The following is a 144,179-nucleotide window of genomic DNA, read 5'->3' as shown; positions in this document are numbered from 1 at the left end:
CTGAACCCCTCCCACACTGACTGAAGTTACACCTGAACCCCCCCCTACACTGACTGATGTTACACCTGAACCTCCCCCACACTGACTGAAGTTACACCTGAACCCCCCCCACACTGACTGAAGTTACACCTGAACCCCTCCCACACTGACTGAAGTTACACCTGAACCCCTCCCACACTGACTGAAGTTACACCTGAACCCCCCTCCCACACTGACTGAAGTTACACCTGAACCCCCCTCCCACACTGACTGAAGTTACACCTGAACCACCCCCACACTGACTGAAGTTACACCTGAACCCCCCCCCACACTGACTGAAGTTACACCTGAACCCCTCCCACACACTGACTGAAGTTACACCTGAACCCCCCCACACACTGACTGAAGTTACACCTGAACCCCCTCCACACTGACTGAAGTTACACCTGAACCCCTCCCACACTGACTGAAGTTACACCTGAACCCCCCCCCACACACTGACTGAAGTTACACCTGACCCCTCACAGTGTCTTGGGTTAGCCTGCCCCTCCTTCCCCCATTGATTGTTATCGGGCTCTCCCCTGCGGTCTCTCCCTCACCCGCTCTGATGGCTGTGATCCCAGGCACTTCCTGCGCTGACAATCCAGCAGCACGTGCTCAGCTGGAAACTTGGAAACAACAACCGGCACATATGCAGAAAGACCGCCCAGTCACTCTGGCCATTGTACAAGTCGTTGGTTAATTTAGCCTTAGAACTGACAGCCCGGGGGTATGCTCACTGCCCAGGGGTATACTTCTGTGATGAGTTTGCGAACCGGGAACTCTTCCCATGAAATTGTTTGCCCGGGGATGCAGTACCTCATCCGGGGACTGTCCCCAGAAAATGGGGATGTTTGGTCACCCTACCTTATTTGCATATGCAATGGGCCTCACAGCTGCTTCAGGTATGGGTAAAAGATGCCTCTGGTTTGGCCTTGTCCAATATGGTGACGCTGCACATTTTCTGCCTGCCATTTTGGGGCCCCAGGAGGCCGCAGAGTACCTGAGCAATGGTGACCAATTTGATCTCAGTGACATCTGAGTTTAAAAAAAAATTATTCCTGGGATGTGGGCCACCATTTATTGCCCATCCCTAATTGCCCTTGAGAAGGTCAGCCGCCTTCTTGAATCAAGCTGCAATCTATGCAGTGAAGGTATTCCTGAGAGTTGCTAGTGTAGTACCATATCACTAGGCCTTCCTTGGTATTAATCATCAGAGCCCAGCCTCACAAGTACCTGTGGTTGTAACATGCAAAATGTCAGCTCAAGTCTCAGGGTAGTTCTTCAATGCTGGGGTCCAGGGATCATCCTGCTCTCCTGGCAAAGTTCCTGCTTCTCATTTATTCTCATTCACTCACTGTTTACATGGAAATGTTCAACTTTTCCAGCAACCCCATGAATCGCCTCAACTTAACTATTGTCCTTTCCCTTTTAAACCTTCTCCAGTCATCTTCATCCTCTGTCCCTGTCATTTTCTGTGTCTGCCCCTCTCACTATCTATGTCTGCCCCTCTCATTATCTGTATCTGTCCCTCTCACTCTCTGTCCGGAATCTTCCCAGCGCTGTGAGTGCGGGTTTGGGGGTTGGCCCGCTGTCAAAATGGCCCTGATTGACATAGGGGTGGAAGTCCGCTCTGAACCCACCTCCGTGGCAGTTTCTCAACTGTCGGGTCTGCGTGCTGATCGCTGACCCGTCACTAAGCGGCAGGCCAGAAAATTAAGATGCATAAGAGGTAATTTAAAGGTATTTAAAAGGATTTTACTCCGGCACTTACCATTTTACCAAGTTTTCAACAAGTTTGCCGTCTCTCGGGTTTCACGCCAGGTAAGTGGAGTTGGGTTCTCAGTGGCTCTCCATTGCTTTGGCTAGTTGACGGCTGCAGAAGTGGTATAAAAGCTACCATTTCACAGCTATTCACTTTCCAATGTCAGATGTTTGAAGCCTTCAGGATTTGGAAGAAACTTTTGAGCTGTATGTAGTTTGGAAGTGTTTGCAGTGAACTCTCTATCCACTGTCACCTCCTCACCAGTGACTGATTGCTTCTATCATTTCAACCCCACCTGCCATCTATTCCAGCAGCATCGGTGCCCTTGAAAAATATCTCATCTTGGTCCTCAGAATCCCACCACGATCAGCCCCAACATCAGCATCACTAAACACACCAGCATCATCAACAACAACCTTATCCGCAATCACCTGATGCTGCACAGGACACAGGGCGTCAGCACCCGACCAAATTGCTGCCCGGGAGGCCAGGGATGGCCTCACTATGGCCACATTTACTTCATTTGACGCTATGTACCCTGGCTGCCACATGATGCGCCAGGTTGGCATCACCCCACACCAGCACCATAAAGCATCCTTGCAATGCCCAAGCCATTCCTTTCATCATCATTGTGTGGGGTACCCTTAGGTCTGACCATTCACTACAACTCACTAAGCCACTTCCAAATGTGTACATAAATCTGTCCAAGAACACAAAGTTTTCAAAATAAAGATTTTAATGTTTGACAACACGTTAGCAGAAACTTTACATGAACATTGGCTAAAACACCCTTGTATAATGTTAATTGATATGATTGGACAAGGATGAGGGTGAATGTGAGGGGTGGCTCGTGAGATGTGGAAGTGATAATGTAGATAGAGGGATGGGTGGAGGTGCAAGGTAAGTTGGTGTGAGTAAGGATGTGCAGGAGTAGGGTAGGGAAGGCAGAGTGATGGGGACGTGATGAGTGGCACAGCAGGATGAGGTTGAGTGTGGCTTTGCAGTAACATTTTGGGATCTACCGAGTTAATTGAAAAGGTTGCGCCATTGCAACCAGGTCCTCCTGACGACACCCCTGCTTGTGTCCTGTGCAATGTACAACCAGGCTGTGTTGGTCTCCTGGGGAGATCTCTTCTGCCCATTGGAAAGGAAGAAAAAATAAATAATAAATCAAGTGCCCTGCGGTGCTGATTTGCTTGTTTCGGCCAATAACTTTCTTTCTAGTCAACTTCTAACTACAAAAACGGACCTGCTTCAAGCTTTAAGCCTATGGCTTGCCCCTCGCAGTTGCCTGTTTAAAACCAGACAAAGATTTACAAGGATGATACCAGAACTGAGAAGAGACAACTATCAGAAAAGACTGAAAAGGCTGGGTGTCTTTTCGCTAGGAAAGAGAAGGCTGAGGGGTGATCTAATAGAGGTATTTAAAATTATGAAGGGGTTCATAGGGTATATGTTGGTTGATAGGGTTAGATGAAGAAGGGTGGGAAGAGGCATGTGTGGAGCATAAACACCAACATAGTACATTTGGGCCAAATAGCCTGTTTCTGTGCTGTAAATTCTATGTAGTGTAACATGAGACTCATCTGTCCTTTTCTGCCTCTGCATCCTCCGGAAATGGAAGACATTACCTTCAACTTGTTCCCCGTTCAGGGGTTTGCCAGTCAGTCCATTGACCAAGCTGACAACCTCCTTTCCAAGAGTATTCTCCAGCAGACAAGCTTTGTTGAGTACCCAAGAATATTATCGCGAGAGGATTGCCAGCTGGTGGTCAGAAGGAAGCTAACAAATTATTTATTGGCTCCGATACTAATAGGGAGGTGGGGAGGGTGCGGGGGAGCCCAATAGCGGGCGTGGAACCTGGCAAGGCCTGAGATGCGGAGGCTCTGCCGATCTTAATGGCAGAGCCTTATCTAAATAGTTTTGGGCCACCTGTAATACTTTGCAGATAGAAACTATGGAGATGGTCCCTGAAGTTAGTAGGGAGGGAAGGCTTGATCATGAGGGGAGGGGAGTCAAACGATTGGGCCCATGATCGGAGCAGGGGAGGCCAAAGGCCATTTGAGACCTGGGTGAGCACTCCTGCTCCTCCTGGCCCACAGGAACTTCTTTAGTACTTGGCTCCCGCTACAGATCTGCTGCCGGGCAGCCGACAGTGCGGGCCTTCCCCTAACCTACAGTGCCGATGATGTCATCGGGCCTCAATCTTTGAATGTGAATTAGGCCCCTACCTGCCTTTTGCAGGAGCCACGTTGATGGCCTGATTTGGATTTGTAAAGATTTAAAGGGCGGGGAATAGCATCCGAAGTTTTAACCACCCCCGACTCTCTCCCGCCTGTCGGGGAATAGGGGATAATTTGAGGCCATTGCCCCTGCTTGTTGTGGAAAGCATCAGGCTAGTTGGCTCATGAACATATTGACCACCCCCTGCAACCAGCATCTCTAACTCATTGGCTGTAGCCTGTGGCTATTTCAATCTGTGCAATTTGCTTTATTTGAAAACATAACCTCTGAACATAAGTCATTCCCGGATTCTGTGCAAGAAAAAAGAAAACGAAAAGACTTGGATTGTTATAGTGCCTTTCATGATCACCGGATGTCCCAAAGCCCTTTATAGCCAATGTAGTACTGTTTTGAAGTGTAGGCACTGTTGTAATGTAGGAAATAGATCAAAATCCTGAAATCTGATACTCGAAGGGCGAGTTTAACCCTGCTTGAAATGGACAGAATCAGAGAATGATAGAGCACAGAAGGAGGCCATTGGGCCCATCGTGTCTGTACCAGCTCTTTGAGAGAACGATCCAATTAGTCACAATCCCCTACTCTTTCCCCATAGCCCAGCAATGTTTTCCTCTTCAAATATATATCCAATCCCTTTTGAAAGTTACTATTGAATCTGCTTCCAGCACACTTTCAGGCAGAGCATTCCAAATCATAACAACTCATCTCCCCTCTGCTTCTTATCTTCTCAAATAGAAACTGAATCTCTGAAAGGGGCAGTAGGTTTAATATAAGCAACTGAAATGAGGGACAGACTAAAATGTATTTGTCAGATTACTGGAGATGTGGAAAGTGACAGAAAATAAAATACAGCCATTACAAGAGATTGTGCTATTTATTAAGGTGTGAAGATGATTAGCATTTTGATTGCTTACCTCTTCAAAGAATTTGTTTGAACTTCAGATAGAAAAATATTATTAAAATCCACGAATCCGCTAGTGTTTAACAGCTTTCTGTTCATTGTTGCTGTTATCCAAACCTCTGCTTCCTGTACCCTAACTCGCACCAAGTCCCATCACCCTGTGCTCACTGACCTACGCTAGCTTCTGGTCCAGCAATGCCTTGATTTAAAAATTCTCATTCTTGCTTTTAAATCCCCCCATTGCCTCGCCCCTCCCTATCTCTGGAACTTCATCCAGCCCTAGAACCCTCCAAGATCTCTGCGTTCCTCTAATTCTGCCTCTTGCACATCCCTGATTTTCTTCGCTCCACCATTGGCGGCCGTACCTTCAGTTGCCTAGGTTCTAAGCTCTTGAATTCACTCTCTATGTTAAACTCTCTGCATCTCTTTCTCCTCCTTTAAGACACTCCTTAAAACCTACCTCTTTGACCAAGTGTATGGTTGCCTATCACGGGGCCTAGAAGAGCCAAGGGCCATGGGGCAGCACGGGCCTGCCCACACAGCGATATGTGTGCGCACTAGGTCCGTGCAGCAGGGCAGGATAAAGGCCTAGCTCTGTCGGGCCCGTGTGGTGGCTGATGTGCAACAGTCACCACACTTAAAAAAAAATCCATGCACAGGCATCTTCCACTTCCTCAATTGGAGTTCAGGACTGGAACATCGGGTCCTTCATTGAAACATCTGAGAACTCTTGTGGAAGCAAGTCATCCTCGTTCGAGGGACCACCTATGATGATGGTTGCCTATCCTAATATGTAGCTCCGTGTAAAATTTTGTCTGATAATGTTGCTATGGAGTGTCTTGGACATTTTACTATGTTAAAGGCGCTAAATAAATGCAAGTTGTTGTTGCTGTTATATGTACAGAGGTATTTATGTATTTACCACCAGTTAATTTTTTAAGAGTTTGCCAATAGGATCAGGAAGAACAAGAAATTTTAAAAACAGTTATAGCAGTTATCTATTGTGAATTTCCAATTGTGCAGTCATATTTTGCCTGTGTTTCAGCTTCTACGAATCATTTCTAAATAAATCTGTACCCAAGTTTAGGCTGTGTAAAGTTATCTAGCGTTTCCTATTTCCTGGGTTGAAATATTACTGCTTTCCTAATAAGTCATTCACCACCATTAGTGTCAATTGTTAGATGTGCACCCTGTTATCGCAATCATGGGGCGATTTTAACCCTGCGCAAAACAGACAGAATGATGGAATCATACAGCAAAGGAGGCCATTCGGTCCAAAAGAGTTGTAGTAACAAGCTTGAGTTTGTCAGAGGTGCAGACTGCTTATACAAACCAGAATTCTTTAGCATTTTACAGCACAGAAACAGGCCATTCTGCTCAACAAGTCTATGCCGATGTTTTTGCGCGACACCAGCCTACTCCCATCTTATTTCACTGTCGAGGCATTTACAGGAGAAAAAAGGGCACGATTAAGGATGAATCTGCAATAATCATTGGATTTGCACGTGATCTGAGAGAAACGCATCTATTTTACCTGTCCGTCAATAACGAAATAAAAATATAAAGCAAACATATAAATGCAAGTCTTTCTTTCTTTGCAAAAAAAAAAGTCAAATCTATGCGGCTTCTGCCGTCCGTTTATTGTGTGTTACACTTTGCATATGCTGCAAAGGCCGGTGCACCCTAAATGGCGTAATGCAGGCATGACTGGGACTTGATACGTTCTGGGCCAAGCAGCAGTCCCGCAGCCAATGGGAGGCGAGCGAGTGAAAACTGGCGGTCTGCTGCGCGGCTCGTGTGCAAAGGGAAGGCGGGGGCAGATGCGTCGGTGGTTTGACCGACGGCCCATCCGACCAATCAAGGGCCGGGACCGGCCGGCGGGGGCGGGCTAACGCGAACGGTATATAAAGCTCGACGCGACCAGTAACGACGCAGTTCAGCGTCTCGTTCCTTTTTGTCTCAGCGAAGGAGGAGTTTGGAAATCCGAAAGCCAGGCAGTATGAGGGAAATCGTGCACCTTCAGGCCGGCCAATGCGGCAACCAGATCGGGGCCAAGGTGTGTGCGTGTGGTGCTGCTGCTGCTGGTGGTGGTGGTGTTGCCGCGGGCCGGGGTTAGCCTCCCCGCTCGGGTAAAGTGCGGGCGGGGACGGCGAGGCGGTGTCGGGGCCTAGCTGGGTGGGGGTGGGGATGGTGGCCGCCGCGTTTTCAACATGGTTTCCGCAGCGCCACTCCCTGATTGTGCTGCGTATGAGTGGGCGGGTCCGGCCTCTGCAGAGGCCCAGCCCGGCAATGGAGTCTGAGCGGGAGACCGCGGCGTGGCGCCTTTTCTGATGGCGGGGGTTTCCTCAATGAGGGAGCGGGCCGATCGCCATTTTATAGCGGCTTATTGACCGGGATTTTTTTTTTATCAACGGGTTGCAAAGGCTGAGGGAGGGATCGACTTTTGTTAATGCGCATGAGGCTCCTTACGCGGTGGGGTTTATCAGCGGTGTGGATCATCAAGGAGCCGACTTTTTTAAGATTAGGGGGTTTTATAGATTTAAATCGGCCGTTATCAATTAAAGATGGAATCCCTTTTTGTCGAGTGTTCGTCGATTAAATCGGGGATTAAGGATCCGGCTCCTTTGTCACTAACGTGGGGGATTGATTAGGTTGGGGCTTTTTGTGGGTTTTGAAAATGATCAAGACGGGGTTTGTTAATGGTGTCAGGATCACAAAGGATCGGGCGCCTCCCTTTTTTTTTTGACGGGGATTATTGATGACCATGCGGCTACTTAAAGTCCGGGGCGGGGGTTTTATAAATGAAGTCGGAGGCTTAAAGATATAATGTTTTTTCTCTGGGGGTTTATTGGAGAGATTGATAAGGATATAGGTTTATCAATGAAGTCTGGGATTACAAAGGACCGCACCCCTCTTTTGTGAAGTTATAAATGAGGCTCTTTACTTGTGGTTTAAGGATGGGACTTGCCTGGGGTTTATCCATTAATTCGGAGTAAATGAGAATGAGGCTGCTTAATAAAGATCTGATTTTATTAAAATATGGGGCTCCACCCGTTGAGGTTTATTAAGAGGTTCTTTGATAACTCCGCATCTTAATGACATTGGAGATTAAAAAGGATGGGGCTTCTCTCTGTAGACCTTTACAAATGAAGATGGGGAATAGGGATGCAAGATTTACCCTTTTGCTCATTGATTCTTAACTTGAAATGCCCTTTTTAAAGATGTGTTAATGCGCATGAAGGTCATGTCTTCCTTCCACCATCCAATGGTGGGTGCTGATTTTTACAGGTGATGCCTCCATTTTCTGCACATTTACCTACATTATACATGATCCCTGTGCACCAGTTGAGGATTGATTTCTTCCAAGATTGCTACCTGCCTTTAATAGATTTGCCCTGTACAGTACCAAACTCAATACTGGATTGTGCTGTGTCTCAAATCTGTAGATTTGGCATTGACATGGGATTTGGTGCAATCTGGGGTGACTAGGTTATTTAGTGCAGTGAGCAGAAGAACAAGCCCATACATGCCAGTGCCAGGAGCCAGATATTGTTCAGTGGTCATGTTGAATAATGACTTTGTTTAATTTAAACCTCTGATACTGATTTAATTGGACTACACTGGTATTAACCAGTTCAAATCCATCTCCAAGTCCTGGTCTTTTTTAAAAGGAATGGATTGCCCACTAAATCTCAGTAGCTTTGCTTCACCCAGGGAATGGATTGGGCACCCTTGTGGCTCTGCTCTGCAGAATAAGACTAGGCTGCTGCCCATGTGAATCCCCAGCCAATTTGGCTCTACTATTGTCATAATGACTGACTGATGCTTCACCCTCAGATGTTTCCTTGAGTTGGAGGCCTTTGAGCTATGTGGCAGGGAGCCTTCTGCTTTCTGTATGCAGAATTGTGGTTCTCCTTGCTTGAGTGACGTAGAATCCTATTGCACCATTTGGCCTATCATGCCTGTGCTACTCCCTTTTCCTGAGTGCTGATTTTAATATAAAGATGTATAGCTCAAATCTGAATTGTAAAAGGATTGGGGTGGGAGGAGGGAGAGGGCTGGTGTTCTGCTACCTTGCACTGAGGTTGAGAAAATGGCTCATTATCAACTTCTGCATTCTCTTGTTCGACTTCTAACTTCAATCAACTTGCCAAATCATATATACTAAGCATTACAAATTAATATATTCAGTATTGGAGGGAGTATGTCTGGGTGGTAGACAGAGCACCTGCCCTAGGTGTAAAGACCTTTTGTATAGTGCCTTTCACAACCACCAGATGTCCCAAAGCACACTACAGCCATTGAAGTGTAATGACTATTGTAATGTAGGAAATACTACTGGTTTCTAATTACATTAATTACTTTCAAAATCAAAAATTCAATCCAAAAGTCAAATTTGCAGGTACCAAAAGAGCAGTGGAATTAAAGATGACAATAATTACAGGAGGAGTCATGCAAAGTGTATTGTGCAGAATAGTGATGGATGAAATTTGATGCTGACCAGTAAGTACTGAATGTCCGAAAGGGAAAATAATCAGTGTGCAGTAGCTAAGATTGACATTGTGGGACCTTGAGTCTTGATACATCTAATGCTACTCTGCACTAGTTGATGTTTGGCAATCGCAGTAGAACACCAGTCAGGGGATGTTTTGATGACACCTGGATCTGCCTTTCCTTCCCATAAACTGACAGTGCTTCTAGTCAGCCAGTACCCTGGTACTATGTCCACTTCTTGAAAAACAAAAGCTATCAGAAGTGCTGGGAGCATTGCAGATCAACTGAGGTTGACCCCCTAGAGCTTTTCCACAGCAACTACTTGTATTTACATAGCATCTTGATATAGAAAAACAGCTTCTTGGGTGTAATTGGATAAAATTGAACCTGAACTCAAAGGTGTTGGGAGGGTTGCCAAAAGCTGGGGGTGGGTGGGTATGCCCTTGGGAATCTTTCTTCCCCCCCCCCCATCTATTTTGTCTCTTGCACCCTTCTCTGAAACTGGAAGCAGTTTCATTGTTGTTGCTGCTCCTGTTTGCGGTTTGATTGTCTGAGTGTCAGCAGGCTGTTTGATCACAGGAGGGGGGTTGAGTGATGGCTAAACTCAATTATGGCCTTGTTTAGCATTCATGGCCCTCTTTTGGGCAATAATTGGGAGCAGCATTGGAGTGTTCTTTCTCTCCACTCGGCCAATCATTGGATAAATTGTCGGCTCTTTGTCGGCAGTTGCAGACACGATGGGCTGAAATGGCCTCATTCTGCGCTGTGAATTTCTGTTTCTAAATTTGTTGTGCTGTCTGGGGGAAGGGAACTTTCCTTTCAATTAAGAGCAATCTCATAATTTGGGGTTTGAATTGGTTTGAGTGTTTTCTCTTTAAATCATTAAAGTGTACAGTTCTTGATGTGGGTAGCGACTCAGTCTTATAAGGGGCAGCTACAACTGTTGACTACTGTCAGTGAACTTGCATTGCCCTTTTTCTGACTGGATGGGCTGAACTCATTAGAGGACATAAGTAATTTTCATTGCTAGTATTTAATTAACCTCCAGATACTTGAAGATCAGAAAATTAATTGTAGTTGCAGCTGTTTGAAAATGTATAGTTTGTGTTGCCACCAGTGCCAAGTGACATTCCAGTGGGAGTTGAAGTGTTATGGAGAGGTTCTGCAATGTAAAAGTGGGAGTGAAGTGTGCTGAAAGTAGCTAATTCAGCCTGAAATCATTTCCAAGAATCTTTGTATATATGAGCTCAGACATGTACTGGAGCAAACCCCCTCTGACATTAATGTTTTTTTTTTCTCCAGTTTTGGGAAGTTATCAGTGATGAACATGGCATTGATCCCACTGGAACTTACCACGGAGACACAGACCTGCAGTTGGAGAGGATTAATGTCTATTACAATGAGGCTTCAGGTATTAATCCAATGCCTTTAACTATACTCTTCAGATTGTAGTTACTTTTTACAGCAATCTAACCTATGCAAACTTCCAACAGGTGGCAAATATGTGCCCCGGGCTGTCCTTGTGGACCTGGAACCTGGTACTATGGACTCTGTTCGTTCTGGACCCTTTGGGCAGATCTTCAGGCCAGATAACTTTGTGTTTGGTAAGTGAGTCTTGTGTAAATAGTTGGTTGCTCTTTAGAGCCATTGACTTCAATCTTGGTGGGGGAGAGCAGCAGTTGGGTCATGTGCTAAATACTATATTTGTATGGTGGTTTGTCAGATGGGCAGGCCATATGTCACTTAGTCTAGATAAGGGTGAATTTCACTGACTTTGTAGTTTGCAAAATGACAATGGTGGAAAGCCTTGTATGACTCTCAGAAAATGTAACTTGTGGCAGACACCTAGTTTTCAAACACTTATTAGGACCACCTGCCATCACTAATACTTTCAGGGGCCTCCTAGCCAAGGTTCAGCTACACAAAGGAAAACTGTACAGCAACAAATGAAAATGTGGTGGCAAGCCAGCAGATACAGAAATCTGAACTTTAGCACCCTGAGCTGTCAGTGGTGCCCCCTTGTGTCCAGGGCATGTTTTCCTCTTTCTCCCCCCCCCCCCCCAAACCCCTATAATGGTAGATAATAGACTAGGTTTATGGTGTATGTATACAATTTGTACTAAATTATTTAATCAACCTTTTTATATAGAAGTAGATATTGGGGTAGGGAAAAACATCTGAAGGTACCTTCCTGTTTGAGAATTCTCTCGAACCCAGGGATATGCATCACACTTTCCCCAGTTCTTGAGCACAGGGCTTAATTTCTATTCCTTTGTTATTGATTAGTGATCTTGGCTATACTCTTGAGCCTGCTGTTATATTCCCTACCCTTGGCACCTGAGCCTATGCATCATTTGAGATGTACTTTTGATGATGAGCACCTGTCTACTCTAACTTTGGAATTCCAGTGTTCTTGCACTTTTATCTGTAGCTTTACTTGTGGTGGCCCACTCATTGGAATTACATATATAAGGGATCCTTGTATTGCTTCCTGTCTCCTAATCCATTGGATTATCTCCCTTTCATGACTAAGTTGCTCAGGCTGCAGCATGAGCCTCCAAAATTTGATTTTTCTCCTGCTGCTCTAGCATAAGCCATGGCAGTGACACTGCCTGTTGTCCTGGACACCAGCATACCAGACCATCTACATTGTGTAGGTCATAGACTTTCAACTGTTCTGCTGCTGCTCCCCTCAACAGTGCAGTGGCTTAACCACCAAGACTAACTGCATTTCAAGGCTGATCTTCAGTGGTTGGTTAGCCCCCAGAAGAAAGGCTTGCATTTATATATCTCCTTTCACTACCTTTATGTCCCACAGTACTTTTGGAATATAGTCACTGTTTAATTGTAGGAAATTTAGTCCCTAGTCACCCTATGTATAATCCACCATTCAGTGGGCAACCACAAGCAATCAAAATGTTTGTATGCTTAATACATGTATTGGCTACAATATTAAAATTCAACCATTGTTTCTTGCATATATGTATGATGTGTTTATAGTAAACTTGGTATCCTTTGTTCTAGGGCAAAGTGGTGCTGGCAACAACTGGGCCAAAGGCCATTACACTGAAGGAGCTGAATTGGTCGACTCTGTTCTGGATGTGGTGAGGAAAGAGGCAGAGGGGTGTGATTGCCTCCAGGGATTCCAGCTCACTCATTCACTGGGTGGTGGTACTGGTTCTGGTATGGGCACACTCCTTATTAGCAAGATCCGTGAAGAATACCCCGACAGAATCATGAATACTTTCAGCGTTGTGCCTTCACCAAAAGTATCAGACACTGTAGTAGAGCCTTATAACGCAACTCTGTCTGTCCATCAGCTTGTGGAGAACACTGATGAGACCTTCTGTATTGATAATGAGGCTCTGTATGACATCTGTTTCCGTACCCTCAAACTCACCACTCCCACTTATGGTGACCTGAACCACCTTGTGTCAGCTACCATGAGTGGTGTGACGACCTGTCTGCGTTTCCCTGGTCAGCTCAATGCTGACCTGCGTAAACTAGCAGTGAACATGGTCCCCTTCCCCCGTCTGCACTTCTTCATCCCAGGCTTTGCTCCTCTGACCAGCCGCGGTAGCCAGCATTACCGTGCCCTCACAGTACCCGAGCTCACCCAACAGATGTTTGACGCCAAGAACATGATGGCTGCCTGTGACCCTCGGCACGGCCGCTACCTGACCGTTGCTGCCATTTTCCGGGGCCGCATGTCCATGAAAGAGGTGGATGAACAAATGTTGAACGTACAGAACAAAAACAGCAGCTATTTTGTTGAATGGATCCCCAATAATGTCAAGACAGCTGTCTGTGACATCCCACCTAGAGGCCTCAAGATGTCTGCCACCTTCATTGGCAACAGCACAGCCATTCAGGAGCTGTTTAAGCGCATCTCTGAGCAGTTTACTGCCATGTTCCGGAGGAAAGCCTTCTTGCATTGGTACACTGGTGAGGGCATGGATGAGATGGAGTTCACTGAGGCTGAGAGCAACATGAATGACCTGGTATCTGAATACCAGCAATATCAGGATGCCACAGCTGAGGAAGAGGGTGAATTTGAGGAGGATGAAGAGGTTGCCTAAAGCAGTATTGTGGTCAGAGCTAAGAATTTATTCATTTCACAGACCTGTCTAATGTCCTTTTCTTATACTTTTACACTGTTCATGTGTTCTGCATTTCTATCTTGAAAGCTGTATAAAATTGCTGTATACAATTTTGGTTGTAACCTCCTGATGGTATTTGAGGCATTGACTTGTATGATTGGAATTGATGTATACATGTTGATGCAATACTTATGTGCTATTAATCTTTCCCTTGCAATAGCAATTGTAAAATGTTTTCTCTTGGAGGGGAGGATCCTGGAAAGATTTTTTTCCCCAGTGAGGAAGTTACAATCAGGTCTGTCATGATGGGCAGATTTCATGAAGTTGGGAGTTTGGTTGGTACAGAACTCTCCAATAGCATTGTGGGGTCTGCTTCTGCCACTAGGATGCAAGTTGACTTGTCAACTCAACAAACTTTGCCTTGCTGCACAAGTGAGCAGAGCATCTTTAAATAGGGAGACACTGGTCTGTCTCCAGAAGATTGACTGCCTTTTCATCTTGGAATACATTTTTACAGTCCATAAGTGTTCATTTTATCCAAGGTTACTACTTTGAGAGAGGGTAGCTTTTTAAAAACTACATCATGGATTTCTGGGCAAATGTTGACCATTGTGAAAGTGACAACTAGTAAAATGTTATCTTTGATTTTATTAGTATGAATCAGTGCCACTGTATTTAAATGCAGAAGATTTCCAACTGGTACTCCCTGTATCTTCAGTGGGGCTGCCATTTCCCTGCTTTTATGCCCAACAGATGGGCATTTGAGTGGATTGCCCACCATTTCCATCCTGTAAATTGGGCAGAAAAATACTGATCTATCTTATTCTTGTAGAGCAATCTAATTCAGGCAGGGACTCTACTCTCTGGTCTGTCTGAATTCTAGCTTGAAGTGGCAGCCCTACTGTTGCAAAGCAATCATTTCACTGTTTTGCAAAGGTACAGTGGCTTTCAGACATGGCTGCCAGCACTCCAGGCAGAATGCATAAACACTTCATGTTTTGTTTTTTGGCAACTTCATTAAATGTCACTATCCAAATTCAGGCTGTTTGACTGCTAATGTTCTGAAACCTTTGTATGGAGAGAGACTTGCTCCTGTAAAGAAATCGTGTTTGACCATTAAATTAGCACAGCACAACTTATCTTGGAATGGTTGTTATTCATGTGGTCTCAATGTGTTCATAGTCTTCTTGCAACTTTTAACATGCAGATACAAATGGGAATTTTGTAATCCATGGGGCAGCTTATGGTCTTTGGCTGGTAATAGATTTTCCCTGTTGCTCTGAAATGCACCCTTGATTGTAAATGGCTAAATATACTTGTCTCATTTATTGGTGGTGCCTTGATGGGAATTTTCTCCTGAGCAAGCATCTTTTTTGGGTTGCAATTTTCCTTGCCTTGTCCACATCAACAGATGTAGCATTTCATCTCTAGGCTTCAATTTCACTGCTGTTCAGTGTGTAATACATTCTGGGCTGATAGCCCAACAGTCTGGGCTCCCCTCATGAATTGTATCAGCATAGTTATTCACCTTCTACCCAAGTGCAGGCTGGAGATTGAGAATGCAGCACTACCCAAACTGGTTGTCTTGCTCCATAATCAGATGCTGAAATTCTAAATCCTCTGATCCTATTGTGCTGTGCTACCTAGCTCTTCTACAAAAGAGTAAGGTGTTGATAGAGTTGTCTCTCAACTGGCCAGGAGTATTTTCTCACACTGGGTACTGTCCTAAAAGTGTAAACTTGCATGTCCACCATTTTAAAATATGGCTTCAACCACTTGCTATTTTGGCCTAGCCAGGAGAAGGCTCCTAGTTCCTGTGGGGTGATAGTGCAGGGACTGAGACTCGGCTTAATTTTGTTGCTTGAGGCAACTGGTTCTATTTGGAGTAGGCCAGACTTTGCATGCTCTAGGGAGAGTAAACCTTTTGGCAAGAGATTCAAGGCCAACTAGTAGAGGACAATCCGCATAGATTTGTTGAGACAGTATGTGTGACTTGATTGCATTTTGAGGAGGGTTGCTAAGGGTAGCACATTTTGATGTCCGTAGTCTTGCTTTAAAAACCATGGACAAGGTCCCACATGGCAGTCTGATCAGAAACTTAAAAGCCCAAGGGAAAGTGGCAAGTTGGATCCAAAATTGGCTGTGGCAGGAAGCAAAAGGTGATGCTTGATGGGTGTTTGAGTGGAAGCCTGTTTCCAGTGGGGTACTGCAGGGCTCAGTACTAGGTCCCTTGCTTTTAGCCTTCAATGTAAGGGCATAAATTTACAGATTATACAAAAATTGGCACTTGTTGACCATGGATGAAAGTTAGACTGCAGGAATATATCAATGGTCAGGTAGAAGAAAAACAAAATGCTGCGGATGCTGGAACCTGAAATAAAAACACAATGCTGGAAATTTTCCATCTCAATGGGTTCGGGCTGCATCTGGAGAGGAATTCTGATAAAAGGTTCATTGACCTGAAACATTAACTCTCTTTTTCAGACTCCACAGATGCTGCCTACCTGATCTACAGATTTCTAGCATTTTCTGTAGTAGCAAATATACCTCAATCTGGAGAAGTGAGGTCATGTTAGACAAGGGAATACAAAATAAATGGTAGGATACTAAATTGTAGAGTAACAGGGGGACCTTGGGGTGTGTGTATATTCACAGATCCCTGAATGCAGCAGGATGGGTAGAGAAGGTGGTTAAGAGAATGTATGGGATACTTTTATTAGCTGAGGCATAAAATATAAGAGCAGGGAGGTTATACTTGAACTGTATAAAACACTAGGCCACACCTGGAGTATAGTTCTGGTCACCAAATTAAGGATGTGATTGCACTAGAGGGTACAGAGGAGATTTGTAAGGCTGTTGCCAGGACTGGAGAATTTTAGCTGAGAAAGATTGGCTAGACTGCTTTCTTTGGAACAGAGGAGTTTGAGGAACACAGAATTGAGCGGATTAGATAGTGGCTAGGAAGGACCTATTTTCTTAGTGGTTAATAACCAGGGGTGATAGATTTAAAATAATTGTAGAAAGATTAGAAGGGCGTTGAGAATTATTTTCACCGAGGCTGGATGGTGGGGGTGTGGAATTCACTGCCTGAAAGGGTGGTAGAGCCAAAAAACCATCACATTTAAAGGATGTGTGCTTGAAGTGCTACAACCCACACAGTATTACTGACCAAGAGTGCTCCAGTAGGATTAGGCTGCATAGCCCTTTGTGCCACCAAAAAAAATTAAGACTTGTATTTTCACTGGACATTTCAAAGTGCTTTACAGCCAATGGAGTACTTTTATTGTACTCCCTTAGAAACTGTAATTTCCCAAATTGGACTGTTCAGTCACCTGAGAACTGAGTGGAGGAAAGTCTTTCTTGATTTTGGGCGACTGCCTATGATGAAACGCTGCAGCTAACTTTTGCACAAGCCAGCTCTCACAAAGTGCAATGTGATAATGACCTGATAATCTGATTTTGTTAACATTGATTCAGGGATAAATCTTGGCCAGGACACTGGGATAACTCCCCTGCTCTTTTTGAAATAGTGCCATGAGATCTTTTGCGCCACCTGAAAGCAGACGAGTCCTCGGTTTAACATCTCATGCGAAAGACAAAGTCGAATGGCTGCCTGTGCTGTAAATTTCCATGATTCTATGCAAGGATTTCTCTAAGTGTCCAGCAAGAACCAACTCTTAAAGTCTAGACATGCAATATATTGGAGGGGCTTTAGCTACCACCTTGTATATTACAACCTCTACAGGGAAATTGCTCTAGGTAAGCAATTCTTTCAGGCTAGCTGGGTGTCAATTGGGTCAGTTTTTGTTGTGTCCATTGAGAAAAGCCAGTTTCAAAATTTTTAGAATGTTCATGTGGTCACTGGCTGGTAGTCTGAGCCACACTCTGGTCCCGATTTTAACCACCATCGCCTGCTGGAAACTAGGCAGGGGGCAGTTAAAATAACACAAGTCACTTACCCCTCCAAATTACGCAACCTTACTGCCATGTTTCCAGATCTTTTGAGCAGGACGTCCGCAGGAAGAAAGCAGGGTTCTATGTTACAGGACCGGATCTGCAATTTCGACCTGGGGTGGAGGTACAATGTCAGCTCCCTGACGGGCAAAAGCTGCCGGAGTCTGGTCTGGAAGAGACCCAGAGGTCAAGTTATATTTCGGTCCTTATGGGCCAGTAGTGCTGCTCGGGGTCTCACAGTGAGTTCTTTGGCCTCTTTCTATCCCCTCTTTCCTTCCGACTCCCCGTAACTCTTCCCCCCCCCCCTCCCACCACGTACGAATTGCCATGGATCGTTTCCACGCCTTCTGGAAGATTCAATTCTTGCTGGGCAGGTAGTTTGTTGGGTGGGACTGCATACTTTCTTTTAAACGAGGCTCTGCCGTTCAGATCAGCATTGCATCGACACCCCTGGCATTGTCAGGTTCATTACCTGCTACCCTACTGAGCTCCCCTGCATCCTTCCTGCTTCCCTGTTAATATTGAGGCCTGGCAGTCTGAGCCACGCTTGGGCCAGTCAGGATTTGAGCCATTGTGTTTCTGTTTGGTTATGGGCTTTGTAGACAGGGCCCCATAAAAGTTGAAGTTAACATCAAACCAAGTCCAAATATGCATCTTTCAGTCATGAGTTTTACTCTTGATATTTCACCTTCACATTGCATTCTATATCACTCGCCGCACCTCCCCTCCGCTACGATCTCTCGCCGTCCATCTGCCCTGACCTTCCCACTCCTCAGCTCTACCTAGGCCCTGCTAATGTTCCGGCCCATGCTAATTCGGCGAGTGATTATGGCGGAGGTTCAGCGAATGTTTGGTGCAGAGGTGCGGCGAATGTTTTGTGGCAGAGGAGCGGTGAGAGATTGTGGTGGAGATGCAGCGAATGGTTTTGTGGCGGAGGAGCGGCAAATGAGGCTATGGGGTCCAGAAGAGTCGAGAGCCTAGAGGCAGCACTGGCCAGTCCACACTGCGATATGCACGCAGAGCAGATCTCCAGTCCTGGTTGACCCTTGCCACTGGATAAAGGCCTAGCTCTTGTCAAGCCCGTGTGGTGGCTGATGTGCAACAGTCATCATACATTAAAAAAATCCATGCACAAGCATCTTCCATTTTAATTATTCAGGACTGGAATATCGGGTCCTTCATTTAAACATCCGTGAACTCACGTGGAAGCCAATCATTATCGTTTGAGGGACCGCCTATGATGATGATGCATTCTATATTATAAATTATAAAAGGTGGACCAGAAAGTTATGAGAGCTCACATTGTAGCATCATTATCATCATAGGCAGTCCCTCGAATCGAGGATGACTTGCTTCCACATCAAAAAGTTCAATGAAGGACCTAAAATTCCAGGTCCCGAACTAAATCTTGAAGGGTGGAAGATGCCTGTGCATGGATTTTTTTAACGTGTGGTGGCCATTGCACACCAGCCACCACACAGGCTTGACAGAGCTAGGTCTTGGTCCAGTGGCAAGGATTAACCAAGACGACTGGAGACCAGCTCTGCTGCACGGACCTAGTGTGCACACATATCGCAGTGTGGGCTGGCCTGTGCTGCCCCTGGGCCCTCGCCTCTTCTGGCCCCGAACTCACTCCTCTCCTGGGCCCCTGATCACATCCATCTACAATCTCTCGCCGCTCCTGCTGTACCTGCCCACGCTCCAATTAGGTCTCAGGCTTGCTGAGACTGGCTGACACTAAAGAACCAGCGCCCACATCCAGCTCCCAATGTTTGGTCCCACGATTCTCTGGATCCAATGCTGTATTGCGCCCATCCATCATACTAATAATAACCAGGGATCTGGGCTGCTTCTCCTTGCTCGCCTCAGCCTCATCGTCCTCCACCACCACCTTCACCGCCCGGGAGCCGCCTTCATGCCGCAGGCCCAGCCCGGCGGGGCCTCCCCGGTTGCCAGCGAGCTCAGCAGCAGGAGCGGCAGGTACTTGACCCCGCCGCCCAACTCAGCGCCGGCCTCCATACAGCGAGCATCTAGAGCGGGAAGCGGCCGGCACTCACACCGCCAGAGCTAGACACGTACACCGCTCCAGCCCACAGCCCAGCCACTCTCGGCTCCGGCCATTGTAGCAGTGTCATTAAACAGCTAAGAATGCAACTGGTGACCCATCCTGTCAAAGTGAGCCCTGCTGGTTTTCTGCCACAGTATTTGCATATGAAGATTATTTGAATATATGTAAATCAGGCAGGTTCTGATTAGCTCAGCATAATTAGATAGTCTATTTTAGCTTGACAAAACAGATGGGAAAGATTATTCATCCACAGCCTCACATGTTCCCTTTCACCCACATATAGCCATTTTGTTTTCCGTTGCAAAGACCACCCATTTCTACCTTTCTGACATCACCCGCCTCCGCTCCTACCTCAGCTCACCTGCTGCTGAAACCCTAATCCATGCGTTTGTTACCTTTTGACTTGACTATTCCAATGCTCTCCTGGCTGGCCTCCCACCTTGCCTCCTCCGTAAACTTGAGCTCATCCAAAGCTCGGCTGCCCCGTAAGCTGACTCGCACCAAGTTCCATTCACCCACCTGTGCTCGCTGACCTACATTGGCTCCCGGTCTGGCAACGCTTCAATTTAAAAATTGTCATATTCTAAATCCTCCACGGCTTTGCTTCTCCCTTCTCTAATCTCTTCCAGTCCTACAACCCCCTAAGATCTCAGCGCTCCTCCATTCATGCCTCTTGTGCATCCCTGATTTTCATTTTTCTGCCAATGGTGGCCGTGCTTTCAGCTGCCTAGGCCCTTAGCTCTGGAATCCCCCGCCCCCCCAAACCTCTCAACCTCCCTCTTCTCATTTAAGATGCTCCTTAAAACTTACCACTTTGACCAAGTTTTTGACCCCCCTATCCTAATATTTCCTTATGTGACTCGGTACCAAATATAATTTGATAATGCTCCCGTGAAGCGCTTTGGGATGTTTTACTAGGTTAAAGCTGCTTTATAAATTGAAGTTGTTTGAGAGAAATGTTTAAGATGCTGTATTAATAGAGGAGACTAAACTGTTTCAAGATTGATGGGGGGGGGGGGGGGGGGGGGGGCTTCACAACAATCGGCATCACAAATGGAACAATAACTTAGTTTTGGAATTACTGTAAATTTGTGCCCTCATCACCATTTTTCCAACCAGTGGAAACAATCTGGTGCCTTTTACTTTTATCAGAACCCCTCATAATTTTGACCTCATTGCGTCTCTCCCTTAATCTTCTCAGCTCTAGTCAAAAATGCCCTAACGTTTCAAAATGTAACCATTTAGAATGTATCTCATTTTCTTGTTCTTCTAAAATGTATTACTTCACACTTTCTCCACTGAATTGCATATGGCCATACCGATAGCCTGTCTATGTCCTCCTCTGGCCTTTTACAATCCTAGTCACAAATTACTGTATCCCCCACCGTGCCCCCCCCCACCTTTTGGCGATATTAATCGTGTTTTATATATAGAGCAAGAGCGTGGTTCCGAAACACATGCATGTGGAACAAACACCAAACATTTCCTCATCCGAAACTTTTACCTTTAACCATTGCTTCCTATTTAAATGGCATAGTATAAATAAGAAGAACTTGCATTTATATAGTGCCTTTAACATAATAAAACACCACAAGGCGCTTCACAGGAGCATTATCAGATAAAATTTGACACTGAGCCACATCATCATCATAGGCAGTCCCTCGAAACGAGGATGACTTGTTTCCATGCCGAAAAGGGATGAGTTTACAGGCGTTCCAATGGAGGATCTAATATTCCAGGTCCCGAACTACATCCTGAAGGGTGGAAGATGTCAGTGCGTGGATTTTCTTAACGTGTGGTAGCCGTTGCATACCAGCCACATGAGGAGATATTAGGACACGTAACCAAAACCTTGGTCAAAGAGGTAGGTTTTAAGGAGCGTCTTAAAAGGAGTGGTTTAACAGGAATAATTTTCTTCCTGTTTCCAGGGATTTGAGCACACAAATCTAGGCCGACACTCCAATGCAGTGCTGAAGGAGTGCTGCACTGTCAGAGGTGCTGTCTTTCAGATGAGACGTTAAACCGAAACCCCGTCTGCTCTCTCAGGTGGACGTAAAAGATCCCATGGCACTATTTCAAAGAATAGCAGGGGAGTTATCCCTGGTGTCCTGGCCAATATTTATCTCTAAATCGGCATCACTAAGAAACAGATTATCTGGTCATTATCTCATTGCTTTTTGTCAGAGCTTGCTGTGCGCAAATTGGCTGCTGCATTACAGTACAACAGTGACTACACTTGAAAAGTACTTCATTGGCTGTAAAATGCTTTGGGATGTCTGGTGGTCGTGAAAGGTGCGACAGAAATGCAAGTTCTTTCTCTTTTCTCCTTTTGTTTTAAGTCTCTATCATGAACTTTGCCTCTGTGAGGCTAGGGTGACTAGGCCCTACATTTCCATGGCCCTATTTGAAATAGAACCTGATCATATTATTTGCTTTCCAAAGAAGAAAAACATATAAACCCTTCGGTTTGTTAATGTTTAACTGCTACTTTAAAGCAATTCTGTTTACGCTTTATGTTGTATTGGCCTTGGAGGCATTTGTTCAGCGAGTCTCTAGTTTTTCTGATTCTTTAGCAGTCTTCCTCATTTCTAGTTAACACCTTGCACACACATCTTTACTTGTGTTTCTCTAAATTTGCAGTTAGCTGTTGGATTACACTGTCCCATATACCCTGTACTATAATCTGCAGCAAGCACTGTGGGCCACTCTCTGAACTATACTTAAACACAACAGCGCTCTAAACATTCTATCTGTACCATCCTTTAAATCTTTAAAATTTAAGGAAAGGACTTCTCTGTTTATCAAGATTAAAGCATTATTTCAGGCAATCCAACCCATGATTCCTTTAGTCTTTTTTTGGTCTCATAATACTCCTGTGAAGCGCCTTGGGATGTTCCACTATGTTAAAGGTGCTATATAAATACAAGTTGTTGTTGTTGTTGAGTTACTCCGCAGAGGTCAGTTTTCAATACTTTATATACATGCCTTCATAACTTCACTTCACAGAAGTAAAATAAGTTCACTTCTGCATTAACACAAAAACTAATACTTAACATGTGAATAGATCGAGGAGTCACTCGTGCTTGGGCACTCAGAGTGTATACAAACAAATTTATCTGATTGAAGCCTTTGCTTATCATTGTCTTTTCAGGGCCAACAATTTATCAGGCACTCCATTTTCTATTAAAATACTCATACATAGGTGAGTGATTTGTAAGCGCTTTCCACACACCTTACTGTTTCTGGGTATAAACAGGTCAGTGTGACAATTCCAGCTACAAATTCAGAGTCAATCACACAAAGCAAGTGATTCTGCTGAAATAAATGCCAGTGATTATAATTGAGTCCCGGCATTCAGTAAAATATAATAATATATTTTATATAATATATTAAAACTCTTGCCACACCTATTCTAAAAATAATGTAACTGTGATTGCCTACTCTATCTCAATGTTTGAGATCTAAAAATGACATTTCCACTCTGCCCAGAGGCCCCTGCTCTGCTAAAATAATTAGCTGCTTGCCCAATGTTTAAATGAATAAACTAATGTCGAGGTGTTAAATCTCGGCCCTCCAATCTCAAAAAACATGAATCAGTGCTGATTGTCTACTAATTAAAGTGGAACTGCTGCAGAGAGAATAACTGAGGTTTCACAGAGAAACTTTGGAGAAGGTTTTGGTGGCAATGGCCACAAGGACCTAAAGGCATCAATATACCGATACGTGGATAGTACAATGTAGTCGGGAAAACAATTCCATAGTATTATCGAAGTAAACAGCAAAGTGCTACAGGTGCTGGAAATTTGAACCAAAATCAGCAAATGCTGACAGCACAAAGCAGGTCAGTCAGCATCTGTGGAGAGAACAGAGAAAATAACATTTTGGATGAGGACCCTTCTTCGGACCAAGATTCTGAAGGCGGGTCTGCACCCAAGATGTAAACACCTGTTTTCTTCACAGATACTGCATGACTGACCTGCCCTTTGTTTCCAGCATTTTCTCTTTTTTTGTTCCATAGTATTATGTTTCATTTTGAAAAAGTTGTTTGCAATAACACATTTTGTTACCTGATAAACTTTATTTCACATAAAATCTCCATCAACCCTCATTTGCTGCCAATGTTTATGAATAATTTATTTTTCTGTTGAAAATTGATGTTCTAAGTTACAGTATGGAAGGTAGGAATAGCAGGAGGCCATTCACCCCTCGAGTCTGCTCTACTATTCAATTAGATCATGGTGATCTGTTTCTTAATTCCATCTACTCGCCTTAGCTCCATATCCCTTGATACCCTTACCTATCAAAAATCTATCGATCTCAGTCTTGAAAGCTCCAATTGATCCCCGCATTCATATCCTTTTGGGGAGAGAGTTCCAGATTTCTACTACCTCTGATGCTTCCTGATTTCACTCCTAAATGAGCTAGCTCCAATGTACCCTTGTTCTTGATTCCCCCACCAGAGGAAATAGTTTCTCTCTATCTATTCTATCAAATTGTCTTAACTTTTTAAAAATCTCGATCAGATCATTCTCTACTCAAGAAAATACAAACCAAGTTTAAGCAACCTCTACTTATAATTTAACCCTCTAGGCCCCAGTATCATTCTGGTGAATCTGTGCTGTACCCCCTCCAAGGCCAATATATCCTTCCTGAGGCTGGTGCACTAAACTGAACGCAGCATTCCAGATGGGGTCTGACCAAAGTTCTGTTCTGGCTAACAGTGTGAAAGTTTCTCTATAGTGTGTTAGTGCTGCTGTATGCTTATTGATGTGAGTGAGGATGATTGCTTGCTGCAATCTTTGTGAGTATGTCTCTGCTGTGGTGGTGTGTTTGACTGGTTTTGCTTTTGAATTCTGCCATGGTAGTTCTTGTATGAAACAAGAATAAGAGACAACTTTTGCAGTATTAAAAGTTTTGGGATTCAGTTCCTTTTTCGGCAGATCACTGATCAGTAGGAAGTTCTTCCATCTATTGCTTTAAGGAACAATCCCACAGATCTATTAATAACATAATGAAAGTCTTCTTGTAAGCATCTGCGCTCCTCCCAATTCTGGCCTCTTGCGCATCCTCGATTTTCATGGCTCCAAAGCGGCTGCTGTGCCTTCAGCTGGCAATGCCCTAAGCTCTAGAATTTCTTCCCTAAACCTCTCCACTTCTCTACCTCTCTTTCCTCCTTTAATTCTCTCCTTAAAACCTACCTCTTGGACTAAGCCGTCCCAGACACCCTAATATCTCCTTATGTGGCTCAGTGTCACATTTTGTGTGTTAATGCTCCTGTGTATGACGCAACATAAATGCAAGTAAATCCTGTAACACATGAACAACGCCACGAGAGGTCCGCTAATATCCCTATAATACATCTTGCATGTGCAGAGTCTGATAGCTAATTCAATCCATCGATCAGCTTTGGTTATTGGTTCATTTCAAGGCCAGCAATTAATGTGTGATAATAAATGTGAATAGTTTAATGAGCCATACTAATATTCCACTCCGTTTAGTTTAAAAGGGTTAATGCTTCCACTAAATAGCACTGAGAGAAATTTCAGATGAAGCGCTGTGGCTGTGCTTGTATCTGTTACTGCACATTGGAATTTTCAAGGACCTTGGTCATTCTCAGCATCACCACCTAGGCTGTAATCTGGTGAAACGATACCCCACCTATTGTAGAACCTGCCTGATTGTCATCCCACTGATTGCAAATTACACCCCTGCAAAAACAGTTCCTCATAGAACACATAGAATCTAAGGCCTAGAAATTGGTCTCCTTAGCGCCTCCCATTTTCACCTCGGGGCAGGGGGGGGGGGGGGGGGGTGGGTGATAAGGGACGCGAACCACTTACCGACTGGGCGTGGCGAGATGAACGACTCCCGCTAACTTTGTCAGGAGGTTTGGGGCGGCGGTAGAATGTTGCAACCCAATCTCCTTTGACTGGAGATCGTGACATCATCACCGTGTGCATCGTCCCGATAACGCCCTGGACCCGAACTCCGGTTCCGTCCACTGCAGCATCGCCGGGCGAAAACACCGACAGCTGCAGGAGGGGTTCATCGAGAGGCCGGGTGCTTCGGGGGCATAACTTAAAGATGAGGTGGCCAAGGAAGCAAGCGTCCATTGTATAGTCGATGAGGGAACTCCATACTGGATATGCACTTGGTTGTTGAAAAACCTTACCTGGAGGCTGGTATGAAAACACCCGCTCGTATATCTAGAGGCGCGAAAATTTACATAGAATTACCGAGGATTACATAGAATTTACAGCAGAGACAGGCCATTCGGCCCAGCTGGTCTATGCCGGTGTTTATGCGCCACACAAACCACCTCCCACCTTACTTCATTTAACCTTGTCAGCAAATTCTTTTATTCCTTTCTCCCTTATATAATTATCTAGCCTCCCCCTTAATTATTCGGCTTCAGTTAACCCTGCAATCCAATGCCCTGATGGATAGTTAATACTGGCTAATCAAGCAGCAGAGTAAGTGCCAGTGCTCTCAGGCTGTGCAGTTTTCGCTAGTTACTCTTCAGCAGCACCTCTGTGCATACACTAGGCTCTTGCACCCAAGGTCTGTGGGCTTGGGAAGAGAATTGTGCTCCGATGGGAAGAGTGACAATTCCTTGCTGGCAGTCCTGGGCCTGTGAGCGGCAGTCTTGGGCCTGAGAGTGGCCGGTGGGGGGCCGATAGCGGTGGGCGCGGGCCCGAGAGCGAGAAAGGGGTTGGGGGGAAGCAAGAGAGAGGCTGGGAGGGGAGGGGCGAGAGAGGCTGGGGTGGGAGGAGAAAGAGAGGTGGGGGGTTGGGGGAAAGAGAGACTTGGGGGGGGGGGGGAGGGACGAGAAACGAGCGGGGGGGGAGGGAAGAGAGGCTGGGGGGGAGGGAAGAGAGGCTGGGGGGGGCGAGGGAAGAGAAGCGAGCGGGGGTGGGGAGAGAGAGGCTGGGGGAGGCGAGAGAGGCGGGAGGAGGGGGATGAGAGTGGCTGGGAGGGGGGAAGAGAGAGGCTGGGGGGGAGAGAGGAGGGCTTGAGGGGAGAGAGAGGCTGGGGGGAGGGAGAGAGAGGCTGGGGGAGAGAGAGAGGCTGGGGGGGGAAGAGAGAGGCTGGGGGGGTGTGAGGGAGAGGCTGGGGGTGGGGGCTAGAGAGAGAGGCTGGGGGGGGGGGAAGAGAGAGAGGCTGGCGGGAGGGAGAGAGAGAAAGATTGGGGGTGAGAGGCTGGGGTGGCAGGGGGGGAAAGAGAGAGGCTGGGGGGAGGGAGAGAGAGAGAGATTGGGGAGGAGAGGCTGGGGCGGCAGGGGGGGAAAGAGAGAGAGGCTGGGGAAGAGGGGCTGGGGGGGGGGAGAGAGAGAGAGAGAGAGATTGGGGGCGAGGCTGGGGAGGGGGGGAAGCGAGAGAGGCTGGGGGTGGAAGAGGCTTGGGGGAGAGAGATGCTGGGGGGGGGGGCAAGAGAGGCTGAGGGAGAGAGCGAGAGGCTGGAGGGGAGAGAGAGAGGCTGGTGGGAGTGGGGGGGAAAGAGAGAGGCTGGATGATATGTCCTTACTATACAGTATAAATGCACACGAGGCCCATGCTTGAGAGAAGGTCAGACTGTGACCTGTCCTTTTTTCCTTAGCACTCAAGTGATGAAGGTGGGTGGAGCTTCCCCTTTTATACCTGAAGGTCCAGGTTAGGAGTGTCTCCCACCTAGTGGTCATTGTTCTCACAGTGTACAACTTAGGTCAGATTATACATGGGTTACAATGCTGGTTGAATACATGACATCACCTCCCCCCCCCCAAAGTCTTATTGGGATCACAGGTTGAGTCACTCTGGTGGTTTATGCTCTCTTGTAGAGCGCCTGAGTTGGGGCTCCGGTTGTTGGGCATTGGCCTGAGTGTCTGCTGTTTACGGTGCCTCAGGCCTATCCAGACTGCCCACAGTGATTGGGCTCTCCTCCCTTTGGTTCCAGTGTTTGGTCACCTGTGGTGGAGTGAACTCTACATCGTGTTCTTCCACTGCTTCTTCTATGGGGTTGCTGAGCCTCCTTTTTGTTTGATCCACGTGTTTGCGGCAGATTTGTCCATTGGTAAGTTTAACTACCAGAATCCTATTTCCCTCTTTGTCAATCACAATGCCTGCGAGCCATTTGGGCCCTGCAGCATAGTTGAGGACAAAAACAGGATCATTTACATCAATACATCGCGCCCTCGCATTCCTGTCATGGTAGTCATATTGTGGCTGGCACCTGCTCTCGACAATTTCTTTCATGGTGGGGTGTATAAGGGATGGCTGGGTTTTCAGCGTCCTTTTCATTAGCAGCTCTGCGGGTGGAACCCCTGTGAGCGAGTGTGATCGGGATCTATAGGCCAACAGGAGGCGTGATAAGCAGGTTTGTAGGGAACCCCCTTGGATTCTGAGCATCCCCTGTTTGATTATCTGCACTGGCCGTTTGAGGCCGGCTTGAATGGTGCCGTTCTGACATGGTTAATTCCATTGCCTGCCATGAAGTCCTGGAATTCAGTGCTTGTGAAGCACGGGCCATTGTCGCTGACCAAGATGTCCGGTAGACCGTGGGCGGAGAACATTGCCCGTAGACTTTCTACCGTGGCAGAGGCTGTGCTTGAATTTAAAATGACACACTCGATCCATTTGGAGTAGGCGTCTACTACAACCAAAAACATTTTTCCCATGAATGGACCTGCGTAGTCCACATGGATGCGTGACCAAAGCTTGGCGGGCCATGGCCAGGGGCTAAGGGGGGCTTCCCTGGGCGCATGGCCCAGCTGGGCACACGTGTTGCACCTGCGAACACAAAGTTTCAGATCTGCGTCTATCCCTGGCCACCAAACGTGTGACCTGGCAATTGCCTTCATCATGACAATGCCCGGGTGCTCATTGTGGAGTTCTCTGATGAACACCTCTCTGCCCATCTGGGGCATGACTACCCGGTTTCCCCACAGTAGGCAATCGGCCTGAATCAAGAGTTCATCCCTGCGCCTGTGAAATGGTTTAAATTCCTCAGGGCATGCCCTGTACGTGGCTGCCCAGTCACCATTCAGGACACATTTCTTGACTAGAGACAATAGCGGGTCTCTATTTGTCCAGACTTTAATCTGACGGGCTGACACGGGTGATCCTTCGGTTCCGAAAGCTTCAACAGCCATGACCATCTCAGCAGCATGCTCGGTAGCCCCCTCAGTGGTGGCTAGTGGGAGCCTGCTGAGTGCATCTGCGCAGTTTTCGGTGCCCGGTCTGTGCCGAATTGTATAGTCATAGGCAGCTAACGTGAGTGCCCACCTATGTATGCGGGCCGATGCTTTTGCATTTATGGCCTTGTTGGCCAAAAGGGACGTTAGGGGTTTGTGATCTGTCTCCAGCTCAAATTTCCTGCCAAACAGGTACTGGTGCATTTTCTTTACAGCATATACACATGCGAGCGCCTCCTTTTCTACCATCCCGTAACCCCTTTCTGCCTGGGACAGACTCCTGGAGGCATGAGCTACCGGCTGTAACTGACCCTTGACATTGACATGCTGCAACACACACCTGACACCATAGGACGACGCATCGCACGTTAACACAAGTTTCTTATATGGGTCGTATAGTGTTAACAGAGTGTTGGAACATAACAAATTGTGTGCTCTATTAAAAGCCCCTTCCTGGCTGTCCCCCCAGACCCATTTGCAATCTTTGCGTAGGAGCACATGTAGCGGCTCTAGCAGCGTGCTCAATTTGGGAAGAAAGTTGCCAAAATAGTTCAGGAGTCCCAGGAACGAACGCAGCTCCGTCGTGTTACGGGGTCTGGGTGCTCTCTGGATCGCTTCCGTCTTGGATGCAGGAGGGCTGATCCCGTCTGCTGCTACCCTCATCCCCAGGAATTCTACCTCTGGAGCTAGGAAGACGCACTTCGCCTTTTTCAGTCGCAGCCCTACCCGGTCCAGTCTGCGTAGCACCTCCTCCAGGTTGTGGAGGTGTTCTTCAGTATCGTAACCAGTGATGAGGATGTCGTCCGAAAAACCACCGTCCCTGGAATCGACTTGAGGCTTTCCATATTTCGTTAGAAGGTCGCGGCGGCCGAGCGAATCCCGAACGGACATCTGTTGTACTCAAACAACCCCTTGTGTGTCGTGATGGTGGTCAGCTTCTTTGACTCACTCGCCAGTTCCTGGGTCATGTAAGCTGAGGTCAGGTCGAATTTTGAAAAAAGTTTGCCACCGGATAGCGTCGCAAAGAGGTCCTCCGCTCTCGGTAGCAGGTACTGGTCTTGGAGTGACACCCAATTGATGGTGGCCTTGTAATCACCACATATCCTGACCGACCCATCCGCCTTGAGCACCGGCACGATTGGGCTCGCCCAGTCACTGAATTCGACTGGCGAGATGATGCCTTCCCTCAGCAGGCGGTCCAATTCGCCTTCTATCTTTTCCCGCATCACGTACGGCACCGCTCTGGCCTTGTGGTGTACTGGCCTGGCGTCCGGGTTTATGTGAATCACTACCTTGGCCCCCATGAAAGTGCCAATGCCGGGTTGAAATAGTGAGTCAAATTTGTCCAGGATCTGTGAGCATGATACTAGCTCCACAGAGGAAATTGCATTTACATCACCCCATTTCCAGTTCATGACAGCAAGCCAACTCCTCCCCAGTAGTGCGGGACCGTCCCCTGGAACATTCCAGAGTGGCAACCTGTTCTCCGAATCTTTGTTGGTCACGACTACCGTGACCCTGCCTAGCACCGGAATGATCTGCTTTGTGTAAGTTCGTAGCTGTGCGTCAATTGGCGATAATTTTGGCCTCCTGGCCTTGGACGCCCACAACTTTTTGAACTGTTTGATACCCATCAGGGACTGGCTGGCCCCCGTGTCTAGCTCCATTGATACTGGGATGCCATTGAGGAGCACTTTCATCATTATCGGTGACGTCCTGGTGTATGAACTGTATACGTGCTCCACATGAACTCGCTGAACTTCAGCTTCCAGCGATTTCCCCCAGCGTTCACTTCTGCAATTTCTGTAGGTATTTTGCTCATCTCTGCAAACCCTGGCTGAGTGTGTGCCTCCACGCCTCCAACATGAGCTGTTGTTTGAAACAAAAGGTCCCTTGCCAGTCGATCGTCCCTGACTGCCCCTGTGACTTTCCTTGAATGCGCCATTAACAGGTGTTGATGGCCCTATTACTGGCCGCATTGTCCCTTGCAATGCCGTGAATCGCCGTTCAGCTTGCAATTGTCTCTATCGAACTCCCCCTCTGGGTTCGACTACATGTTGGGGCATGCCCGATTGCCCTTGTCTGCCTGGAGAACTGTGTGCTGCTTTAACAATGTTGAATCTCTGTTCCAACCATTCCTTAACACAGTACCTCTCGTCTGTTCTGCTAGTGGCCATGCTCGCCTGGTTTAAATCCCAGTTTCTCGTCGCCATTGATACATCCTTACTATACAGTATAAATGCACACGAGGCCCATGCTTGCGAGAAGGTCAGTCTGTGACCTGTCCTTTATGCCTTAGCACTCAAGTGATGAAGGTGGGTGGAGCTTCCCCTTTTATACCTGAAGGTCCAGGTTAGGAGTGTCTCCCACCTAGTGGTCATTGTTCTCACAGTGTACAACTTAGGTCAGATTATACATGGGTTACAATGCTGGTTGAATACATGACACTGGGGCGGGGGGGGGGGGGGAAGAGAGAGGCTGGGGGGAGGGAAGAGGCTGTGGGGAGGGGGAAGAGAGCGAGAGGCTGAGGGGGGGGAGAGTGAGAGGCTGAGGGGGGGAGTGAGAGAGAGAGGCTGGGGGGGCTGGTGAGAGACAGAGGCTGGGGAGGGGAAGAGAATGGTGGGGGTGAGAGAGGCTGGGTTGGGGGGGGAAAGAGAGAGGTGCTGGGGAGGAGCGAAGAGAGAGAGAGAGGCGCTGGGGGGGGGGGGGGCGGGGGAGAGAGAGGCACTGGGGGGGGGCGGGAGAGAGAGGCTAGGGTGAGAGAGACACACATGAGTGGGGGGGAAAGTCACGGGTGGGGGGGAAGACAGATCATGTTCTTCCAACCCCATACAAGGTACATGATTGGAGTGGATGATATCCAGAAGTCACAACACTGTCACCATTCACTTCATACCCAATAAACCTGTTAACAATCTGTACACAATGCCTGTCCCATCTATGGTGGGATGGGCGGGGAGGATGCACTTGGTCTGGGGTAAGGCACTTTGGCTGGGTGGGAGGGATTGACTTGGACTGAGGTAAGGCACTTTGGCTGGGAGAGGGATGTACTTGGGACTGGGGTAAGATACTTCGGCTGGGGGAAGGCATGCACTTGGACTGGGGTAAGGTACTTTGGCTGGCCCTTGCTGTCTCTTCGGGAGCTCTGTCCTCTGACGCTTCAGGAAGTCAAAGTGGATCGAGTTACAATTTGCAAAGTCAGTGAAACCTTGGGATGGGCGGTTCCAATTACACATTCCTGTGAAACTTCAGGGTGTGGTTTATCCTCCAAGGGGATCAATGAGAAACAAAGGGTAGAGCATGTTGGCCATTTTTGCAGTACAAATAAACGCATCCTTTAAATACCAAGGTTCTTTGCCACATGTGCATCTCAACACACAGATGAAGAATTATGGAATTTTTAATACCTGTTTTAAGGAAACTAAAAAGAAACTCTGGATTGTTCAAAAAGTACAATTTGGTTAAAAGTATTAACAACAAAGGATAGAACACCGAATTGTTAACCTAATCGCTTAGAAGGCAAACTGAGACAATGTACTCTGGTGAAGATAAGGGACGAGGTTGAAACATAGAAAATAGGTGCAGGAGTAGGCCATTCGGCCCTTCTAGCCTGCACCGCCATTCAATGAGTTCATGGCTGAACATGAAACTTCAGTACCCCATTCCTGCTTTCTCACCATACCCCTTGATCCCCCTAGTAGTAAGGACTTCATCTAACTCCTTTTTGAATATATCTAGTGAATTGGCCTCAACAACTTTCTGTGGTAGAGAATTCCACAGGTTCACCACTCTCTGGGTGAAGAAATTTCTCCTCATCTCGGTTATAAATGGCTTACCCCTTATCCTTAGACTGTGACCCCTGGTTCTGGACTTCCCCAACATTGGGAACATTCTTCCTGCATCTAACCTGTCTAAACCCGTCAGAATTTTAAATGTTTCTATGAGGTCCCCTCTCATTCTTCTGAACTCCAGTGAATACAAGCCCAGTTGATCCAGTCTTTCTTGATAGGTCAGTCCCACCATCTCGGGAATCAGTCTGGTGAACCTTCACTGCACTCCCTCAATGGCAAGAATGTCCTTCCTCAGGTTAGGAGACAAAAACTGTACACAATACTCCAGGTGTGGCCTCACCAAGGCCCTGTACAACTGTAGCAACACCTCCCTGCCCCTGTACTCAAATCCCCTCGCTATGAAGGTCAACATGCCATTTGCTTCCTTAACCTCCTGCTGTACCTGCACGCCAACCTTCAATGACTGATGTACCATGACACCCAGGTCTCTTTGCACCTCCCCTTTTCCTAATCTGTCACCATTCAGATAATAGTCTGTCTCTCTGTTTTTACCACCAAAGTGGATAACCTCACATTTATCCACATTATACTTCATCTGCCATGCATTTGCCCACTCACCTAACCTATCCAAGTCACTCTGCAGCCTCATAGCATCCGCCTCGCAGCTCACACTGCCACCCAACTTCGTGTCATCTGCAAATTTGGAGATACTACATTTAATCCCCTCGTCTAAATCATTAATGTACAATGTAAACAGCTGGGGCCCCAGCATAGAACCTTGCGGTACCCCACTAGTCACTGCCTGCCATTCTGAAAAGTACCCATTTACTCCTACTCTTTGCTTCCTGTCTGACAACCAGTTCTCAATCCATGTCAGCACACTACCCCCAATCCCATGTGCTTTAACTTTGCACATTAATCTCTTGTGTGGGACCTTGTCGAAAGCCTTCTGAAAGTCCAAATACACCACATCAACTGGTTCTCCCTTGTCCACTCTACTGGAAACATCCTCAAAAAATTCCAGAAGATTTGTCAAGCATGATTTCCCTTTCACAAATCCATGCTGACTTGGACCTATCATGTCACCTCTTTCCAAATGCGCTGCTATGACATCCTTAATAATTGATTCCATCATTTTACCCACTACTGAGGTCAGGCTGACCGGTCTATAATTCCCTGTTTTCTCTCTCCCTCCTTTTTTAAAAAGTGGGGTTACATTGGCTACCCTCCACTCAATAGGAACTGATCCAGAGTCAATGGAATGTTGGAAAATGACTGTCAATGCATCCGCTATTTCCAAGGCCACCTCCTTAAGTACTCTGGGATGCAGTCCATCAGGCCCTGGGGATTTATCGGCCTTCAATCCCATCAATTTCCCCAACACAATTTCCCGACTAATAAGGATTTCCCTCAGTTCCTCCTCCTTACTAGACCCTCTGACTCCTTTTATATCCGGAAGGTTGTTTGTGTCCTCCTTAGTGAATACCGAACCAAAGTACTTGTTCAACTGGTCTGTCATTTCTTTGTTCCCCGTTATGACTTCCCCTGATTCTGACTGCAGGGGACCTACGTTTGTCTTTACTAACCTTTTTCTCTTTACATATCTATGGAAACTTTTGCAATCCGTCTTAATGTTGAAGAAGACAGCTGCCAAGATAAACCTTGAGAGACTGTGGGAACGTTAGAAAATTGCTTTTGCATCAGAGGGAGAGAGGGGATGGAAAGTTACCGAGAAGTCTGGTTTTCCAGGTTGTAAAGGAGGATTGTTTAACCCTCGAAAAGAGAAAAAGCTGGAGTTGCCGGGTATGGTGTCCATCTTCCAAGGAGAATGATGGCATTAGGCCATTATACAGACCCTCCTTCAAGGTTGTATTATTGGGATACTGTGCCAATCATATGTTGCTATATACAGAACATCCACTGATGTCTTTCTACCTATTTCCCACCAGTGTCTTCACGCTTCACTCTGCCCTTCCACTGAGCTACCAGTAACAACAATGCAAAAACCCTTAAAACACAAAATCCAAGCTGACACTCCAGTGCAGTACAGAGGGAGCGCTGAACTGTTGAAGGTGCCATTTTTCAGATGAGACATTAAACCGAGGCCCCGTCTGCTCTCTCAGATGGATGTACAAGATCCCACAGCATTATTTTAAAGAACAGGGGAGTTTTCCCTGGTGTCCTGATCAATATTTATCCCTCAACCAACATCACTAAAACATATTATCCGGACCTGATTGCATTTTTCTTTGTGGGAGCTTGCTGTATCCAAATTGTTTGCCGCATTTCCTACATTACACTTCAAAAGTACTTCATTGCCTGATAAACAGTTTGAGACATCCTGAGGTTGTGAAAGGTGCTATATAAATGCACGTCTTTCTTTCTGAAAAACATGATGGTGTGAATCATACAATGGAACACTGGGTTAGCATTCCTAAGATGTAAACTCATACAACTTATTTTATTCTTTTATAGTGGCACGATGCTTTGGCACTCCATTGCACTGTAGCCACAATTAATACTGAGACTACTTTAAGCCATGCCCTCATATAGCAGAATGGAAGCTGTCAGGAAAGCAAAGCATCCTGGTAGAGTGGGCAGCTTGAAGTCGAAAGTGCCCTGAGCTGCTCTCTTGCACCATCCAGTGGCTGACGATGAGTGGTACCAATAAAGGTTTGTGACGAGGTTACATTTACAATCAGAAATTCCACCCCTCAGAGAGTGACCCAGAGAAGGAGGAAATAATAATACACAACAGAAAATATTAACAATCGGATTGAAACCAGAGCGCTCAATTTAAGACAGAAATGGTTTATTCAAAGTCTTTGTTTTATTCTCAAGTCTGAGAGGTATTTGACGTTGGAACAGGATCACCTAAGAATTAGACTCAAAGGATTCCTCAATTCAGTGGCTAAGACTGCAACAAGCACCAGCATGGTTTAATCTACAATACACCTCTGTCACTTTTCTACATGGTGGAACTAATGCCTCACACAGATGAATGAACCTCAAATTACTTTGTGTGCTGATAACAATAGATTTACCAAATCCTGACATCTTTACTCCTGTTACACATTAAAAATGGTTGCAGTACCCAGTCACATTGATTGTACACTGATGTGGGAAACTGGAAGCTCTGAATTTGGGGAAAATAGTGGCCTGGAAATCCCAACCTCCCCGGGTCCGTACGGAGTTTCTACGGACCTGGGAAGGCATTGGAAAATCCGGTTTTCAGCGCACAATGCACATTCACTGAATACCGGCTTTTCCGATCTGTCAAATTTCTGGGTTGACAGATCTCGCGCATATCGGGAGCGAGGACATTTGCAAGAGCAAGATTGCGGGATTTATGCATATCTTGCCCAGAAAATGTCCTCAAAACTCTTGCGCCTGATAAAAGCAGGCACATAGCCTACTTTTACAGGCGTAAGAGTTTTAAACACACAAAAACATTTAAAAATAACATTTTAAAAACACATTATTGTTAAAAACCCTCCCCACTACAGTAAGTTTATTTTAAACCATAATTAAAAAACCTTTTTAAAAATCGGAAAAATATATTTTTAAATACATAAATAACATTAATTTAAATTAATAAAAATATTTTGGGCATTTTTTTCTATCTTTTATTATTGGTTATTAGTGTTTGGGGGTGGATTCGCATTTATAATAATGGGAACTCCAACTTACGGAGTTCGCATTATTATGAATGAGAATATACTACACCTGATTGGCTGCCCAGAGCCATGTGACTCCAGCTCTGCACACGTCCTGACATGCACGCGCTGCGACACACAGTCAGGAGAGGCCTCAGGAACAGGATCTCGCGTGGCCGCAGCAGCTTCAGGTAGTTGGGCATCTTTTTTCTAAAATCCATTTGAACGCCCATGGGAAGGAGAAACAGGGATTTCTGGGACATTGTGTGTTCCTTTTTCTTTACCATCTAGCGTTCTCCCTCCTCATGTACTGTGGTGCAGCCCTCCGGTGACTCAACCTACTCCTTTGAGCCCAGACACTGAGTGCTAGTGGACTATTACAGTGGTTCTCAAAGTTTTTTGGTTGAAGGTCCCCTTTTCAAATCGATTATCACTGATCCCCTTTTCAAATGGATCAGTAATCACCATCTAAATGACAATACTATATAATACTCATAATATGAAAGTGCTGTATGTAAAGAGGGTTTTAATAATGCTTTACTTACAGATATCAGTGAGATGGGTGTGCCTGCTTCTCACACCAATTCTGGGTAGTGCGCAGCAACAGATGGTCACTATTGGCCACTTAGTGCTGGACAATTTTTAAAGCCGTCAGCAGGCTGGCCAGGGTGAATGAGACCACGGCCTCCCATGCACATGCTGGGATGCTGCTGGAAACATGATTTACCACCGCACTGTCCCACTGGCATGTTCTGTAACAGCTGCACTGCGGGATTGTACATGTTTGCGTGAACACGTTCAGGCGCGTGTTTGAAGGGCCCCACAGGCACTCTGAGCATGTGTCGGGAGAATGGCGCAGAGTCACGCCCCCCAGGGAGAGGAATTGGCTCAACCAGCAGGGAGCACTCGCTGCAAAGTGAGTGAGAGCTGTGGGCCTCTGTGAGGAAGCGGGCCCAGCCGTTGAGAATAATTTGCAAGAAGTGAATCAATGTCGGTTTTATAAAGAGGAGCAGGCTTGAAATGATCTGATTCTACGATCACTGAAACTACTGAACAGTTTCACGAATCATCATCATTATCATAGGCAGTCCCTCGAATCGAGGATGACTTGCTTCCATGTCAAAAAGTTCACAAATGTTTCAATGATGGACCTAAAATTCCAGGTCCGAACTAAATCTTGAAGGGTGGAAGATGCCTGTGCTTGGATTTTTTTAACGTGTGGTGACCGTTGCACACCAGCCACCACATGGGCTTGACAGAGCTAGGTCTTGGTCCAGTAGCAAGGATTAACCAAGACGACAGGAGACTAGCTCTGCTGCACGGATCTAGTGCACAGACATATTGCAGTGTGGGCTGGCCCGTGCTGCCCCTGGGCCTTCGCCTCTTCTGGGCCCCGAACTCGCGCCTCTCCTGGGCCCCGATCACGTCCTTCTAGTCACTTGCCGCTCCTTCGCCCCGATCTCGCCGCTCCTGCTGTACCTGCCCACGCTCCAATCATCGACCTGGACCTTGATGACGTCCCTTTTCACTGCCGTTGCTCTCCTGCTCCAACACGTGCTGCTCCCTGGAGTGGTATGCTGCCACCACACTGCTCCTTCCACTCCCCGGCCTGCTCCGATGGTGCTCGCAGGCCGGGGGCCGCACAGACTGCTGGACTAGGCTGCCACGTTGCTCCTTCCACTCCCTGGCCTGCTCCGATGGTGCTCGCAGGCCGGGGGCCGCACCGAATTAAGCTGACTTTTGGTGCCATTAACATATTGAATAAGACATACCGACCGCCATCAACAAAGGTTTACTTCTTCTTCCAGTACAATTCCTGATTAAGAAGGCAGGCACATGACCTGCTCACAAACCTCTGCCACTAGAGCCGGGCGTAAACAGATATGCAAAGTGCAGCGTAGTTCATTCACCACCTGATGCAGCCTCACACTCAGGAGAAAAGATCTCGCTTAAATCAAGAACTCAGCACGTGCAGCAAGTACGACATGAACTCACAGTCCATCAAAGGGATACCTTGTGTGCGCAAAAAGTTTCGGGTCACACAGCCCCAGCGCATGTTCCCCCTCCCCAATAATGGAACCCACAGTGTCTCCCCCACCCCATCCAATAATGGAATCCCCGGTGTCCCCCCCTAACCCCTCCCAATAATGGATACCCCGGTGACCCCCCCCACACAATAATCGAACCTCAGGTGTCCCTCCCCCACCCAAAATGGAACCCCTGGTCCCCACCCAAAATGGAACCCCTGGTCCCCCCCCAAATAATGGAACCCCCTGTGCACACCACCCCTCCTTCTGATCCATCAGAACTCAGCTGTCAGGGTCCTCCTCCCACCCAATATTGGAACCCCCGGTTATCCAGCCCAATAATGGAACACCCGGTGTCCCAGCAACCCCCCCAATAATGGAACCCCCGGGTATTCCCCCCCCCCACAATAATGGAACCCCCGGTTATCCAGCCCAATAATGGAGCCCCCGGTGTCCCAGCAACCCCCCCAATAATGGAACCCCCGGGTATTCCCCCCCCACAATAATGGAACCCCTGGTTATCCAGCCCAATAATGGAGCCCCCGGGTATACCCCCCCCAATAATGGAACCTCCAGTGTCCCAGCACCCCCCAATAATGGAATCCCCGGTGTCCCCCCTCCCAATAATGGAACCCACTGTGTCCCCCCTCCCAATAATGGAACCCCCGGTTATCCCCCCCAATAATGGAGCCCCCGGCGTACACCACCCCTCCCCACTCTGATCCATCAGAATTCAGCGTCCTGGCCTCTAACTGAATAAAATCCGCTGGAGGTGAAACGAGCCCAGGGGCTGACCGCTTGCCCAGCAAACTGTGGAGCAGGGGGTGAGCCAGCACGGTACAAGTAACCTGAGGGGAGCCGGTGAAAGCCCACCAAAACCAGGCCTGGCAGTGACTGGAGAACCCTGATTGCTGCGTAGGGGAGGAACAGCAGAGGAGCCAGCCTGGCGCTCATTTATTGGGCTCAATTTTCCCCAATGCCGTTTTTTGGCGTATTGCAAGAGTTACGGCCGTTTTCTTGCCCCGACTACTCCAAAAAAATAACTAGCAAGTTTTCCCGTTCTATTTTTTGAAATTGGCACCGCTCAGCCTGTCCTTTAGCTTCGGTGGGGGGAGGTGTGCAGCTTAATGTCTGCGCCGGAAAAAAACGATATCCCTGCTTCTGTGCATGCGCGAGAAAATAATTATATTTTTTACATGACTGCTATGGGCGTGCATGCCCAGTACACCTCCCGGTCTGCATTCGGCCATTTTTAAAGAGCCAGTTGTGTTTGAGAACTTTAATTCTCAGTGGAAAAATTGGAGCTGCAATACAATATGAAACACGGCTCAAGGACCAAGAATTTCTCACAGGATGAAGTGGAGGCACTAGTTACTGTGAATGAGGGCAGATGGCACGAACTGGACACCAGCAGAGGTCACATAAAAGTTTCACCAAAAGAAATGAAGAAACGCTGGAACCAACTTGCAGAAGATTATTGTGCAATGGTGACCTTCCCGAGGTCTGGAGGCCAGTGCAAAAAGAAGTGGCAGAACCTTGGTCAAGTAGTTAGTGGAAGTAATATTTTCATTTATGTCACTGGAATTGCAATTGTAAATGTGACCATCTGCATATGTGCCACCCAGCAGAAGGACACCCTCTCTAAAAAGTTATATTTTCATCTTTGCAGAGGAAGGTGACACACAACAAAAGGGAAAGAACTTGATGAGGAGAATGCCTGGCAAATCTGCAGCCACTGACACCCTTGGAAGACAGGGTCGCTGCTTTGATGGATCCCGCCTGGACAAAAGCAATCACCACTGCACAAGCTGGGCCCATACTTGAGGGAGAGGGCAAGTCCTGCAAATTTCACAGTCTGGCTTTGCTAAATGTTAAGTACTACGCGGGCTAGCTATGCTTCGCTTCACGGGGATGTCTTCCTCAGCTACGCTTCGGTTGATGCAATGTGCTATCATTCATTGTGGTCCTTCAAATCAACCTACTGCCTGGCCTGCGCTGTGTGAGTCTACTCATGCCACCCACCCTGCCCCCTCCTCTGCTGCTAACCATTTGTCTGTGTTCTGTTATATTTTGCAGAACTTGAAGCCAACCCTGACGAGGTTGAAGCCGATGCAGAAGATTCAGATGCAGATGAGCCTGAAGAGGAGAACATCTTCCAATCCCACCTTCCAGACCAAGAGCATGGGAGTGAGGGGGAGGGGCAGGGGGAGGGGATGGATGAAGCCCTCACTGTTGTACTCACTCTGGAGGAGGTGCATGTGCTGCCTTTTGAGGTGCCAGGCCCTTTCCTGAGTTGTACGAGTGTTGGGACATTTCACGGTTTCTCAGTCCGAGGCTGGGGATTCCAGTAGGATGCAGTGTGGCACACCCAAGGCCCCACCGTCCGAGGCTGCGGGTCCCAGTGGGATGCAGCGAGGTACACCCAGGACCCCACCGACCGAAGCTGCGGGTCCCTGTGGGATATAGCGAGGCACACCCAGGACCTCACCATCCATGGCTGTGAGTCCCAGTGAGATGCAGCGAGCCACACCCAGGGTGTGAATGGGAAGGAGAGCTCGACAGCGCTCTCCTGAGGTGCAGGATCTAACAGATGATGACAATGAGTGCGGAGAGCATTGACCTTATGCGATCAATCCTGGACATCATCGGTGGGTTGGGTGATGAGGTATCGGGACTGTCGGGAGAAGTAACAACACTCTCACGAGAAATGGGAACACTGTCCAGGCACATGAGGGAGGGAATATCTCAGGTAGCTGATACAATGTCGGTGCACGTGAGGGAGGGAATGTTGCAGGTAACTGATACAATGTCGGTGAACATGAGGGAGGGAATGTTGCAGGTAGTTGAGACACTGTTGGTCAACATGAGGGACGGAATGTTGCAGGTAGTTGAGACACTGTTGGTGAATATGAGGGAGGGAATGTCGCAGGTAGAAACATAGAAATTTACAGCGCAGAAGACGGCCATTTCGGCCCATCATCTCCACGCCGGCCGACAAAGAGCCGCATGGCCCTCGGTCTTAGCCCTGAAGGTTACATATAAATCTATGAACAATGAAGGAATGGTAAAGAGCACCCAGCCCAACCAGTCCACCCCACACGACTGCGACACCCCTTACACTGAAACATTCTACACTCCACCCCAACCGGAGCCATGTGATCTCCTGGGAGAGGCAAAAAACAGATAAAAACCCAGGCCAATTGGGGAAAAAAAAATCTGGGAAAATTCCTCTCTGCCCCATCCAGGCGATCTAAACTAGTCCAGGAGATCACCCTGGCTGTATTCGATTCCCTGCAGTACTTACCATCGTATCTGCACCAGGCAACAAGAGGTTATCCAGTCTAATCCCACTTACCAGCTCTAGGTCTGTAACCCTGCAGGTTACAGCACTTCAAGTGCCCATCCAAATACCTTTTAAATGTGGTGAGGATTTCTGCATCCACCATCCTTCTAGGCAGTGAGTTCCAGACCCCCACAACCCTCTGCGTGAAGAAGCCTCCCCTCAAACCGCTCTGAACCTTTCACCAGTCACCTTAAAACTATGCCCCCTCGTAATTGACCCCTCTACCAAAGGAAATAGGCCCTTGCTATCCAATATATCCAGGTCCCTCAAAATTTTGTACACCTCAATGAGGTCTCCTCTGTTCCAATGAGAACAAACCCAGTCTATCCAATCTGTCCTCATAGATAAGATTCTCCATTTCAGGCAGCATCCTAGTAAATCTCTGCACCCTCTCTAGTGCAATCACGTCCTTCCTATAATACGGCGACCAGAACTGCACACAGTACTCCAGCTGTGTACTAACCAGAGTATTATAGAATTTAAGCATAACCTCCCTGCTCTTGTATTCTAAGCCTCAGCCAATAAAGGCAAACATTCCGTATGCCTTCTTATCCACCTTAACCACCTGGCCTGCTACTTTCAGGGATCTGTGGACAAGCACTCCAAAGTCTCTTTGTTCATCTACACTATTAAGTGGCCTACCGCTTAATGTGTACCCTTTCCTTATTAACCCTCCCAAAGCGCATTACCTCACACTTCTCCGAATTAAATTCCATTTGTCACTGCTCTGCCCACCTGACAAGTAGATTGATATCCTCCTGCAGTCCACGACTTTCCTCTTCATTATCAACCACACAACCAATTTAACCACACAGCCAATTTTAGTGTCATCTGCAAACTTCTTAATCATACTCCCTATATTTAAATCGAGATCATTGATGTATACCACAAAAAGCAAGGGACCCAGTACTGAGCCTTGTGAAACCCCACTGGAAACATCCTTCCAGTCACAAAAACATCCATCAACCATTACCCTTTGCTTCCTACCTCTAAGCCAATTTTGGATCCAACTTGCCACTTTGCCCTGGATCCCATGGGCTTTAACCTTCGTAACCAATCTACCATGTTAGACCTTATCAACAGCTTTGCTAAATCCATATACACTACATCATACGCACTACCCTCATCAACACTCCCGGTTACCTCCTCAAAAAATTCAATCAGGTTAGTCGATTTTCCCTTAACAAATCCGTGCTGACTGTCCCTAATTAATCCTTGCCTTTCCAAACGTAGATTTATCCTGTCTTTCAGGATTTTTTCCAATAATTTTCTCACCACTGAGGTTAGGCTGACAGGTCTGTAACTAATCGGCCTATCTCTTTCTCCCTTCTTAAACAAGGGCACCACATTAGCAGTCCTCCAGCACCATTCCCAAATCCAAAGAGGACTGGAAAATTATGGTCAAGGCCTCTGCTATTTTATCTTTTACTTCGCTCAACAGCCTGGAATGCATTTCATTTGGGCCTGGGGATTTATCTACTTTCAAAGCTGCTAAACCTCTAAATACCTCCTCTCTCACTATGTTTATTCATCCAGAATTTCACACTACTCCTCCTGCATTGCCCCTTTCCTTTGTTAAAACAGACGCAAAATATTCATTAAGAACCATATCTTCTGTCTCCACACAAAGATTACCCTCATGGTCCCTAATAGGCCCTACCGTTTCCTTAGTTATCCTCTTGCTCTTAATATATTTATAGAACATTTTTGGGTTTACCTTAATTTTACTAGCCAAGAATTTTTCATGCTCTCTCTTAGCATTCCTAATATCCTTTTTAATTTTACCACTTAACTTTCTGTATTCCTCTAAAGATTCTGCAGTATTTAGCCGTCGGTATATGACATAAGCTTCCCTTTTTTTCTTTAGCCTTCTTTGCAAGTCCCTAGACATCCAGGAGGCTCTAGAATTGTTATTCCCCTTTTTCTTTAAGGGCACATGTTTGGCCTGAGCCTTCCAGATCTCCTCCTTCAATGCCTCCCACTGTTCCAACACTGATTTATCTACAAGTAGTTGTTTCCAGTCCACTTTGGCCAAATCACTCCTCAACTTAGTAAAGTTAGCTTTTCCCCAATTTGGGACTTTTATTCCTGGTCTATCCTTGTCCTTATCCATAACTAACTTGAATCTGACTGAATTATGGTCACTGGCACCCAAGTGCTCTCCCACTAATATCCCTTCCACCTGCCCAGCTTCATTCCCCAAAACTAAATACAAAACCGCCCCCTCTCGTGTTGGGCTTGTTACATACTGACTAAAAAAGTTCTCTTGATTGCATTTTAAGAATTCCACACCTTCTATATCATTCACACTATATTTGTCCCAATCAATATTAGGATACTTAAAATCCCCTACTATTACTGCCCTCTGGTTTTTGGACTTCACAGCAATTTGCCTACATATTTGCTCCTCTATCTCCCTCCCACTGTTTGGGGGGTCTATAATACATACCCAGCAGTGTGATCGCCCCTTTTTTATTTTTCAATTCGACCCATATGGCCTCATTTGATGATCCCTCTAACATATCATCCCTCCTCAGCGCTGTAATAGTTTCTTTAATCAATAATGTGACCGCCTTCCTTTTTACCCCCCTCTCTGTCTTGTCTAAAAATCCTGTAACCAGGAATATTGATCTGCCAAACCTGCCCCTCTTTCAGCCATGTCTCTGTAATGGCTATAATGCCATAGTCCCAAGTGTGCTCTTAGCTCATTCACCTTATTCGCTATACTCCTTGCATTAAAGTATCTACCATTTAGCACAGGAAGACCTCTTTGATTCCTACTTACTAATCCTTGTTTCTTCTATCCTACAGATTCGCTTTCTAAATTCTTGTTATCCAATCTCAGCTTTACTTCCTTCCCTATTGAATTTGTTCTCAGGTTCCAATCGCCCTGCCAAGCTAGTTTAAACTCTCCCCAACAGCACTAGCAAAACTCCCCGCGATGATATTGGTCCCAGTGCTGTTGAGGTACAACCCGTCCAGTTTGTACAGGTCCCAACTCCTCCAGAAGTGGTCCCAATGCTTCACGAATTTAAAACCCTCCCTCCTATACCAACTCTGCAGCCATGCGTTCATCCTCTCTATCCTTCTATTCTTGTACTCATGAGCACATGGTACCGGTAGTAACCTGGAGATTACTACCTTTGAGGTCCTACCCTTTAATTTTCTTCCTAGCTCCCTAAATTCTGCCTGCAGGACCTCATCCCTCTTTCTACCTGTCGTTGGTCTCAATATGGACCATGACCTCTCGCTGTTTACCCTCTTCCCCCCAGGATGCCCTGCATTCACTCTGTAACATCCTTGACCCTGGCACCAGGGAGGCACCATACCATTCTGGAGTCACGTCTACGTCCTATGGATTGGAGGGTAGCTAATGTAACCCCACTTTTTAAAAAAGGAGGGAGAGAAAACAGGGAATTGTAGACTGGTTAGCCTGACGTCGGTAGTGGGGAAAATGCTGGACTCAATTATTAAAGATGTAATAGCAGCGCATTTGGAAAGCAGAGACAAGATCAGTCTAAGTCAGCATGGATTTATGAAAGGGATATCATGCTTGATAAATCTTCTAGAATTTTTTGAGGATGTAACTAGTAGAGTGGACAAGGGAGAACCAGTGGATGTGGTGTATTTGAACTTTCAAAAGGCTTTTGACAAGGTCCCATACAAGAGATTAGTGTGCAAAATTAAAGCACTTGATATTGGGGGTAATGTATTGATGTGGATAGAGAACTGGTTGGCAGACAGGAAGCAAAGAGTAGGAATAAACGGATCCTTTTCAGAATGGCAGACAGTGACTAGTGGGGTGCCGCAAGGTTCAGTGCTGAGACCCCAGCTATTTACAATATACATTAATGATTTAGACAAAGGAATTGAATGTAATATCTCCAAGTTTGCAGATGACACTAAGCTGGGTGGCAGTATGAGCTATGAGGAGGATGCTAAGAGGCTGCAGGGTGACTTGGACAGGTTAGGTGAGTGGGCAAATGCATGGCAAATGCAGTATAATGTAGATAAATGTAAGATTATCCACTTTGGTGGCAAAAACAGGAAGGCAGAATATTATCTGAATGGTGACAGATTAGGAAAAGGGGAGGTGCAACGAGACCTGGGTGTCATGGTACATCAGTCATTGAAAGTTGTCATGTAGGTACAGCAGGCGGTGAAGAAGGCAAATGGCATGTTGGCCTTCATAGCGAGAGGATTTGAGTATAGGAGCAGGGAGGTCTTACTGCAGTTGTACAGGACCTTGGTGAGGCAACACCTTGAATATTGTGGCCAGTTTTGGTCTCCTAATCTGAGGAAGGACATTCTTGCTATTGAGGGAGTGCAGTGAAGGTTCACCAGACTGATTCCCGGGATGGCAGGACTGACATATGAAGAAAGACTGGATCGACTAGGCATATACTCACTGGAATTTAGAAGAATGAGAGGGGATCTCATAGAAACATATAAAATTCTGACAGGATTGGAAAGGTTAGATGCAGGAAGAATGTTCCCGATGTTGGGGAAGTCCAGAACCAGGGGTCACAGTCTAAGGATAAGGGGTAAGCCATTTAGTACCGAGATGAGGAAAAACTTCTTCACTCAGAGAATGGTGAACCTGTGGAATCCTCTGCCACAGAATGTTGTTGAGTCCAGTTCGTTAAGATATATTCAAAAGGGAGTTAGATGTGGCCCTTACTGCTAAAGGGAACAAGGGGTATGGAGAGAAAGCAGGAATGGGGTACTGAAGTTGCATGAGCAGCCATGATCATATTGAATGGCAGTGCAGGCACGAAGGGCCGAATGGCCTACTCCTGCACCTATTTTCTATGTTTCTATGTCCGCAGAAACGCCTCTCTGTTCCCCTAACTTTTGAATTGCCTATCACTACAGCTCTTTTATTCTTCGTCTCTCCCCCCTGTGTAGCTGAGCCACCCATAGTGCCTTGGAATTTGCTCTGGCTGCACGCCCCAGAGGCACCATCGCCCTCATCGGTGCTCAGAAGAGAATATCGGTTTGAAAGCGAGATGGACTCACTACCTGGACTTCTGCACTATCTGTCTAGCGTTCTTACTCCGTCTGGTGGTCACCCACTTCCCTTCCACCTGCATGCTTTTAATCTGCTGGGTGACCACCTCCTGAAATGTGCTATCCACGTAGCTCTCAGCCTCGCAGATGCACAGTATTGACTGCAGATGCACAGTATTGACTCCAGCCGCCGCTCAAGCTCTGAAACGCGGTTCTCGAGTAGTTGACGCTGGAAAAACCTCCTGCACACATGGTTGTCTAGGCCATGTATTCCTAAGAGGCAGCTCGAGCCTGGAGCAGCTGGAAGGAGATTTAAACATCAGCGTCTCCCTGCTAACGGAGGCAGCTCGAGCCTGGAGCTATTACAGGTCCTATCAAGAGGACAAAATGAGAAATAAAAAGTAATAAAATTATGACATCACAAGGATGGAGGACAGTGATTGGTTCTTCCACATTCATTGAATCACTGGACAGGAAATAAATTTTTAAAGACAGCTAATAACTGATTTAATTTGATTCAATTGCTGATTTTCTAATTTTAACTTAATTTATAATGATGGTATATATTTAATTTTGTTTAATTATAATTAATCTTTATTATACTGATTTTACTGTTGTATACACCTTATTGTATTATTTATAATGTAATTTGAATTTCTTTTTTTTTTAGCCTGTGTCTATTTGCATGCGCATTTTGGCTGCCGCTTCGGACCCGAGCCTGTAACCTCTTTTTACATTTCCTTCCCACGCTTTTTCTCTCTTTCCCTCAATGGTCAATATCTAACATGTTGTAAAATTGTTGTGAAGCGCCTTGGGATGTTTTACTACGTTAAAGGCGCTATATAAATATATAAATAAATTATATTATTATTATTATTAAGTTAGTTGCAGATCAGGTTGTAACCTTTTCTTAGACCGACAGAATGGCAGAACTCTAGTAGTTGGCAATTCCCCATTCACAGTTCTATTTCTGGGTAGCACAGATCCAGTACATAACTACTTGGTAAAGACAACTGAGTGACTGCCTGAGATTAAGAAAGTGAGTGCTGGACTTCCAAGCCCCCCACTTTCTGGCAGACTTCTACTTCTGAAATATTATGCAGCGGTTCATGACCACTCTACCAACAACATTTCAGAAGACATAGTGCGATAGCGGAGACGTGTTTGGAATTCACCTGACTGCAGTACTGCCCAGGGCTCATGTGTGAAAGTCCCCACGGTAACTGTACATACAGACTAAGAACATCCCAGGTTTGATCCACGGCCTCTGTGGAATTAACTGGTCTCACCGAATGCATCAGGTGATTGGCCTCAATGCTCTGAGGTTAGAGAGGGGTGGAGAAATCTGCCGGGGTCCCTGCAATAAAAGCAAGAAATGCATCAGTATCTTAAAAGAGACAAAAAAAAGGTCAGTGTGTTGGGTTAAAACCCTTCGTAATCAGCCACGATTTCTGCTCCCAGTTGATATCCAGTGACGCCTGCTCTGAAAGTGTGTGCTTGTAGACATGAGGGCAAAGGAAAGAACAAGCTCGGCTGTGATATTGCCCTGCTCAAATATGTCACCATACTCACTGTCTGAGGTTCACACAAGAGGAATGGCCATTTGGACGTGGTACCCGAGGGCAGCCTGCCTTACCACAACAAAAGTCAATGCCTTCAGGAAGGAGGAAATAGTCCTTAATAAAATAATTAATAGTACTTAGTTTCACATGTCATTAATCTGTTTGCCCAAGCTTTCATCCGTAAACTAATTACATGGCGGAGAGGAAAGATAATTGCAGTTTCAAAACTGGAAATATAGTACGAGCTTCAAAGTCACTGCGACAATTAATAGTGTATGCATCTAAAAGTACTAGTGGATACATGGTCACATTCCATGTTGCCTTCCACCCACTTCTGACCATTAAACCAAGCAGCACTGATTCATTCGCCTTTCTCTAACCTTCAGACTCAGTGGAGAATTTTGTTTTTGTCTTCCATGGATTATTTTTAGTTCAGAAAATGAGAGACTACTTACCACAAGTAGCATCTTCCTCGCTGAATAAAGATCAACTTCCATCTGCAGTGGGGGGAAAGTCACCAAGGTTCTGAGGCAAGGCATGCTTTGTCTGATGAAGGCAGGATGAGCCCTCCAGAACCAGCAAGATGCACTGAAATATCAGAATAACAGTAAAAGAAAAACATGTACAAACTAAATAATACAAAACAGCAAAGTACAGCTCCAAGCCACACCAAATCAGAAAAAAGAATGAGGTAAACTTTAAAAAAATAATTCATGGAATGTGGGCGTCACTGGCAAGGCCAGCATTTATTGTCCATCTCTAGTTGAACCACTGCAGTCTGGATACAACTGCTTGGCCATTTCAAAGGGCAGTTAAGAATCAACCACATTGCTGTGGGTCCGGAGTCACATTTAGGCCAGAGTTCCTTCTCTAAAAGGCATTAGTGAACCAGCTGGGTTTTTACGAGCAATCTGATAATTTCATGGTCACCATTACTGATACTAGCTTTTTAATTCCTGATTTATTTAATTGAATTTAAATTCCACAACCGTGGTGGGATTTTAACATCTGTCTCTGGATTAGTCCATGCCTCTGGATTACTAGTTCAGTTACATAACCACTATGCTACTGTACCCGGAAGGTAGCTTTCTATGTGGAGGTTGTATTTTGCTCAAAGAATGATAAAGACTCTACCTGTGATGAGCTATTTTTTAAATCTTCCTCAATTACTCAAACTTGGCAGACAAATTGAATAAAAAAAAATATGAAAAACAAATGGTGGGGCTCTGAGGGCTTATACCTTTGAGACACAGCAGTGCCAACTTGTCTGTCTTTCCTGAGCTGTAGGTAAAGACCTATGCAGATGGCCATGAGAGGAATTCTTTCCATATTAGTCCAAGAAGTGATCTAGCCATAATTAGAGCTCTTATTTGCCCTATTCTGCCATTTACATAGAATGACATGGAATTTACAGCACAGAAATAAGCCATTCGGCCCATCTGGTCTATGCCGCTGTTGATGCATATGTGGTTATATGGGGTAACACCACACTGCCCAACCTGCTAACTGATGTTTAGCTTTGGCAGCAAAGATAAACAATTGTCTAGATTAACAAAGATCCTTTGTCCTATCTACACAGTAACTAATAAGCTAATGCTGGACGCACATGGGCCGAACAATAGTTCCTTTCAGTCTTTACGGTAGAGGACACTAACAATATTTCTAGCAAAGTGGATAGTCAAGGGGCTATAGAGGGGGAGGAACTTAACACAATCACAATCACTAAGGAGGTTATATATGTGAACTTGTATTTACTCTGTACAGCCACCAGAGGGCTCATCCCCCGGAGTCCCAAGGGATCCCATAATCCCTTGGGAGCACAGGTATTTAAGGAGATCTCACAGGTTGGAGAGGCACTCTGGAGACCTGCAATAAAAAACTACGGTCACACTTTACTTTGAGCTCACAGTGTTCAGTCTGACTCTTTCTCCATACACGACAACTGGCGACGAGACACAGATAGCGAACCCAAAGATGCAGAGAACAGTGGGCATCCTGGAGAAATTTTCGGAGGGAGATAATTGGGAAATTTTTGTGGAGCGACTCGACCAATACTTCATGGCCAATGAGTTAGATGAGGAAGAGACACTGCCAAACGTAGAGCGATCCTCCTCACCGTCTGTGGGGCACCAACATATGGTCTCATGAAGAATCTGCTCACTCCAGCGAAACCCACGGAGAAATCATACGACGATTTGTGCACACTATTCCGAGAGTATTTGAACCTGAAGGAAAGCATTCTGATGGTGAGGTACCGGTTCTACATCTACAAAAGGTCTGAAGGCCAGGAAGTGGCGAGTTATGTCGCCGAGCTGAGACGTCTTGCAGGACATTGCAAATTTGAAGGACATTTGGAGCACATGCTCAGAGACTTTTTCGTACTTGGCACTGGCCACGAAACCATACTTCCAAAGCTTTTCACTGTAGAGACCCCAACTTTGAGTAAGGCCATAGCGATAGTCCAGGCGTTCATTGCCACCAGTGACAATACTAAGCAAATCTCTCAGCACATAAGTGCTGCTACAAGTACTGTGAACAAAGTGATGTTGTTTTCGAATCGTAACGTACAGGGCAGGTCTCACATACCTGCAGCTACACATCCGCAGATGTCTCTGAGTCCACCATCAAGGGTGATGAATGCAAGGCCATTAACACCTTGTTGGCGTTGCGGGGGTTATCATCGTTTCCATTCATACCGATTCAAAGGATATGATTGCAAGGTCAAATGTTCCGTGTGGTTGTAGACGCGTACTCCAAGTGGATTGAATGTAAGATAATGCCGGCTAGCACGTCTGCTGTCACCACTGAAAGCCGTGTGGGGCCATGTTTGACACACACGGCTTACCTGATGTCCTGGTGAGCGACAACGGGCCATGGTTTACCAGTGCTGAGTTCAAAGAATTCATGACCCGTAACGGGATCAAACATGTCACATCTGCCCCGTTTAAACCAGCGTCCAATGATCAGGCAGAGAGAGCAATGCAAACAATCAAGCAAGGCTTGAAGAGGGTAACTGAAGGCTCACTGCAGACTCGCCTATCCCGAGTCCTGCTTAGCTACCGCACGAGACCACACTCTTTCACTGGAATCCCACCTGCTGAACTGCTCATGAAAAGAGCACTTAAGACAAGGCTCTCGTTAGTTCACCCTGATCTACATGAACAGGTAGAGAGCAGGCGGCTTCAACAAAGTGCATACCATGATAGCGCAAATGTGTCACGCGAGATTGAAATCAATGATCCTGTATTTGTATTGAATTATGGACAAGGTCCCAAGTGGCTTCCCGGCACTGTCGTGGTCAAAGAGGGGAGCAGGGTTTTTCGGGTCAAACTTTCAAATGAACTCATTCACCGGAAACCCTTGGACCAAATCAAACTCAGATTCACAGACTATCCTGAGCAACCCACTTTGGACCCTACCTTTTGATCCCCCAACATACACACCAGTGGCAACCAGCATTACGGTTGACCACGAAGCAGAACCTATTATCCACAGCAGCCCAGCAGGACCTAACACACCAGGCAGCCCAGAAAGGCCAGCTGCACAGCAGCCCAGCAAGGGCCCAACAAATGATTCAACAATACCAGCTTTCACACCGAGACGATCAACCAGGGTAAGAAGGGCCCCAGATCGACTCACATAGTAAATAGTTACACCATTGACTTTGTGGGGGGAGGGGGGGGGGGTGCGGCGGAATGTTGTTATAGATGTAAACTTGTATTTACCCTGTACAGCCACCAGAGGGCTCATCCCCTGGAGCCCCAAGGGATCTCATAATCCCTTGGGAGCACAGATATTTAAGGAGGCCTCAAAGGTTGGAGAGGCACTCTGGAGACCTGCAATAAAAGACTGTCACACTTTACCTTGAGCTCACAGTGTTCAGTCTGACTCTTTCTCCATACACAACAGTACTCAGTAAGATAATTGGACTAAAGGCAGATAAATCCCCTGGACCTGATGGCTTGCATCCTAGGGTCTTAATTGCATCCCTTGGGAGCACTGTATATAAGCTGGCCCCTAAGGCCTGTTCCTCACTCTGGAGTGTCTTATTAAAGACTGAGGTCACTGTTACTTTAACCTCCCTGCGTGCAGCCTCATCTGTGTTAGGAACACAATAGTTCCCAGCAAATTTGGCCTCGGATTTTTTTTTGAGACGCTATTATGTACTGCTCTGCTTCTGCCACTAGGGCTCCGCTCGGGTGCGCCTGCTGCTGATGACGTCATCGCCGTGCACACTACCTCGTTACCGTTCCACCCCCCCCCCCTCCATAAATTTGGCTTCTCCCCCTCACGTACCGCCTGGCACTGACAACGATAGCTTCAGCTGTCGAATTGCAGGTAGGAGGTGGCTGGAGAAACGCAATTTAAAGGCTCCACCTTGTCAAAAACTTTTCTGTCGGCAATTATTATTTCCAGCTTGCTGACAGATAGGCAGAGTACCTGTTGCAAGGATTGCAGCGGTTTTCACCTCAAGGACTGTTCTGGGTCTTACGCATTGCTTTGTTTAATTCAGGGCAGATTTGACTCTGCAACATTTATTTGTTTCATGGGGGCTGTGTTGGCTCTCGATCTCCTGCTGCGAAGTCACCGTTGGAGATTACTAAGGCGGCGAACACTGTGGAGACAAAGGCAGATAGAAAGAGAGGCAGCAATACAAAGAGAAAGACAGGGAGGAAATGCAGCAATACAAGGTGACAGGGGGAAAGTTACAGAGAAAGACAGGAAGAAAGATACAGAGAGAGACAGAGAAAGGTACAGAGAGCGACAGGGGGAAAGGTAGAGAGAGAGACAGGAAGAAAGACACAGAGAGAGACAGGAAGAAAGACACAGAGAGAGGGAGAAAGGCACAGAGAGAGGGAGAGGGAGAAAGACAAAGAGAAAGGCAAAGAGAGCGGGAGGGAGAAAGACAGATACAAGGACAGCAAGATGTGACCAGAGAGAAGAGGCGCAACAGGGCTGGCAACAGGAGACCTTACCCTCCCAGAGTATTCCGGCAGCAGTTCTCCTACATCAATTTCATTGAGCAGGGTGTTTGAAGACTGCACTGCAGCAAAGACGTGATCACAGAGCTCTACCATCTCCTGCAACCAGATCTCGAGCCTCAGACCAGGGTGAGGACGGCTCTCTCAGTGGCAGTCAAGGTTACCATTTCTACGCCAATGGATCCTTCCAGTGTGCAACAGAAGACGCCTCCAGTATCTCCCAGTTTGCCATCCATTGCTCCATCCGTGAGGTCACAGATTCTCTCTACAGGAGGAGAAGGGACTGCATTTCCTTTCCCATGAGCAGAGAGAAGCAGCACGAGCATACATGTGGATTCGTCAGGATAGCGGGCTTCCCCATGGTGCAGGGTGCCACTGACTGCACCTACGTCGCTTTGAGGGCACCGCATCATAATCCTGAAATCTTCCATAACTGGAAAGGCTAGCACTCACTCAATATACAGTCGGTGAGCGACCACACACGCGGCATCCTCGCCGTCAATGCCCGCTATCCTGGAAGAAGGCATGATACCCTGATCCTGTGCCAGACTGGTGGGCCAGTTCTCTTTCAGTCCACGGCTGGCTGCTTGGAGACAAGGGTTATCCGCTCTCCACCTGGCTCATGACTCCCCTCCGTAACCCTACCACTCCTGCCCAGCTCTTATACAATGAGAGCCATGCCACCACCAGAAACATCATTGAGCAGACCATCAGAGTGCTCAAGCAACAGTTCCACTGCCTTGACCACTCGGGAGGAGTTCTCCAGTACTTGCCAGAGCGGGTGTCCCTATTCGCTGTTGTCTGTTGCATGCTGCACAACCTGGCCATCATGAGGGCACAGCCATTGCCACCAGGCATAGCCGCACCACCTCAGGAGGAGGAGGAGGAGGACCAGGAGGAGGAGCAATAACAGGAAGATGAGCAGGAGCAACAACACCCGCGATGGTGGAGGCAGCAACTCCATCGCGATCCTGCAAGAGATCAGCGTTCGTTTTCACTGATTTCCATCCCATTTCCAGATTCTTCTGGACATCACCATCACCACATCAATTTGCCCTTCCATACCAAAGTCCCAAAACTGAAATGAGATACAACAGCTAACATTAAACATTCCAATCAACATTTATAAAACAACAATAAAATGTATAAATGTGTATTTATTCATCACCCTTGTGCATTTTCTTACATCCCCTCTTTCGTTGACCTATTCTAATACTCCTCCGCAGTGTGTCCCCTATGGTTGCAGCACGGCTGGTGTAAGGCTGCTGTGTGTCATGACCAGAGCCTACAGAAGGCCTTGCAGGACGCCCTCGACCAGCTCTGAGCCTGGAAGGCTGGGCTGTAGACTGCACCACCTCAGGCTGGGTGGCGGCAGTCTGGGTCTGGCTAGGTGACAGGCAGCCAAAAGTGCAATGGCGGAGTGGCAGTGGTGGGATCAGGAATGCTGTAGGAATCGCAGGATAGCTCAGATGAATACGTGGTTTGAGGAGTGGTAGAGAAGGGAGGGATTCAAATTCCTGGGACATTGGAACCGGTTCTGGGGGAGGTGGGACCAGTACAAATCGGACGGTCTGCACCTGGGCAGGACCGAAACCAATGTCCTAGGGGGAGTGTTTGCTCGTGCTGTTGGGGGGGGGCGGTTAAACTAATACGGCAGGGGAATGGGAACCTATGCAGGGAGACAGAGGGAAGAAGGATGAGGGCAGAAGCAAAAGATAGAAAGAAGAAAAGTAAAAGTGGAGGGCAGAGAAGCCCAAGGCAAAAAGCAAAAAGGGCTACATTACAGCAAAATTCTAAAGGAGCAAAGTGTGTTAAAAGACAAGCCTGAAGGCTCTGTGCCTTAATGCGAGGAGTATTCGTAATAAGGTGGACGAATTAACTGCACGGGCAGCAATTAATGAATATGATATAATTGGCATCACGGAGACATGGCTCCAGGGTGATCAAGGCTGGGAACTCAACATCCAGGGGTATTCAACATTCAGGAAGGATAGACAGAAAGGAAAAGGAGGTGGGGTAGCATTGCTGGTTAAAAAGGAAATTAACACAATAATAAGGAAGGACATTAGCTTGGATGATGTGGAATCTGTATGGGCGGAGCTACGGAATACCAAAGGGCAGAAAATGCTAGTGGGAGTTGTGTACAGACCACCAAACAGTAGTAATGAGGTTGCGGACAGTATCAAACAAGAAATTAGGGACGCGTGTAATAAATACAGCAGTTATCATGGGCGACTTTAATCTACATATAGATTGGGCTAACCAAACTGGTAGCAATACGGTGGAGGAGGATTTCCTGGAGTGTATTAGGGATGGTTTTCTATGTCGAGGAACCAACTAGAGGGCTGGCCATCCTAGACTGGGTGATGTGTAATGAGAAAGGACTCATTAGCAATCTTGTTGTGCGAGGCCCCTTGGGGAAGAGTGACCATAATATGGTAGAATTCCTTATTAAGATGGAGAGTGATACAGTTAATTCAGAGACTTGGGTCCTGAACTTAAGGAAAAGTCACTTCGATATGAGATGTGAATTGGCTAGGATCGACTGGCAAATGATACTTAAAGGGTTGACGGTGGATAGGCAATGGCAAACATTTAAAGATCACGTGGATGAAGTTCAACAATTGTACATCCCTGTCTGGAGTAAAAATTAATTGGGGAAGGGGCTCAACCGTGGCTAACAAGGGAAATTAAGGATAGTGTTAAATCTAAGGAAGAGGCATATAAATTGGCCAGAAAAAGCATCAAACCTGAGGACTGGGAGAAATTTAGAATTCAGCAGAGGAGGACAAAGGGTTTAATTAGGAGGGGGGAAATAGAGTATGAGAGGAAGCTTGCCGGGAACATAAGAACTGACTGCAAAAGCTTCTATAGATATGTGAAGAGAAAAGGTTTAGTGAAGACAAACATAGGACCCTTGCAGTCAGATTCAGGTGAATTTATAATGGGGAACAAAGAAATGGCAGACCAGTTGAACAAATACTTTGGTTCTGTCTTCACGAAGGAAGACACAAATAATCTTCCGGAAATATTAGGGGACCAAGGGTCCAATGAGAAGGAGGAACTGAAGGAAATCCTTATTAGGTGGGAAATTGTGTTAGGGAAAGTGATGGGATGGAAGGCCGATAAATCTCCGGGGCCTGATAGTCTGCATCCCAGAGTACTTAAGGAAGTGGCCCTAGAAATAGTGGATGCATTGGTGATCATTTTCCAAGTCTATCGACTCTGGATCAGTTCCAATGGACTGGAGGATACCTAATGTAACACCACTTTTTAAAAAGGGAGCGAGAGAGAAAACGGGGAATTATAGACCGGTTAGCCTGACATCAGTAGTGGGGAAAATGTTGGAATCAATTATTAAAGATGAAATAGCAGCGCATTTGGAAAGCAGTGACAGGATCGGTCCAAGTCAGCATGGATTTATGAAAGGGAAATCATGCTTGACAAATCTCCTGGAATGTTTTGAGGATGTAACTAGTAGAGTGGACAAGGGAGAACCAGTGGATGTGGTGTATCTGGACTTTCAAAAGGCTTTTGACAAGGTCCCACACAAGAGATTGGTGTGCAAAATTAAAGCACATGGTATTGGGGGTAATGTACTGACATGGATAGAGAACTGGTTGGCAGACAGGAAGCCAACAGACAGTTGGGATAAACGGATCCTTTTCAGAATGGCAGGCAGTGACTGGTGGGGTACCGCAGGGCTCAGTGCTGGGACCCCAGATATTTACAATATACATTAATGATTTAGATGAAGGAATTGAGTGTAATATTTCCAAGTTTGCAGATGACACTAAGCAGGGTGGCGGTGTGAGCTGTGAGGAGGACGCTAAGAGGCTACAGGGTGACTTGGCCAGGTTAGGTGAGTGGGCAAACGAGTGGCAGATGCAGTATAATGTGAATAAATGTGAGGTTATCCACTTTGGGAGCAAAAACACAAAGGCAGAATATTATCTGAATGGCGGCAGATTAGGAAAAGGGGAGGTGCAACGAGACCTGGGTGTCATGGTACATCAGTCATTGAAAGTTGGCATTCAGGTACAGCAGGCAATGGAGAAGGCAAATGGTATGTTGGCCTTCATAGCTAGAGGATTTAAGTATAGGAGCAGGGAGGTCTTACTATAGGGCCTTGGTGAGGCCTCACCTGGAATATTGTGTTCAGTTTTGGTCTCCTAAACTGAGGAAGGACGTTCTTGCTATTGAGGGAGTGTAGCGAAGATTCACCAGACTGATTCCCGGGATGGCAGGACTGACATATGTGGAGAGACTGGATCGACTGGGCCTGTATTCACTGGAGTTTCGAAGGAAGAGAGGGGATCTCATAGAAACATATAAAATTCTGACGGGACTGGACAGGTTAGATGCAGGAAGAATGTTCCCGATGTTGGGGAAGTCCAGAACCAGGGGACACAGTCTAAGGATAAGGGGTAAGCCATTTAGGACTGAAATGAGGAAAGACTTCTTCACTCAGAGAGTTATTAACCTGTGGAATTCCCTACTGCAGAGAGTTGTTGATGCCAGTTCATTGGATATATTAAAGAGGGAGTTAGATATGGCCCTTACGGCTAAAGGGATGAAGGGGTATGGAGAGAAAGCAGGAAAGGGGTACTGAGGTGAATGATCAGCCATGATCTTATTGAATGGTGGAGCAGGCCATTTTCTATGTTTCCCCGTCATCCTGAGAGAGGACAGCAGGTTCCTGCCCCATTGACCCAGTGCCATTCCCCTTGGGCAGCACTTCAGCATCCCCACCAATCTGCTGCAGGACAGATTGCTGGGCTTCTGCGACACTGTGAGATCCCCGATCGACTGTGGTGGACCCAATGGCGATTGGAGCAGTCAGAGCATGTTTGGCATGCAGCTGGGACTACATGACAGCTCAAGATGTTACGTGGCATGCAGCTAAGACTACATGAGAGCAGTCTGAGCTTCCATGCGAGCAATCATTGACTCCATTACAGCACTAAGACGTTACGTTGCTTTCACCTGTGCCGCAATGGAAGCTGCCACATTGCTCATGCCACATGTCTCTCTGGGAGTCCTCACGGTCTCTCTGGGAGTCCACCATCTGCGCACTGGCAATGATGGGCTCCATGGCGTGCACTGAGCTCTGTACACTACGGGCGGTGGACTCCTCCATGCTCCTTACCACTGCTGACAAGCTCTCGGGCACCCTTGCCATTGCACCTATCATGTCAGAATGCATGGCTGTCATTGTGTGAACGCCTCCCCAGCAAGGTCGTCAACTGAGCTCTGTGCAGTAGCACTCATGTGCGAACTCGCCCTCCAGGAAGTTGGCTGCCAAGGTTCCCTTTCCCCTTGACCGTGCTGTCAATTTTGCTCATTTCGCCGGAGGCTAACTGTTCAAAAAGTTAAAACTTAGCGCCTTGTTTCATCCCCCCATGCCTCTATTTATAAAGTCCAGGAACCTGTATGCATTGGTAAAAGTCTTATCAACTTAGGGTGGAAGAATGTAAAGATGAGGAAAAGGCCTTTACATCTAGGGGCCGAAATTGCCCCTTTCCTTAAGGCCTGTTACTACCATTGTGTAATGGATGTCAATATCAAAATTCAGCTCCTGTGGTATCCCGGCGGTGACCCGCTCCCCCCACCGCTCTGTTGCTGCCGATCCGTCCTAAGTGCATCATCAGAGTGAGCACTGCCGATGTTCCCCCCCACGGCGAAATTCTGCCATGAAAATCTTCCTCGCGCCGGACGGTGCCAAGAGCTGCTTTTTTCAAACGGTGCAGTGAGGCTGTGGCCTTCTGAAATAGCGGTGTGGCTCCCATTAAAGAGGATGCACTGCCGTTGCCACCATATTTTTTTTGTTGGCTGCCTGCCATTTCGAGCCGCTAATTATGTCTCTGGGTTCGGCCGCGCCACCAACAAGCAGCCTGGCACCCCTCTTGGGTGCCAGGCCGCTGGCCTGGCCGAAAACCTCCCTGGTGGCTCAGCGGACTGAACTTTAAAAATCGTGTAAGCTCTCCCCTTTAAGTGAAGGGGAGAGCCATGGTGACTGACAGCGGCGGCCACTCTGCCCCCCCCTCCCCCAACCTCCACCTCTCCAGTGCGCTTACCGCCATATATCTGCCCCCATTATGAGCGACTTCCAGTCCGTCGAAAAAAAAAGCTAAAGAGCGGAATTTCGCTCAAGTGGCCACCTCATCCGCTGCGGCAGTAAAAACACTAGAAACGGATTGCGTGCACCCAGTTTCCAGCAGTGGGCAATTTCGGCCCCTAATGTTGTGGTTTCAAATTCCACTCTAAAAACATGCGCATAACAATCTAGGCTGACTCTCCAATGCTGTGCTTAGGGGATGCTGCACTGTCGGAGATGCCGTCTTTCGGATGAGACGTTAAACCGTCTGCTCTCTTAGGTGGATGTAAAAGATCCCATGGCACTATTTTGAAGAATAGGGCAATTATCCCCAGTTGCCTGGCCAATATTTATCCCTCAATGAATATAATTAAAACAGATTATCTCGTCATTATCACATTGCTGTTTGTGGGAGATTGCTGTGCGCAAATTGGCTACTGTGTTTCCTACCTTAAACAGTGACTTCACGTAAATAAAAAGTACTTAATTGACTGTAAAGCACTTTGGGACTTGTGGTGATCTTGCAAGTCTTTCTTTCTACATAAAAGCAGAAAATGCTGGAAAATGTTTCTCCCTTCACGGATACTGCCTGACCTGCTGAGTATTTCAAGCATTTTCTGTTTTCATTTCAGATTGCCTAAGAAATCTAATGGCTTGGAAATCCTGGCCTCCCTGGGTCCATATGTTTGTACGGACCCAGGAAGGCATCGCAAAAGCCGGTTTTCAGCGCACAATACGCATGCGCTGAAAACCGGCTTTTCCGATCTGTCAAGCTGGAGCTTGACAGATCTTCCGTATCGCGGGAGCGAGGACATTTGCATGGGCAAGATTACGGTACTTACCTATATCTTGCCCAGCAAATGTCCTCAAAACTCTTGCGCCTAATAAAGCAGGCGCACAGCCTACTTTTACAGGCATAAAAGTTTTAAAACATACATTTTATTGTTAAAAACCCTGCCCACTAAGGTAAGTTTACTTTTAACCCTAATTACAAAACTTTAAAAATATCGGAAAAATATATTTTTTTCTAAGACATTTATTAACTTTAATTTCAATTAATTTTAATCATGTGAGGTGAGTTTTTTATTTTGGCGTTTAGTGTGTTTTTTCTCTCATAGTAATGAGAACTCCGAGATACGGAGTTCTCAATGCTATTAATGAGAAAGCTGTGGAATACTGTACCTGATTGGTTGTGCAGTCACGTGCACCTTCTGCATCCAAACCTCGATGGACGGGAGCGTGCTCCGCAGCGCGGGAAGAGAAGGCCTCCCTAACGCAATCCCACGCTCCTCCGGGACCACCAGGTACTTTCGTAAAAATTCTCCAGTCGGAGGCGTTCGTCCAAAAGAAATCTCCGATGGGAATTTCAGGGCCAATATGTTGCAAGGCAGAGGTGAGGTGCTCTAAGGTGAGACACTGACAGGACCACATGGTTAGCAAGACGTCAGCACCTGCCCAGAATATTGTGACAAGCTGCCACTAGGTAGAAAGGGAGGGGGTAAATTTGTTACCAGGCAACAGCAGCTCACAGCCAATCACAAACTAGCAGGACTATTGAATTGAACCAATAGGAGAAAGCGTTCTGTGCAGTGGGCGGGCGCGCGCGTTGATTGACAGCGAGGGAACCAATGGAGAGATGGGAACAGGATTAATCTGTCCAATCGGCGAAGCGCAGCGGCGGCTGTGGGGCATAACCTCTTGGTTGAGGGGAGATCAGGTTAAATCTATCCGTCGGCATGCGGGAGATCGTGCATATTCAGGCCGGCCAATGCGGGAACCACATCGGGGCTAAGGTGTGTAGTGTAGCCGCATTGAGTATGGGGAAGGGATTCGGTTCTTACCGCCAGCGTAGCCTGGATTCACGGCATGAAGCCGAAGCCTAATTCAGAATGAAGACTGGGTCGAGAGCACCCTCACCCCGAGCTGCTCGGCCGTTGGTTACCGGTGTCACAAAATGGCGGCCTCGCACTGGCGTTTTAGCCTCCGAATTTGCGCGGGCTTCCAAGAGCGCATGCGCAGCGGCAACGCTCGAGTAATGGCGCACGCGCAGCTTCAGTGGTCGAGTGGTCGCTCACTCGCCCAGTTTGTGCGGCAGAGCATGGAGGAGCCGGAGTCACATGGAATCTGCCCCCACCCCCTTTTTCAATGGTAACACCACACTTACCTAGATCTACATTTTCAGGCACTTTTTAATATGGGGAGCCCTGGTAGATGTTAGCTCTTTAAGACTCCTTCTTGTAACAGTGGAAGTAGTCTCATCCAATCAAAGGTAGGTTTAATCCTCGGTCTGTGCAAACCCGACTCAGATCCGCTCACTCAGAACACGCCAGGGATTGAACCTGAAAGAAGACTTAAATTTATATAGTGCCTTTCACGACCACTGGATGGCTCAAAGCACTTTACAGCCAATGAAGTACTTTTTGGGGTGTAGTCACTGTTGTAATGTGGGAAACGCAGCAATGTGATAATGACCAGATAATCAGTTTTTGTTATGTTGATTGAAGGATATTGGCCAGGTCACCAGGGATAATTGCCCTGCTCTTCTTCGAAATAGTGTCATGGGATATTTTATGTCCATCTGAGAGAGCCAACTGGGCTTCAGTTTAATGTCTCATCTGAAAGGCGGCACCTTTGACAATGCAGCGCTCCCTCAGTACCTGGCACCCAACCGAGTCCTCAGAAGACCTTGGGGTCAATGCCAGGAACTGCCAGCATGGGCACTGATGGCCAGAGCTCTTTGTGTTTCATTAACGAGTTACGTTGAGCGATCGAATTAATTCACAGGAAAATAACAGTCTGTGCATATTGTAGTTTCTTCTCTCCTCTCTCGCTCTCCCAAAGTAGAGAGCAATTAAGAGAGGCAGTGGTTGAATTGTTCCCCTCTGGTGTTTCTTGACTTCTCTCTCCAAGCACCTCAACAGCAGTAGTAGAGATACCTCTTCTTTCTCCTCTCTGAGAGAGACTCTCTCCTATGTAGAAGCAGGCAGAATCAATAGAGACTGCTCCCCCTCCTCTCTCGCAGAGTCTCTGCATATTATAAATCTGTTGCGCTATCTGCTGGTATTCTCCATTTGGCCACAAGGTGATGCCAAGCGAGATTTTTTTTTCTCTCAGTAACTTGCATTCAATGTATTAGCCAGTCAGGCACCAAAATAAAATTGCAAACACAGAAAAGTGAAGGCCGAAGGGTCTTTAAAGTTGCGATAGGGTAGTTGTAGAGAAATTATTTACACTTGTGGACTGTCAAAAACTAGAGAGACATAAATATAAGAGAGTCACTAATCCAGTACGAAATTCAGGAGAAACTTCTTTACCCAGAGTGGTAAGAATGTGGAACTTGCTACTACAAGGAGTAGTTGAGTAGATGCATTTAAGTGGAAGCTAATTAAACACATGAGTGAGAAAGGAATAGAAGATTATGCTGATGGGGTGAGATGAATAGGGTGGGAGGAGGCTCGTGTGTAGCATAAACACCAGCATGGAGCAGTTGGGCCCAATGGCCTGTTTCTATGCCGTAAGGTCTATGTAATTCACTCAAAGGCAGAAACTATTGCTGCCACAATGATTTTTATTAAGGTGCAGTAGCAAAAACATTTTAGTAAGTACAGAAATCTGATCTGATCTTGTCCCAGTTCAGGCTCTGTTGTGACAAGTGGCCACTTGGGTGAATATCAACAGTTGCCTAAAAGACCTGTGAAGTACTTGACCACTAGAGACAACCATCGGGACATAGGAATTGCTAGATGACAAAAGATCAAGGTCCATCCAGTTTACCTTCTACCATCCTGGTAGTCGTATGATACAATGACAATGGAGTTGTTGACCTAATCATAGCAATCATGTATAAAAGGTTGAGACAGTGGGAAGGAAACAAAACAACAACTTGCATTTATATAGCGCCTTTAATGTAGTAAAACGTCCCAAGGCACGTCACAGGAGTGTTATCAAACAAAACTAGGGGCCATAGTTTCAGAATAAGGGGTCGCCCATTTAAAACGGAGACGAGGAGGAATTTCTTCTCTGAGGGAAGTGAATCTGTGGAATTCTCTACTCCAGAGAGCTGTGGAGGCTGGGTCATTGAATTTTATTTAAGGTGGAGATAGACAGATTTTTGAACGATAAGGGAGTCAAGGGTTATGGGAAGCGGGAATGGAAGTGGAGTTGAGGCCAAAATCAGATCAGCCATGATCTTATTCAATGGCGGAGCAGGCTCTAGGGGTCAAATGGTCTACTCCTGCTCCTATTTCTTACGTTCTTATGTTTAAAATTTGACACCGAGCCACATAAGAAGATATTGGGGCAGATGACCAAAAGCTTGGAAAAGTGGTCGGTTATGGGGAACGTCTTAGAGGAGGAAAGAGAGGCGGAGAGATTTAGGGAGGTAATTCCAGAGCTTAGGGCCTCGGTGCCTGAAGGCAATTGCAGCATTTGGAATGAGAGAGGGAATAGCCTATGCTAAGAAAAATGACGTCCCCTCCTACCCCTTTAGTAGCACTTTTTTAGTGACTTGCAATTGTGCATCTATTCTTCAATTCAAGTCAGTCCCTTCAGCCAGGAAGGATAAACGAGTTCTATTTTGTACCAGTACTAACATGTATGCAATAAACATCTTGTAAGTATTTCTTAATCACCAAAATGTTGTACAGATGTTTTAAAAAAAATGGATTTTATTCAAGTCAAAATTTAAATTAGTTGCTGGACTGAGCCAATTTGAAGAAAAATAGGGGTTCTGGGACTGGCTGACCTTGGGGGCCTGCGACAGTAATACTGAATCCAACAGGTTATAGCGCTGCTGTTCAAGCATGGAGTAACTTTGTACTGCGGTGCTCAACTATAAATGAGACCATGACTCTGAAATTGGAGCTTTTAGCGCCGGTTATTAAGGCCGGTTTGGAAGAACAAATGGTGGCCTCCAAGCTTCCGGTGGGTACCGCAGCCACCGCCATTTTGGACAGGTCAGCAGCGCTGCCATTGCCTGCGCTCGTAGAAATGAAAATGTAGCAGATCGTGACATCGGTAAGTATGCAACGCTGATTTGACACACAACCTGCCATTTTGGACATCGCCACTCCATTTAGCGCCCTCCTTATCATTACAAGAGAACCATGCATTCAGCAGCAGGAAGGACCCCCCCCTCCCCCACTAGCAATATTTAAAGGGATCAGCAACAACTTGCAGCTGACTTGCTTTTTAATTTCCTCTGGTGCCTGTGCAAGTTTGTTGGAGCATTCTAGAGTTGTTTAATGTTGTTGAGGTGACATGGGGCTCAAATTTGGCCCCTACCGTTTTTTGGCGCACTCACCCTACTTGCTCCGCTTTTCTAGGATGAGATGTGCGCTGGAAAAAATCCTCCCGACTTTGCACGCTGATTGGCCTCTCCCAGGTCCTCGCGTAGCGTGGCCAGTCGATTCGGGGGCGGAGCTAGGGCCCTGCGCCAAAAACAGTGCCAACAGCTCTCCACATGCGCATTGGAGTGTGCACGCATGCGCAGTAACTCCTCGTCCCCCAGCGTCTCTGTGTGCGTCCCGCCCCTATCCCAGGCTGAGTGACCTCCCGCACAAGCCAGCCCGCTGCCTTCCCGGGCTGAAGTTTGAGAGTCTGGCTTCAGGTCGGCAGGGCGGGGGCGGGGACGCTGGATAGAAGGCCACAACAAGCAGGTTGGTGCGGGGCCCAAGCCAGGGTAGAAGGGATGGTGAGGCGGGCGGGGGAAATTCCGAACCGCAGGGTGGGTTCGATCACCAATCCCATGAGGGTAGGGGGTTCCAATTCCGTGGGCGGTCCGATCCCCGACCTCTAGGGAAGATTTGATCCCCAGACATGTCCGATCTCTGACCCCAGGTGCTGTTCTGATCCTGGAGTGTCTGATCCCTGACCCCGGGAGGTAGGATTGTTTGTAAGGGGCGGGCTGATGGTGGGTGAGCTTAGGCGGCTGGGAGAAAATAACATAAGAATTACGAGCAGGAGGTACTTCTATTTTTTATTTGATATTTTGAAAGAATTATGTAAATATGTTTTGTCTCTTGTGAATAGTGATGACCATTTGTCAAGCATATTCACCTGGTGCTATTGTGAAAGAAGAACATCAGTAACGGAGGAACACTGAGAGAATATCTTATTTATTGAAGTAGACTTTATTTAGAAAATATGGGCTCAAATTTGGCCCAGTATAATCATTGCAAACAAATAGTTGTTTAAATTAGTTGTGAGATTAGGGCAATTTAATTCAACTATTTTTACTTTTATTTTGTAGTTTAAGCTTCCATGAATGTTTCTGTTGTATAGTAAATTAACTTTGCAAAGTTTGTCATGTGATGTCCTGTATAGCTGTTTGATCCTATTCACGTTCTTTAGTCAAGTCATTAAGTTCTGCTGGCCTCCGATGTACCTACCTGCACTGATTTCTTAACTCTCCGCAAGGGCTTTCACAAGCGGCCACAAATGGCCACATAGGCTGGCCTAAGTTAGTTTGGAGTAACTATTAGCTGGCCAAAGTGACCTAAATAGCCAAAACGGGCATAGGTGGCTGGTAATGCTCCCTTTTGAAAAAAATAAAACTAAACTAAAAAAATCCTAACTAACTCATTTACACTAGCGCAAATTGAATGTGCAAAATGTAGATTTTTAAGATATGCAGAAAAATCAAGTTGCTCCAAAAAAAACGGAGCAACTCCTGGCCAATTTTGAGCCCATGGAGTGTTGTTGCAAGTGCAGGATGCTTTGCTTCTCACTTGAAAGGTTTTGCTCTCACCGTTTGTTCCCAGTCTGGGAGTTCTACTTGCAGTTCCCCTCGCACTCGGATATGACAAATGGATGGAGCAGAGGCAGCAAAGATGCTTGCAGAGGGAGCAGGGGCAGGAGGGCTTACCTACCTAGAGTCTTCAAAGAGCACTGCTTCCTGAACCTAAGCCAGGAGCAGTGTATTGGAAAGTTCCGCTTCACCAAGGAGGTGGTCACAGAACTCTGCCATCTCCTGCAGTCAGCTCTCAAGGCCACCTTGGCCCTCAATTCTTTTCACCACTGGATCCTTCCAGTCTGGAGCATGAGACATAGCTAACATCTCCAAGATTGCCGTCCATCGCGGCATTCGGAAGTCACAGAGGCTCTGTACCCCAGGAGAAGGGACTTCATTGTCTTCTCTTTGAACAGAGAGAAGCAGGAGGAACGCGATTGTGGCACTGCCAGGATATCAGGCTTCCTCATGGTGCTGGGCGCCACCTACTGCACATACGTGGTTTTGCGGGCACCGTATACCAATTCTGAGATGTTCCTTAACCTCAAAGGCTACCACTCACTTAATGTGCAAGTTGTGTTCAACCACGCCCAGTGCATCATGATGGTGAATGCCCGGTATCCTGGCAACAGTCACAATGACTTAATTGTGCATCAGTCCTGTGCGCCAGCAGTCTTCCAACCTCCACGTCAAACCTGAAGGCGGCTGCTCAGGGACAAGTACTGGATGGAGGCCTTATCTAATTTCTAGATTTTAAGTAGCCAGTTACGATTGGCCCCATCATTTCTCATTTTTGTTTGAATTCCCACTCTCTAGGACTCTTTAAAGTAATTTCTATTGTTAATTAAAAAAATGTTTTTTGTTGGGGGGGGGGGGGGGTTCTGAAGAAATTCGGTAGGGTTGAAAGCAGCCCAAAAACTGGCAAATTTGGAAAAGCAGGAGTCATTTTTTATTTGAATGTCATTAAACCTCAAGAAAGCAAGCAAGAGACTAACAAGTCAGTTCAGCTAAATGACAGTTCTTGTGAACTTTACACTGCACCCTCGCATGGATCTCAACAATATTCTACTCCTCGCTAGGATGCTGACCTGAAAAGCATTATGTCCCACATAAATCCTTTAGTTTAAGATAGTTTGAAGAATCTTGGTCCCTATCTGCTCCCCAAATTAGAGAATCGTGGCTTCAGTCCTTTGTTTACACAAAGTGGATGTGGACATTTGGGCCGTTATTCTCCAAGAGACCATGACATTTAACAGCACAAGTAGTGCTTACTTAATCTGCTATGGATGGTCAAATGTATCTGTAGAAAGATGGAATCTTGACAAGCTGCTTGTCACTCAATAAGACACCGGCACGCCACAGCCAGAGGTCCTGCATGCATTTTACTTGGGCGTGGCATCATTGCCTGGATTAGATATTATCCTGAGTAGTTTAGATTCTCGTCTGCCCTCACCACCGAGAAACCTCATGAATAATCAAGGGAAGTGTCTGAAATCTATTGGTGGGAAATGGTTGATGTTGAGGAATGAGCATCAAATGAAATCTAAATTAGACACAAATTCAGAGCATAAATACATTTTGTGTTTTCACCTTCTGTCCTGACTAGTCCATGCACATAAACCAAGATAAAGGTCAAAGGCCCTGAGTTTAAAAAAAAATGCTAGGTGTATAATCAATTCAACAGTGCAATAGAATAAACTGCATTCTGATGATGGAATAACATTTCAAGTTTATTAATCTCGCAACTTTGTTAATCAGTATTTGCTTTACGATGGTACCCCCTCAAAGTTTACATAGCAAGGCAATAGCAGTACGGATGAAACTAATATGAAAGTATAAGTGAATGACAGACCAATCAATGTATAGATTCATTTCTAGCATGGATGGTGAACCTGGCCTCTAATCCAAACATCTGAATTGAAGGAAATCTTCAAGGGGTCTGTAGTTTTCATGTCTTTCCCCCATTTTGTTTTTCACCAATGTAAATCTTTACTTGTACTGATCACAAGTCAAAGTCATGATTAAGCTGTACAGTGCCTTGGTCAGATCCCATGTTCAGTACTGCGCCCAGTTCTGGTTGCTGAAAAACAAGAGGAGCCATTCAAGTGCTGAAGGGCAGTGCAGAGAAGGTCCATGAGGTTCATACCTAGCATAAAAGGTCTGCGTTATGAGGAAAGACTGGAGACAATTGGACTATTCATCCCAGAAAGGAGGCATCCGAGGTGATTGCGAGTTAAGGGGAAGCAGGTTCCAAGTAGTAAAAGACTAATAATGGAAAGTTTGTCTCAGTGAATGAACCCCAGATGGAGCAATGGAGACAACTAATCCTGGAATCATTTTAAGAAGCAACTAGATGGGAGAACAGCCAGTTGTCGTGGTGCACATTGGTACCAACGACATAGGTAAAAAAAGGGATGAGGTCCTACGAAAAGAATTTAAGGAGCTAGGAGCTAAATTAAAAAGTAGGACCTCAAAAGTAGTAATCTCGGGATTGCTACCAGTGCCACGTGCTAGTCAGAGTAGGAATCGCAGGATAGCGCAGATGAATACATGGCTTGAGCAGTGGTGCAGCAGGGAGGGATTCAAATTCTTGGGGCATTGGAACCGGTTCTGGGGGAGGTGGGACCAGTACAAACCGGACGGTCTGCACCTGGGCAGGTCCGGAACCAATGTCCTAGGGGGAAGTGTTTGCTAGTGCTGTTGGGGAGGAGTTAAACTAATATTGCAGGGGGATGGGAACCTATACAGGGAGACAGAGGGAGACAAAAAGGAGGCAAAAGCAAAAGACAGAAAGGAGATGAGTAAAAGTGGAGGGCAGAGAAACCCAAGGCAAAGAACAAAAAGGGCCACTGTACAGCAAAATTCTAAAAGGACAAAGGGTGTTAAAAAAGCAAGCCTGAAGGCTTTGTGTCTTAATGCAAGGAGTATCCGCAATAAGGTGGATGAATTAACTGTGCAAATAGATGTTAACAAATATGATGTGATTGGGATTACGGAGACGTGGCTCCAGGATGATCAGGGCTGGGAACTCAACATCCAGGGGTATTCAACATTCAGGAAGGATAGAATAAAAGGAAAAGGAGGTGGGGTAGCATTGCTGGTTAAAGAGGAGATTAATGCAATAGTTAGGAAAGACATTAGCTTGGATGATGTGGAATCTATATGGGTAGAGCTGCAGAACACTAAAGGGCAAAAATCGTTAGTGGGAGTTGTGTACAGACCTCCAAACAGTAGTAGTGATGTTGGGGAGGGCATCAAACAGGAAATTAGGAGTGCATGCAATAAAGGTGCAGCAGTTATAATGGGTGACTTTAATATGCACATAGATTGGGCTAGCCAAACTGGAAGCAATACGGTGGAGGAGGATTTCCTGGAATGCATAAGGGATGGTTTTCTAGACCAATATGTCGAGGAACCAACTAGGGGGGAGGCCATCTTAGACTGGGTGTTGTGTAATGAGAGAGGATTAATTAGCAATCTCATTGTGCGAGGCCCCTTGGGGAAGAGTGACCATAATATGGTGGAATTCTGCATTAGGATGGAGAATGAAACAGTTAATTCAGAGACCATGGTCCAGAACTTAAAGAAGGGTAACTTTGAAGGTATGAGGCATGAATTGGCTAAGATAGATTGGCTAATGATACTTAAGGGGTTGACTGTGGATGGGCAATGGCAGACATTTAGAGAACGCATGGATGAATTACAACAATTGTACATTCCTGTCTGGCGTAAAAATAAAAAAGGGAAGGTGGCTCAACCGTGGCTATCTAGGGAAATCAGGGATAGTATTAAAGCCAAGGAAATGGCATACAAATTGGCCAGAAATAGCAGCGAACCTGGGGACTGGGAGAAATTTAGAACTCAGCAGAGGAGGACAAAGGGTTTGATTAGGGCAGGGAAAATGGAGTACGAGAAGAAGCTTGCAGGGAACATTAAGGCGGATTGCAAAAGTTTCTATAGGTATGTAAAGAGAAAAAGGTTAGTAAAGACAAACGTAGGTCCCCTGCAGTCAGAATCAGGGGAAGTCATAACGGGGAACAAAGAAATGGCAGACCAATTGAACAAGTACTTTGGTTCAGTATTCACTAAGGAGGACACAAACAACCTTCCGGATATAAAAGTGGTCAGAGGGTCTATTAAGGAGGAGGAACTGAGGGAAATCTTTATTAGTCGGGAAATTGTGTTGGGGAAATTGATGGGATTGAAGGCCGATAAATCCCCAGGGCCTGATGGACTGCATCCCAGAGTACTTAAGGAGGTGGCCTTGGAAATAGCGGATGCATTGACAGTCATTTTCCAACATTCCATTGACTCTGGATCAGTTCCTATCGAGTGGAGGGTAGCAATGTAACCCCACTTTTTAAAAAAGGAGGGAGAGAGAAAGCAGGGAATTATAGACCGGTCAGCCTGACCTCAGTAGTGGGTAAAATGATGGAATCAATTATTAAGGATGTCATAGCAGCGCATTTGGAAAATGGTGACATGATAGGTCCAAGTCAGCATGGATTTGTGAAAGGGAGATCATGCTTGACAAATCTTCTGGAATTTTTTGAGGATGTTTCCAATAAAGTGGACAAAGGAGTACCAGTTGATGTGGTATATTTGGACTTTCAGAAGGCTTTCGACAAGGTCCCACACAGGAGATTAATGTGCAAAGTTAAAGCACATGGGATTGGGGGTAGTGTGCTGACGTGGATTGAGAACTGGTTGTCAGACAGGAAGCAAAGAGTAGGAGTAAATGGGTACTTTTCGGAATGGCAGGCAGTGACTAGTGGGGTAGCGCAGGGTTCTGTGCTGGGGCCCCAGCTGTTTACATTGTACATTAATGATTTAGACGAGGGGATTAAATGTAGTATCTCCAAATTTGCGGATGACACTAAGTTGGGTGGCAGTGTGAGCTGCGAGGAGGATGCTATGAGACTGCAGAGTGACTTGGATAGGTTAGGTGAGTGGGCAAATGCGTGGCAGATGAAGTATAATGTGGATAAATGTGAGGTTATCCACTTTGGTGGTAAAAACAGAGAGACAGACTATTATCTGAATGGTGACAGATTAGGAAAAGGGAAGGTGCAACGAGACCTGGGTGTCATGGTACATCAGTCATTGAAGGTTGGCATGCAGGTACAGCAGGCGGTTAAGAAAGCAAATGGCATGTTGGCCTTCATAGCGAGGGGATTTGAGTACAGGGGCAGGGAGGTGTTGCTACAGTTGTACAGGGCCTTGGTGAGGCCACACCTGGAGTATTGTGTACAGTTTTGGTCTCCTAACTTGAGGAAGGACATTCTTGCTATTGAGGGAGTGCAGCGAAGATTCACCAGACTGATTCCCGGGATGGTGGGACTGACCTATCAAGAAAGACTGGATCAACTGGGCTTGTATTCACTGGAGTTCAGAAGAGTGAGAGGGGACCTCATAGAAACGTTTAAAATTCTGACGGGTTTGGACAGGTTGGATGCAGGAAGAATGTTCCCAATGTTGGGGAAGTCCAGAACCAGGGGTCACAGTCTAAGGATAAGGGGTAAGCCATTTAGGACCGAGATAAGGAGAAACTTCTTCACCCAGAGAGTGGTGAACCTGTGGAATTCTCTACCACAGGAAGTAGTTGAGGCCAATTCACTAAATATATTCAAAAGGGAGTTAGATGAAGTCCTTACTACTCGGGGGATCAAGGGGTATGGCGTGAAAGCAGGAAGTGGGTACTGAAGTTTCATGTTCAGCCATGAACTCATTGAATGGCGGTGCAGGCTAGAAGGGCTGAATGGCCTGCTCCTGCACCTATTTTCTATGTTTCTATGTTTCTATGCTGCCTGCAGTGGGCAGAAGGGTCTTTTTGGACGGACAAATTAAGATGGGATAACTGGCCGTCTGCATCTGTAATTATCTTGATATTGTGAACTGAAATGCCGTCTTTCAGATGAGATGTTCTAAGTGAAGCTCCATCTGTGACTCAAGTAGATGTGAGTGATCCCATGGTACTATTTGAGGAAGAGCAGAGAGTTCTCCTCACGTCCTGGCCAACATTCTTCCTTCAGTTTGACCATTAGCGGTTTTTTGCTGTTTGTTGGACCGTGCTGTTTGCCTACTGCATTTCAAAACATTAATTGACTATGGAACATCCAAGGTAGGTGCTATTGTAAATTCTCTTTCTCTTGTTCATTCTTGATTTAGATTATGTTGAATTAAATTAACTATCTTCCTTTGAATTTTTTTCTCATTGTTGAAGACTGAACTTTATATTTATGCTTATGGTGATTAAAACTGACTATTGTAGAAGTAACTAAATATAGTTCACAGTATGTCTTCCAAGTGAGTTAATAGTAACTTTTTGAAATGTTGCATTGTACTCGAGTTAATTGCTGGCTGTACCAGTTTGTTTAAGCTGTCATTATGTCGGCCTGTTTCCATGGGCCGTTTATTCATCATAGTACAAATCCTTAAACATAAACTTGAATCACAACCAATCTCTTCTATGGGGCCTTGTTTTGAGAGGGTTGTCTTCTTATGGTTTTCCTTGTACTGATCAACAAATGGAACAGGCTGCTTATGAAGCAGAACAGGAGATGAAGGGAATGGGAAAACAACTGTTATTCAGCAGCAGTTGTTGCTCAAGAAATCAGACATTGCCTTGGAACAAATGCAACGCCAAGAGAAACTGAACTAATATAAGATGGAGAGTGAGCAGCTAAAGTGGAAGTTCAAAAGCTAAGCAAAGTAAATAATGGAAGTCGCTGCCCTGCTGTTTTGTCAAGTTGTGGACAGAGAGTGATGGAATGTTGCTCCCAGCACTGACTATGAAACATTCAATGAAGAGTTGAGTCAGCCTGACCTTTTGGGACAAATGATAATGGTTGAAAGGATAATGTATAATGTGGTAATACAACTGACCCAAATACTTTTGAAATCACATAAACCTGTAATTTCAGTTTAGAAATGGATAGTTAATTTCAGGCTTCCTTGATGTGACTGGAGCCGGTGGCACTTATAATTAGTATGTGTTTACAGGGGAAAATTCAAGTTGATGTCATCAGCTCATTATTCCCCATCAGAAAGCTACTTTTACTTTTTACCTTTACTAACTTTACTTCTAAAGGTTTTATTTTCCCCTTTTATCACATATGTTTTCTTTTCTGTGGGAGAAGGAGATGAATTTTCAAAAGTGGAAAAAACATTTAAATGTTTTTGGTTCCTGCCATCCACATGGTCTCCCCTTGTTACAGATGTTGCTCTGGTCACGAATATCGGCAGGCGGGAGCCCTCCCCAAGACTATTTAAACATGACCTGAATTCATGTGCCATCTGTCTGGATTACTTTTGGTCTGCATTTAGCAGGAACCTCTTCAAGATATAAAGGCACTGGAGAAGGTACAAAAAAGATTTACATGGATGATCCCAGAACTAAGAGGTTATAACTATCAGGAACGATTGAACTGGCTGGAATTGTTTTCTCTAGTAAAGAGAAGGCTGAGAGATGACCGAATAGAGGCCTTTAAAATTAAGAAAGGGTTTGATAGGGTAGACTTTGAGAATAAGTTTCCACTTGTTAGGAAATCCAAAACTAAGGGACATAAATATAAAGAATTCAGTAGAAACTTCTTTACCATTCAATTAGAACATGGTTGATCTGTATCTTAACTCCATTTACCCAATTTATCCATCTTTTCTCCGCATCCCTTAATACTCTTGCCTAACAATCTCAGTTTTGAATTTTACAATTTACCTCCAGCCTCAACAGCTTTTTGGGGGAGAGAGTTCCAAATCTCAACTGCCCTTTGTGTGAAGAAGTATTTCCTGACATCACCCCTGAACAGTCTAGCTCTAATTTTAAGGTTATAACCCCTTGTTCTGGACTCCCCCACCAGCGAAAATAGATTCTATGCAACTGGTTCTCAGGTTGTAGTCATGTCATTGGTGCAGGCTGGTGGATTGGCTACATCATATTTCCTGGTTGATATTTGTCAATTTGAAGGTACAGTTTAATGGTATCCCAACAGTTCATCAGTGTATGATGTCTGTGATGTAATTGTGCACTCAGATGTGCTTCTTGAATTGGATAATTTCCTCTGAAAATCAAATGGTGGTGTCAGCAATTCAGTTATAGATTACAAACAAATTTTTAGGTTCTATGTGCAGTAATGGATAAAATATTCATTCTTTGTATACAAGCATCCGCATACCAATATCTCATTCAATCAGTACCTCAGTTACCTTTGCTGAATGTATACTGTACAGGATTTTTAATTGTTAATGCTACTTCTATGTTGCCTATCCCTTCTGTGACGTAAATGGTCAACCCAGAACGATACTAACTGCCTCAGAGAAAATATGTTGGTTGTTTCTGTAAAGTCCTGACCCTGCAGTACAGACTTACACGAGGCACATGCTGAAGTCAAGGTCACTCAGGACCTGCACCTTTATTTCACAGCTTTATATACCTGTATGGGACAGGTGTGCAGTGTCTCCTGCAAGTGCACCCCTGGTGGTGAAGTATGCTTGTGGTTACAGGTCATACCTAGTTACAGTCATGTATAGCATGGTAAGATACAGTTATATACAGTACTGTGAGATAGAAACATAGAAACATAGAAAATAGGTGCAGGAGCAGGCCATTCAGCCCTTCTAGCCTGCACCACCATTCAATGAGTTCATGGCTGAACATGAAACTTCAGTACCCCCTTCCTGCTTTCTCGCCATACCCCTTGATCCCCCGAGTAGTAAGGACTTCATCTAACTCCCTTTTGAATATATTTAGTGAATTGGCCTCAACTACTTTCTGTGGTAGAGAATTCCACAGGTTCACCACTCTTTGGGTGAAGAAGTTTCTCCTCATCTCGGTCCTAAATGGCTTACCCCTTATCCTTAGACTATGACCCCTGGTTCTGGACTTCCCCAACATTGGGAACATTCTTCCTGCATCCAACCTGTCCAAACCCGTCAGAATTTTAAACGTTTCTATGAGGTCCCCTCTCACTCTTCTGAACTCCAGTGAATACAAGCCCAGTTGATCCAGTCTTTCATGATATGTCAGTCCCACCATCCCGGGAATCAGTATGGTGAATCTTCGCTGCACTCCCTCAATAGCAAGAACGTCCTTCCTCAAGTTAGGAGACCAAAACTGTACACAATACTCCAGGTGTGGCCTCACCAAGGCCCTATACAACTGTAGCAATACCTCCCTGCCCCTGTACTCAAATCCCCTCGCTATGAAGGCCAACATGCCATTTGCTTTCTTAACCGCCTGCTGTACCTGCATGCCAACCTTCAATGACTGATGTACCATGACACCCAGGTCTCGCTGCACCTTCCCCCTTCCTAATCTGTCACCATTCAGATAATAGTCTGTCTCTCTGTTTTTACCACCAAAGTGGATAACCTCACATTTATCCACATTATACTTCATCTGCCATGCATTTGCCCACTCACCTAACCTATCCAAGTCACTCTGCAGTCTCATAGCATCCTCCTCGCAGCTCACACTGCCACCCAACTTAGTGTCATCCGCAAATTTGGAGATACTACATTTAATCCCCTCGTCTAAATCATTAATGTACAATGTAAACAGCTGGGGCCCCAGCACAGAACCTTGCGGTACCCCACTAGTCACTGCCTGCCATTCTGAAAAGTACCCATTTACTCCTACTCTTTGCTTCCTGTCTGACAACCAGTTCTCAATCCATGTCAGCACACTACCCCCAATCCCATGTGCTTTAACTTTGCACATTAATCTCCTGTGTGGGACCTTGTCGAAAGCCTTCTGAAAGTCCAAATATACCACATCAACTGGTTCTCCTTTGTCCACTTTACTGGAAACATCCTCAAAAAATTCCAGAAGATTTGTCAAGCATGATTTCCCTTTCACAAATCCATGCTGACTTGGACCTATCATGTCACCATTTTCCAAATGCGCTGCTATGACATCCTTAATAATTGATTCCATCATTTTACCCACTACTGAGGTCAGGCTGACCGGTCTATAATTCCCTGCTTTCTCTCTCCCTCCTTTTTTAAAAAGTGGGGTTACATTGGCTACCCTCCACTCGATAGGAACTGATCCAGAGTCAATGGAATGTTGGAAAATGACTGTCAATGCATCCGCTATTTCCAAGGCCACCTCCTTAAGTACTCTGGGATGCAGTCCATCAGGCTCTGGGGATTTATCGGCCTTCAATCCCATCAATTTCCCCAACACAATTTCCCGACTAATAAAGATTTCCCTCAGTTCCTCCTCCTTACTAGACCCTCTGACCCCTTTTATATCCGGAAGGTTGTTTGTGTCCTCCTTAGTGAATACTGAACCAAAGTACTTGTTCAATTGGTCTGCCATTTCTTTGTTCCCCGTTATGACTTCCCCTGATTCTGACTGCAGGGGACCTACATTTGTCTTTACTAACCTTTTTCTCTTTACATACCTATAGAAACTTTTGCAATCCGCCTTAATGTTCCCTGCAAGCTTCTTCTCGTACTCCATTTTCCCTGCTCTAATCAAACCCTTTGTCCTCCTCTGCTGAGTTCTAAATTTCTCCCAGTCCCCAGGTTCGCTGTTATTTCTGGCCAATTTGTATGCCACTTCCTTGGCTTTAATACTATCACATGACATCACCCTCCCCCAAGGTCTTATTGTCTTTATAGATTCATTCTCTCAGGTGGTCTACGCTCTCGCGTGAAGCGTCTTAGTTGTGGTTCAGTTGTTTGCCTTGGTGCCTGTTTTTATTTTGGTGTAATTGCTGGTATCTCGCCTGGGCTGTCTATTTCGTTCAGTATGATTGCTGATATCTCGCCTGGGCTGTCTGTTGAGACTGCCCTTTCCTCAGGTTGTTCCCTCTGTCTGTCCACTAGGTGTGGTGTGAGTTCCATATTGTAGTCTGCCTCTGGTTCTGCAGTGTTGGTGAATCTACTTTTTACTTGGTCGACATGCCTCTGGCAGGTTTGGCCATTGTCCATTTGTACAACCAGTGGCCATTTTCCTTCCTTGCCTGTTACTGTCCTTGCAAGCCATTTGGGACCCCTGCCATAGTTTAGCACAAACACTTTGTCCCCTATCTCATTCCACCTACCCCTCGAATTTCAGTCATGGTACTCAGTTAGTTTCTGGCGCTTTGCCTCAACAATTTCATGCATGCCTGGGAGGATTAACGAGAGCCTCGTCTTTAAGGTCCGTTTCATCAATAGTTGCGCGGGGGGATCCCCAGTTACCGAATGCGGACGAGATCTGTATGTCAGCAGCAGTCGCGACAGGCGGCTCTGCAGCGTGGGACCTTGGATTTTAAGCATGCCTTGTTTAACGATTTGCACTGCTCGCTCCGCCTGGCCATTGGAGGCCGGTTTGAACGGTGCCGTCTTAACGTGATTTATGCTGTGGTCAACAATAAAATCTTGGAATTCTGCGCTGGTGAAGCACGGACAATTATCACTGACCAATATGTCAGGAATTCCGTGCGTTGCAAACATTGTTCTAAGGCTCTCCACAGTGGTGGAGGTGATGCTCGAGTTTAAAATGGTGCATTCGATCCACTTTGAAAATGCATCGACGACTACAAGGAACATTTTGCCCATGAATGGGCCCGCATCGTCTACTGGCACCCGCGACCACGGTTTGGTGGGCCAGGGCCAGGGGCTCAGGGGGGCCTCCCTGGGGGCATTGCTGAGTTGGGCACAAATGGTGCACCGTTGGACGCAGAGCTCCAAGTCCGCATCAATGTCAGGCCACCAGACGTGGGATCTGGCTATGGCCTTCATGAGAACGATCTCTCAGTTTGTAGTTGATTACTTGCATTGTGGGTTGATGAGGTGTGAACAGCCGTTCATGTGGCCCTTGATGGCTTCTGGCGCCACTGCCTGCTGTAGAAGGCCTGCTCTCCTGCCTTTGTCTGTGTGTGGGGGTAGCAGCTTGTATCACGCTGTGAACCCCTTGTTCCGATGTTTTGCAGTATAGATCAACCTCGTTTCTTCTTCTCCTGCCAAGAATGTCTGTGCGACCAGTGCTGCTGCCTCTAGGGTCAAGTTCTTGGTCTCTATGAGCTTTCAGAATATGCCTGCGTGGCCTATTCCTTCAATAAAAAAGTCTCTCAGTACTTCTCTCCTTAGTTCATCGGACAACTCGCATAAACTAGCCAGCCTCCGAAGTTCCGCCACAAAGTCGGGTATGCTCTGGTCCATACAGTGCCTCTAGTTGTAGAACCTGTGTCTGGCCATGTGTAGGCTGCTCGCTGACTTCAGGTGGTCTCTCACCAGTGTGCTCAACTCTTCAAATGACTTGCTTGCTGGTTTCTCGGGTGCCAGCAGGTCCTTCATTAAGGTGTATGTTTTCGAGCCACAGCTGGTCAAGAGTGCTTTGTGCCCCGGATGTGATATTCGCTCCCATGAGAACAACGGCAGCTGCAGGAGATGTCATCTCGGCTGGCCACTTGGGGAGCGATACCTAAAAGCAGTGGTGGTCAAGTCGGGTCAAATTTATTCATCACCCCAGTCTGGTGCCTTTTGATTGATTTTGACCCTGCGATTCCTCAGTCCTCCACACTCTGAGTCCTTGGGGCTGTTGTATATGTAGTGCAGGTCCCGTGGCCCCACAGAGACAGCATGAAGATTAATTCAGCCCATCATTGGCCCTTCTCTTCAAGTGAGGAAGGAGCCTGTAAAGATGGCAGCGCTGTACTGAACATTGCTCAGTGCTCTGCTGCTACCACACCTCTCATACACTTTAGCGCTTGATTTAACACTCCACTTCCTCCTTGGAGCGCTAAATCGTAAGTTCCCGGAAGCAGCAAACCTTTATCGCCTGGCAATACTTTCAAAAGTTATCGCCCAAACGGGATGCTACGCAACTTCTAGTCCCAAAACTTGCAACATTTTGGGTGATCGATAGTCTGTCATCACCAGTCATTCCTCTCAGCACACTTTGTGTCGCTATAATCCTGAGTCCAACTTTATGCTCAATATCTATTTAATACTATGATATAGGGATGTTAACATGCCACCTTAGTGGCATTGCATACTGTGATCTTGCAAGTGCTACCACATGTGTGTTATCTTTACAGAAATTGGACTAAGTGGAGAGCTGTGTGCAGAGAGCTGGGAGTATCTGATGAATGAAGTGGCTTGCTAAACAGAGTGACAACAGTAATTTGATGAGAGTGGAAATTGGGTACAGAGGTGGAAGGAGATCCTAAGTGTTTTAAATAGGGGGAAACAGTATTTAAGTAAATAATCGCACGGGAGGAAGTACAAAAAGTGATGAAATAATCTGAAAACAGAGAGGAGCAGCAGAAACCGAGGAAATGAAGATAAGTATCTAAGTAAGTACCTAGATATCCTTTTGTGTGTTTAGTACCGTTAGTGGTTAGTGGTAAGCTTGAGCTGGTTAGGATTTAATATTAGTGCAAGTAAGTGTAAGTCAAAGGAAAATGAGGTAAATGATTAAATTCTAACTGCATTTAAAGACACTAAACTGATAAATTGCTAAGTAATTAATGACAGTAACTAAGTACTAATTTATTTAACATCAAGCTAAATCGACATATTTAATAATTCTAGACCTCAAGTGACCAATTAGTTCAAGAAATAAACTACAGCTAATTAATTAATTAATGGCAGTGCAGGCAGTGTGTCGGGATTGTAGTACATTGGAGTTTGTGGGCAATGAGACTGTGTCAAACTGCCACATCTGCACGAAATGTCTCTGCCTCGAAACATTCTGGCTCAAAGTTGTTGAGCTGGAGTCCGAGTTAGAGACAGTCCGACACATAAGGGAGGAAGAGGAATTACTGGGTAATTTACTCCAGAATAGTCACACACCAGAAGAAAGTACAGGTGCAGGAGGAGGAGCTGTGACTGTCAGCCAGCCGGGTAAGGGGAATGTAGGAGAGGTAGTGAAAACGGTCCAGCAGACACTGTCGAAAAGGTACAAAGTACTCAATACTTGTGAGGGTAATAAGAACATAAGAAATAGGAACAGGAGTAGGCCACATGGCCCCTCGAGCCTGCTGCGCCATTTAATACGATCATGGCTGATCCGATCATGGATTCAGGTCCACTTCCCTGCTCACTCCTCATAACCCCTTATTCCCTTATCGGTTAAAAAACTGTCTATCTCTGTCTTAAATTTATTCAATGACCCAGCTATCACAGCTCTCTGATGCAGTGTATTCCACAGATTTACAACCCTCTGAGAGGCGGCCCCTTATTCTAAGATTATGTCCCCTAGTTCTAGTCTCCCCTATCAGTGGAAACATCCTCTCAGCATTCATCTTATCAAGCCCCCTCATAATCTTATACGTTTCAATAAGATCACCTCTCATTCTTCTGAATTTCAATGAGTAGGCGCCCAATCTCCTCAACCATTCCTCATAAATCAACCCCCTCATCTCCGGAATCAACCTAGTGAACCTTCTCTGAACTGCCTCCAAAGCAAGTTTATCCTTTCTTAAATATGGAAACCAAAACTGCACGCAGTATTCCAGGTGTAGCCTCACCAATACCCTGTACAACTGTAGCAAGACTTCCCTGCTTTTATACTCCATCCCCTTTGCAATAAAGGCCAAGATTCCATTGGCCTTCCTGATCACTTGCTGTACCTGCATACTAACCTTTTGTGTTTCATGCACCAGGAGCCCCAGGTCTCGCTGTACTGCAGCACTTTGCAATTTTTCTCCATTTAAATAATAACTTGCTCTTTGATTTTTTTTCTGCCAAAGTGCATAACCTCATACTTTCCAACATTATACTCTGTTATGTATGTAAACTTTACAAGTCTGTAAGACTTGTCACCAGGGGGACAAGTGGGAGACCCAAGGGTCACCTGCACACCCTGGGCAAGGAGGTATAAAAGGCAGTCTACCATGCTGCTTCCTCACTCTGGAGTTACATTAAAGAGACCAAGGTCACACCAGTTTCAGCTTACAGCATACAGTCTTGTGAAGTTATTCCAAACATAACATACTCCATCTACCAAATTTTTGCTCACTTTCTTAGCCTGTCTATGTCCTTTTGCAGGCTTTTTGTGTCCTCCTCACACATTGCTTTTCTTCCCATCTTTGTATCATCAGCAAACTTGGCTACGTTACACTCGGTCCCTTCATCCAAGTCATTAATATAGATTGTAAATAGTTGAGGTCCCAGCACCGATCCCTGCGGCACCCCACTAGTTACTGATGGCCAACCCGAGAATTAACCATTTATCCTGACTCTCTCTTTTCTGTTAATTAGCCAATCCTCTATCCATGCTAATATATTACCCCCAACCCTGTGAACTTTTATCTTGTGCAGTAACCTTTTATGTGGCACCTTGTCAAATGCCTTCTGGAAGTTCAAATGCCTTCTGGAAGTCCAAATACACCACATCCACTGGTTCCCCTTTATCCACCCTGTTGGTTACATCCTCAAAGAACTCCAGCAAATTTGTCAAACATGACTTCCCCTTCATAAATCCATGCTGACTCTGCCTGACCGAATTATGCTTTTCCAAATGTCCTGTTACTGCTTCTTTAATAATGGACTCCAACATTTTCCCAAGCACTGATGTTAGGCTAACTGGTCTATAGTTTCCTGTTTTTTGTCTGGCTCCTTTTTTAAACAGGGGCGTTACATTTGCAGTTTTCCAATCTGCTGGGACTTCCCCAGAATCCAGGGAATTTTGGTAAATTACAACCAATGCATCCACTATCCCTGCCACTACTTTTCTTAAGACCCTAGGATGCAAGCCATCAGGTCCAGGGGATTTATCCGCCTTTAGTTCCATTATCTTACTGAGTACCAGCTCCTTCGTGATTGTGATTGTGTTAAGTTCCTCCCCCCCCCTATAGCCCCTTGACTATCCACTATTGTGATATTTTTAGTGTCCTCTACCGTAAAGACTGATACAAAATATTTGTTCAGAGTTTCTGCCATCTCCATGTTCCCCATCAATAATTCCCTGGTCTTGTCCTCAAAGGGACCAACATTTACTTTAGCCACTCTTTTCCTTTTTATATACCTGTAGAAACTCTTGCTGTCTGTTTTTATATTTCATGCTAGTTTACTTTCATAGTCTATCTTCCATTAATCATTTTTTTCAGTCATTCTTTGCTGGTTTTTAAAAGCTTCCCAATCTTCTGTCCTCCCACTAGTTTTGGCCACTTTGTATGTCCTTGTTTTTAATTAGATACCATCCTTTATTTCTTTAGTTAGCCACGGATGGCTATCTTTTCTTTTACACTCTTTCCTCCTCACTGGAATATACTTTTCTTGAGTGTTATGAAATATCTCCTTAAATATATGCCACTGTTCATCAACTGTCCTACACTTTAATCTATTTTCCCAATCCACTTTAGTCTCCTTTATTTAAGCTTAGTAACACTGGTTTGAGATCCAGCTTTCTCACCCTCCATCTGAATTTGAAATTCAACTATACTATGATCACTCATTCCAAGGGGATCCTTTACCGGAAGATTGTTTATTAATCCTGTCTCATTACACAGGACCAGATTTAAGATAGCCTGCCCCCTGGTTGGTTCCATTACATACTGCTCAAGGAACCCGTTCCTTATGCACTCTATGAACTCTTCCTCAAGACTACCCTGACCAATTTGATTTGTCCAATCAATATGGAGGTTAAAATCACCCATGATTATTGCTGTTCACTTTTTACAAGCCCCCACTATTTCTTGGTTTATACTCCGACCAACAGAGTTGCTACTGGTTGGGGGCCTATAGACTACACCCACCAGTGACTTTTTCCCCTTATTATTCCTTATCTTCACGCCAACTGGTTCAACATCCTGATCATTTGAGCCAATGTTGTTTCTCACTATTGCAGTGATTCCATCCTTTATCAACACAGCTACCCCACCTCCTTTTCCTTTCTGTCTGCCCTTCTGAATTGTCAAGTACCCCTGAATGTTTAGTTTCCAGTCTTGGTCTCTTTGCAACCATGTCCCTGTTATGGCAAGCAGATCATATCGATTTGTAACTATTTTTGCCGATAGCTAATCTAATTTGTTACGAATGCTGTGTGCATTCGGATAAAGAGCTTTTAAATGTGTTTTCGTACCATTTTCTCCTGCTATGGCCCCAGTTTCTGATACACTCTTATGTTAATAGATTCTGTCCCTTCCTGTCACACTATGGTTTTCGTTTCTCCCAATGCTACCCTGCTCTATTGCCTTCCCCTTGTTCTTTGAGCTTTTAGGTTCACCTGAACCCTCCCCCCACTAATTAGTTTAATGCTCTCTCTGCAGTCCTAGTTATTCGGCTCGCCAGGACTCTAGCCCCGGCACATTCCAAGTGGAGTCCATCCCGATGGAACAGCTCCCTCTTAGCCCTGTACTGGTGCCAATGCCCCAGGAACCAAAACCCATTTCTCCCATACCAGTCTTTGAGCCATGTTTAGCTTTCTGATCCTATGTAAATTTGCTCGTGGCTCGGGTAGTAATCCAGAGATTATTACCTTTGTGCTTCTGCTTTATAATTTGGCTCCTAGCTGCTCATAATCCCTTGGCAGAATCTTTTTGTCTGTCCTATCTATGTTGTTGGCACCCACGAGGACCATGGTAACTGGATCTACCCCCTCCCACTCCACGTTCCTCTCCAGCCATGAGGAGATGTCCTTAACCCTGGCACCACACATCCTGCGGGACTCACACTCACGGCTGCAGAGAACTGTATCTATTCCCCTAATGATACTGTCCCCTACTACTGCAATGATTCTTTTTACTCCCCCTGCTTGAATGGCCTCCTGTACCATGGTGCTGTGGTCAGTTTGCTCATCCTCCCTGCAGTCCCTGCTCATGTCCACACAGGGAGTAAGAGCCTCGAGTCTATTGGACAAGAGCAAACTCCTCCATCACTACCTCCTGGATCCCCATACCTTCCTGACTCATAGTCACACCCTCCTGTCTTGACCGCTAGCCAAATCTGAGTTAGTTAACCTAAGGGGTGTGAATACCCCCTGGAACACAGTGTCCAGGTAACTCTCCTCCTGATGTGTCACAATGTCTGCAGCTCGGACTCCAGCTCATCAATGCAGAGCCGAAGTTCCTCGAGCTGCAGACACTTACCGCAGACGTGGCCACCATGGACCTCAATGGGGTCCACCAGCTCCCACATGTTGCAGCACTGACACATCACCCGTCCTGCCATCTTAATGTATTAATTAATTACATTTTCTTTTTAGTCCCACCAATGCCACAGAATTCTAACCATTAGTCAAACACACACTACTGCTATTTAGAAAACAGTTGATTAAATAATTAAGCAAGAAAAGCAAGAATGGAGAATGACTGTGGGCAGGACAGCCAGAATGCTGACCAAGGCAGCATGGCACATTGATAAGATGGTACCACATAGTAGGCTCATGACAAAGGTTAGGGCATGTGGAGTCAGGGGACAAGTAGCTGGATGGATAGTAAATTGGCTAAAAAATAGAAAGCAGAGTTATTTAGATTGGAGGAAGGTAGGAAGTGGTCTTCCATACTCAGGGCTGGGACCATTGGTATTCATAATTTACATCAATGATTTGGACTTAGGAACGAATAACTCTATCAAAATTTACAAATGATGCCAAACTGGGAGGTACAGGTAACACTGAGGAAGAATGCAACATAATAGTAGAACACGTTAGAAAACTTGCAAACTGAGCAGTTGAGGGCAAATAAACTTTAGCATTGATAAATGTGAGGTGATGCACTTTGGTAGGAAAAATAGAAAGATCACCAACACGTTATAAAATAAGAAACTGAAATGGGTTGAAGAACAAAGTATACACATTGTTAAAGGCAGCATCACATCAGAAAAGCAATTAAAAATACTAAAAAAAAAATACTGGCATTTATTTCTAGGGGTCCAGAATTTAAAAGTAATGAAGTTATGTTAAACTTGTATAGGATGCTGGTCAGGCCACACTCAGTTATGTGCATAGTTCTGGTCTCCATACTATAAAAAGGACATAGAAGCACTGGAGAAAGTGCAAAAAAGATTTACAAGAACTGAGAGATTACAGCTATTGGGAAAGATTGAACAGGTTGGGACATTTTTCTTTAGAAAAGAGAAGGCTTAGAGGTGATCTTGTAGAGGCCATTAAAATTATGAATGGATTGGACAGGATAAATGTGGAGAGACTAGGGGCCATAAATACAAGATAGTTACTAATAAATTCAATAAGGAAATCAGAAGAAATGTCTTTACCCAGAGAGTGGAACTCTATACCACAGGGAGTGGATGAGTCAAATAGCGTTGACGCTTTCAAAAGGAAACTAGACGAATACATGAGAGGAAAGGGAATGGAAAGATATGCTGAAAGACTAAGGTGAGGGAGATGGAATGGAAGGAGACTTGTGTGGAGTATAAACACCAGCACAGACTAGTTGCACCAAAAGATGTATATTCTAGGCAATTCCATGTAAAGAGCACTCTAATGAAACAGGTAATAATGTCTACCAACAAACTGGTCTACTTTACATAAAATATATGAATGCACAGAATACAAATTTCACAGTGGAACCCATGGATTTCCTACACCTGCTAGTTTCATGAGTGAAATAACGTCTGTTCAGCTCAGGCCCCTGCTAGGCACATTGAATGAAAACCATCCTTGGTCACATATATGTCATTAAAAAAAATTTCATAATAGTGTTGTGAAATACTGAAGAGTACACAAAGTAATCTCCATTGTTTGCTAATTAACTCAAATGTTTATTATAGTAACAGATGCAATTTCATGTCAGGTGGTTTTGGGAGTTCACCTATCTTAAATCGGTTCTGGGGGAGGTGGGACCAGGACAAACCGGACGGTCTGCACCAGGGCAGGACCGGAACCAATATCCAAGGGGCAGTGTTTGCTAGTGCTGTTGGGGAGGGGTTAAATTAATATGGCAGGGGGATGGGAACCTATGCAGGGAGACAGAGGGAAGTAAAATAGGGGCAGAATCAAAAGATAGAAAGAAAAAAAGTAAAAGTGGAGGTCAGAGAAACCCAAGGCAAAAAGCAAAAAGGGCCACATTGCAGCAAAATTCTAAAAGGGCAAAGTGTGTTAAAAAGACAAGCTCGAAGGCTCTGTGCCTCAATGCGAGGAGTATTCGTAATAAGCTGGACTAATTAACTGCACGGGCAGCAATTAATGAATATGATATAATTGGCATCACGGAGACATGGCTCCAGGGTGACCAAGGCTGGGAACTCAACATCCAGGGGCATTCAACATTCAGGAAGGATAGACAGAAAGGAAAAGGAGGTGGGGTAGCGTTGCTGGTTAAAGAGGAAATTAACGCAATAGTAAGGAAGGACATTGGCTTGGATGATGTGGAATCTGTATGGGCGGAATACCAAAGGGCAGAAAACGCTAGTGGGAATTGTGTACAGACCACCAAACAGTAGTAATGAGGTTGGGGACAGCATCAAACAAGAAATTAGGGATGCGTGCAATAAAGGTACAGCAGTTATCATGGGTGACTTTAATCTACAAATAGATTGGGCTAACTAAACTGGTAGCAATATGATGGAGGAGGATTTCCTGGAGTGTATTAGGGATGGTTTTCTAGACCAATATGTCGAGGAGCCAACTAGAGGGCTGGCCATCCTAGACTGGGTGATGTGTAATGAGAAAGGACTAATTAGCAATCTTATTGTGCGAGGCCCGTTGGGGAAGAGTGACCATAATATGGTAGAATTCCTTATTAAGATGGAGAGTGATACAGTTAATTCAGAGACTAGGGCCCTGAACTTAAGGAAAGATAACTTTGATGGTATGAGACGTGAATTAGCTAGAATAGACTGGCAAATGATACTAAGAGGGTCGATGGTGGATAGGCAATGGCAAAAATTTAAATATCACATGGATGAACTTCCAACAATTGTACATCCCTGTCTGGAGTAAAAATAAAATGGGGAAGATGGCTCAACTGTGGCTAACAAGGGAAATTAAGGATAGTGTTAAATCCAAGGAAGAAGCATATAAATTGGCCAGAAAAAGCAGCAAACCTGAGGACTGGGAGAAATTTAGAATTCAGCAGAGAAGGACAAAGGGTTTAATTAAGAGGGGAAAAATAGAGTATGAGAGGAAGCTTGATGGGAACATAAAAACTAACTGCAAAAGCTTCTATAGATATGTGAAGAGAAAAAGTTTAGTGAAGACAAACGTAGGTCCCTTGCAGTCAGATTCAAGTGACTTTATAATGGGGAACAAAGATGGCACACCAGTTGAACAAATACTTTGGTTCTGTCTTCATGAAGGAAGACACAAATAACCTTCCGGAAGTACTAGGGGACCGAGGGTCTAGTGAGAAGGAGGAACTGAAGGATATCCTCATTAGGCGCGAAATTGTGCTAGGGAAAGTGATGGGATTGAAGGCCGATAAATCCCTGGGGCCTGATTACTCTGGGATGCAGACTCTTACAGAAGTGGCCCTAGAAATAGTGGATGCATTGGTGATCATTTTCCAACAGTCTACCGACTCTGGATCAGTTCCTATGGACTGGAGGGTAGCTAATGTAACACCACTTTTTAAAAAGGGAGGGAGTGAGAAAACGGGTAATTATAGTCCAGTAAGCCTGACATCAGTAGTGGGGAAAATGTTAGAATCAATTATTAAAGATGAAATAGCATTGCATTTGGAAAGCAGTGACAGGATCGGTCCAAGTCAGCATGGATTTATGAAAGGGAAATCATGCTTGATAAATCTTCTGCAATATTTTGAGGATGTAACTAGTAGAGTGGACAAGGGAGAACCAGTGGATGTGGTGTATTTGGACTTTCAAAAGGCTTTTGACAAAGGTCCCACACAAGAGATTGGTGTGCAAAATTAAAGCACATGGTATTGGGGGTAATGTACTGACGTGGATAGAGAACTGGTTGGCAGACAGGAAGCAGAGAGTCGGGATAAACGGGTCCTTTTCAGAATGGCAGGCAGTGACTCGTGGGGTGCCACAGGGTTCAGTGCTAGGACCCCAGCTATTTACAATATACATTAACGATTTGGATGAAGGAATTGAGTGTAATATCTCCAAGTTTGCAGATGACACTAAGCAGGGTGGCGGTGTGAGCTGTGAGGAGGACGCAAAGAGGCTGCAGGGTAACTTGGACAGGTTAGGTGAGTGGGCAAATGCATGGCAGATGCAGTATAATGTGGATAAATGTGAGGTTATCCACTTTGGGGGAAAAAACACGAAGGCAGAATATTATCTGAATGGCGGCAGATTAGGAAAAGGAGAGGTGCAACGAGACCTGGGTGTCATGGTACATCAGTCATTGAAAGTTGGCTTGCAGGTACAGCAGACGGTGAAGAAATCAAATGGTATGTTGGCCTTCATAGCTGGAGGTTTTGAATATAGGAGCAGGGAGGTCTTACTGCAGTTGTACAGGGCCTTGGTGAGGCCTCACCTGGAATATTGTGTTCAGTTTTGGTCTCCTAATCTAAGGAAAGACGTTCTTGTTATTGAGGGAGTGCAGCGAAGGTTCACCAGACTGATTCCCGGGATGGCAGGACTGACATATGAGAAGAGACTGGATCGAGTGGGCCTTTATTCACTGGAGTTTAGAAGGAAGAGAGGGGATCTCATAGAAACATATAAAATTCTGACGGGACTGGACAGGTTAGATGCAGGAAGAATGTTCCCGATGTTGGGGAAGTGCAGAACCAGGGGACACAGTCTAAGGATAAGGGGTTAGCCATTTAGGACTGAGATGAGGAGAAACTTCTTCACTTAGAGAGTTGTTAACCTGTGGAATTCCCTACCGCATAGAGTTGTTGATGCCAGTTCATTGGATATATTCAAGAGGGAGTTAGAATGGCCCTTACGACTAAAGGGATCAAGGGGTATGGAGAGAAAGCAAGAAAGGGGTACTGAGGTGAGTGATCAGCCATGATCTTATTGAATGGTGGTGCAGGTTTGAAGGGCTGAATGGCCTACTCCTGCATGTATTTTTTATGTTAAACCAAATCTAATGATTATATCAATAACACGTTAAAAAACAACCTTGTACAGGTACAAAGATAAAACCAAAAATGCCACAGTCTGCAAATGTCATGTAGGACTTAATACCTTAAACATGACAGAATTTTATTTCTGAGAAACCTCTGGTTGACTGTTGAGCCCTTCTGGTTCTAACAAAGGCTGCTACCATCAATGGTAACCAACCTTTTGTTGTTCAGGAAAACTGCTAACAAAGCTCATAGTCTTAACTGGAGGCATTGTTCAGTGGTTTTGGGATCCAAATGTTGAACCACTTCTTCCAAACTCTGAGATTCTTCAACATCACCCTGGTGTCAGCCGTGGCTCAGTGAGTAGCACTCTCACCTCTGAGTCAGAAATTGTGGGTTCAAGTTCAAGAGACTTGAGCACAGAAATGTAGGCTGACACTCCAGTGCAGCACAGAAGGAGTATTGCACTGTTGGAGGTGCTGACTTTCTGATGAGACCTTAAACCTCTCAGGTGGGCATAAGAGATCCCATGGCACTATTTTGAAGAGAAGGGGAGTGATCACTGGTGCGCTGGCCAATATTTATCCCTCAATCAACATAACAAAAACAGATTATCTGGTTATTTACACAATGGGCCGTAAATTGCAGCCTTGCTGGATGCGAACGAAATGCGCTCACACCTGGCAAGGCCTCGCAAAAGCCGGTTCTCAGCGCCCAATGTGCATGCGCCAAGAACCAGCTTTTCCGATCTGTCAGAATTTCTTTAGACAGATTCTACGCATCTCCGCAGACCGACATCTGCACAGCAGAGATTGGGCTATTTGCCCACCTCTTGCCCAGCGAATATCCTTCAAACTTTTACGCCTGGTAAAAGCAGGCATATAGGCTACTTTTACGAGCGTAACACTTTTAAAACATTCATTTTTATATTAAAAAACCTGTCCATTAAGGCAAGTTTATTTTTAACCCTATTAAAACACATTAAAAAAAATCCAAATATATTTTTTCTAAAACATTTAATTATATTTAATTTCAATTAATTTTAAATATTTAAGGTTTTTTTTTATCGTGTGTTTCTTGTTTTGGCGGGTATTCTCATTGATAGTAATGGAAGCTCGTAAAAACAGAGCCCCCATTATTATCAATGAGAATACTAGATAGTGATTGGTGGTCCAGGCCCACGTGATTCCAGCATATGCACCTGTACGTGGAAGACATCTTCCCATGCGTTGCGCAGTGAATGAAGGCCTCAGACCGGAATCTTGGGTTCCTCTGGGACCACTAGGTACTTTCGGAGATTTTGTTCAGGTCAGAGGCATTAGTCCGAAGGAAGCCTCCGACTGCAATTTTCTGCCTATTGCTGTTTGTTGTGGGAGTTGCTATGCACAAATTGGCTGCCGCGTTTCCCACATTACAAAAGTCCGTCGTTGGCTGTAAAGCTCTTTGAGATGTCCGGTGGTTGTGAAAGGTGCTATATAAATGTAAGTCTTTCTTTCCCTTTTTTCCTTGTTCCCTTCCCTTTCCATAACTGAAGAGTAAGTGAGATCCAGGCTCTGTTAAAGAATACACTCCACCTATGATCAAACAGTCCTTTGCCTGGTGCTCCCTAAAACTGAAAATTAAATGTTTTTGCAGACAATCCCTGCTTTTGGGACATTAAGCTTTATTAAGTGTCTTGGGATGTTTTACTGTGTTAATGGCACTATATAAATGCAAGTCGTTGTTGGTTTGCACTCTTCCATTCTTCAGTAGATGAAAAGTATTCTCACAGTGGGCATAGAAGTTTTTTTTTGTGTTGGCATGAGAAAGATTGCTCATTTGTGTCAGAGGAAATCTCTTGAGGTTCCTCAACAGAAGGTATTGATGGTAGAATGCATCTTGTTTTGCTGTAGTTTGGGGATAGGATGAAATTGTTTGGCAAGATAGCTCTGTGAACCAATCTTCAAAGTGCAAGGTTTGAGAATATCTGCAAGGCATCCACCTTCAAACATTATACTTTGGGCTTCACACAAGATTTACGTTTTGGCAGGACATTCTGGATATTGTGTGTCATCTCATCATAGGCAGTCCCTCAGAATCGAGGAAGACTTGCTTTCACTCTAAAAGTGAGTTCTCAGATGACTGTACAGTCCAATACGGGAATTACAGTCTCTGTCACAGGTGGGACAGACAGTTGTTGAAGGAAGGGTTGGGTGGGGAGCCTGGTTTGCTGCATGCTCCTTCCGCTGTCTGCGCTTGTTTCTGCATGCTCTCGGCAACGAGACACGATGTGCTCAGTGCCCTCCCAGATGCTCTTCCTCCACTTTGGGCGGTCTTGGGCCAGGGATTGCCATGTGCCGGTGGGGATGTTGCACTTTATCAAGGAGGCTTTGAGGGTGTTCTGAGTCCACATCTCTGAGCCATATAGGAGAGTGGGCATTGCGACTGGGAGGAGCTCTTCAGCCACAGGGAGAAGACGATTGAGGAGGATTCTTGCCAGATTTGAGGTCCTGGTCTTCAAACACGCTCTTCCTCAGGTGGCCGAAGGCTGTGCTGGCACACTGAAGGCAGTGTTGGACCTCGTCATCGATGTCTGCCCTTGCTGATAGTAGGCTCCCGAGGTATGGGAAATGGTCCACGATGTCCAAGGCCGTGCCCTGGATTTTGATGACTGGGGAGCAGTGCTGTGAGGTGGGGTCAGGTTGGTGAAGACCTTTGTCTTACGGATGTTTAATGTAAGGCCCATGGTTTCGTACCCCTCAGTGAAGGTGTTGACGATGGTTTGGAGTTCAGCCTCTGAGTGTGCGCAGGTGCAAGCATCGTCCGCGTACTATAGTTCGATGACAGAGCATGCGACAACCAGGCGGCGAAGGTTGAACAGGTTCCGATTGGTTCTATAGTTTAGTTCCACTCCAGCGGGGAGCTTGATGAGAGTGAGATGTAGTGTTGCAGGAAGGAAGATCGAGAAGAACATTGGTGCAATGACGCAGCCCTGCTTGACCCCAGTCCGGACGTGGATTGATGCTGTGGTGGATCTGTTGGTCAGGATCACGGCTTGCATGTTATCGTGGAGCAGGCGGAGGATGGTGACAAACTTTTGGGGGCAGCCGAAACGGAAGAGGATGCTCCATAGTCCCTCATGGTTGGCAATGTCAAAGAAGGCCATATACAAGTGTTGATGCTGTTCCCTGCATTTCTCTTGTCGTTGTCGTGCGGGGAAGATCTTGTCTGTTGTACTCTTTAGTGGACGGAATCCGCATTGCAACTCTGGGAGGAGATCTTCAGCCACAGGGAGAAGATGATTGAGGAGGATTCTTACGATGACTTACCCAGTGGCCAACAGCAGGGAGATTCCTCTATAGTTACCGCAGTCAGACTTGCTCCCTTTTTTGAAGATGGTCATGATTACGGCATCTCTGAGATCTCCTGGCATGCTCTCCTCCTTCCAGATAAGAGAGATGAGGTCATGCATTTGTGCCAATAGTGCTTCTCCACTTTAGTGCCTAGGCGGGGATTCCATCTGCTCCTGATGCCTTGTTGTTCTTGAGCTAATGGATGGCCTTTTCTACCTTGTGCAGGGTTGGGGTTTTGCTGAGATGGTGGCGGTTAGCATGCTGCAGGATGGAGTCAAGGACACTCGCGTCGAAGGCAGAGTCTCGGTTAACGAGATCTTCGAAGTGCTCCTTCCAATGGGCACTGACTGCCTCGGTGTCTTTAATGAGTGCCTCTCTGTTCTTGGCCAGCAGTGGGGTGGGGCCTTGTGTGCTTGGGCTGTAGCTAGTCTTGACTGTGCTGAAGAATCCTCGCACGTCATGGCTGTCGGCCAGCTGCTGGATCTCCTGTGCTTTCTCCACCCACCATTAATTCTTTAGGTCGCGGGTTTTTTGTTGGACCTCGGCTTTCAGCTGCCTGAGGAGCTGCTTTACTGCTCCTGAATTGGGTTGCTGCTTTAAGTTCAGCAATGCCTCGCGCTTGCAGCTTATTAGTTCCTGCATCTCCTAGTCATTCTCATCAAACCTGTCTTGGTGTTTCCTGGTTGAGTGACAGAGTGTCTCTTCACAGGCACTGGTTTTGGGGGCCTTGAGGGCAGACCAAGCACTGTGAGCACTCTGCGTCTCGGGGTCATCGAGGGTTGCCAGGTTGGCAGTGAGGTGCTGGCTGTATAGGGCTTTCTTAACTGGATCTTTGAGTGTCCCAGCGTTGATTTTCCTGCAGCATTGTTTCTGTTGCCGTCAATGTTTTGGGGCTATGTCAATGTTGGTGACGGAGCGGATTAAGTGGTGGTACATCCAGCAGTCGTCGGCTCCTGTCATGGAGCGGGTGATGTGCATGTCCTTGCGGTCCCTCGCTCGGATGATGATATAGTGAACAGATGCCAGTGCTTGGAGCGAGGGTGTTGCCATGATGCCTTGTACTTGTCCCTTTGGCAGAACAAGGTGTTGGTGATGACAAGGTCATGTTCTAGGCAGTATGTCAGAAGCAGGGTACTGCTGGTGTTGGTTTTCCATACCCCCTCTCTGCCAATTACGCCTCTCCAGTGGTCTGTGTCCTTACCGACTCTGGCATTGAAGTCGCCAAGGAGGATCAGCTTGCCATCTGTAGTGATTCGGGACATGGTTTGTTCGAAGCTGGAGTAAAGTTCCTCTTTGGTCTCATCTGTTGCGTCGAGTGTTGGGGCGTATGCGCTGATAACTCTGGCGCACTGGTTCTGGACTAGGGTGAGCCGGAGAGTCATGAGACATTCGCTTATCCCGCAGGGGGAGTCTCTGAGATGGCCCACCAGCTCATTCTTGATGGCGAAGCCAACTCCATGGAGGCTGCATTCTTCTTCTGGTTCGCCTTTCCAGAAGAAGATGTAGCCACCACCTTGTTCTTTGAGCCGGCCTTCCCCTGCCCGCCGGGTCTCACTTAGGGCGGCGATGTCAACGTCGAAGCACCTGAGCTCCTGGGCAATGATAGCAGTACGACATTCCGGTCTGTCGCTTTTGGGTTGTTCATGATGGTTCTGACGTTCCAGGTCCTGAACTTAATTTTGAAGGGTGGAAGATGCGGGAGTTCTTTTAACGTGGGGTGATCGTTGCACACCGGCTACCACATGGGCTTAGCAGAGCAAGGTCTTGGTCCAGTGTCAAGTGGTTCCGAGATGACTGGAGACCAGGCTCTACTGTATGGGCGTAGTTGCCTACGGTGGGATGTGAGCCGTAAGCTCGGCACTGAGCAGCGCCTTCAGGCCAGGTGGTGGAAGATCTGAGGTGTGATGAGGGGTGGGGATGAGAGATGCTGGGGCCCTGCTCCATTTTAGCTTCTCGAAGGGTCATGAGAGAAGTCAGAGGCCCGCCGCCATTCCCTTCGACCAGCTCAGAGCCGGTGTCGACGGCGACCTTGTAGCTGCTCCAGGATTGCGCTGCCTCGGTTCTCAGGGAGACGTTTATGTTTAAAATTCCCTCCAGCTGCTCCAGGTTTGCACTGCCTCTGTTGTCAGCGAGATGCTTATATTATGTAGTCCCAGAAAGGCAGCCATTCCCCTCCAATGCTGGCACTTCGATATAGTCTAAGTGGTATATGAAAGGTGAATAGAAGCAGAAAATTGGAGTTCTGTAAGGTCATTTTGCATCTTTAAATGCATGCATTCTTTAGTGTTGTGCTCTAGTCCTATTCAGGATGTAGATAATTACTAGTATATTTCTGGATTCTAAAACGCACTGAAATGTGTTTTTAAAGTCTTTAAGGGGAAAATCTGTGTTTGCCAGCAAACTGCAGTTAATGGCTGTAACACTAAGCGAGTGAAATGTGTCTGGGGGGCATGGAGATAGGTGGCACTGTGCTCACCTTCCCTGCAATGCCGTACTGTTAATGTTGCTGGATCCGGGATGAAGTTTGTGTCCAGGTCCGGCGTTGCAGCTTCCCACAGCCTCTGTGAGCGAAGCTGTGGAGCTCACAGGGAACTCTGGGCAATGAAGAGGTCTGATAAATAAAGAGACCATGCACACTGAAGCAATACAAAATAAACAGCAGTCAATCAAAACATTTTTCAGCCCTTTCTACCTTTTTAAGAAATATTCAATATTTAAAAGAAGTTCCAAATGTGAATATTCAGCTGTTAAAGCTGAATTACCTTCCTAACCTGAACAAATGAGAAAACTGCCTCAGCACTAACACAAATGCCTCAGCAAGCAGGGAAGTGGCACCGAGAGTCTCACACCCATTACTCCAGCTTTATGCAGAGGGTCAACACTGCAAGAATGGCCCTCTAACCACAGGGCCAGGAGGCCCTCCAGAAAGAACGATGTGGGAGTACATCACTCAGGCCATCACTGTCAGCGGTTTCACCCCCACCACCTGGCTCCACACCCAAAGAAGCTTCATTGACCGCTGGTCAAGGTCAGTAAGTGCATCTTCAAAAGCCGTCTCCTACCAATTGCACCCCTAGCCTCACACACTGCTCAATGCACAACTCCGAATTACTCACCTACCAACAATCTGCACCAATGATGAGGCACATCTCCCATTCCTAGCCTCACCTCAGCCCCTTGGAGGAGATGGTGCAGGCCATTCTTGGCAGGGGCATGGTTGAGCCCTTGGCTAGCAGTGGGGCTGAAAGGATACAAGATACATGTATCCTCATACATAATCCCCCTTCTGGCATGTACCTCTTGGTTTCCCCGCACCCGTCATCTCAACTCCATCCTTATGCCTTCCTCATTTCACACACCCAAGAAATGCAGCCTACCCAGCCAGTGGGACTGCAGGCAGATGATTCCATCCTGGATATCCTGGCAACAAAGGGGGTGTCTGGGATGCATTCTTCCATATGATTTCTCCTCTTTGGCTTCCTCCTCTCCTGCGTAAGTGTGAAATTACAGCATAAAATGCTGGAAATACTCAGTTGGTCAGGCAGAATGTCGACCTGAGACGTGAACTCTGTATTTCTGTTCATAGATGTTGCATGACCTGCTGAGCATTTGCAGCATGTTCTGTCTTCTCAAAGGACTTCATTTATCATCCGAGCCCTTGCAAGCATCCGGCAGCACTCCTTACACACTTAAAAAAAAATCTTTGCACATCTATTGCAGCAAACCACCACTTCAATAAAATCAGCAAAAAATACTGTCCAAACCCTTACATTCAAACTTACCTGAATGATGTGTGTGTCCCTTTAAGAGCTGCAGACATTGCCACTATCAACCAGCTTGAATTCAGCAGTAGGGTCAAAGTTTGCATTAGTGACATTAAGTCGGCGTTGCACGCCGATTGACGTCACTGCCACCATTTTTATTTGTTGCAGGGTGCTGCAAGTTACTGACAGCACAAAGGGGAAGAGCAATATGGCGGCCGTCGCAGGGACCACCAGCGAAAGTGGCATATCTCCCATTCCTAGCCTCACCTCACCCCCTTGGAGGAGAAGGTACATTGGCATTGGCATGGTTCAGCCCTTGGCCAGCGGTGTTACCGAGTGAGTGCATGAATTTCTAGCTCTATATATGTTTTGTAATTTAATTCACATTATGTGCACATAGCAATTTTTACCTTTACATTTGTATTTTGTTAATGTTAGCATGAAGATGATGATTGTAGAGAATGGTTACTCGCTTTTCTGTAAAATTCTAAGTATTCTGAGCAAGGGCTGAATCCAAAAATAGGCGTCACCATTTATGATGTGAGTAAACATGCTGGGTGTACAGTATCTCAACACAAAACAATTGAGAGGTTCTGTTGCATGATTCTTCCTCATCAATGTTGAACCAATTCTGTTGTGTAAAGGATGCTGCCATTTGAAGAACAATCAGTATATCACCTTTTCAACATGATGCTCTTTAATGGGGTATCCAGATATTTTCTTCTGCGTATTAATTTTAACAAATTTATAAATGTTTTATGAAGAAGATGTTCACAAATGTGTTAAACTAAGTATCAGAATAAGTGGTCTTTCTGTCAGTCATTTTAATTTATAAATATTCTTCACCTTAGAAACATAGAAATATAGAAAATAGGTGCAGGAGTAGGCCATTCGGCCCTTCGAGCCTGCACCACCATTCAATATGATCATGGCTGATCATGCAACTACAGTACCCCACTCCTGCATTCTCTCCATACCCCCTGATCCCTTTAGCCGTAAGGGCCACATCTAACTCCCTTTTGAATATATCCAACGAACTGGACTCAACAACTTTCTGTGGTAGAGAAATCCACAGGTTCACAATTCTCTGGGTGAAATATTTTCTCCTCATCTCAGTTCTAGATGTCTTACCCCTTATCCTTAGACTGTGACCCCTGGTTCTGGACTTCCCCAACATCGGGAACATTCTTCCTGCATCTATCCTGTCCAATCCTGTCAGAATATTACATGCTTCTATGAATCCCCTCTCATTCTTCTAAATTCCAGTGAATATAAGCCTAGTCGGTCCAGTCTTTCTTCATATGTCAGTCCTGCCATCCCGGGAATCAGTCTGGTGAACCTTCGCTGCAATAGCAAGAATGTCCTTCCTCAGATTAGGAGACCAAAACTGCACATAATATTCAAGGTGTGGCCTCACCAAGGGCCCTGTACAACTGCAGTAATACCTCCCTGCTCCTACACTCAAATATCTCGCTATGAAGGCTAACTGCCTGCTGTATCCGAATGCCTACTTTCAATGACTGATGTACCATGACACCCAAGTCTCGTTGCACCTCCTCTTTTGCTAATCTGTCACCATTCAGATAATAATCTGCCTTCCTGTTTTTGCCACCAAAGTGGATAACTTCACATTTATCCACATTATACTGCATCTGCCATGCATTTGCCCACTCACCTAACCTGTCCAAGTCACCCTGCAGCCTCTTAGCATTCTCCTCACAGCTCATACTGCCACCTAGCTTAGTGTCATCTGCAAACTTGGAGATATTACATTCCTTCGTCTAAATCATTAATGTATTTGTAAATAGCTGGGGTCCCAACACTGAACCTTGCGGTATCCCACTAGTCACTGCCTGCCATTCTGAAAAGGAACCATTTATTCCCACTCTTTACTTCCTGTCTGCCAACCAGTTCTCTATCCACATCAGTACATTACCCCCAATACCATGTTCCTTAATTTTGCACACTAATCTCTTGTGTGGGACTTTGTCAAAAGCCTTTTGAAAGTTCAAATACATCACATCCACTGGTTCTCCTTATTCACTCTACTAGTTACATTCTCAAAAAATTCTAGAAGATTTATCAAGCATGATTTCCCTTTCATAAATCCAGGGTGACTTGGACCGATCCTGTCACTGCCTTCCAAATGTGCTGCTATTTCATCTTTAATAATTGACTCCAGCATTTTCCCCACTACTGATGTCAGGCTAACTGGTCTATAATTCCCTGTTTTCTCTCTCCTTCCTTTTTTAAAAAGTGGTGTTACATTAGCTACTCTCCAATCTATAGGAACTGATCCAGAGTCCATGACCACCAATGCATCTACTATTTCTAGGGCCACTTCCTTAAGTACTCTGGGATGCAGACTATCAGGCCCTGCGGATTTATCGGCCTTCAATCCCATCAATTTCCCTAACACCATTTCCTGACTAATAAGGATTTTCCTCAGTTCCTCCTTCTTGCTAGACCCTCGGTCCCCTAGTATTTTTGGGAGGTTATTCATGTCTTCCTTAGTGAAGACAGAACCAAAGTATTTGTTCAATTGGTCTGCCATTTCCTTGTTCCCCATTATGAATTCACCTGATTCTGACTGCAAGGGACCTACGTTAGTCTTCACTAATCTTTTTCTCTTCACATATCTATAGAAGCTTTTGCAGTCAGTTTTTATGTTCCCTGCAAACTTACTCACATATTCTATTTCCCCCCCCCCCCCCCCGAATTAAACCTTTAGTCCTCCTCTGCTGAATTCTAAATTTCTCCCAGTCCTCTGGCCAATTTATATGCCTTATCAGCACAACCTTGCTGGTGCATCAGAGCACTAATGCTGAGCATGGGTGAATGGTACAATCTTGAACTTTTCGGCTCAGTATAGAATTTGAGTTGTGCTTTAGTGGAAAGATGCCCAAGTAAGAACTGAAGTTTTTTACTAGTGTATTCACTGAGGCTGCTGTCGGTGATGGGAAGAAAATACCTTCACAAGAGTCCTCCTTCTTGGACGAGATCAGGATCTGGAACGAAGCAGAGTCAGAGTTCTTAAGTGGATGCTTGTTTTGCAGTACCTAATACAGGGATGGGCAATTATTTGGGCTGGAGGGCCACTCAACAAGTTTTATTGAGCAATTGAGGGCCGCACACCAATGTTCCCCCTAAGGCGAGAGGCTGCAGGTCGCGCAACAATCGCACGGTCCCACGCAGGCCAGTTCCTGTCGCTGAAAGATACTGCGCATGCGCGGTTGCATGGTGGACAGTCACACAGCAAATTTAAAGGGACCACACGCAAAAAATAATTAGAGGGAATATTGCTTAAACATAAACATTGCATCAACATAAATTCAGATAGTAATCAGATGCTATCTTACATACACACATGTAATGTATTCGATACTACTTAGAAATGAATCAAAGATAATAGTTGAAAATGTGGTGATATCTTCTGGTCTCTGTAAATCAGTGCTGTGAAATAGAACTGTACCCTCTTTAGACCCTGTGTCAGCGTCAATTCCCCACCTCAGTCATCCGTATGCACCTCTGCAAAGATTACTAATGCCGTCCCAATTGGAGCCAGATGAAAACTCCCCTGCCGTCGTACTCTGGATACCTGGAGAGACAAAATGCAGCGCTGCTCACTTTCTTCGGTAAAAGAGTTGTGGAGATGAGCAGCTATGACTGCACTCAAAAATGGGTAGGGCATATTTGAGAATGGAATCATGGAACGGATCCTTTAAAAATTGGGCCAGGGAGAATCGTTTTTGCAAATTATTAACTTGAATGAAGTATTACTATGGTCTTTCAATTGTGTTCCTAACACAGATGAGACTGCGCACAGGGAGGTTAAAGTAACAGTGACCTCAGTCTTTAATAAGATACTCCAGAGTGAGGAATAGACCTTAGGGGCCGGCTTATAAACAGTGCTCCCAAGGGATGCTGGGATCCCTTGGGACTTCAGGGGATGCGCTCCCTGGTGATGGAACATGGGAGTGCATGCTTTACAGATACGCATCACTCCTCCCAAAGTCAAAGTGAAAATTATTTACAAGGTGAGGCGGTCGGGAGCCTTTCTTTCCCTGCTGGACCACCTCGGTACAAATGTGTTGGCTGTGCCCTTGCTGTGCTGGCGTGTTGTTGGCCCTGCAGGGCTGCTGGGTGAGCCTGGCCTTGCTGGGCTGTTGGGTGTGATGGGTTCGATTTCCTGGTCCAGCATGGTGTCGTTGATCCTTGGGTGTGTGTCATGGGCTCGAAAAAGGTGGTGTCTGCTGTGGGTTGTTCAGGGCAATCTGTGAACCGCAGCCTCGTTTGGTCCAGGTGCTTTCTACAAACTTGTTCATTGTCCAGTTTGACGACAAACACCCTACTCCCTTCTTTAGCTATCACCGTGCCCGTGATCCATTTGGGACCATGTCCATAGTTTAGCACATACACAGGGTCATTCAGATCAATTTCCTGTGACACAGTGGCGCGACCATCATTTATATTTTGTTGCTGCCGCCTGCTCTCTACCTGATCATGCAGGTTTGGGGTGAACCAGTAAGAGTCTGGTTTTAAGTGTCCTTTTCGTGAGTAGCTCAGCCGGGGGCACCCCTGTGAGCGAGTGGGGTCTCGTGCGGTACCTGAGCAGTACTCGGGACAGGCGGGTTTGGAGTGAGCCTTCTGTGACTCGTTTAAGGCTCTGTTTGATTGTTTGTACTGCCCGCTCTGCCTGCCCATTGGAGGCTGGTTTAAACGTGGCCGAGGTGACATGTTTGATCCCATTGCGGGTCATGAATCCTTTAAATTCGACACTGGTGAAACATGGTCCGTTGTCACTGACCAGTATGTCAGGCAGGCCATGGGTGGCAAACATGGCCCTCAGGCTTTCAATAGTGGCGGTGGCGGTGCTTCCCGACATTATTTCACATTCAATCCATTTTGAAAAAGCATCCACCATCACCAGGAACATTTTACTGAGAAACGGGCCCGCATAGTTGACATGGATCCTCGACCATGGTCTGGAGGACCAGGACCACAAACATAGTGGTGCCTCTCTGGGCGCGTTGCTCAACTGAGCACACACGCTGCATTGCTGTACACAGGACTCTAAGTCAAAGTCGATACCGGGCCACCACACGTGGGATATGGCTATCGCTTTCATCATTACTATACCCGGATGTGTGCCGTGGTGATCCGAGATGAACGTCTCCCTGCCCTTTTTGGGTAGCACTATGCGGTTACCCCACAACACGCAGTCTGCCTGAATGGACAGCTCGTCCTTTCGCCACTGGAACGGCTTGATTGGCTCTTGCATTTCAACGGGGATGCTGGCCCATGCAGTACACAGTTTTTTACTAGGGACAGCAGAGGATCTTGGCTGGTCCAAGACCTAATCTGGCGGGTCGTGACAGGTGATTTATCATTTTCAATCGCTTCCATGACCATCAACAAGTCTGCGGGCTGTGCCAACATCAACAAGTTTGCAGGCTGCGCCATTTCCACCCCCGTGGTGGGCAATGGTAGCCAACTGAGAGCATCCGTACAGTTCTCTGTACCTGGCTTGTGGCGGATGGTATAGTTATATGCTGATAGCGCAAGTGCCCACCTTTGTATGTGGGTTGAGTCATTAGTATTTATCCCCTTGTTTTCAGCGAACAGGGATATGAGGGGCTTGTGATCAGTTTCCAGCTCAAATTTGAGGCCAAACAGGTACTGATGCATTTTCTTTACCCTGAACACACACGCTAATGCCGCTTTCTCAATCATGCTGTAGGCCCTCTCAGCCTTAGACAAGCTCCTGGAAGCATAGGCGACAGGTTGCAATTTCCCCGCAACGTTAGCTTGTTGTAATACACACCCGACTCCGTACGACGACGCATCATATGCTAGCACAAGTCTTTTACACGGGTTATACAGTACAAGCAGCTTGTTGGTGTATAAAATGTTTCTGGCTTGCTCAAAAGCAATTACTTGGTTTTTTCCCCATACTCAGTTCTCACCTTTATGCAATTACACATGTAGGGGCTCTAAGAGGGTGCTTAACCCCGGTAGGAAGTTCCAAAATAGTTGAGGAGTCCCAGGAACGACCGCAGCTCCGTGACGTTCTGTGGCCTGGGCGCGTTCCTGATAGCCTCTGTCTTGGCGTCTCTGGGCCGAATGCCGTCCGCCGTGATCATTCTCCCCAAAAACTCCACTTCTGTTGCCATGAAGATGCATTTCGACATCTTCAGCCGCAGTCCTACGCGATCCAGTCGCAGGAGGATCTCCTCCAGGTTTTGTCGGTGTTCGACGGTGTCCCGACCCGTGACCAATATGTCGTCCTGAAAAACCACCGTGCGTGGTACTGACTTGAGTAGGCTCTCCATGTTTCTCTGGAAGATCGCTGCAGCTGACCGAATTCCAAACGGGCATCTGTTGTCGATGAACAGTCCCTTGTGCGTGTTGATGCGGGTGAGGCTCTTCGAAGACTCCTGCAGCTCCTGCGTCATGTAGGCCGAAGTCAGGTCGAGCTTGGTGACCATCTTGCCTCCTGCCAGCGTCGCAAATAGGTCGTCTGCCTTAGGTTGCGGATATTGGTCCTGTCGCGAGAAACGATTAATATTTACTTTATAATCGCCGCAAATCCTGACCGTGCCATCACTTTTGAGTACTGGAACAATCAGGCTGGCCCACTCACTGAATTCCACTGGGGAGATGATGCCCTCGCGTTGCAGCCTGTCCAGCTCGATTTCCACTCTCTCCCTCATCATGTGAGGTACAACTCGCGCCTTGTGGTGAATGGGTCGTGCCTCTGGGACCAAGTGGATCCACACCTTCGCCCCGGAAAAGTTTCCAATGCCTGGCTCAAAAAAGGAAGGAAATTTGTTAAGAACCTGGGTACCTGGGTACATGAGGCCTCATCAACATGTGATAGCGCTCGGATGTCATCCCAGTTCTAGCAGATTTTGCCCAGCCAGCTCCTTCCAAGTAGTGTGGCCCATCGCCCGGGACAATCCAGAGTGGCAGTTCGTGCACCGTGCCCTCGTAGGTGACCTTGACCACGGTGCTGCCCAGGCCAGTAATAAGTTCTTTGATGTACGTTCTCAGTTTCGTGTGGATGGGGCTCAGGTTTGGTCTGAGTGCCTTGTTGTACCACAGTCTCTCAAACATCTTTTTACTCATGATGGATTGGCTAGCACCAGTGTCCAGTTCCATGGCTACGGGTAAGCCATTCAATTTTACGTTTAGCATTATAGGTGGACATTTCGTCGAAAATATGTGCACCCCATGTACTTCGGCATCTGCCTCCTCTCTCTGAGGCTTGAGATTGCTTTGATCCACCATGGAGCAATCTTCCTCTGCCAAGTGGTGGTTAGCAGGTTTTGCGGAGCATGCAGCTCACCTGCAAGCTTGTTGGAGGTTCCCCATTGTTCCACAGCTCTTGCAAACATACCCTTTGAAGCGGCATGAATAGGCTGAATGGAAGCCTCCACAATGCCAACAAGGTGTGAATTGCCTTGCATTCATCCTTTGTTGCGGACTCTGGGTCACCGGAGGCCTGCTGGCAGTTGCAGACTCGTGGTTTCTGCCCTGTAGATTTCTGCTCACAAACACAGTTCCAGTTAATTTATGAACACTGCTAGCACTCGTGTGATGAGAGATTTGTTTGGTGTTACCACTGGTGGACATAAACGCCTGTGCTATCGCAATGGCCTTACTGAGGGTCGGTGTCTCTACAGTCAAAAATTTTCGTAGGATGGTCTCGTGGCCAATGCCCAGTGCAAAAAAGTCTCCAGGTAGCCATCAAACTCCCATTGTCCTGCAAGTCACCTTAGCTTGGCGACACAGCTCGCCACTTCCTGACCTTCAGATCGCTGGCATGTGTAGAACCGATACCTCGCCATCAGCATGCTCTCCCTCGGGTTAAGATGCTCTCGAACCAGTGTACACAGCTCCTGATACAATTTATCTGTGGGTTTCACTGGAGCCAGAAGATTCTTCACGAGGCTGTAGGTCGGTTCCCCGCAGACTGTGAGGAGGACCGCTCTCCTTTTTGCAGCGCTTCCTTCTCCGTCCAGCTCGTTGGCTACAAAGTACTGGTCTAGCCATTCGACATAGGCTTCCCAGTCCTCACCCTCCGAGAACTTTTTCAGGATGCCCACAGTTTGCTGCATCTTTGCGTTGGATTTGTATACTCGTCGCCAGTTATTGTGTTCCTAACACAGATGAGACTGCACACAGGGAGGTTAAAGTAACAGTGACCTCAGTCTTTATTAAGACACTTCAGAGTGAGGAACAGGCCTTAGGGGCCGGCTTATATACAGTGCTTCCAAGGGATGCTGGGATCCCATGGGACTTCTGGAGATGCGCTCCCTGGGCGGAACATGGGAGTGCATGCTTTACAGATACACAACACTTTCCTTGGCTGTAATTCGGGTCTGTCTCTGACCCATGAGAAGTGAAAGTGCATAGACGAATGTGCAGCTCGAGCTCAGTCTCACGTTGTATTTCTGTTTCATCCAGCGGGCTGGATAGAATTACTTGGCGAACCATATTTTGCCCACCACTGACCTAATACTAGAATATTTCTCTCAGAAATTGTTAATTCTTCTCTCTTAGAAATGAAGGATTGAGTTCTGATTATACCAGTTGAATGTTACATTCTTAACTATGGATGGCCACACTGATTCTTTCGATAATGGATGGCCCACTGATTCTTCGTATGTCATGCGCATAATTCACTACGTGAGGACCATTTCTATCACTGAATACCCCAATAGAAATCAATTAAGGGAAAACACAATGTTAAAATAGGCACTGTAAGTAAGCATAGAGTTCTTTAATATCTTGGCATGATGACGTTACAGCTGCTTTCTTCAGACTCAACTGAGTTTTACTAAAAATAAACGATTTCAGCCCAAATTTCCTCTTGAGAATCTTTGTGTAACCTCATAACAACAACTTGTATTCCTGTTGTAATAAAGAAAGAACTTGCATTTATATAACACCTTTCACAACCTCAAGACATCCCAAAGCACTTTACAGCCAATGAAGAACTTTTTTGAAGTGTAGTCACTGTTGTAATGTAGAGAACCCGACAGCCAATTTGTGCACAGCAAGGTTCCATAAACAAGAATGTGAGACTGACCAGATAATTTATTTTTTGGTGTTGGTTGAGGGATAAATATTGGCCAGGCCACCGGGGAGAACTCCCCTTCTCTTTGAATAATGCCAATGGCAGTTTAACATCTCATCTGAAAGATGGCACCCCTGAAAGTGCAGCACTCCCTCAATACTGGAGTGTCAGCAGGGATCATGCGCTCAAGTCTCTGGAGTGGGACTTCAGCCTTCTGACTCAGATGCAAGAATGCTACCATTAAGCCAAAGCTGACTCCAGCCAAAATTTCATCCAAGAAAATTTGTGTGAGCTAAAAATGAGCAAGGACATTTTGCTGACTTGTGTCCTAAATGTGCTTTGATGTGATCTTATTTCCTGTTTAGTTCTGGGAAGTCATCAGTGATGAGCATGGTATTGACCCCACAGGAACCTACCACGGAGAGAGTGATCTCCAGCTGGAGAGGATTAACGTCTATTACAATGAGGCCACAGGTATCAATCTTGCATCCTAACATATTTCAGGTGCATAATTGCTTTCTACTGTTTGTTTATATCCTTTTTAAAACTACTTCTGAACAGGTGGTAAGTTTGTGCCTCGTGCTATCCTTGTGGACTTGGAACCTAGTACTATGGATTCTGTTCGTTCTGGACCCTTTGGGCAGATCTTCAGACCAGATAACTTTGTGTTCGGTAAGTGAAGTTTTATGTAAATACTAGCACTGCTGGGTAGCTGCTGTTTAGTAGAGCCATGAATGTTAACCTAGATGTGTTAAAGTTCTTAACATGGAATTCAAATATTTTTTCTCTGTGATTTGTTGTCGAGTGGTTGAAGGATTGGTAAGTTGCTTATACTTTTAAGAGATTTAAATGTACTTTTACAGCTATGGGGTTTGACAGAAGAAGCCTCAATCAGTGAAACACAATGAGCTGGATTGTGTGGGGGTCCAGTGGGTGCGATTGATAGCAGGTCGGGTGTGAAAGTGTTTTTTTTATACAGCGGGTCGGGACCCCGCTGTCAACCCGCTGCCTTGCTCCTTTTCCAATGTCAGATCAGTCAGCACTGAGCAGACCCGACTTGCAGTGGCGGGGCACCCAATTAAACTCATTGTTGACTTGTTGACAGATAATTAACAGCCTTTTTTAACTTACCTTTTCACTTTAAAATCTTCTAGAATTTTTTGAGGATGTAACTAGTAGAGTGGGTAAGGGAGAACGAGTGGATGTGGTGTATTTGGACTTTCAAAAGGCTTTTGAGAAGGTCCCACACAAGAGATTGGTGTGCAAAATTAAAGCACATGGTATTGGGGTAATGTATTGACGTGGATAGAGAATTGCTTGGCAGACAGGAAGCAGAGAGCCGGGATAAATGGGTCCTTTTCAGAATGGCAGGCAGTGACTAGTGGGGTGCCGCAGGGCTCAGTGCTGGGACCCCAGCTATTTACAATATACAGCAATGATTTAGATGAAGGAATTGAGTGTAATATCTCCAAGTTTGCAGATGACACTCAGCTGGGTGGCGGTGTGAGCTGTGAGGAGGATGCTAAGAGGCTGCAGGGTGACTTGGACAGGTTAGGTGAGTGGGCAAATGCATGGCAGATGCAGTATAATGTGGATAAATATCCACATTGGTAGCAAAAATATGAAGGCAGAATATTATCTGACTGGCAGCAGATTAGGAAAAGGGGAGGTGCAACGAGACCTAGGTGTCATGGTACATCAGTCATTGAAAGTTGGCATGCAGATACAGCAGGCGGTGGAGAAGGCAAATGGCATGTTGGCCTTCATAGCTAGGTGATTTAAGTATAGGAGCAGAGAGGTCCTACTGCAGTTGTACAGGGCCTTGGGGAGGCCTCACCTGGAATATTGTGTTCAGTTTTGGTCCACTTTGGCAGGAAAAATAAAAAAGCAAATTATTGTTTAAATGGAGAGAAATTACAGAATGCTGCAGTACATAGGGATCATGTCAACCGCATTGCTCTCATCAACCCTCTCTGTTACCTCATCAAAAAACTCGATCAAGTTGGTTAAACATGATTTGCCTTTAACAAATCCGCGCTGGCTTTCCTTAATTAATCTACACTTGTCCAAGTGACTCTTAATTTTGTCCATGATTATTGTTTCTAAAAGCTTCCCACTAATGGCTAACTAAGCAGGGGGTTATCTCAGCCATGGATTTTGCTGAGAGGCTTGGAGCCATGCTATAATCACTTGAAATTTGGGAGGCTAAGTCCCCCTTTTGATTGCTGGAGGCATATTTGTGCCTGCACAGAGGAACAGAGATGTTACATTCCAGATCATGGAATTGTTGGGCTGGTACCTTGACAGGAAGCATCTGAAATGGGTAAAGAAGTGAGGGGGAGAGAAAATTTATCTTTACACTGTCCACTCCATCCAGGAATGATAAGGGACGCTTATTCTATCTGGTTAGGTCAACATGTAAGCTGGTTTGCGGCAGGGGGAAGAGTTTTGGTGTGACATCAGAACCCGGCCCCTGGAAATACAGAGGATTAGGATTCTTGTATTTTGTGGGGACATCCTGTGTGAGGAAGATGTCCTCTGCTTTAGAACAATTGAGTTTGTAACTGGAGAGTTGTCCAAGTTCTTGAGAGAGTAAGATGGTTGAGTATTTATTGTTGTACAGGAATATTTTGTGTTCAGTCCTTCCTGCCATCCTCAGTGAATTCCTCATTTCACTCATGCATTTTGCTGGAGGGTTCTGTGGCAGGGCGGAGGGAAATAGGGAGCCTCCCTGTATAGCCCCAGGTGTACTAGGGCTGTCACCCGTGCACACTCTGGATGTGGGGTGCAAGTACAAGATTGTAATGCACTTCCTGAATGTGGCGGCAAAAGCCATGCTCACAAATAACAAAAGGCGAAGTTTCCAATCGAAAAATGAAGCAATCAGAAGGAAGTTGTTGACAACTCCTAACTTGACTTTTAATTTAGCATGTCAGACAACTATGTTGACGGATATGGCCGACCAATACTCCCGAGAATTTGGACCCATTTCCAGTCATTAGACAACCGAGTTGAATCACCAGCAGGTTAAAAGTAAAAGGCAGTTGGGCCCCAAGGCCTCAGCGAGTGGCCATGGTAACAATACATTGAAGTCGTGCTATCGGTGCTTGGGACAACACATTGCTCAAAGCTGTCCATATGTGAAGGCAGAGTGTTTCTGTTGCAAGAAAACTGGACATCTTGCAAAGGCATGCCGACTGAAGAGTAAACTGATGTTCAATTCTATAAGTAGAAATTGCCAGAGACTACATAGCATTGACGAGAAGCAACAGGAAGAGCAGGTTCTGGAGATACAAGTCATCAGAAGCACGAGAGTATCTAACAGTGATTCACGAAGTATCGTCATCCAAGTAGATGTTGTAGGAACCAGGACACCCATGGAAATCGACACTGGTGCATCCGTGCATGTAGTACCGGAATCACTATATCTCAACAAGTTGAATGATTTTCCACTGGAAAAGTCGAAGATAGAGCTGCGAAGCTACTCAGGAGGGCAAATCCCTGTGGTAGGATGTATCACTGTATCGGTGAAATACAAGGATCAGTTTCAGAGCTTCCCTTTCTTAGTAGTGTCAGGAGACAAGCCTGCCTTAATAGGTAGAAATTAGTTGGGATCACTGAAGCTGGATTGAAATTAGATTTTTCGTGTGGAAACAAAATTTGCATCGAAGGATGATGTCAAGCAGTATCCAAAGGTGTTCCACGAAACAGGCAGTCTGATCCAAGACTTCAAGGAGAGTGTCAGAATGCAGAAGGATGCAAGACCAGTTTATTGCAAGCCACATCCCGTATCGTACGCACTAAAAGAAAAAGTTGAGCAAGAAATCAAAAGACTAGAAACTGAGGACATTATCTCCAAGGTGGAAGAAGTGTTCTATTTTTCATACGTTGATGAACTGCCAGTCACAGCTCAAGAGATTGGTAGAGCAACCAAACGTGACCCAGTTATGTCAAAGGTGTGTGATTATACAGCAAATGGCTGGCCAAACCAGGTATCCGAGAAAGGTATTCATCCATACCTCGTTCATAGGAATGAATTATCAGTGAATAAAAGATTGTATCCTGTGGGTGCAAGAGTAGTTATTCCAAATAAACTCAGGTCCAAATTGTTAGGAGATCTTCATGACCAGCACCTGGGAATGTGCTTGACCAAGAGTTTTACTCACAGTTACTTATGGTGGCCAGGTCTAGATAAAGATATAAAATATATCGTTAGTCAGTGTACAACATGTCAATCGGTAAGCAAGAAACCACCATCAGTACCATTACAGCCATGGAAATGGCCTCACAGGGTATGGCAAAGGTTACATATAGATTTTGCTGAGTTAGAAGGACAACAATTGTTCATTGTGATTGATAGCCATTTGAAGTGGCTAGAGGTGTTTCTGATGCGGAAAATAACAACAAGTAAAACACTAGACAATTTGCAAAGATTGTTTTCTTCATATGGCCTCCCAGAAGAAATTGTGTTTGATAATGGGCTGCAATTTTTTTCAGAAGAATTTACAGTTTATGAGCAGAAATGGTGTGAAACATACCAAGGTTCCACCTTGCCACCCTGCTTCAAATGTTGCAGCAGAGCGCACTGTACAACTTGTAAAACGTGCCCTCATCAAGCAAATGTTGAATCCAAATCCAAAGAAATGGCAGTTGTTGTTGGATCACAAACTCGCAAATTTTCTAATTACTTATCATAAAACACCTCGTAGAAATACTGGTAGAACACCAGCAGAATTGTTTCTCAAATGGCAGCCATGAACCAGGTTCTTGTTGTTAAAACCAAACTTGGCACAGTAAGCAGAAGAGAAACAATTAAGACAGAAAGAGAATCATGATAGAGGCAGAGTAAGAGAGAGAAGTGTGAAATTGAATCAGAAGGTGAGCATGAAGAACCATCACCATAAATGGTTAAAGTGGTTACCAGGAAGAGTAGTGAAGATATGTGGTCCTCGCACATATTTGGTCAAGATGTTTGATCATGGAAAGGTTAGGTTTATTCACATTGATCATATTTTACCTACAGATGTGGAAGGAGTTGAAAGTTGGAATTATTCGATTATTTCTGATGAGTCAGATAGTCTTGTTACAATTAGAGTACCAGTAGCAAATCCTACATCAGATGTACTGGAAACAAGCCCAAGAGAAAGTCAGAATTTAAGTCTGAGTGCGAGTCAGGCAGACAAACAGTCTGAAGTTGTAGAGAGACAAAAATGTGATATATTCTTTACGACATCACAAACACACAGACTACAAGATGGCTCTACAGAAACTTATCATGTGACCTTGTATTATATTATACATCAGAGGTGCATTACCACAGTAGTCCACTAGGTGGAGCTATACTTCTCCCTCCTTAATGAAGAAGTAATTTTTGCAAAATCAATCCATATCTTTTGTTGTGTATACCATGCAAGTTATGTATGATGATTATTTTCTTATAATTACTTCTTCATCTACTTTGCCATGTCCAGTATGGACTCCCTCCTCAGAAATTGCAAGGCTTCCTACTCATACAGAGATCATGTACATCACATCAACCACATTTGTCCTCATCAACCGCCTCTGTTACCTCATCAAAAAACTCGATCAAGTTGGTCAAACACTATTTGCCTTTAACAAATCAGTGCTGGCTTTGCTTAATTAATCCACACTTGTCCAAGTGACTGTTAATTTTGTCCGTGATTATCATTTCTAAAAGCTTCCCCATTACTGAGATTAAACTGACTGGCCTGTAGTTGCTGGGTTTATACTTGCACCCTGTTTTTGAACAGGGTATAACGTTTGCAATTCTCCAGTCCTCTGGCACTAGCCTCGTATCCAAGGAAGATTGAAAGATTATGGCCAGTACCTCTGCAATTACCACCTTCACTTCCCTCAGCATACTAAGATGCACTCATCCGGTCTTGGTGACTTATTTACTTTAAGTACAGTCAATCGTTCTAGTACATCCTCCCTAACAATGTTTATCCCATCCAGTATCTCAACTAGCTCCTCTTTCCCTATGACTTTGGCAGCATTTTCTTCCTTGGTAAAGACAGATGCAAAGTGCTCATTTAGTACCTCAGCCATGCCCTCTGCCTCCATGCGTAGCTCTCCATTTTGGTTCCTAATCGGCCCCACTCTTCCTCTTGCTACCCGTTTACTATTTATATACGTAAAGAAGATTTTTGGATTCCCTTTTGTGTTAACTGCCAATCAGTTCTCATATTCTTTCTTTGCCCTGCTTATTTCCTTTTTCACTACCCCTCTGAACTTTCTATATTCAGTCTGGTTCTCATCCGTATTCTGAACTTGACATCTGTCATATGCCCCCTTTTTCTGCTTCATCTTACTCTCTATGGGGTTGAAATTGCCCACCGCTGGAAATGGGGCGCACCTGCCCTGTTTCTGTTGTTTTTACCGCTGCGGTCGATGCGGTGTCCTCTTGAGCGAAATTCTGTTCTTTGGCTTTTTTTTTTCAGCCCACCGGAAGTCGGTCATAATGGGGATGGATGTTTGGCGGTAAGCAGAAGTTCGCAGTATAAAGGGACTGAAGTTGGGGGCGGGTGTAGTGGCAGCCGCTGTCAGTCATCAGCGTAGTGCTGATGACATCATCATGGTGCTGTGTCACCACGGCTCTCACCTTCACTTAAAGAGGAGAGCTTGTGCATTTCTTTAAGTTTGGTCCACTGGGCCACCAGGGAGGGTTTTGCTGGGCCAGGGGCCTGGCACCCAAGAGGGGGTGCCAGGTTGCCTGTTGGCGGCCCGGCCGAACTCGGGGGCATAATCGTCGGCCGACAACAAAAAGCATGGCGGCTGCAGCAGCAGGCCCTTCCCTTGAATGGGAGCCGGACCGCCATTTTAGAAGGACTCCAAGCTCAGTGCACCAGCAGAAAAAGCTGCTGGTGACACCGAGCGGTGGGAGGAAGATTTTTCCGGCGGAATTTCGTCATCGGGTGGGAAACATCAGTAGTGCATGCACTTAGGACAGATCGGCAGCAGCGGAGCGGTAGTGGGGGAGAGCGGGTCGCCGCCGGGTTACCGCAGGAGCAGAATTTTCAAAGTGGCGGCCATTGCACAAAAAATCGGAGGCCATTGCACTCCGCAGCGTGGCCGCCGATTTCCAGCAGTAACAGGCTTTAAGGGAAGGAGCAATTTTGGCCCCAATCTTTTTTGTATTCCAGGGATCTCTAGCTTTGATTGCTCTACGTTTCCCCCTTGTGGGACTGTACCTCGACTGTACCCAAAGCATCTCCTCTTTACAGGCAGCCCATTGTTCGATTAGTTTTGCCTGTCAATCTTTGATTCCAATTTACCCAGGCCAGATCCATTCTCAACCCAATTGGCTTTCTTCCAATTAAGTATTTTTACTCTAGACTGTTCCCTATCCTTTTCCATAGCTAGTCTAAACCATATGATACTGTGATCACTGTTCCCTAAATCTTCCCCTACTGACACTTGCTCCACTTGACCAACCTCAGAACCAGAACCAGATCCAGCAATGCCTCCTTCCTCGTTAGGCCGGAAACATACTGATCAAGAAAGTTCTCCTGAACACACTTCAGAAATTCTTCCCCCTCTCTGACCTTTAAACTATTACTATCCCAGTCTATATTAGGATAGTTGAAGTCCCCCATTATCACTACTCTATAGATTTTGCATCTCTCTGAAATGTCCCTGCATATTTGCTCCTCTATATCCTTCCCACTAGTTGGCAGCTTATAGAATACACCTATTAGTGTAATGGCACCTGTATTGTTTCTCAACTCTAACCAAATACATTCTGTCCTTGATCCTCCAGGAAATTCTCTCTCTCCAGCACTGCAATATTCTCCTCAATCAATACTACCACCCCACCTCCCTTCTCTTTCTTCCCTCCCTCCCTATCTTTTCTGAACACCTTATATCCAGGAATATTTAGTACACAATCCTGCCTTTTTTTGAGCCAGGTCTCAGTTATCACCATGACATCATATTCCCATTTGTCTATTTGCGCCTGCAGCTCACCACCTTCTTTACCACACTTTGTGCATTCACACACATGCACTGTAAACCTGTCTGAGACCTTCCTGTATTCTCTCATAGTGTGACCCCACCTATTTCCATACTATTTCTTCCTCTAGCTCTAGTTGTCTCACCCACTCCTTTGTGCACTTTGTTTCTCCTTTCTAATGCTACATTCTGGTGCCAATCCCCCTGCCAAATTAGTTGAAACCCTCCCCAACAGCCCTAGCAACCCCCACCCCCTGCGAGGACATTGGTCCCAGCTCTGTTGAGATGCAACCCGACCGGTCTGTAGAGGTCCCATCTCCCCCAGAACCGGTCCCAATGCCCCAGGAATCTGAAGCTCTCCCTCATGCACCATCTCTCCACCCACGCGTTCATCTCTTCTATCCTCCTATTTCTATACTCACTAGCTTCTGGCACCGGGAGTAATCCGGAGATTACTATCTTTAACATCGTGCTTTTTAAATCTCTTTCCTAGCTCCCTAAAATCTGCCTCATCCCTCTTTCTATCAGGGACCATGACCTCTAGCTGTTCACCCTCCCCCCTCAGAATGTTCTGCAGCCACTCAGTGACATCCTTGATGCTGGCACTAGGGAGACAACATATCATCCTGGAATCACGTCTGTGGCCGCAGAAACGTCCCTAACTTTTGAATCTCCTATCACTATTGCTTTCCTGATCTTCCTCCTCCTCCACTCTCATACAGCGGAGCCACTCGTGGTGCCATGGACTTGGCTCTGCCTGTAGTCCCTAGAGTAACCATTGCCCTCACTAGTATTCAGTATGGAATACTGGCTAGAGAGTGAGATGCACTCGGGGGACTCCTGCAATACCTGCCTGGTCCTCATTGGCTGTCTGACTGTGACCCATTCCCTCTCTGCCTATACACTCTTGCGCTGTGGGGTGACCACCTCCTGAAACGTCGTATCCACGAAGCTCTCAGCCTCACGGATGCATCGCAGTGACGCCAACTGCTGCTCAAGCTTGTAAATCTGGAGCTTCAGCTCCTCCAGCTGATGACACTTCCTGGCCATGTGGTTGTCCAAGATACAGGAAGCATCTTGGACTTCCCACAAGATGTGCATTCCACAGGACCAAGGTGCCCTGCCATGCTTCTGCTTCATCAGTCAGTCATAGGCAGTCCCTCAGAATCGAGGAATATTTGCTTCCACCCTAAAAATGAGTCCTTAGGTGGCTGAACAGTCCCTATCACAGGTGGGACAGATAGTCGTTGAGGGTAAGGGAGGGTGGGACAGGTTTGCCGCATGCTCTTTCCGCTGCCTGCTCTCGATTTCTGCATGCTCTCAGCGAAGAGACTTGAGGTGCTCAGCGCCCTCCCGGATGCACTTTCTCCACTTAGGGCGGTCTTTGGCTAGGGACTCCCAGGTGTCTGTGGGGGTGCTGTACTTTATCAGGGAGGCTTTGAGGATGTCCTTGTAACGTTTCCTCTGCCCACCTTTGGCTCATTTGCCGTGAAGGAGTTCCGAGTAGAGCGCTTGCTTTGGGAGTCTCTTGTCTGGCATGCGGACAATGTGGCCTGCCCAGCGGAGTTGATCAAGTGTGGTCAGTGCTTCAATGCTGGGTATGTTGGCCTGGTCAAGGACGCTAATGTTGGTGCATCTGTCCTCCCAGGAGATTTGTAGGATCTTATGGAGACATCGTTGGTATTTATCTAGTGACTTGAGGTGTTTACTGTATATGGTCCATGTCTCTGAGCCATACAGGAGGGCAGCCATACAGGAGACCCTGTAGACCATGAGCTTGGTGGCAGATTTGAGGGCCTGGTCTTCGAACACGCTTTTCCTCAGGCGGCTGAAGGCTGCACTGGCGCACTGGAGGCGGTGTTGAATCTCGTCATCAATGTCTGCTCTTGTTGATAAGAGGCTCCCGAGGTATGGGAAATGGTCCACTTTGTCCAGGGCCGCGCTGTGTATCTTGATGACTGGGGGGCAGTGCTGTGCTGTGAGGACAGGCTGGTGGAGGACCTTTGTCTTGCGGATGTTTAGCGTAAGGCCCATGCTTTCGTATGCCTCAGTAAATACGTCGACTATGTCCTGGAGTTCAGCCTCTGTATGTGCGCAGACGCAGACGTCGTCCGCGTACTGTAGCTCGATGAGAGAGGTTGGAGTGTTCTTGGACCTGGCCTGGAGACGGCGAAGGTTCCCACTGGTTTTATAGTTTAGTTCGACTCCAGCAGGGAGCTTGTTGACTGTGAGGTGGAGCATGGCAGCGAGGAAGATTGAGAAGAGGATTGGGGCAATGACGCAGCCCTGTTTGACCCCGGTCCGGTCGTGGATTGGGTCTGTAACGGATCCGTTAAGTAACTTAACAGAAAAAAAATTTACCAACTACTCACCAATCAGTACCTTCCCTTGTGCTGACATCATTTACCTCGCTCCCTAACACGCACGCTCCCTCCAGGCTCTTGGGCCTACCTTTATCTGCGACCACTCCTCTCGCTGTCCCGCAGGTCTGCTCTCATAATCACACATTGTAATTTGGCTGTCTTGTCACATGAAAGAAATTGCATAGTCAGCAACAGTTAACAGCTATCAGCTGTAAGTGGTTGCTGGAGTAGATGGTAAAAGCTGTGGCGAGAAGCTGATTAAGCAGCTGTAGATTGACTCTCAAGGTATATTTGGCACTTTCGCGGTGTCCACCGGTACGCTCGCGGCCTTCCGCGAGAGGTGGGCACCGGAGGGACTGGAGTGCATCATCACGCCCGGCAACCAAATTTTAATTTGATTTTACGTTTTTTAAGTTTAATTTGTCTTAATTGCCGGTGCTTTTAGTGTCCCCCTCCCCTTTTTATAGGGGGCACTGGGGAAAATTGTGATTTTAGTGCCCAAAAAAAAAAAAGGGGGAAAAAAAAAAGGGCCTTGTAAATGTCTGGAGTGTCACCCAGGTCGGGTGGCACCGTTTAATGTTTTTATGTTTTGCAGGTAAACTCAAAAGAGTTATATTTGGCACTTTTCAGCCGGTCCAGGCAGCGGGCGGTCGAGGGGGTCGTTCAACCTGACTGCCTGCCTCTCTTCCGCTCTTACATCCGGTCCAGGGTGTCCTTGGAGATGGAGCACGCGGTGTCCACCGGTACGCTCGCGGCCTTCCGCGAGAGGTGGGCACCGGAGGGACTGGAGTGCATCATCACGCCCGGCAACCAAATTTTAATTTGATTTTACGTTTTTAAGTTTAATTTGTTTTAATTGCCGGTGCTTTTAGTGTCCCCCTTCCCTTTTATAGGGGGCACTGGGGAAAATTGTGATTTTAGTGCCCAAAAAAAAACCAAAAAAAGAAAAACACAAAAAAAACAAAAAAAGGGGGGGGGAAAAAAAAAAAGGGCCTTGTAAATGTCTGGAGTGTCACCCAGGTCGGGTGGCACCGTTTAATGTTTTATGTTTTCGCAGGTAAACTCAAAAGAGTTATATTTGGCACTTTTTAGTGTCCCCCTCCCCTTTTATAGGGGGCACTTGTAAAATATATGGTTTTAATGCCCCCCCCAAAAAATCACAAAAAAAACACAAAAAACATTTATTAGAAAAAGGGGCAGTTAAGTGTCTGGTGTGTCCCCCAGATCGGGGGGCACTTGATCTAATGTTTATTTTGTTCCCCCCGCAAAAGAGTTATATTCGGCACTAGTTGGCAAAAGCATAGAGCTTGAGCACAGAGCTTCTCGCTGTCCCGCAGATCTATTAACTTAGAGACTTTGGGTTCTGTGGCTTCTGTTCACCCCTTGTGGTCAAGGTGTGCATCTAGGTTGAGTGTATACAGTAATACAGTGGTGTTACATTGTGATTACATACATGACATCACCTCCGCCGGCCCCCCCCCTCCCCCCCCACACCCAAAGTCTTATTGGGATCATAGGTTTAGTCTTTCAGGTGGTCTACGCTCCCTCGTGGAGCGCCACAGTTGGGGCTCTGGTTTTTGGACACTGACGTGAGTGTCTGTCACCTGTGATGATTCCGGGCTGACCGCAGGGACTGTGCATTCTTCTGATTGCTCTTGTTGCTCATTCACTGGCGGTGTTGTGAGCTCCATCTCATGGTCTTCTTCAGGTTCTTCTGTGTCGATGCTGAACATTTTTTTTACTTGGTCCAGATGCTTACGGCATATCTGACCATTATTGAGTTTTACCATGATGACTCTATTCCCCTCTTTGACAATTACAATGCCCTCAAGCCATTTGGGCCCCATGGCGTGATTGAGGACGAATACAGGATCATTTATTTCTATACATCTCCCCCTCGAATTACACTCATGGTACTCGTTTTGTGCCTTGCGCTTGCCCTCAACTATGTCGGTTAGGACTGGGTGAATGAGGGACAACCGAGTTTTGAGTGTCCGTTTCATTAGTAGCTCTGCGGGCGGGACCCCCGTGAGCGAGTGCGGTCGGGATCTATAGGCTAGCAGGAGACGTGATAGGCGGCATTGTAGGAAGGGTCCTTGAATCCTGAGCATACCTTGCTTAATGATTTGGATCGCATGTTCCGCCAGGCCATTGGAGGCCGGCTTGAACGGCGATAGAAACATAGAAACATAGAAAATAGGTGCAGGAGTAGGCCATTCGGCCCTTCTAGCCTGCACCGCCATTCAATGAGTTCATGGCTGAACATTCAACTTCAGTACCCCATTCCTGCTTTCTCGCCATACCCCTTGATCCCCCTGGTAGTAAGGACCTCATCTAACTCCTTTTTGAATATATTTAGTGAATTGGCCTCAACAACTTTCTGTGGTAGAGAATTCCACAGGTTCACCACTCTCTGGGTGAAGAAGTTCCTCCGCATCTCGGTCCTAAATGGCTTACCCCTTATCCTTAGACTGTGACCTCTGGTTCTGGACTTCCCCAACATTGGGAACATTCTTCCTGCATCTAACCTGTCTAACCCCGTCAGAATTTTAAATGTTTCTATGAGGTCCCCTCTCATTCTTCTGAACTCCAGTGAATACAAGCCCAGTTGATCCAGTCTTTCTTGATAGGTCAGTCCCGCCATCCCGGGAATCAGTCTGGTGAACCTTCACTGCACTCCCTCAATAGCAAGAATGTCCTTCCTCAGGTTAGGAGACCAAAACTGTACACAATACTCCAGGTGTGGCCTCACCAATGCCCTGTACAACTGTAGCAACACCTCCCTGCCCCTGTACTCAAATCCCCTTGCTATGAAGGCCAACATGCCATTTGCTTTCTTAACCGCCTGCTGCACCTGCATGCCAACCTTCAATGACTGATGTACCATGACACCCAGGTCTCTTTGCACCTCCCCTTTTCCTAATCTGTCACCATTCAGATAATAGTCTGTCTCTCTGTTTTTACCACCAAAGTGGATAACCTCACATTTATCCACATTATACTTCATCTACCATGCATTTGCCCACTCACCTAACCTATCCAAGTCGCTCTGCAGCCTCACAGCATCCTCCTCGCAGCTCACACTGCCACCCAACTTAGTGTCATCCGCAAATTTGGAGATACTACATTTAATCCCCTCATCTAAATCATTAATGTACAGTGTAAACAGCTGGGGCCCCAGCACAGAACCTTGCGGTACCCCACTAGTCACTGCCTGCCATTCTGAAAAGTACCCATTTACTCCTACTCTTTGCTTCCTGTCTGACAACCAGTTCTCAATCCATGTCAGTACACTACCCCCAATCCCATGTGCTCTAACTTTGCACATCAATCTCTTGTGTGGGACCTTGTCGAACGCCTTCTGAAAGTCCAAATATACCACATCAACTGGTTCTCCCTTATCCACTCTACTGGAAACATCCTCAAAAAAATTCCAGAAGATTTGTCAAGCATGATTTCCCTTTCACAAATCCATGCTGACTTGGACCTATCATGTCACCTCTTTCCAAATGCACTGCTATGACATCCTTAATAATTGATTCCATCATTTTACCCACTACCGATGTCAGGCTGACCGGTCTATAATTCCCTGTTTTCTCTCTCCCTCCTTTTTTAAAAAGTGGGGTTATATTGGCTACCCTCCACTCCATAGGAACTGATGTAGAGTCAATGGAATGTTGGAAAATGACTGTCAATGCATCCGCTATTTCCAAGGCCACCTCCTTAAGTACTCTGGGATGCAGTCCATCAGGCCCTGGGGATTTATCGGCCTTCAATCCCATCAATTTCCCCAACACAATTTCCCGGCGAATAAGGATTTCCCTCAGTTCTTCCTCCTTACTAGACCCCCCGACCCCTTTTATAACCGGAAGGTTGTTCGTGTCCTCCTTCGTGAATACCGAACCAAAGTACTTGTTCAATTGGTCCGCCATTTCTTTGTTCCCCGTTATGACTTCCCCTGATTCTGACTGCAGGGGACCTACGTTTGTCTTTACTAACCTTTTTCTCTTTACATATCTATAGAAACTTTTGCAATCCGTCTTAATGTTCCCTGCAAGCTTCTTCTCATACTCCATTTTCCCTGCCCTAATCAAACCCTTTGTCCTCCTCTGCTGAGTTCTAAATTTCTCCCAGTCCCCATGTCCTGACGTGGTTGATGCCATTGCCCGACATAAACTCTCGGAATTCGTAGCTTGTGAAACATGTGCCATTATCACTAACCAGGATGTCCGGCAAGCCATGGGTTGCAAAGATCGCATGTAGGCTTTCCACGGTGGTGGATGACGTGCATGAATTCAGAATGATGCACTCGATCCATTTCGAGTATGCATCTACCAAAATAAGGAACATCTTACCCATGAACAGGCCCGCGTAGTCAACATGAATGCGTGACCATGGTCTGGTGGGCCAGGGCCACGGTCTGAGCGGGGCCTCCCTGGGGGCATTACCCAGCTGGGCACACGTTGTGCACCTGTGAAGACAGTGTTCCAGGTCTGAATCAATTCCAGGCCACCAAACGTGTGATCGGGCAATGGCTTTCATCAGCACAATGCCTGGGTGCTCACTGTTGAGTTCCCAGGTGAATGCCTCCCTGCCCGTATGGGGCATGACTACCCGGCTGCCCCATAGTAGACAGTCGGCTTGGATGGAGCGCTCATCCAACCGTCTGTGGAACGGTCTGACCTCCTCAGGGCATGCTCCGTGTGTGGGCGCCCAATTCCCAGTCAGGCCACATTTCTTAATCAGGGATAGGAGGGGATCTCTGTTTGTCCAGATTTTGATCTGGCGGGCTGTGATGGGGGAGCCTGTGCTGTCAAAGGCATCGACAGCCATGACCATCTCGGCGCTTTGCTCCGCTGCCCCCTCAGTGGTGGCCAGTGGAAGCCTGCTGAGCACATCAGCGCAATTTTCAGTGCCGGGCCAGTGCCGGATGGAGTAGTTAGAAGCAGCCAACATGAGAGCCCATTGCTGTCTGCGGGCTGATGCGTTGGCATTGATAGCCTTGCTGTCTGACAACAGGGATGTTAATGGCTTGTGGTCCGTCTCTAATTCAAACTTCCTACCAAAGAGATACTGATGCATTTTTTTTACACCATAGACACATGCAAACGCTTCCTTCTCGACCATCCTATATCCCCGTTCTGCTTGAGAGAGCGACCTGGAGGCATAAGCCACAGGTTGTAGTTGACCCTCAGCATTGCCCTGCTGCAACACGCACCCAACCCCATAGGACGATGCATCACATGTCAGAACCAATTTTTTTCCGGGTCGTACAGGGTCAACAACTTGTTTGAACAAAGTAGGTTTCGTACCCGATCAAATTGCCGTTCCTGACAGTCCCCCCAAAACCAATCGCAACCCTTACGTAGGAGCACATGTAGCGGCTCCAACAACATGCTCAAGTTCGGCAGAAAGTTCTTGAAATAGTTCAACATTTCCAGGAATGAACGCAACTCTGATGTGTTGCAGGGCCTGGGTGCTCGTCGAATCGCCTCTGTTTTGGATTCGGTGGGCCGAATCCCATCTGCAGCAACCCTCCTGCCCAGAAACTCAACCTCAGGAGCTAGGAATGCACATTTATACTTCTTGAGTCGCAGGCCTACCCGGTCCAGTTGGCGTAGCACCTCGTCCAGGCTGTGTAGGTGTTCCTCGGTGTCTCGACTCGTGATGAGGATGTCGTCCTGGAATACGATTGTTCCAGGAATGGATTTAAGCAGGCTTTCCATGTTACGTTGAAAAATCGCGGCCGCTGATCGAATGCTAAACAGGCACCTGTTATAAACGAACAGTCCCTTGTGCGTGATGATGGTGGTCAGTAGTTTAGATTCGTCGGCTAGTTCCTGGGTCATATGGGCTGAAGTGAGGTCCAACTTGTTGAACAGCTTGCCGCCTGCCAGCGTATCGAAGAGGTCCTCCGCTCTTGGGAACGGGTATTGATCTTGTCGGGACACCCGATTGATGGTGGCCTTGTAGTCACCACAGATCCTGACAGAGCCGTCCGCTTTCAGGACGGGAACAATGGAGCTTGCCCAGTAGCTGAATTCAACAGGTGAGATGATGCCCTCTCTCAACAGCCGGTCCAATTCGCTCTCGATCTTTTCCCGCATCACATACGGCACCGCTCTGGCTTTGTGGTGCACTGGCCTGGCATCCGGGGTGATGTGTATCACTACTTTACTGCCTTTGAAAGTCCCGACGCCAGGTTGGAATAGTGAATCGAATTGTTGTAGGACTTGTGAGCACGAACTTCGCTCCACAGATGACATTGCGTGAATATCCCCCCCATTTCCAGTTCATCTCGGCTAACCAGCTTCTCCCCAACAGTGCGGGACCACTGCCCGGGACAATCCAGAGCGGCAGCCGATTCACTAACCCATTGTGTGTGACAGCCAACATTGCACTGCCTAGCACCGGAATGATTTCTTTAGTGTAAGTCCGTAATTGTGTCTCAATACGTGCTAATTTGGGTCTGCTGGCTTTAAGTGGTTATAGCTTCTCAAATTGCTGAACGCCCATGAGTGACTGGCTGGCTCCAGTGTCCAGCTCCATGCGTACTGGGATACCGTTTAATAAAACCCTCATCATCATTGGTGGCATTTTGGTGTATGAACTGTGAATATTCACCACATGGACTCGCTGAACCTCGGCGTCCATCGATTTGCCCCAAAAGTCATCCTGCCTCAAAGAGTCCTCTTCTGGTCCAATCGCCTCATATATTAGTCTGGTTGCAGACTTCCCGCACATTCGATCTAAGTGGCCACTGAGATTGCAATTCCTGCAGACAAATTGTTGAAATTTGCAAGAGCTAGCTGAGTGTTTTCTCCCACACCTCCAGCATGAGTTAAAGTTTCCATTGTTGGGAACAAAGGGACTATGGCCAGGCATTCCACGCTGACTGTCCCTTTGACTGCTCTTGATTACCCTATTAGTGGGTGTCAATGGCTCCATCCCGGGCCGCATTGTCCACTGTGATGGCGTGAATGTCCGTTCAGCCTGCCATTGTCTCTGTTGAAGTCCTACTCTGGGGTCTGTTGCTGGCTGGGGAGTGTCGGATTGCCCCTGCCTGCCTCCGGGGCTCTGAGTCGCATTGATGATGTTGACTCCCTGATCCATCGCTGCGTTAGAGGCAGAATTGCGCGCGTATATTATTTTCGTCTCTTCCTCCCCCGCCATGAAAGTTTAAGCTATCAACGCCGCCGCTTCCAAGTTCAAATCCTTGGTCTCAATTAATTTGTGGAAAATTCCCGCATGATCGATGCCCTCGATAAAGAAGTCCCTGAGCATCTCCCCCCTGCAGGCGTCTGTGAACTTACAGAGGCTGGCCAAACGCCGGAGGTCGGCTACGAAGTCTGGTATGCTCTGTCCTTCACGACGTCGGTGGGTGTAGAATCTGTGTCGGGCCATATGTATATGTTCAGCCATGAACTCATTGAATGGCGGTGCAGGCTCGAAGGGCCGAATGGCCTACTCCTGCACCTATTTTCTATGTTTCTATGTATGCTACTCGCCGGTTTGAGGTGCTCCCCAATCAATTTGCTAAGTTCTTCAAAGGTTTTGTCCGCCGGCTTTTCGGATGCTGGTAAGTCCTGCATAAACGTGCAAGTCTTTGGTCCGCAGCTGGTCAAAAGATGAACCCTTTGCTTGTCGGCCGCTGCATCCCCCAGCCATTCTTTTATAACGAAGCTTATCTGAAGCCTCTCAACAGAATCGTCCCAGTCTTCCCCAACATAGTACCGTTCCTCTGTGCTACCGGTGGCCATTCTCATGGGTTGTGAATTCCCGTTTCTTGTCGCCAATGTGAAGTCCATACTCTACAGTATGAAACCACACGAGGCACATTCTGGGGACAAGGTCACTCTGTGACCTTAACTCTTTATTCACAGGACTCCAAAGACCATGACCCTGTGTGGGACCTCCCTTTTTATACCTGTGTGATCAGGTAAGGAGTGTCTCCCACAAGTTCATCCCTTGTGGTCAAGGTGTGCATCTAGGTTGAGTGTATACAGTAATACAGTGGTGTTACATTGTGGTTACATACATGACACCACTTCTCCTTTTCAGTCAGACGTCTCCACCGCCTTCCTCCTCTCCACCAATTCCTGCGCTCAAAAAATTCCTCACTCTGCTTGCGAATCTCCCAGCTCTGTCTCCAAGCTCCGTGCTTTTGCAAACTAGTGCCTAATATATCTCCTCCTCTTAGGCGGTCCCTCGTATCGAGGATGACTTGCTTCCACACCAAAAAGGGATGAGTTCACAGGTGTTTCAATGAAGGACTTGACATTCTTTGTAGATGTTCTCCCGGCCAGCACCCATGGTAACTGGCCACAACTGCCTTTCCAGCACACACATTGTCCCTCGCAACCACCAGCTCCGACACATCCACCGTGGATGATCAAGAGGGGAGTGCACTGGGCAAGACACGGAGCACGCGTGAGCAGGAGTTGGTGGTGCTGGCAGCAGTGCGTTAGATGGTGCGGGTTGTCTGCAGGGCCAACTCTCATTCTACCCGAGCTGATAAAATTGGAGATGTGGACCTCGCAGCCCTGTGTGTAAAAGAAAGAATAACCCCTGCCCCCCACTCCCCACCCCGGGTTGGTGTGTCAGACGGTCATTCAGTATTGCTAGGTGATAAATAAGAACATAAGAAATAGGAACAGAAAGTAGGCCATCTGGCCCCTCGAGCCTGCTCCGCCATTCAATAAGATCATGGCTGATCTGATCTTGGCCTGCCCTCTCCCCATAACTCTTGACTCCCTTATCTCTCAAAAATCTGTCTATCTCCACCTTAAATATATTCAATGACTCAGCCTCCACAGCTCTCTGGGGTAGAGAATTCCAAAGACTCACGACCCTCTGAGAGAAGAAATTCCTCCTCATTTCCATTTTAAATGGGTGACCCCTTATTCTGAGACTATGCCCCCTCGTTCGCGATTCCCTCATGCGAGGAAACATCCTCTCTGCATCTTACTAGTAGAGTGGACAAGGGAGAACCAGTGGATTTGGACTTTCAAAAGGCTTTTGACAAAGTCCCACACAAGAGATTGGTGTGCAAAATCAAAGCACATGGTATTGGGGGTAATATACTGAAGTGGATAGAGAACTGGCTAGCAGACAGGAAGCAGAGAGTCGGGATACACGGGTCCTTTTCAGAATGGCAGGCAGTGACTAGTGGAGTGCTGCAGGGCTCAATGCTGGGACCCCAGCTCTTTACAATATACATCAATGATTTAGATGAAGGAAGTGAGTGTAATATCTCCAAGTTTGCAGATGACACTAAACTGAGTGGCGGTGTGAGCTGTGAGGAGGATGTTAAGAGGCTGCAGGGTGCTTTGGACAGGTTAGGCGAGTGGGCAAATACATGGCAGATGCAGTATAATGTAGATAAATGTGAGGTTGTCCACCTTGGGGGCAAAAACATGAAGACAGAATATTATCTGAATGGCGGCAGATTAGGAAAAGGGGAGTTGCAGCGAGACCTGGGTGTCATGATTCATCAGTCACTGAAGGTTGGCATACAGGTACAGCAGGCGGTGAAGAAGGCAAATGGTATGTTGGCCTTCATAGCGAGGGGATTTGAGTATAGGAGCAGGGAAGTCTTACTGCAGTTGTACAGGGCCTTGGTGAGGCCCCACCTGGAATATTGTGTTCAGTTTTGGTCCCTTAATCTGAGGAAGGACGTTCTTGCTATTGAGGGAGTGCAGCGGAGGTTCACCAGACTGATTCCTGGGCTGGCAGGACTGACATATGAGGAGAGACTGGATCGACTGGGCCTGTGTTCACTGGAGTTTAGAAGGATGAGAGGGGATCTCATAGAAACATATAAAATTCTGACGGGACTGGACAGGTTAGATGCAGGAAGAATGTTCCCGATGTTGGGGAAGTCCAGAACCAGGGGACATAGTCGTAGGATAAGGGGTAAGCCATTTAGGACTGAGATGAAGAGGAACTGCTTCACTCTTGAGAGTTGTTAATCTATAATTCCCTACCGCAGAGAGTTTTTGATGCCAGTTCATTGGATATATTCAAGAGGGAGTTAGATATGGCCCTTGCGGCTAAAGGGATCCATGGGGTATGGAGGGAAAGCAGGAACGGGGTACTGAAGGAATGATCAGCCATGATCTTATTGAATGGTGGTGCAGGCTCGAAGGGCCTACTCCTGCACCTATTTTCTATGTTTCTACTCTATTAAGCCCCGTCAGAATCTTACACACTTTAATAAGATCACCTCTCAGTCTTTTAAACTTCAATGACTATTGGCAATACCTGTTCAATCTTTCATATGGCAACCCCTTCATCTCCGGAATCAATCTCGTGAACCTTCTCTGAACTGCCTCCAATGCAAGTAAATCCTTCCTTAAATAAGGAAACCAATATTGTATGCAGTACTCCAGGTGTGGCCTCACCAACACCCTGTACAGTTGTAGCACTACTTTCTTACTTTTATACTCCATACTCTTTACGATAAAAGCCAGCATTCCATTTGCTTCCCTAATTACCTGCTGTATCTGTATGCTAACATTTTGAGTTTCATGTACAAGGACTCCCAGATCCCTCTGTACCGGAGCATTTTGTAATCGACCCCCATTTAAATAATAATTCGCTTTTTTCTTTTTTTTACCAAAGTGGATAACCTCATATTTTCCCACATTATGGGGCCAAGTTTCAGCCAGCGCCTAGAACGGCGCAGCCCCGACCTGGACGCCCATTTTTCGCGCCACAAAGTGCGCCTAAAAAAAACTTACAGATTCTCCGGCTCCCTGCTGGTCCTCTGGAGTCGGGCGTGGCGCAGCATGAGCTGTAGGGGAGCGGAGCTAGGTCCCCGCGCTGAAAACAGTGGCCGAATGGCCTCACTGGGGCTGCGTGCATAAGGCTGCCTCCCATGCCCAGCTCCTGCTTCCTCCCGACCCCCGCCCCCGGACCGGACCCGACCCGGACACCAACCCAACTCCCGCTTCCCCACCCCCCCGCCCCCGGACCCGACCCGCGCTCCCCCCACCCAATCTGACCTCCCTCTCCCTCCCCCCTGCTGACCCGAACCGAACCGACCTCCCTCCCACCACCTCCCCGACCCGACCCGCGCTCCCCCCCCCGGACTCGACCCGACCCAACCTGACCTTCCTCCCCCCGCCCCCGACACGAACCGAACCGAATCGACCCGACCCGCGCTCCCTCCCCCACCCCCCCCCCCACCCGAACCAACCCTCCCTCCCTCCTCCCCCCCCCCCCCCCCACCGACCCGACCCGTTCTCAGACCATCCCGTTTTCCGCCCCCCATGACCCACGCTCCCCCCGACCCGACCCGCGCTCCGGACCCCGGACCCGACCCGACCCAACACCACCTACGTGTAAATCTGGTGCTGCGGACGGGCCCTGCCCGAAGCCTTGGGCCTGGCCGGGCCCGGCCCGTTCAGCCCCCCCCCCCCCCCCCCCCGTCTCCTTCCCACCCCCCTTCTCCTTTCCCCCCCCTTCTCCTTTCCCCCTCCCCCTTCTCCTTTCCCCCTCCCCCTTCTCCTTTCCCCCTCCCCCTTCTCCTTTCCCCCTCCCCCTTCTCCTTTCCCCCTCCCCTTCTCCTTTCCCCCTCCCCCTTCTCCTCCCCCCCTTTCCCCCCTTCTCCTTTCTCCCCCCTTCTCCTTTCTCCCCCCTTCTCCTTTCTCCCCCCTTCTCCTTTCTCCCCCCTTCTCCTTTCTCCCCCCTTCTCCTTTCTCCCCCCTTCTCCTTTCTCCCCCCTTTTCCTTTCTCCCCCCTTCTCCTTTCTCCCCCCATCTCCTTCTCCCCCTTCTCCTTTCTCCCCTTCTCCTTTCTCCCCCCCATCTCCTTTCTCCCCCCCATCTCCTTTCTCCTTTTCCCCCTTCTCCTTTTCCCCCTTCTCCTTTTCCCCCTTCTCCTTTTCCCCCTTCTCCTTTTCCCCCTTCTCCTTTTCCCCCTTCTCCTTTTCCCCCTTCTCCTTTTCCCCCTTCTCCTTTTCCCCCTTCTCCTTTTCCCCCTTCTCCTTTTCCCCCTTCTCCTTTTCCCCCTTTTCCTTTTCCCCCTTCTCCTTTTCCCCCTTCTCCTTTTCCCCCCTTCTCCTTCCCCCTCTCCTTCCCCTTCTCCCCCTCTCCTTCGCCTTCTCCCCCCTCTCTTTCCCCTTCTCCCCCCCTTCTCTTTCCCCTTCTCCCCCCCATCTCTTTCCCCTTCTCCCCCCCATCTCTTTCCCCTTCTCCCCCCCATCTCTTTCCCCTTCTCCCCCCCATCTCTTTCCCCTTCTCCCCCCCATCTCTTTCCCCTTCTCCCCCCTTCTCTTTCCCCTTCTCCCCCCTTCTCTTTCCCCTTCTCTTTCCCCTTCTCCCCCCCCTTTCCCCTTCTCCTCTCCCCCCCCTTTCCCCTTCTCCTCCTCCCCTTCCCTCCCTCCCCCTCTGCCTCCCTCCCTCTGCTCCCCCCCTCTCTCCCTCTACCCCCCTCCTCCCCCTCCCCTCGCTGTCAGAAACACAGACACTGACAGACAGAGAGTGAGAGACACAGAGAGACAGACAGACAGAGAGATAGAGACACTGACAAAGACACACTGGCACTGTTGGAGGGCTCCCGGTGCTGCAGTCGGTAAGTAGAAAATGTTTTATTTATTGATTTAAAAAAAAACAAAATTATTATTAATTTTTTTTGATTGATTTATTGGTTGATTTATTGATGGTTTTATCATTTATTATTGATGATGGCTCTTTATTTGCAAAACTGAAGTGTTTAATCTTTGTAAACTTCCCTTTAAACCCCCCACCCCCCATTCCCTACGCCTGATTTGTAACCTACGCCTGATTTTCTAAAGTGTAGACAAGGTTTTTTCGAGCGTATAAAAATCTTCACTTACTCCATTCTAAGTTAGTTTGGAGTAAGTTTTCACTGCCGAAACTTTGAAAACAGGTGTAAGTGGCCAGACACGCCCTCTTTTGGAAAAAAAATTCTGTTCCAAAGTGAAACTGTTCTAACTGACTAGAACTGGAGCAAACTAAATGCCGAGAATTTGAATTTCTAAGATACTCCATTCTACACCAGTTGCTCCAAAAAATCAGGAACAACTATCAAGGGAAATCAGGGATAGTATTAAAGCCAAGGAAGTGGCATACAAATTGGCCAGAAATAGCAGCGAACCTGGGGACTGGGAGAAATTTAGAACTCAGCAGAGGAGGACAAAGGGTTTGATTAGGGCAGGGAAAATGGAGTATGAGAAGAAGCTTGCAAGGAACATTAAGACGGATTGCAAAAGTTTCTATAGATATGTAAAGAGAAAAAGGTTAGTAAAGACAAATGTAGGTCCCCTGCAGTCAGAATCAGGGGAAGTCATAACGGGGAACAAAGAAATGGCGGACCAATTGAACAAGTACTTTGGTTCGGTATTCACGAAGGAGGACACGAACAACCTTCCGGTTATAAAAGGGGTCGGGGGGTCTAGTAAGGAGGAGGAACTGAGGGAAATCCTTATTAGCCGGGAAATTGTGTTGGGGAAATTGATGGGATTGAAGGCCGATAAATCCCCAGGGCCTGATGGACTGCATCCCAGAGTACTTAAGGAGGTGGCCTTGGAAATAGTGGATGCGTTGACAGTCATTTTCCAACATTCCATTGACTCTGGATCAGTTCCTATGGAGTGGAGGGTAGCCAATGTAACCCCACTTTTTAAAAAAGGAGGGAGAGAGAAAACAGGGAATTATAGACCGGTCAGCCTGACATCGGTAGTGGGTAAAATGATGGAATCAATTATTAAGGATGTCATAGCAGTGCATTTGGAAAGAGGTGACATGATAGGTCCAAGTCAGCATGGATTTGTGAAAGGGAAATCATGCTTGACAAATCTTCTGGAATTTTTTGAGGATGTTTCCAGTAGAGTGGATAAGGGAGAACCAGTTGATGTGGTATATTTGGACTTTCAGAAGGCGTTCGACAAGGTCCCACACAAGAGATTGATGTGCAAAGTTAGAGCACATGGGATTGGGGGTAGTGTACTGACATGGATTGAGAACTGGTTGTCAGACAGGAAGCAAAGGGTAGGAGTAAATGGGTACTTTTCAGAATGGCAGGCAGTGACTAGTGGGGTACCGCAAGGTTCTGTGCTGGGGCCCCAGCTGTTTACACTGTACATTAATGATTTAGATGAGGGGATTAAATGTAGTATCTCCAAATTTGCGGATGACACTAAGTTGGGTGGCAGTGTGAGCTGCGAGGAGGATGCTGTGAGGCTGCAGAGCGACTTGGATAGGTTAGGTGAGTGGGCAAATGCATGGCAGATGAAGTATAATGTGGATAAATGTGAGGTTATCCACTTTGGTGGTAAAAACAGAGAGACAGACTATTATCTGAATGGTGACAGATTAGGAAAAGGGGAGGTGCAAAGAGACCTGGGTGTCATGGTACATCAGTCATTGAAGGTTGGCATGCAGGTGCAGCAGGCGGTTAAGAAAGCAAATGGCATGTTGGCCTTCATAGCAAGGGGATTTGAGTACAGGGGCAGGGAGGTGTTGCTACAGTTGTACAGGGCATTGGTGAGGCCACACCTGGAGTATTGTGTACAGTTTTGGTCTCCTAACCTGAGGAAGGACATTCTTGCTATTGAGGGAATGCAGCGAAGGTTCACCAGACTGATTCCCGGGATGGCGGGACTGACCTATCAAGAAAGACTGGATCAACTGGGCTTGTATTCACTGGAGTTCAGAAGAATGAGAGGGGACCTCATAGAAACATATAAAATTCTGACGGGGTTAGACAGGTTAGATGCAGGAAGAATGTTCCCAATGTTGGGGAAGTCCAGAACCAGGGGTCACAGTCTAAGGATAAGGGGTAAGCCATTTAGGACCGAGATGCGGAGGAACTTCTTCACCCAGAGAGTGGTGAACCTGTGGAATTCTCTACCACAGAAAGTTGTTGAGGCCAATTCACTAAATATATTCAAAAAGGAGTTAGATGAGGTCCTTACTGCTAGGGGGATCAAGGGGTATGGCGAGAAAGCAGGAATGGGGTACTGAAGTTGAATGTTCAGCCATGAACTCATTGAATGGCGGTGCAGGCTAGAAGGGCCGAATGGCCTACTCCTGCACCTATTTTCTATGTTTCTATGTTTCTATGAATCTTGCGCCCTAAATTCCATCTGCCAAATTTTTGCCCATTCATTTAGCCTATCTATATTCCTTTGCAGATTCTTTGCGTCCTCCTCACAACTTGTTTTCCCACCTATCTTTGTATCATCAGCAAATTTGCTACATTACACTCGGTCCCTTCATTCAAGTCATTAATATAGATTGTAAATAATTGAACATCCAGTTCTGATCCCTGTCATCATCACAGGCAGTCCCTTGGAATCGAGGAAGACTTGCTTCAACTCTAAAAATGAGTTCTTAGGTGACTGAACAGTCGAATACGAGAACCACAGTCCCTGTCACAGGTGGGACAGATAGTCATTGAGGGAAAGGGTGGGTGGGACCGGTTTGCTACACGCTCTTTCTGCTGCCTGCGCTTGGTTTCAGCATGCTCTCGGCAATAAGACTCAAGGTGCTCAGCGCCCTCCTGGATACACTTCCTCCACTTAGGGCAGTCTTTGGCCAGGGACTCCCAGATATTGGTGGGGATGTTGCACTTTATCAAGGTGGTTTTGAGGGTGTCCTTGAAACATTTCCTCTGCCCACCTTTGGCTCGTTTGCCGTGAAGGAGTTACGAGTAGAGTGCTTGCTTTGGGAGTCTCGTGTCAGGCATGCGAACAATGTGGCCTGCCCAGCGGATCTGATCGAGTGTGGTCAGTGTTTCAATGCTGGGGATGTTGGCCTGGTCAAGGTCACTAACGTTGGTGCATCTGTCCTCCCAGGGGATTTGCAGGATCTTGCGGGGACATCGTTGGTGGTATTTCTCCAGCGACTTGAGGTGTCTACTATATACGGTCCATGCCTCTGAGCCATACAGGAGGGCAGGTATTACTATAGCCCTATAGACCATGAACTTGGTGGTAGATTTGCGGGCCTGGTCTTCGAACACTCTTTTCCTCAGGCGGCCGAAGGCTGCACTGGCGCACTGGAGGCGGTGTTGAATCTCGTCGTCAATGTCTGCCCTTGTTGATAAGAGGCTCCCGAGGTATGGGAAGTGGTCCACGTTGTCCAGGGCCGCACCGTGGATGTTGATGACTGGGGGACAGTGCTGTGCGGTAAGGACAGGCTGGTGGAGGACCTTTATCTTACGGATGTTTAGTGTAAGGCGCGTGGTTTTGTATGCCTCAGTGAATATGTTAACTATGTCTTGGAGTTCAGCCTCTATGTGTGCAGATGCAGGTGTCGTCTGCGTACTATAGCTCGACGACAGAGGTTGGGGTGGTCTTGGATTTGGTCTGTGGAACCCCACTAGTTACAGTTTGCCAACCTTAAAATGACCCAGTTATCCCGACTCTCTATTTTCTGTTAGTTTGCCAATCCTCTATCCATGCTAATATATTACCGTTACACCCAAGGGCTCTTATCTTGTGCAGTAACCTTTTATGTGGCACCTTATTTAATACCTTCTGGAAATCCAAATGCACGACATCTAATGGTTCCCCTTTATCCACCCTGTTCATTATATCCTCAAAGAGCTCCAGCAAATTTGTCAAACATGATTTCTCTTTCATAAGACCAAGCTGACTCTTCTTGATTGCATTATGATTTTCTAAATATCCTGCTACCGCTTCCTTAATAATGGGCTCCAACATTTTCCCAATAACAGATGTTAGGCTAACTGGTCTATAGTTTCCTGCTTTCTGTCTCCCTCCTTAAGTAGGAGCATTACCTTTGCGGTTTTCCAATCCGCTGGGACCTCTCCAGAATCCAGGGAATTTTGGTAGATGTATCCACTATCTCTGCAGCCACTTCTTTTAAAACCCTAGGTCAAGGGGACTTGTCCACCATTAGTCCCATTAGTTTATAGTGATTGCTTTAAGTCCGCCCCACAATAGCCCCTTAATTATCAATTTTTGGAATGCTATTAGTGAAGACTGATACAAAATATTTGTTCAAAGTCTGCCATTTCCCTGTTTCCCAGTATTAATTCCCCAGTCTCATCCTCTAATGAACCAATATTTACTTTTGTTACTCTCTTCCTTTTCATATACCTGTAGAAACTTACTTCTGTTTTTATATTTCGTGCTAGTTTACTCTCATAAACTAATTTTGCTAGTTTCTAAAAAATTACGACTCCTCTGGCCTTCCACTATTGATCGCAACATTGTATGCCTTTGTTTTCAATTTCATACCATCCTTTACTTCCTTAGTTATCCACAGATTTTCGTCTTTCTCGAGTCTTTCTTTTTCACTGGAATATATCTTTGCTGAGAGTCATGAAATATCTCCTTAAATGTTTTCCACTGGTTATCTACCGTCTTACTCTTTAATTTATTTTCCCTGTCCACTTTAGCCAACTCTGCCCTCATACCTTTATAATTGTCATGTATCTCACACTACTGTATATAACTGTATCTTACCATGCTATACATGACTGTAACTAGATATGACCTGTAACCACAAGCATACTTTACCACCAGGGGTGCACTTGCAGGAGACACTGTATACCTGTTCCACACAGGTATATAAAGGCAGGTCTCAGGCAAAAGTGGGCATATTCCGAAAGCTTATAGAGATCAAGAACTTGACCCTAGAGGCGGCAGCACTAGTCGCACAGACATTCTTGGCAGGAGAAGAAGAAACGAGGTTGATCTATACTGCGGGTACGACAACTAACGAAACATCGGAACAAGGGGTTCACAGCGTGAAACGAGCCGCTACCCCCACACACAGACAAAGGCAAGAGAGCAGGCCTTCAACAGCAGGCAGTGGCGCCAGAAGCCATCAAGGGCCACATGAACGGCCGTTCACACCTCATCAACCCGCAATGTGACCAATCAACTACAAACTGAGAGAAGCTCAAGAGAGATCAGCCAGACGCAGCTCATCCTTCGGAAACAATGGAAGCGGTTTGTGCTGGAGATGTGGGGGAAGGCACTCAACAAGGGGGTGTCGATTTCAGCATGCTGTTTGCAGAAACTGCAACTATACAGGGCATCTGGCTTGCATGTGCAGAAAAACAGCAGCTCGGCTGATATACGAATCGGAAGGGTCGGAAAGCAGACCAGAAGACGGTGGGTACAGTGCCCGGGACACCGAGGTACAGCGGGTCAACATGATCAATGTCCACTGTTCTTACAACAAGACACCTCCAATAATGATGAGGGTCCTACTCAACGGGATACCCGTCAACATGGAACTGGACACGGGAGCTAGTCAATCTCTCATGAGCGTCCAACAATTTGAACAGCTGTGGCTGCACAAAAGCAACAGACCAAAACTCACAAGGATCGACACCAAACTCAGGACTTATACCAAAGAAATCGTCCCAGTCCTTGGCAGCGCCATGCTCTCAGTCACACACAAAGGGACGGTGAGTGACTTTCCCTGTGGATTGTCCCCAGAGATTTCCCAGCACTGTTGGGGAGAAGCTGGCTGGCAAAACTAAATTGGAAATGGGATGATGTTCACGCCATGTCGTCAGAGGAACGGACCTCCTGCTTAACAGTTCTAAGTCGTTTTCAACATGTCTTTCAGCCAGGTGTGGGCATCTTCAAAGGGGCTAAAGTTAAAATCTACATCACACAGGATGCCAGACCGGTCCATCACAAGGCTAGAGCTGTGCCTTATGTGATGAGAGAAAAGACTGAACATGAACATAAGGGATGGTTTTCTAGACCAATATGTCGAGGAACCAACTAGGGGGGAGGCCATCTTAGACTGGGTGTTATGTAATGAGAGAGGATTAATTAGCAATCTCGTTGTGCGAGGCCCCTTGGGGAAGAGTGACCATAATATGGTGGAATTCTGCATTGGGATGGAGAATGAAACAGTTAATTCAGAGACCATGGTCCAGAACTTAAAGAAGGCTAACTTTGAAGGTATGAGGCGTGAATTGGCTGGGATGGATTGGCGAATGATACTTAAGGGGTTGACTGTGGATGGGCAATGGCAGACATTTAGAGACCGCATGGATGAACTACAACAATTGTACATTCCTGTCTGGCGTAAAAATTAAAAAGGGAAGATGGCTCAACCGTGGCTATCAAGGGAAATCAGGGATAGTATTAAAGCCAAGGAAGTGGCATACAAATTGGCCAGAAATAGCAGCAAACCCGGGGACTGGGAGAAATTTAGAACTCAGCAGAGGAGGACAAAGGGTTTGATTAGGGCAGGAAAAATGGAGTACGAGAAGAAGCTTGCAGGGAACATTAAGACGGATTGCAAAAGTTTCTATAGATATGTAAAGAGAAAAAGGTTAGTAAAGACACACGTAGGTCCCCTGCAGTCAGAATCAGGGGAAGTCATAACTGGGAACAAAGAAATGGCAGACCAATTGAACAAGTACTTTGGTTCGGTATTCACTAAGGAGGACACAAACAACCTTCCGGATATAAAAGGGGTCAGAGGGTCTAGTAAGGAGGAGGAACTGAGGGAAATCCTTATTAGTCGGGAAATTGTGTTGGGGAAATTGATGGGATTGAAGGCCGATAAATCCCCAGGGCCTGATGGACTGCATCCCAGAGTACTTAAGGAGGTGGCCTTGGAAATAGCGGATGTATTGACAGTCATTTTCCAACATTCCATTGACTCTGGATCAATTCCTATCGAGTGGAGGGTAGCCAATGTAACCCCACTTCTTAAAAAAGGAGCCAATTTGTATGCCACTTCCTTGGCTTTAATACTATCCCTGACCTCAGTAGTGGGTAAAATGATGAAATCAATTATTAAGGATTTCATAGCAGCTCATTTGGAAAGAGGTGACATGATAGGTCCAAGTCAGCATGGATTTGTGAAAGGGAAATCATGCTTGACAAATCTTCTGGAATTTTTTGAGGATGTTTCCAGTAGAGTGGACAAGGGAGAACCAGTTGATGTGGTATATTTGGACTTTTAGAAGGCTTTTGACAAGGTCCCACACAAGAGATTAATGTGCAAAGCTAAAGCACATGGGTTGGGGGTAGTGTGCTGACATGGATTGAGAACTGGTTGTCAGACAGGAAGCAAAGAGTAGGAGTAAATGGGTACTTTTCAGAATGGCAGGCAGTGACTAGTGGGGTACCGCAAGGTTCTGTGCTGGGGCCCCAGCTGTTTACACTGTACATTAATGATTTATACGAGGGGATTAAATGTAATATCTCCAAATTTGCAGATGACACTAATTTGGGTGGCAGTGTGAGCTGCGAGGAGGATGCTATGAGGCTGCAGAGTGACTTGGATAGGTTAGGTGAGTGGGCAAATGCATGGCAGATGAAGTATAATGTGGATAAATGTGAGGTTAAAACAGAGAGACAGACTATTATCTGAATGGTGACAGATTAGGAAAAGGGGAGGTGCAATGAGACCTGGGTGTCATGGTATATCAGTCATTGAAGGCTGGCATGCAGGTACAGCAGGCGGTTAAGAAAGCAAATGGCATGTTGGCCTTCATAGCGAGGGGATTTGAGTACAGGGGCAGGGAGGTGTTGCTACAGTTGTACAGGGCATTGGTGAGGCCACACCTGGAGTATTGTGTACAGTTTTGGTCTCCTAACCTGAGGAAGGACATTCTTGCTATTGAGGGAGTGCAGCGAAGGTTCACCAGACTGATTCCCGGGATGGCGGGACTGACCTATCAAGAAAGACTGGATCAACTGGGCTTGTATTCACTGGAGTTCAGAAGAATGAGAGGGGACCTCATGGAAATGTTTAAAATTCTGACGGGTTTAGACAGGTTAGATGCAAGAAGAATGTTCCCAATGTTGGGGAAGTCCAGAACCAGGGGTCACAGTCTGAGGATAAGGGGTAAGCCATTTAGGACCGAGATGAGGAGAAAGGCGGACTTGGAGCTCTGCGTCTGGCAGTGCACCATTTGTGCCCAACTCAGTAATGCCCCCAGGGAGGCCCCCCTAAGCCCCTGGCCCACCAAACCGTGGTCGCGGGTGCATGTAGACTATGCGGGCCCATTCATGGGCAAAATGTTCAGCCATGAACTCATTGAATGGCGGTGCAGGCTAGAAGAGCCGAATGGCCTACTCCTGCACCTATTTTCTATGTTTCTATGTTTCTATGAACTGGACCGGCTTCTGCGGGAAGGCATTATCTCCCCCTTGGAATTTAGCGACTGGGCAAGTCCCATCGTCCCCGTCATGAAGCCTGGTGGATCCGTACGAATCTGTGGAGATTACAAGTCTACCATAAACAGAGTCTCCCTACAGGACCAATACCCGCTGCTCAGAGCAGAGGACCTATTTTCCACATTGGCTGGAGGAAAACTTTTCTCGAAACTAGATCTCACATCTGTGTATATGACGCAAGAACTGACCGAAGAGTCTAAGCTGCTCACCACCATCAACACACATCGAGGCCTTTTTATGTACAATCGATGCCCATTCGGCATCAGATTGGCAGCTGCCATATTCCAGTGCAACATGGAGAGTCTGCTCAAGTCCATTCCAGGGATAGTTGTGTTTCAAGATGACATACGCATTACTGGCAGGGACACCGACTCCCATCTCTGCAATTTGGAGGAAGTACTAAGTCTACTGGATCGGGTAGGCCTAAGAGTTAAGAAATCCAAGTGTCTGTTTCTCGCACCTGAGGTTGAATTTTTGGGCAGAAGGATTGCCGCTGATGGAATCCGCCCAACAGAATCAAAAACCGAAGCAATTCGTCTGGCACCCAGGCCCCGGAATGTCTCGGAACTGCGCGTCTTTCTCGGACTACTCAATTACTTTGGGAATTTTATGCAGAACTTGAGCACGCTGCTGGAGCCTCTCCACGTGCTACTCAGAAAAGGGTGCGATTGGTTTTGGGGGGACGCCCAAGAACGCGTCTTCAATAAGGCACGCAACCTTCTATATTCGAACAGCGTTTTAGCCTCTTTTGACCCAGGTAAAAAGCTAGTTCTTACATGTGATGCGTCAGCGTACGGGGTCGGGTGCGTTTTACAGCATGTCAATGATGCGGGTAAATTCCAACCCATTGCTTATGTCTCCAGGTCACTTTCGCGGGCGGAGCGCGGGTACGGTATGGTTGAGAAGGAGGCGCTCGCATGCGTGTACGGCGTCAAAAAGATGCACCAATACCTTTTTGGGGCCAAGTTCGCATTAGAAACCGACCACAAACCCCTCACGTCCCTGCTATCCGAGTGCAAGGCAATAAACGCCAACGGCTTGGCGTGCAGTCAGCGGTGGGCACTCATGCTGGCATCTTACTACTACACAATAAGGCACAGACCAGGCACAGACAACTGTGCCGACGCGCTTAGCAGGCTACCCCTGGCAACCACGGAAGGGTCCGACGAACAGGACTGTGAGATGGTCATGGCAATCAATGCCTTTGAATCCACAGGTTCGCCCATGACGGCTCGCCAAATCAGAGCCTGGATGACCAGCGACCCCACGTTATCTTTAATCAAAAGATGTGTTTTAACTGGTGACTGGGCAGAGGCCCGCGATGCCTGCCCCGAGGAGATCCATCCTTTCCATCGGCGCGTGCATGAACTATCACTACAGTCAGACTGCCTGATGTGGGGCAGCCGAGTAGTTATGCCCTTGCGAGGCAGAGAGGCGTTTGTCCAGGAGCTCCACCGCGAGCACCCGGGGATTGTCCTTATGAAGGCCATAGCCAGATCCCACATCTGGTGGCCTGGCATTGACGCGGACTTGGAGCTCTGCGTCTGGCAGTGCACCATTTGTGCCCAACTCAGTAATGCCCCCAGGGAGGCCCCCCTAAGCCCCTGGCCCACCAAACCGTGGTCGCGGGTGCATGTAGACTATGCGGGCCCATTCATGGGCAAAATGTTCCTCGTAGTCGTCGATGCATTTTCAAAGTGGATCGAGTGCACCATTTTAAACTCGAGCACCACCTCCACCACTGTGGAGAGCCTTAGAACCATGTTTGCAATGCACGGAATTCCTGACATATTGGTCAGTGATAATGGTCCGTGCTTCACAGCACAGAATTTCAAGATTTTATAGTTGACCACGGCATAAATCACGTTAAGATGGCACCGTTTAAGCCGGCTTCCAATGGCTAGGCGGAACGAGCAGTGCAAATCGTTAAACAAGGCATGCTAAAAATCCAAGGTCCCACGCTGCAGAGCCGCCTGTCGCGACTGCTGCTGGCATACAGATCTCGTCCGCATTTGTTGACTGGGGTTCCCCCCGCGCAACTATTGATGAAACGGACCTTAAAGACTAGGCTATCATTAATCCTCCCAGACATGCATGAAATTGTTGAGGCAAAGCGCCGGAAGCTAACTGAGTACCATGACCGAAATTCGAGGGGGAGGTGGAATGAGATAGGGGACAAAGTGTTTGTGCTAAACTATGGCAGGGGTCCCAAATGGCTTGCAGGGACAGTAACAGGTAAGGAAGGAAACAGGCTACTGGTTGTACAAATGGACAATGGCCAAACCTGCCAGAGGCATGTAGACCAAGTAAAAAGTAGATTCACCAACAACACTGCAGAACCAGAGGCAGACTATAATGTGGAACTCACACCACACCTGGTGGACAGACAGAGGGAACAACCTGAGGAAAGGGCAGTCTCAACAGACAGCGCAGGCGAGATACCAGCAATCACACTGAACGAAACAGACAGCCCAGGTGAGATACCAGCAATCACACCGAAAGAAAAACAGGCACCAAGGCAAACAACTGAACCACAACTAAGACGCTCCACGCGAGAGCGTAGACCACCTGAGAGACTGAATCTATAAAGACAATAAGACCTTGGGGGAGGGTGATGTCATGTATGTCACACTACTGTATATAACTGTATCTTACCATGCTATATATGACTGTAACTAGATATGACCTGTAACCACAAGCATACTTTACCACCAGGGGTGCACTTGCAGGAGACACTGCATACCTGTTCCACACAGTTATATAAAGGCAGGTCTCAGGCAAAAGTGGGCACTCGAGAGCTGTGAAATAAAGGGGCAGGTCCAGAGTAATCTTGACTTCAGCATGTGCCTCATGTAAGTCTGTACTGCAGGGTCAGGACTTTACAGTAATTGCCTTTATTTAAGTTCAGGACACTAGTTTGAGACCTAGCTTTCTCACCCTCAAACTGAATTTGAAATTCTAGCATGCTATGATCACTCTTCTCAAGAGGATCCTATACTGAGATCATTAATTAATCCCGTCTCATTTCACATTGTCAGATCCAAAACTGCCTGCTCCCTGGTTGGTTCCACAATGTATTGTTCTAAGAAACCATCCCACATACACTCTGAGAACTCTTCCTCAAGGCTATCTTTACCAATTTAATTTGTCCAATCAATATGAAGATTAAAATCACCCATGATTATTGTCATACCTTTCTTACAAGCCTCCATTATTTCTTGATTTATACTCTGTCCTACAGTTTGGCTACAGGGGGTCTATAGACTACTCCCACCAGTGATTTATTTCCCTTATTATTGCTTATCTGTACCCAAACTGATTCTGCATCATGATTTTCTGAGCCAATATCATTTCTCACTACTGCACTGATCTCATCCTTTATTAACAGAGCTACCCCACCTCCTTTTCCTTTCTGCTTATTCAGTTCCCTGTTTTGGTCACCTTGCAACCACGTTTCTGTAATGGCTATCAGATCATACCCATTTATTTCTAATTGAGCAATCAACTCATCTATCTTATTAGGAATGCTGCATGCATTCGTATAAAGAGCTTTTAATTTTGTATTTTTATCCCTACTCTGACCCCACTTTCTGATGCACTCTTATGTTTATATGCTTTGTCCCTTCCTGTCACATTCTGGTTATCATTACCCTTTTCGCTATCCTGCACCATTACCTTCTGCTTTCTCTTTGACTTTTTACATTTCTACTCACTGGATCCCTCCCCCCACTAATTAGTTTAAAGCCCTATCTACAGCCCTAGTTATTCGATTCGCCAAGACACTGGTCCCAGCCTGGTTCAAATGAAGCCCATCTCGACGGACCAGCTCCCTCTTATCCCAGTCCAGGTGTCAGTGTCCTATGAATTGAAACCCATTTCTCCCACACCAATCTTTGAGCCACGCGTTTATCTCTCTGATCTTATTTACCCTATGCAAATTTGTGTGTGGCTCAGGTAGTAATCCAGAGATTATTACCTTTTGTGGTTCTGATTTTTAATTTAGCCCCTAGCTGCTCATACTCCCCCAACATAACCTCTTTCTTTTTCTTATCTATGTCATTGGTACCCACGGGACCATGACAACTGGATCTTTCCCGTCCCACTCCAAGTTCCTCTCCAGCCCAGAGGACACGTCTCACGCTCTCGGCTGCAGAGAACAGTATCTATCCCCTTAACTATACTGTCCCCGACCACTACCACATTTCTTTTTGTTCCCCTGACCTCAATTGCTCCTGTACCACAATGCTGTCGTCAGTTTGCGCATCCTCCCTGCAGTCTCTGCTCTCGTCCACACAGGAAGTAAAAACCTAGTACCTGTTCCTAGGGCTGAAGTTCATCCATCACTACATTCTGGTTCCCCATACCTTCCTCGAATGAGATGAAAGGCAGAAATGTGTTTAAAGTGCCCAGCTGCGATTACAGTAGGAATTCTTGGCTGGTTTGATTTTACTGCTGCTTCATCATCTGTTTTCGTGCCTCTGACATGGGGCGCCTATTCTTCATGTCATGTATCCAAACATGTTTACTGCTTGTACTATTACATATGATGTGCCACCAGAGGGCACTACTATGAGAAATTTGTACACCAGCTGTATGGTCACTAAGGTGTGCCACCAAAGGGAGACTTGGGAGTGCAGTGGGAGACTTGTAGGTTACCTGTACAGATGTGCCAGGCCTAGTATAAAAGGCAGGCTACCAAGTGTGATCCCCACTCTGGAGTTACATTAAATGGACTAAGGTCACTACAGTTCAAGTACAATACATTGCCTCGTGGAGTCATTATCAGAGCATCTAAAGACATAACACTTCATGTCCCTCCTCAATATTCTAAAGAGCCCACAATGAGTTTCCCATTGGGAATTTGGCTTTTTTGGGGACGTGGGGAAGCAATGGAGGGAAATTAGGTTACTCCAGCACCACAGGTGATGTAAAGCACCCGCTCACTCGTGCTCCCACTGCAAAATAGAAAGAAAGATTTACATTTATACAGTGCCTTTCATGACCTCCAAATGTTCCAAAGCACTTTACAGCCAATAAAGCACTTTTGAAGTGTAGTCATTGCTGTAATGTACAAAACGCAGTGACTAATTTGCACACAATAAACTCGCACCAATTGCATTGTGATAATTTGTTTAGGTGATGTTGGGTGAGGGATAAATATTGCCCAGGACACAGAGGAGAACTTCCCAGCTATTCTTTGAATAGAGCCATGGTATCTGTTACGTCCACCTGAGGGGGCAGATGGAGCCCCGGTTTAACATCTCATCCAAACAAATTCACTGGAGTGTTAGCCTAGATTTTGTGCTCAAGTCTCTGGAGTGAGGCTGGAACCCACACCGTCTGACTCTGGGGCGAGAGTGCCACCTACTGAACCAAGCCACTCCTACCTCCAGCTGACCCAGGAACTGTGCTTGCAATGACTGCGCTTCACAAGGGATGCCATCTGTGACTAGTGCCACGTGCTGCAATCTGACTGATGGCCCTCCTCCCCCACAGCCTAGTGGCTGTGAAGATCATGACTGTTCCTGAATCTTTATACGCTGGGGTTATTAGGCTATCAGTCAATCTCAGAATAATCACCTTTGTTATATAGTTCGTTCCACTTTTTTGCCCTTTGTGCAAAACTTTTATATTTGCATTAAATCCAGCTGTGTAACTAATCTAAATTCCTCTCCAAATAGTTAACAATGAATGGGATAGAATTGGCACAGGGAGACTTGGTGAGGGATCTGGGGGTTAAACGTAGACTCCTCACTTTCAGTGCCGAGACAATGTAGCAAAGCAATTTAAAAAAAGATAATAGGATGCTGGGGTGTGCTACCAGAACAAAGGTTATATTATGGTTCCTGCTGCACTGTTCAGACCGCACTTCGAGTAATGCGTTGGATATTAGTCAGCGGGTACAAAAAATGAGGGGCGTATGACGGAGGAGGGAAGGCAGAAAAGAGCAAGAAGAATCATTCCAAATGTAAAGAGGATGAGTTGGGAAAGATTAGAGGAGCTCAGCTCGAGAGTCTAGAGAGAAGACTGAGGGCAACCTCGGCAAGGGATATAAAATATCAAATGGTTTGTAAAAAGTGCCTGCAATGTTACTTCACAGTAAGGAGAACTAGTGAAAAGTTCATTTAAGCAGGTATTGGAAAGTTGTTTCCTGAAAGGGTGATGAATATTTGGAATATTCTGCCACGACAGGTATTAGAGACCATGACATGAGGGATATTCAAAATGCTAGCTGCAGGATTTAGAGTGCTGGAGGGAAGTGAAATGAGCTTGTTGGGCCAAATGGTTCTTCGTCGACCTTGACTGTTCTTGTGTCTTCTAGTAAAACATTTTATTTGGCATCCTTTGTTCTAGGACGTAGCGGTGCCTCTAATAACTGGGCCAAAGGTCACTACACTGAAGGAGCTGAATTGGCCGACTCTGTTATGGATGTGGTGAGGAAGGAGGCCGAGGGATGTGACTGCCTACAGGGATTCCAGATTGCTCATTCATTGGGTGGTGGTACTGGTGCTGGCATGGGCACTCTCATCCTTAACAAGATCCGTGAAGAATACCCCGACAGAATGATGCTATCTTTCAGCATTATTCCTTCACCCAAAGTATCGGACACTGTAGTAGAGCCTTATAACGCCACTCTGTCTATTCACCAGCTCATAGAGAACACAGACGAGACCTTCTGTATTGATAACGAGGCTCTGCACGACATCTGTTTCCGAACTCTCAAACTGACATCTCCCAGTTATGGTGACATGAACCATCTGATATCAGCCACCATGAGTGGTGTGACGACCTGTCTGCGTTTCCCTGGTCAGCTCAATGCTGACCTGCGTAAACTAGCAGTGAACATGGTCCCCTTCCCCCGCCTGCACTTTTTTGTGCCTGGCTTTGCTCCTCTGACCAGCCGCGGTAGCCAGCAGTACCGCGCCCTCACCGTACCTGATCTCACCAAGCAGATGTTTGATGCCAAGAACATGATGGCCGCCTGTGACCCTCGGCACGGCCGCTACCTGACCGTTGCCGCTATCTTCCGGGGCCGCATGTCCATGAAAGAGGTGGATGAACAGATGTTGAACGTACAGAACAAAAATAGCCCCTACTTTGTGGAGTGGATCCCTAACAACGTCAAGACTGCTGTCTGTGACATCCCACCGCGAGGCCTCAGAATGGCGGCCACCTTCATTGGCAACACAACGGCCATCCAGGAGCTGTTCAAACGCATTGGTGAGCAGTTTTCTGCCATGTTCCGCAGGAAAGCCTTCTTGCACTGGTACACAGGTGAGGGCATGGATGAGATCGAGTTCACTGATGCTGAGGCTGACATGCTTGACCTGATAGCTGAGTACCAGTATTACCAGGAAGCTAAAGTTCACGATAAGGCTGACTATTACGTTGATGAAGATGTTGATCAGTAGTCCTGAATACCATTTGCTGTGAACTCCCGATTCGTTACAGGGAGACCAGTCTCTCTAATCAGATCCCTTTTCCTCTCTCCTGCACTGTTCACATGATGTCACCTCAATAGTGAATGGATTTCAATTAAAATCGCCTGACAGTACTGAGGGTATTGACTTGTTAAGATTGAAATTGATATGTGTAGTTGTAACATATTAACTCTACAGGCAGGAGAAGCCCCTTGATCCATATTGGCCACCTATCCCACAACACTCCATTGGTGTATTTCTAATATCCCTGAATCCCAGTTAATGCTCTAACAAAAG

General features: G+C 46.5%; 2 protein-coding genes across 2 annotated transcripts; both read left to right on the top strand.

The window, feature by feature from the left end:
• The first annotated feature begins 6,852 nt into the window (after positions 1 to 6,852).
• Positions 6,853 to 14,658, top strand: LOC139232542 (tubulin beta chain). The gene is made up of 4 exons (XM_070862902.1): positions 6,853 to 6,981; positions 10,722 to 10,830; positions 10,913 to 11,023; positions 12,444 to 14,658. Exons 1-4 carry the CDS (start codon positions 6,925 to 6,927, stop codon positions 13,496 to 13,498), a joined length of 1,332 nt encoding a protein of 443 aa, XP_070719003.1. The 5' UTR covers positions 6,853 to 6,924; the 3' UTR covers positions 13,499 to 14,658.
• Positions 14,659 to 60,891: 46,233 nt separating this feature from the next.
• On the top strand, positions 60,892 to 143,943 carry LOC139232540 (tubulin beta-2 chain-like). The gene is made up of 4 exons (XM_070862895.1): positions 60,892 to 60,972; positions 105,336 to 105,444; positions 105,532 to 105,642; positions 142,816 to 143,943. Exons 1-4 carry the CDS (start codon positions 60,916 to 60,918, stop codon positions 143,871 to 143,873), a joined length of 1,335 nt encoding a protein of 444 aa, XP_070718996.1. The 5' UTR covers positions 60,892 to 60,915; the 3' UTR covers positions 143,874 to 143,943.
• The last annotated feature ends 236 nt before the right edge of the window (positions 143,944 to 144,179 follow it).

Source organism: Pristiophorus japonicus, chromosome 20, assembly GCF_044704955.1.
Source record: "Pristiophorus japonicus isolate sPriJap1 chromosome 20, sPriJap1.hap1, whole genome shotgun sequence".
Classification (NCBI taxonomy): Eukaryota; Metazoa; Chordata; class Chondrichthyes; family Pristiophoridae; genus Pristiophorus; species Pristiophorus japonicus.
The sequence above is the reverse complement of the archived record's forward strand: the minus strand, read 5'-3'. Positions and strand labels throughout refer to the sequence as shown.

What these genes read in the sequence shown, in the direction of transcription:
- LOC139232542 (XM_070862902.1), top strand. Translation starts at nt 6,925, where the DNA reads ATGAGGGAAATCGTGCACCTTCAGGCCGGCCAATGCGGCAACCAGATC. An exon ending in CTATTACAATGAGGCTTCAG is followed by an intron (nt 10,831 to 10,912) that starts GTATTAATCCAA and finishes AACTTCCAACAG; the next exon opens with GTGGCAAATATGTGCCCCGG. An exon ending in GCCAGATAACTTTGTGTTTG is followed by an intron (nt 11,024 to 12,443) that starts GTAAGTGAGTCT and finishes CCTTTGTTCTAG; the next exon opens with GGCAAAGTGGTGCTGGCAAC.
- LOC139232540 (XM_070862895.1), top strand. Translation starts at nt 60,916, where the DNA reads ATGCGGGAGATCGTGCATATTCAGGCCGGCCAATGCGGGAACCACATC. An exon ending in GGAACCACATCGGGGCTAAG is followed by an intron (nt 60,973 to 105,335) that starts GTGTGTAGTGTA and finishes TTTCCTGTTTAG; the next exon opens with TTCTGGGAAGTCATCAGTGA. An exon ending in CTATTACAATGAGGCCACAG is followed by an intron (nt 105,445 to 105,531) that starts GTATCAATCTTG and finishes ACTTCTGAACAG; the next exon opens with GTGGTAAGTTTGTGCCTCGT.